Below are 133,272 nucleotides of genomic sequence, written 5' to 3' on the forward strand. Positions count from 1 at the left end.
ATAACATAAGCTCAACACTTAAGCCACTTTGCATCTGGTCTGCTCTATAAATCCCTAGTTAAAAGCAATAAATGTTTTAAGATTCTGGCCGAGGCAAACGAAAGTTGCCTTTTAATGAACTCGCTGCATTAAAAATATGTGCACAACTAAGGGCATTCATTAAAAAAGTTTTTCCTTTAAATAAAAAAACTTAAGCCGAACTAGGAAAAGCGGGGTGGGCGGCGGGAAAGTGGGATTGGGAGTGGGCGTGGCTGGCACAGCCGTTACAGGCAGCAGCAGTAAATCCCGAGAAAAGCTGCAGAAACTTTGCGACTTTGGCCATTCATCTTACAACTAATTTCTGACTGGACTCTCACGCACTCCGGCGAGTCCTTTGGACACTGGGAAGCCTTTTTCCTTTTGGCACTTAAGTGCTTAAATATTTTTCTTTGTTCTTTGGCCAGGAAAGCACTCCAGTTAGTGGCCATCTTCGTTTTACGCTTGCCCAAATATTATTTAAGCTAAATATAAACTGTGGGTGTGCACTGGTGCCCTCTAATCACATTACCATGAAGTCCAGGTGCTCGGTCGAGTTCTGGTCAACTTGGCAAACTTTCTGCTGATTAAATGTTGGCCAAGTCCACTTCAAGCCGATAACACACGCACACACTGGCCAAAGTGGGTAGGACAGATTTTCTGGATGAAACTTTAAACTCAGCCAAAGCCCTTATCTAATTGCTTTGAAAAACTTTCCGATGCAAAAGTCACTTTTGGCTTGTGGCCTCAACTTTTCGGGGGAACGGAGCACAAGTCAAGATGCTGGCCGAAAGTTGAGGGGGCAACCTTCTCAAGGTAAGATAATCCCCAAAAGTATGCTCGGGAAATTGTGTGATGGAATGCACGAAGTGATTCCCTGCATGTCATCATCCACCTAAGGAGGACACAACAGCAAGTAAGGAAAGGTTAGGGCTTAACCCGACCTCTGTCATGACTGACAAAATATAATTTCAATTAAAATGCTCAACGGGGAAGCCAAAGTAAGGAGAAGTGTCAAAGGGTACAGATCTGCACTTGAAAAATGTAAACCACTTTAAGTTTGTGTTATTTGCTTTGAATTTCTCACATTTAAATCTAACTTCCCTTTCAGATATTTCTATACTATTTTTTCAGTGTTTCAACTTGATACAGGGGCCAACAGATAAGCGGCAGTAGAAAAGCTCAGCAGGTGGCAGCCGAAATATATACAACAATAACGCAGACATATATGAATGGTTAGAAAAATGGAAGCAGCTTAATATGAGGGGTATTCCACACCCGCTGGCTTCTTGGGCACACGGCTACCCTGCGGCTTTTATTGATTAAACTCGAAGTTTGGCCGCCCGCCGTTCGCGCTCCTTTGGAACTTTCTTAATTTTGTTGTAATTTCCCGGACGCTGCTGGAATTTCTATCTGCGAATTTATGAGCAACAGCGTAAACTATTTTTATTAGATTAAAAACACACAAACCAAAGGGAAAGCTCAGAAAAATGCGCTGAAGAGCGCTCTGCTTTTGCCTTCCGCCATAATTTGCTCTAACAATTTTAATCGCATTTGCGCAAGCCGAGAAGGGAAAATATTAACAACAATGTCGAGGAGGAGTTGCAAAGCTTTTCATTACGAAATTGTTCGTGCGTAAGAATGTTGCAGGCGGCATTTTCAATTTTCCCCCTCAGCCCAGGGTTCATTTATTATGAATTTAGCAATTCGTGTGCAAAAATCTCGTCCATGCACAACGCAAACAAAGGACCAACAAAAAGTGGACACAAAGAAAATGTCAATTGAACTTTTGTTTTTTCCGGGCAGGGGTTGAATGAAAATTAATGATTTATGTTTATTATGCAAATATCGTTAACCAAAATTTATAGGGTACCTAAGAGTATATAAACAAGTGGGATCTTTTAAGTTTTTGCAATGTAATATTATTTATTATTAACGATGCAATGCAACTTTCCACTAAAGTTTTAAGTGGGCAAGTAAATTTCTTTAAGATTTGTTCTTAGTATTCTTAGAGTATTTACCAACTCAATAATTTATTTTAGCATTCCCGGGGTCTCCAAATTTCTATATTTTTTCGAGGAGGTGGAGAGCTATCAGTCACGGACTGATTTTGGGTATGGGTCTGGTCATGACCGCCACTCGTGCTGAATTTTTATTGCTTGATTTAATTATTAATGCGACTTGCAGATGTCACGAACGCACAGTCCCCGTCTCCTCGAAAGGATCCCATTCCAAGCCACAGGTTCTTGGGTATCCCCAGAAATTCCACCTCATGCCTAACCCTTTCGTGTCCCGACGCATTTTGATGCGTAGAAATAAAACAAAAATTGAGCCATGTTCCTTTGGAAAAGGGTTTATTGAAGCGGCAACGGATTGCATTTTTTATTATTTATTTCGCCCAAAGTTTCGGAGGCAGCTAGGCCAAATGGCTTATAGATAGCATGCCAGTACGAAAAATTCATAATGAAATATTTATGGTCATAAAGCAATGCGGAAGGCAAATGGAACAGACTGCTCCAACTTTTATTCCGGCTCCAACTCCATCACTCCACCACCACCATCATCATCGACAGAAAGGGTCGCCGGGATTGGATTGTTTTTGGAGTGGGGACAGACTGGCGGGAAAAATCGTTGATGGGCGATCTGTTGTGCGGCGAACGGAAGTCAACGCAGCTGGCTGGAAATGATTATGATAAGAACCCCGTTGTCCTTCATCCCATGTCCTTTGTTGCCTCGCTCTTTATAGAGGTAGTTCTGCGGACGTTTTTATGGCAAATAAATTGCTTAGGTATTGGGATTGGGTAGTGGGGAAGCTCATAAACAATCATAACCCGAAATATCAAAGCTGAACATCAAAAAATGGAAAATAGAGCCCTGAAATCTCGGGAAAACGTTTTATTCTGATTGTTGATGAAGTTAACAAAATTTAAATAACAGAATTATAGGAGTGTAGATTCCAGTATGATAAAAGTGTATATTCCAATTGCCAAAACCAAGTCCTAGAAATATTTAATCCTCACCCTTCAAGCAAAAAAAAGGGAAAGACATAAATTAACTACAGTTTACATAACGCAGTAAAATGGCTGGCTGAAATGGCCACAATAAATATGCAACTAAATCAAGCTTAAATGAGCTTAACAATTTTGAACAATAATGTCCAGACCACAAGTGCGAAGCCTGCCCCTAACGAGGACCTCAAAGAGTCCTGTGGCCGGAATGCTCCCTTGGACCCAACCCAGCCCATCAGATCCCATCCCATTCCATCCATCCATACATGTGTCAAGGGTGGAGAAATATTACGCAGCCGTAGAGCTCATTAAGAGGGGAAGGACGACTGAGGATACGGATGCCGGGATGCTGGGATGCTGGGTACGGAAAAGGTTTCGTAGAAATAAATTTGCACCTTAACGCCTTTAAATGCGCAACACACCCATACAGACATACAGCGGTACACACAACACAAAACACCCACGGTGTGTGTGTGGAAACATGGTGTTGCCAATTACCCGGAAGTATGCGAAAAGCTTATGCGATAAATTCGGCAAAAGTGCCAAAAAGGTAAGCATCGTGTAGAGACTTCACGGCGAAGGGAAAGTGAACCCCGTGCGGAATATTCCCAGACGAAGGTAAAACCAAAAAATGCCCACCATTCCACCTTTCCGTCTGGTTCGGGTCTGGTTTTCTCTGGTCTGGCTAGGAGTTTGCTTTTGTGGCTTCCAAGTCGGTCGGCGTCTTTGTTGCCCGCCTCTCGACCACGTAGAGAACACCTGCGTCCAGGCCAACAGAAGCCCCATCCTCCGTGGACCACGACAAAAACTCAAGTGGGTGGCTGTGGCCGTGGCAGTGGCAGAACTTTATGTTGCGCCACCGTATTGAAGGTTAAGTCGGGGCTTTAATAAAATATCATGCGAACTTTCCCAGCTGCCCGGGGATTGGCCAAATCGCACGGCACATAAGCATACGTGCCCATATATATATCACTATAAAGTTGTATTTACGATCTGGCGGCACTGCACTTTAAACATATTTCATTAAAATGTAGGCTCAATTTTATTTATTCTTTTTTTTTTTTTGGTTGAGGGGGATGAGGTCTTTTCAGGTAATTCCCTGGGATTCGCGTTATGGTGGAGATATAAAATTTTATATGCCCGCTTTTGCCCGCTCTTGTTGTGTGTTGTCTGTTCGGATGAAGCAAAGCGTGAAATATGATTGTGCCCCACTAAAAATGTCGATTTGGGGCATGTTGATTATGTGGATAAAACAGAAAATTAAATAAAAATATTTTAGAGAAGTATCTGCAAAATTGTAAACATTTATCAATGATTTTTAAAGCTCAATAAGCAACAGAAATTGTTTAATTTATATAAAGCACATATTAAGTATTTTATTCCTAGAGTTAACTTTCTAAAATGATAGATCAATTTGATACATAACACGTTAATTTAATATTAATATTTTTTAAAATTTGTAAACTTGTGAATTTATTTTTTTGAACAGAAAGCGCATTGGGGTGCCTGCTCAGCCCAATCAAAATTGTTCGCTTTATTACCCGAACATCATTTCACGCTAACGTAAGCGCAAATTTTGTACCTAAGCCGCGGCCAGATTCTCCTCATACAACAGACAATGTGCCACTTCCCCCGGCAAAAAAGGGACTCAAGTCCCCAAGTAGGTAAACAAGTGTAGCTTCCAAAAAATGGGCAATCAACTCCAAGATGGCCCCACCTGTCTCACTCATCCCCGGAAAACTCAGTAGCATCTTCTCGTTACTTTTTAATACTTTTTATGATTATAACAATGTGTAAGTGTCTGCTTAGCGGGGCAGGTGAACAGGAAGCGTCGGTAAATACAAAATAACTTCTGTTCCGCGACGGGAGAACAACCCTCCTTAATGAAACCAACAAGCCACCCACACCCCGAAAATCTTTATCCCTTTTGCCACTTATGTTTTGCTGTTTTCTTAAGTTTACACTAAACAACCACCCAACCAAAACAGCGATGGGAAAAAGGGACACAAAGCAGCAAAAATCAACATGAAACAAATATCATAACAACCCCTCGAAAGAAGAAGAATTATTTATTTTATTAAGTATACGCAGCGTATTAACCCGACAAAGCCAGCGACTTGCTCTTTCTGATAGTCTTTTCGTGTTACTTCGTTTGTCGTTTCGCCGACTCCGTTTAATTGTTAACATTTCATTTAAGCCATGCACACACATAAAGCCCAATGGCGAGGGGCTGTTGGGTGGAAATGAACCGGAGTTGGGGAAAATTCATTTATCAAAACGCTGCCCGCATTTCCGCGATGAAACCCCTCAGGATAAACTGACTGGCGCCAGCAGGAATGGCAGGCGAGGTTGAATCCCAAATCTAAATCGTTGTATGCAGACGCACACATGCAAAGCGGGTGGTGGGGGGTGAGCGAAATTGTGGGTGGCCAAGGCAGGCCCCAAAGGCACAGTGGTGCCAAAACTAACTGACAGGGATAAAAAAAATATAGCTCTTTACAATACCATTTTTAAAAGAGTTTTTGTGAAGTCTAAAAAATTCTAAAGAAGTTAATTCTTTCAACAAAATAATTCATATACTTTAATATAATTTATGATATTTCATTAGATAAAAATCTGCTATACTTCTGCATTTTAAATTATCTTTGTTAGATATAAAATTCCACAAATAAAGTTCAATCGTAACCACCGTTTGAAGCTCTTTCCTTTCCATGACGTTTGCGTATGTCAAAGTTATCTAAATGAAAAATTGACTTTCATACAGAACATGGAGAAAGGGAGTGGAAAGGCGTAGGGAAAGGGGGTGGGGCTCTACTTGTGATGAGGGCGGGGGGAAATCATCAACGTTCGTTGGCGCATCGCTTTCAGTTGAGTTTCCGTTCTGTAGGATTTCGCATTTACGCATTTCCTATTTTAGATGATATTTCATACTTTTTTGCTGACAGCAGCAGCGACTGAGCGGGAAAGGGGGTTAGGAAAAACTGAGGGAAAAGCGGGAAAACCTCTGCCGCCGTTGATGATGATGATGTGCGTTTATTATTGTTGCTTTATGGCTTTGCATAGATAGATGTCCGTGTGTTTGCATGTGTGTGCCACTGACATATCACTGCCCCGCCCCCCGATTCCCGCCTCTATTTGAGTATTTGCCTGTGGGATTATCAACTCATTGTACCAGGGCATGCATTCATTCATGTACTTATGGAGCTTCCTCCTTTGACCCCTCCAATTCGATTCCGTTGGCCAGCTTGGCTTCTGACATTTGCCAATTTGGCAGTTTTTCGGGGTCCAAACAGAGGCCTCAAAATGATATGCCGATGCTGTAATTGCTTCGCAAGTGGGTTAATTGCAGGCAGTAAGTTAGTGGCTGGATTGGTTCTGGTTTATGGTTATCAAATACCATAGGAGGTCAAATAAACAGATATCTTTAGCTCTAGATATCGTCATTCTATTGATATTCAAACTAAAAATATATTTTATGCTTTGAAATCGTTTAAATAATATAGTACAAAATCTTCCCGCTAAACACTTTAATTTAAATACCGCTTGAAAGTAATACATCAAAATGGTAACACCCTTAAATCCTTTTTATGGCAAACGCCTCCTACCTCTTATCAATTGATTTTCCTTGGCCATTTAAACATAACGGCTCCTACGTGTCTGCTTTGTAGCCACCATTACGCCGTGGTCCGTGCATTATGTATTGGCTAGCCTAAAATTATACTGCAAAATTGTTGCAACATCAATCATACCGCTCGGTTCGCATCTGGCCATGGCCAAGACAAACACCGGGGGAAAAGGCCAAAAGCGAAGCGACCCCCTCCGCATAGAGCGTGCCAATAAATTGCGGAGGAAAAATAAAATAAATTGAAAAACACTTTGATGCCATCAATAAACGCTGACAAAGCCAATGCCAACGGAGCAGCTGAGGCCAGGAAAAGTTCACGACATTACCGTGAACTAATGTTCCTACTGGGCACGACCCGAACCAAGAGTTCTACGACATCGGAGACACAAACAACTCAAACAGACATAAAGTATAAAAATCATTTTGGCCAACTGCAGTTTCAAATCGTACACTGAATATTATAAGTTTGATTTTTATACCTACATTTAAATAAATATTAAACCTGAAGGTCAAAGTGCACGATCTTCAAATAAGGAAACTAAATTGGTATACAAATAAATAACAAATATATAAGGCACAAATTCGTCATAATATTTTTCTACTGTGAATAATTCTTCTTTGAAAAGATGAATTATTTTTGGAGCACTTCCAATTTTCTGGCAGTACAAAATAATCCCATATTCCTTGTTCTCCTCCTTTGATTTCCTTCTTTTTCTTGGCAGCTGTTCCCTTTGTCCCTTCATTCTGTTGTTTTTCCGCCACTGTTTGCTTTCCTATATATGGCTTTAAATTAGAACACATTTCTGTGATTGCTATTATGGTGGAGGGGGTCAGGAAAAAGGCAAAAGGAAAAAAGGACACTGCAGGCTCGTCATAAAGTGCGACAGGCGCCACTTTGTTCAATAGTTTTGTGCCTGTTTTTTTGCTGTCAAGTCGGCAATATGCCAAACTGAAACAGCTGCGGCATTTCGAGCCTACGAGCTGAGTTTTCTTTCGATTTTTCCGCCGGCCACGCTTCTGTTTCCCTTGTTTGTTGTTTGCTGTTGGCAAGGATATTGGGTTGAGCCCTTTTTGCTGTTTGGCCTACAATCGGGCCTCTGTCCTGGCAGCAAATGTCACTGGGATCTGTGAGTGGGTTAAGCTTGAAGCTGACTTCGCTTTTGTCTCTTTAGATTTTCGGGGATTTGGGAAAATCCTCCCCTTTCTGCCACTACTCCTTTGTTTCTATTTTCCTATTTCCTCCCCCAACAAGTGTGTTTTATGGGGGTATCCTTTTTGGCACATGACATATTTACTTTGAAAAACTTTGCCCTAGGCAGCAGGTTTTAATAGGCTAAATCGATTGCTAAAGAAAACATAATAAATCTGAAAAAGGATATTTTGAGAAAATATAACATGTTAGGGAGAAGAAAACGTGCACATATTGTTTGGAACGTTTTAAACCAATTCTTATACCAACTAAATCTTATCAACTTATTGCACTTTACTTGCCTTTAGAAACACTTAAGCTTTCACAAGCAAATTATTGAAACTAAAATGCAGTAATCCCTTTGAGCCAGCTATTTCTGTAATGCCCTTGCATCCCCATCCCAGAAAATTGATCTTGTCATAACACAGTTTCGGTTTTAGCCAAAGTGAACTTTGCACTTTTACTGGTATTAAATATTTACGACACTGCTTCGGCCACTGACAGCGAAATTTCAAGAACAAAACGAAGGAAAAGTGAAAAATGAAGTGAGCGAGGAAAAATCCAGCTTCCAGGCGGAGTGAAATCTAAGCTAAATGGAATTCACTTAGCCGTGGCAGATGATGATGATGGCTATATGGTATGGGGATGACTCCAAGTCATAGTCTGAATCTGAATCTAAGTGGCCTTGGTAGCAGCGAATGTTGCTTTAGCGATGCGAGTGCCAGGACTCTCCTTGCTTGAGTATCTCCTGCAGGCGTCGTCTTTCCTTGGCGGTAAGGACCTGCGGAAAAATACCTGTTAACTGGGCTGAATCTCAGATTTAACGCGAAAGTTTTCCTTACTCTTTCGAGGGTCTCCAGCGTGGAGTTAATTTCCCGCTTCGAGTGCAAAGGCAACCAAAGTGTGGTTATGGCAAAGGTTCTATTTCAAGAAAAGAATAAAGTTTAAAGTCTACGAATGCTAGAAATATAAAGGCAATAAATGTTTGGATACTCTTGACTATTTTTAATTTAAATGTTTAACAGTTGCTATATTATTTTTAGTATTTTTTTTGTTAAGTAGATTTTAAGAATTAAGTTTGAAAATGATTAGTTTTAGCTCCCCCCACCTGTGAACCCTCATGGCATCGATGGCGCAACGCTGCATCTCCTCGTGTTTGGCCATTTCCCGGCGGAAAACCTCGTTGTATCGCCGGAACGCGGCTGTATAACGCCTTCGACAAATGTCGGCGCTATTTCCAGGGGGCATTGGGGGAAATTGTGAAATGTATTAAATCAACAGGAAATTGCAATTTTCACACAATTTGATTTGAGCAGAGGGCTGTGGCTGTTTTTGTTGCTGTTTGCTGTGGTTGCAAACGTGGCTGTGACTTACTATGTTAGCTCCTTTTCATCGGGCGGAGGACGTTGCCCGAATCCCACTCTCCGGGCAAGGAGAACGCGGTACCACTGCTTCTGGAGGGCATTCATTGGCCGCTTGAAGGGATTCTCGCCAGCCGCATTGTTGCCCCGCAGTTTATCCATCCTAACAAGTTTTCCGTTTTATGCCGAGCACTCAGCCAGATACCAGATTTCCCTACTTGCTCGGCGTCGGCCACTTTCCGCAGAACTAAACTCGATTCGAGGGGAGAAATCGAGGAGTAGGTGCAGCTGGGACTGCGTTTGGGATTTGTTTGGCTGTTGGCAGGGAGTTTATCGAACCAACAAGCCAACAATGGCTTGAGGGATCGAATGCGAGGACGCAAAGTGGGTGGCACAGACGTTGGCAACTGTTGCACATGGGAATAGCTAACACTGCCCAAAAAAACCATACTTGCTTAAGAAAAATAACACTTAAAATAACATAAAACTCGAGTTTCACATTCTTTGATTAAACTCATTTATATCATCTAAATTTATCTTTATTTTTATTTTTAACAAAATCAAACATTTTTTCTTTGGTGTATAGCATATATCTCCTCTGCTTTAGTGATACATTTGAAATGAAGTCTTCTAGCTGTGATTTGCCATCAAGTGAACTTTGAATGTGGGTTAAGTAAGACAATAGATTGCCAGACAGTCGCATTCGATAAGTTTGTTTATACTTTCCAACTGCATATGGAAAGGGCAAACTGTGCATTTAGTTGATTAGAGTATATACACGCCTTATCCACACTGAAAAACTAGTATAACTTCTCTAATAACTCAAACTTATTATTTATAAGATGGCTTGGCCAATCTAGCTTTTAAATTTTAACAACCGTTCCCATTACCTTAAGATATCAAAACCTCGAAATAATCATATGCCAAAACCTAATGGCAGAGCCAAGACAAATGTCTCTCAAATTTAAACCCGTCTGCTGCTGTCTATGGCCTCATTATTAACCCACATTCCTGCATACACGGGTTTGCCATTCGCCATTCGCAAATGCAAAAGCCACACCCACAATTCCTGAACCCGGGCCATTTCTCATGGCAACCCAGATACGACAATGTCTATACATCATAGAACAACCCCACCGCACCCGTGAAAATCTGCACCACCCCAAAAGAGCGGAAAGGAAAAACATCTTTCCGTAATGCGCGACTCTGAGAAAGTAGTTTCCATTTCCCGGGGAAAACTCCAGGGCAATGGGAGGAAAGAGCGAAAAAAATTGGATTATATTAATTTGAATTAATAACATATTTTCCGTTACGGGCTTTCCTTTTTCCCCTGCCCTGGAATGTTGTTGCCATGATGAGTTTTTCCCCGATGAGGAAAATTCGTGGGGGCAAGGATTTTGCTTTGGGCATTTGATCTTTAATGAGCTTTTAATATGAGTTAATTTTGCAATGGAATTTTGTTTGTTTATGGCAGGGGATTGCTGGCATTTTCAATCGGAATTCGGCTTTGAAATGCCTTTGGACAATATTTAATCAAGTGTTGCCCATCGAACGGAAATTGAGTTAACTTTGGGGTGGTGGGTCAAAGTCAGGTTTTCGCTCAGAGGGTTAAAGTGCACTTGCAGTTTTCGTTAAAAGAAAAACTGCACAACATCAATTTGGTACTCGAGGGCAGCCTTACCTCCCTCTTTCTTTTTGGGGTACAATAAAGGGTATAATAATAGGAATTTAAGTGAAGTTATCAAAATTTTTATGATACATGTTCATATCCTCAGGAAAAAAATAATACTATTTTTTAAGATTTTTTAAACAGTTGAATTTACTTATTGACTTTTTAGACCTAACTCTTTCTTTACTCTTTTGCTTAATTTCTCTTTTAAATTTATACATCATTCGGGGAAGCCTTTTAGGACATTTTTTATTTATCCTGTAAATTATTTAATTAGCTAACAACCTAATACTTTGACTGTATCTGTGCTATTTTTCCCATCGCCATTGGATGCGGTCAAGTTGCCCGTTCCTAAGCAGCCAAACGCCGCCGCAATTTATCGAGTGTATTGAGTCGGTCTACGTGCTGCACATAAACCGCACTTATCTGGTTGACTGACTAACTGACTGGCTGAAGGATGTGAGCTATCCCCATCCTGGATCTGCGGAACCCGCTCCCTTTTCCCGCTTCTCCCTTGGCGTTCGCTTCCTGCCATTGAAAGGCGATATCCAAAGGAAGAGCGAGCCAAGAAAAATTGCATGCGGTTGGAGAGGCGAGCAGCAAAATTAATGTGTCTGTCCCGGCTGAAGTGGCCTCCAGCTCCATATCCTCCGGACCTTGTCCACATCCACGTCCTGCCCTCCGAGGAGGCATCCATCCCTAAGCAAATAGCCGGGCGGAACGTGTCCGGGCCATATCAAAATGATGTATGTATGTTAGATTTGTTATAAATTTTATTTGCTGTTTGCTTGATTTTCTGCCTCAGTCTATTTTATCACCCTCCCTCGGTTGATCGGAATTCAACCACAAATGCAGTCAATTATTAAACGGCTGAGTGATTGTGGCCGCAGAACGGGTAGGGTTACTCAAAAAAATTATATTTTATTTTATTGCCCAGCAAAAAATCACACCCATTCAAGCTTACATGACGTATGAGTAATATTTTATATATATTTTTTTTTTTTTTTCTTCAGTTAAAGCCTGATTAATGTTAACAAACCTCTATGACCAAATGCGTATTTCCTAATGATAAGATAAGCCTTTTCGATTGCAAAGCATTATCAGGCTTATAGACGAAAGAACTCATTGATAAGGTTTACAACAGATATTTACGTATTATTACTAATGATCTGGGGGTTTCAAATAATAACAAAACAAGTTACCAAACAAATGAAGTTTAAGGTGAATTGAATAGGAAATATAAATCAAAGTTATGTTCTGTTAAGCATACTTGACATTCCACTAATACGATAAGCTATTTTATCAATAAACGTTAAGTGATTGATTGATTGTTCTTTTCGGGAAAGGCAATTAATAAAATATATATAACAATTCAATATGTTGTAAGAGATGCAATATTTAATATAACCCAAAAATAGTTCACCTTACTTATTTATGGGGAGAGTTATTCCGGAGAAAATGACAAATTTTCTGTGTAGGGGAAGGTCTGCTATCTTTATAGCGGTCTATTGGGAATTCCGAAGTACCCATGGCTGCCCACCTTATCTGGTTATGTGTACTTGGAATATTATTTTTTTATATAAATGGTAAGCCAAAAAGCTGGTTAGTTCAGTACCCAACTGTAGTTCGTCAAACAAAGATGTCGCCACCACCACCGCACCACGATCATCACCACGGACCGCCCCACCATGGTCCACCCCACCACGGACCTCCGCACCACGGTCCACCCCACCACGGTCCCCCGCACCATGGTCCACCGCACCACGGACCTCCGCATCACGGTCCCCCGCACCATGACCACCATCACCACCCTCCCGGACCTCCGATGCATCCCCGATAAGGATTGAATTTAAATATTTATACAACTAAAAACTTACCTATAGTAAAAATGTTAAACAAAAGTGCCAAAATTAAATTGTGTGGTTCACAGTATACCACAAAATAAAAACAAAAACAAAAAATTAAAACAATTTGTGTTCTTCCCCCACAAAAAGTGTGCAATGAAATGATACTGAACAAGATTAAATTAAAGATTACTCAGAGCAAAGTTCAATAAATGCTCTCAATGCAAAAATCAACTGAAAGACATACATATATGAGTATGATGATGTGAGAAATCAAATATGTATTCATTTAGCTGGGGACTTTTTTATACGAGTCTTATCAACGGTGCTTCCCCAAGAAATGTAATTCTTACTGCAGAGATGCCTCACTTTTCTATATAATTGTAGATGTAAAGCATAAAGAATATCAGTTCTGAAGTGCAGTTCACCAAGTCAAGATGCCGCCTCCTTCCCAGCAGATGGTTCCTCAAAATCCGACCCCTCACAGACCTTCGTACGGTCCAGCTCCCCAAGGACCAGCCTACGATTTCGATGCTTTTTATGGTCCAAACAGACGCGGACCAGTTGGCGATCTGAACCCACCGGGTGCTTCTCCAGTAAAAAGTTGGGTATTTCAGAAGAAGCAATGGTGAAATAAATATGTGTCGTTGATATTTACTTTCGACGTAATTCAATAAATTCCAAGTGAAAGATAAAATGCATTTGAGTGATTTTTTAATAATATAGTCACCTGAGTTTAAGTTTAGCAATCGGTAAAAACTCCAATAAATTTATTGGTGAATGGAATGGTAGGTATAGTTCAGAATTTATAAAGAACTCCACATTTTTGTTATGTTTTTGTTCGTTTTACTTTTTATTTTCGCACTTCACATAAATTAAAAAATATTTTAGAGTTCCTAAGTTAAGTCCAGTTCATTGTTCAGTTTTTAGCGTGGGTGCATTGGAGGCCCAGGAGCCACGTATCCCTGGTCAGGTGGATATGGATACGGGCCATGAGGAGGCGGTGGGCTGAAACCGGAACCATTTCCTGGCTGGGGAGTTGGCTCGTAGTAAATCGGATGCACTGGTGTCTGGAATGGTGGGTGTGGCCCGTGGGGCGGTGGGTTGTGGTGGTGGGGCGGTGGGTTGTGGTGGTGGTGCGGAGGTGGTGGCGGCATCTTTGCTTGTTTAACTACCGTTCTGTACTAAAGTCACCCCTTCCAGGCGCACCATTTATAAATATTATATTTCGAGTACTTCAGAATCTTATCAACCGAACCGATAAGGTGGTCACTGTTAAGCTCTTAAGTATTTCGGGGTTTCCAAAAGACTTGCTGTTGTTTTTTGCCGACAATAACAAATGTTTGTTATTGAAAAGAATAATAATCAATAAACAAATAGCTCGCTTTTTCATACTTATAGATTATAGATTTATTTGATGAGTAAGTCAGCGGAGGGCATTCCATTAATCGCAATGGTTAAGTCCTCTTTATTTTTAGTATTGTGCTAATCAAAAAACAAGTTTTTGTAAATATTTCTAGCCGTTTGATTGGCTAACCTTATCTGCCGAGACGAATTTATACCCATTAATCCCCTATAACTCAAAAATCATTGTTTTGATGGTAAATTGCACTTGTTCACTAAGTTTATGTTTGATATGGTAAATATTTTGTTTTCCTTTTAAGAAAACATTACCTTGATCTGGTTTACTCTTAGTAATACAAAATCACAAAATTATTTTTTTTTTTTTTTTCTGTTTTTGTTTTATTGTATTTTAAGACCAACACCTTAATTTTAGCTCCATAAAATCATATCCCTTGCTTGTTAATTATTTCAATATATAATTTATATTCCAAGCTTAATGATGTCCATGGTGGGGCTTGTGGTCATCATGGTGAGGTGGATGCGGTCCTGGATGGTGGTCTCCTGGGTGCGCAGGTCCTTTTGGTGGATTTGGAGGATGCTGAGGTGGTGGCGGCATTTTTCCAAAAGCAAGTACAATTCAGAACTAAAGTTTCACTTTGATTTCCACCCTTTATATAGTGGAAAAAAGGTTGAGGTGTTGGTTTTCCCATAAAACGTTTATCAGCTGCGGAGCGATAAGGTCAGTTTAGTACGTGTCATTTTATATCGGATTTTCCCAATGACAAAGCTAGGTGAAAATCAAAAATCTAGCCCCCAGTGGATTGCCTATCAAAGCATTAAACATTAAATCGAACAATCTGGTTCAGTGAATGTGAGTTTTCAAATAGTTTTGAATAAAATTTTCTCGTGTAAAAATGAAGAAAAATAATATTTGGAATACGCTGCAGGAAGTTGACAAAGTCGAAGCTTCTTTTAACAAAACATTGCGAAACATCAACAATATCCAAAATCGTTACAAAGTGGTTTCTGCTTTGAACAGAAAGGCTGCCGAAAGGCAGAATTCCTATGAACAGGAGATCCAATCTGCAATTACAGAACCCAAAATCACCAAGCCGTCGAAGAAAACGAAAACCAAGAAGTATAAGGCCAAAACTCTGACCAAGAAGAAGATTCTGACCAAGAAGACCAAGAGATGTCCTCTGCCCATCCTTCAACCTCTGCCTTCACCTGAAACTCTTTCTCAAATGGGGGAACCTTTCGTATGTGTCCAGACAAATTGCGTATACGAAATTCATAAGACAACCACTCATGTGGTGGCTCGAAAACCATATCGGGGTTTCATCAAGAGGCTTTATCGAGCAGCATGGCAAAAAAATCGACAGGATCAGAATCCAGATCTGTACAAAGAGTTGGATCCGGACCGCGCCACATTTTGCTGCTCCTGCTCCTCTTGCTGTTTTGAGTACAAATAAATTTGTTGTTCTTGTTTTTACCAAGCATACCTTTAGGCTTTCCGAAAGCTTAAAGTTTGCCAGACAAAATTTTGTACGAGCACCTAAATTGTTGATAATAAATCAAAGTTGTTTGTATGCTAAAAAAGTATTCACAATTTACAAAAGAAAATTATATTTAAAGTGTTTTACTCAATTATCCCACCAATAATGCTCACTTTACACCCAAGCTTAGTTAAATTTAATCGGATTGTTTCCTTTCCCCTCGATAATTTTCAATAACTAGCCCCAGCATCGATTACCTCTGCCTTGGCGGAGAAAAACAAGAAGGAAAAGCTAAACAAAGAAACGCTTGCTTATTTACGAGTCGCATTTTGTATGGGCAACTTAAACGCTAATGGCATAAACATCCGAGACGTGAGCGAAATGTTTAAAGGCCGCTTCAAACGAGCACAGGACATCGAGGCGGAAGTCGAGGTTTAGCCTTAGCGACTGTAATGTGGCCACCGCCCAAATCAAATCTCAAATCATGCACGTTCCCTTCGGCCAGCGGGAAAATCGGGAAATGGCGGGCGAGAGGAATTGAAAAGCGCCAGGAACAGAAACTGAAACTGAAACTGGGAAAGCAGCCCGATGAAGGCAACTGCACTCTTTGCACGGGGGGAAAATTGTTTGAAAATTCAATTCACACATTTGCCAGTTGTCGATGATTTTCTGTGATTTTGACTGGGCCTCCGTCTCCTGCTCCCAAATGCTAATGCTACCACCAACTTCTTGCTGGCTCATCCGAAGCCTCAGCATCGGCCTACTACTTTGAGGTTTTCTTTGGAATTTTGGGTAGACAATACACAGAGAAAAATAAGGAATTTAAAAAGAAATTTACAAAACAGACAAACAAAGAAATATTTTAAGCAACGCAGCTTACAAAAAAAAAGTATTTTTGATAGAGGTATTGATTGTTAAACTGATACTTGTACCAATATGGTAACACTGTATTCTGCAAATTATAATTTCCAACCACTTTTTTACGAAATTTTAACAGTGTGGTGCTTATTCCTTTTTTGGTTTTCCAGCAAATAAGTGGAAAATCGCAACGAATTGTTACAGAGTCAGCGCCAGAGGTCCATGGAGTGTTCCAGGCACGTGCGGATCGAACACTCGACTCGACTTCGTCCCGTATCCATTGCACATCCCGGCTCATCCTGGTGGTCCTTTCGCTCGTCCTCCTACTCTGCTCCTCTGGTGGCATGTGTTTGAAATCTGAGCAAGCTTGGAGAATCTTTTTTCGGCCAGGCATTCCTTCTCGCTGTTTTGTATGCAAAGAGTTGTTCAAAATTTAATTTATTTACTTTGCCCTCGAGTTGTTGTGGCTCTTGTTGTTGCTCTGGTTGTTCTGGTTGTTGTTGTTGTTGTTGTTGCTACTGGCGGTACTGCCTGTTTATTGTCTGCAAATGAAATGCGTCTATGTCTATGTCCCGTCTGTCGCCGGCTTTCTTTTTAAACGAATTACCATTTGCCAGCTTTGATGTTGGTCTCGTTCTTCGCTTCTTCAACCAACTTCTGCCCATTCTTCTGCGCCATTTTCATTTTTTTCGTTCGCCTCGCTCGAATTTTCCTCCTTTTTTGGGTTAGTTCGGCTTTGACGCAAACTTTGCAGACCATAAAGTTTTGACTTCATGCAATTTTAATGACTTAACGAGCAGCATTCCATTTGACATGGGAGGGTTTTTTTTTTGGGAACTGGAAACGGCAGCTAATTAGGCAAACGCTTTGCGATTACCAAACGAAAATTTCACTTTTCCTTTTCGTGGGTTGGGAAAACTTTGCAATTGCAGAAACATGACTCGGCAGAAAATGCAGGAAGAGTCATGTTTTCCTTTTAAGATATTTTCAAAATCAAACATTTTCACATTTCGCTTGTTTTTTCTTCCACATGTATTCCGTGTGTGTAATTTTATTAAATGTAGCTTTAATTTAGACAAATAAATTAAGAATTAATGATATAATAACTATGGTCAACATATATATTATGCAAACGAGTTGGTGGCGCAGATGAGCAAAACCGATTGTTAAGAAGGAGTTTCCTGTAAGAAATGTGCAAACGCTTCACTGAACACAAAAACAAGCAAAATGGAGCAAGATCTCGATGTGGTGTTAAACAATGAGTAGGACATAGATTGAAAGATGGACTCGGTTTGGTTTTAGTGCGGTGTTGTTTGTGTAGATGACTATATCCGATCCGGGTTCGGACTGTGTGTGAATCTGAGTCTGAGTCGTCGCTCATAACATGTCCCTGAGCACTTCCTTCTGAGCGGCGGTCAGCTTCTCCGGGAACTGGATGTCGAAGGCTACCAGGAGATCGCCCTTGCGCGTCGTGTCCTTGGGAAACGGCAGTCCGTATCCCTGGATCCGCTTCACCGTGCTCGGCTTAATGATCTCCTGCATGGTGCTAATGCGCAACTTGTCGCCGGACATGGTAGGAACTTGGAAGACAACGCCGCACAGAGCCTAGAAATTATAAAGAGGATTTATTTTATTTTTATTTGATAGAATTTCAAGAGATTTTCCTGCCCAGAACTGAATGTTGTACTCCCAAACATTTTGGTAAAGATATTGATTCACATAACATACATTTTGTCGCCAATCATGTCCTGTATTTACCTCCCTTTTGTTTTATTTATATACTTTCCTGGCTTATCAATCAAATATGGTCAGCAAATACCCCGCCAAATAACTCGATTCCGCTTTCTTTTCCCCCCAAAACCCGAAATGAGCAAACACAACACATGAGTCCCACTGTCGAGTGGGATCTATCAATCTTCTCTGGGTAATCCTGTTTAGGTGCCCCGACCCACTTAGGATTTTTTGCAGCTCCTTCGAGCTTTTATTCCCCATTTTTCCGAGTTCCTTGTTTGCTTTCGTATCGAACATAACATTTGTAAATCCTTTTTTATGTTGCCTAATTCGTGTTTAAACATGTTGTTGACACACTTCCATGTCCTTTTCTGTTTGCTTTCCCTTTCTTGGCCCAGACATTTTCATTGATACTGCTTTTGGCTGTTCGCTTTGACATACGACTTGTTTAATTGGCCCACTAAAAGATGGGCATCAATCAGGTTTTGTTTTCGGTCCCAGACATTGATGTGGATTACTCAATTAATTCCTGCCGAACTTCGAGGAAACTTTTACAGATTGAATCTTTTCCCAGAAAGAAAATGTCTTAAAGATAATTTGATAAAGTTCGAAACCTATGAAGTAAAACTCTTATAACTTAATTAATTTAAAGAAGTTCAGACAGGTCTTTAAAAATCTTTAAATAAATTATTCCTCGCCCAATACAAAAATAACTTATAATTTCAACTTCTCACTTGAACATTTCCATTTCGACATGGCTTGTTAGCATATCGAAGTGCGAAATCTTTTCCAAAGAACCCGCAGAAATGACAGATTATCTTTGGTAATCCTTTTGGGGACGAATTCCGACGTTTTCAACTGGTAACGCCTTTATTTTTCAAACTTTCTGACACAGCCCATAAACAAGCAATAACTGGAATGTCAATCCCTTCCTCAACAGTGATTTATGGGTGGCAGAAATAAAAGGTTTTTGATCTAGACCCGCTGCCGAAACAATCCCTTTGATGCCCATCAACGGATGATATAATATTTTACGCCGTTCCATAACTTGTCACAAGTGATTTGTAACCAAAGAACTTGCCGGACACGTGTTAAATAGTTGTCAATGTGCTCCGGGCCTCACCCAATAAAATACAAATAAGTTATAAATACAGCAAGAAATCGCTGCAAACATAAATAAATTGCGACAAAACCAAAGTGCACACCTTATGAATATTTAAATATGTATGTGAGTACTTTTATATCGCGGATTGGGCGGGTATCGAGTATTGAGTATTTGCCGAGTGGCGAATTTAAAGCGATGACAGCATAAACTGATGACGACAGACCCAGAAAACAGCAACTACAACGATAACAACCTGTCCCCGTGATGACGACCGACCAGCATCAATATTTTTTTAATGGAAATGTTGAAAATGTTGTCGCAGCCAAAAAAAACAAGCGAAACACACACATATATATAAATCTGTAACGCTTAAATACTTTGCTACCTTTTACGGAAGCCGAAGCATAAAAAGCGAAACAGAGGGAATCAAAAATAAAGGGAATGAAAACGTGAACGGGGCATCGATAAAATTTTGCGAGCACTTCTGTATCTGGGATCAGGCACAAGGACTAAAAGGAATTTAGAAAAAAATATTGAAACCAGTTTTCAAAACTATAAACCAAACAGCAAAAAAAACTTAATCCATATGAGCTTTTCTTTATGATCAAACAAAGTTCAAATAAATATTAAGCTTTTTCAAATTTATAAATATATAAATATAGTTTTGTTTTCTGTGTATAAAAAGTCATAGAGCTATCATGGTCCAGATGATAAATCTGAATGTCAAGCCCAGCTTAACGGAAGGTTCCAGGCAGTAAACATAAATTTCCCTATATATTTCACCGCTTTATGTTGGCTTTTCCCCATTTTCCGAACTGCTCTAGACAATTACTCTCGCTGAAAGAAGTGAAGGTTTAGGTGTGAGTTTTTTTTTGGCTGAAAACAAATCAAGGGCATTCAATCGCATGTCATAAAGCATTATTCTTCTGCCTCTTTTTGTGGCCCCAACTCTTTCCCCTCTTCCCAGTTGACAACTGTCATCAAAATGCAAACGAAGTTTTCGACTACGAAATGGTTTTGTATAGAACTTCCAATTTTTTTCTAAAAAAAAAGAAAACAGACAGGACTGAATCATTTGGGCCACCAATCGAATGACAATGCTTTCGGGCAGACAACAACGTCTGGCCATCAGTTACAACCAGGGAGTCCTGGTTACACTCGTACATCCTTGAATTGTTCATCAATTTTAGTTTGCTGCATTTGCGAGAATTCTGACGCAGGCACTTGAAAACAAAACCATTGTTAAATTCGATTTCCATTTCGAAAATATGTACACCCAGACACTAAGCCAGAAAGCCAGAGGGGAAAAAGTGCGCAAAATTGAGTATAAGAATTTAAAATTCAAACTGAAACGAGCTAAGTCTATATATCATTCGCCATATGCATTAAAATAATACAAGACCAAAAACGTGAGGCAAAAAATTAATTCGAAACTCATTGACTTCAATTTTATCGTAAACGATGATGTAATTTATGAGTCGCGTTAAATTTACTGCTGCAGCGACAACAAAAGCAAAATATGACAGAAAATTGAAAACGTTGTCGGCAATTATGTGGATGAACATATATGGAGCTCCAATTGCCTTATGGCTGCTTTATTGCGAACAGAATCTTACGACCACGTGAATTAAAAAGCTAAGATTTATTGGCCTTTATTAACCAGATTGGCAAAGCTATCAAAACGAGAACTTTTTGTACCAAATATAAAATTTAATATTCCAAGCTTATAATAAAAATCACAGGAAATATTCACTTTGGTCTTGAGTAAATTCTATTTAAACCTATCATATATATGTAATCAGCACTTTAGCTGTAAATATTTCAATTAAATTCCCATTCCCAATATCAACAGAGAGCAAATAACCGTGTCAAATATTTCTATATAGAAAGAACAACATGACACTTTTAGCTCAAAAGCGAAACCAAAATGGAATTCATAAATTCAAAACAGAGCCAACGAAAATATTTGGCCAACTATGCCATAAGTGGCTGGGGACCGAGAGAGAAGCCCAAAAATATTTACTAAATTTGTCGCACTAACAAGCAATAAAATGTTAAAAATCTCCAATGGAGCCAAGTCAACAACTATTTAATCTACTTAATGCAATTAACAATTTTAACATGACTGCAAACTCAGTGGCGTGTCATTTCAGTTTGTTTTGAGTATTTCAAAATATTTGATATTTTTTCTGTTCTTTTTCGTTGTAATTTTTTGGTTTTTGGACCTGACCATATTGGAAAATGTTGTGCGAAGTTTTGCGCTTTGGCGACTGTGTAAAAATCTAACACCTCAGTGGGAGCAGATTGCTGGCCAAAAGCGAGTCTCCTCCTCTCTGAGTCCCATTCTCTGTCTCCGTTAATTGAAACTTGACCATGTTGACCAATTTGGCGGGTGCTTTGCAGCTTGGCTGCTCACCGCGTATATGGTAAATTTGCCATAAGCATTATGCCTGCCTGATTTCATTACAATTTGATTTAGGCACTGGCTGCGCCTCTAATTGGGCGCCATACTGTGAGAACCCAAACCCGCAGATCTCTCATGTGAATATCATATCTGATGGAGATCATTCTGAAGCAAGGTCTTAAGTTAGTTTTCAGGAGGTCAATTGGAAGAGATCTTAAGCGACCTAAATTTGTTGATTACAAGTTGCTGAAAATCAAAAACTATCCAGTTAAGCAGTCAAAAGTTCTAAAATTTTATATATAAATAATTCAGATAAAAAACTCTATAATTCTTTTGAAGGAAAGAAAGACTTTTCTGAAATTATATTGCAATCAATTAGCTATCAAAAAAATTATAATTCCATTTTTAAATGTATGGCTACCTATCTTGGCTACTTATTATTATTATTTTCAAATGTAAACCTCTATCCTATATTCCTAGGGAATATCCTTTATCCAGGACTCACCTGCTTGAGCGTCAGTCTCGCCGTGTAGCGAAGATCGCTGCCTTCGCGCTTGAACATGGCGTGCGGCTTGTCCCTGATGATGAACACAATGTCGGCGGGGATTTTGCCCGGCGCCTGGTCGCCCTCCTTCTGGAAGGTGACCTTGGTGCCAGACTTCCAGCCGGGCTTGATGGTGATCTGCAGGACCTTGTCCTCCTTGCGCGAACTGCCGTCCGACTGGACGACGCGTCGGGAGATTTTCATTTTCTTAACACAGCCGTGGTAGATCTCCTCCAGCGTCACATAGAGATCGTGTTCGACGGGCGGATCCTGCTTCTGCTCCTTCTTGAACGGCGTGTGCACATTGAAGGAGTGTGATCTGAAAGAGGGCCTGCGAATTATTAGCAAGAGTTTAAGGTAGACAGTTAAGCCGGATGGACCAACCTGAAGGCACTGCCCAGACCGTGCCGCGATCCAATGCCGCCGAAGGGCGATGAGAAGAAGTCGGGTTCCGTGTCCAGGTCGAAGACGTTCTTGTCGAACAGGTTGTCGCCCATGTCGAAGAACGAGGAGAACGGGTTGCTGTTGCCAAAGAACTGGGCGAAGGTCGCCCGCGGATCCCCATGGAACTGATATGTAAACGTGTTGCTCGAGGGTCCACCATTTCGTGTGCCTAAAATAAAAGAAAATAAATGTATAATAAAATAAACAAACAAAATAAGTAAGTCAATAAAGCTATTATATATTTATATTTCATTTGCCATGAAATTTGTTTAAAATGGTATCTATATTTTAATCTAAAATTTAATTTAATTTAATTTTAATAACTTCTATAACTTACCTCCACTCTTCAGACCATCCTCTCCGTATTTGTCGTAAACTTCCCGTTTGCTCTTGTCTGAAAGGACCTCGTAGGCCTCGGCGACCTCCTTGAATTTCTCCTCGGCATTGGCGGCTTTGTTTTTGTCAGGATGATAACGCAGGGCCAGTTTCCTGTAGGCCTTTTTAATCTCATCATCGGTGGCAGTTTTTGGCAGCCCTAAGGTTTTGTAGTAATCTTTACCCATTTTAGGTGCTATATGTTTGAATGAGCGGGTTCTATATATGTAGGTAAAAAGTTAACACTCAAGATCACTGTACTCTAATATCTGAAATTAAAGTTTAAAGTGTTATAAGGTTTTTAATTATTTAAAAGGATTGGGTGTACCTACAGTAATATCAGTTATCGGTTTTCCATATATAACAAGGACCTGCTTAGTTGCTATGATACTGCTCCAAAATGTTCCTTCCCTTTATCTTTATAATGGCACATGCATCTTGTCGTTCCCTCTGGTCGTTCGCTCTATTATCAGCTAAGATCTGCAAAGATCGGAAGATATGTACATATGTATTTGGCTGTGTATAGGTGGTTCCATTCCGCCTTTCTGGTTGGGATCGCAAGACGCGTCACAGACCCTGGTCATGTTCAATGCTGAACGGCCCACGCCTTTCACTAATTTTAGCCCGGCCAGCTAGAAATATTTTGCTTCTTTACGGAACATTGGAAATTTCTATGAGCACTTCTCACCCTTTCTGTCTTTCCATCGCCTGTCCATCGATTGATGGACACTTTAAAATTAAGTATTTGCCAGACTTTAGAGCACAGCAAATGCAGGTTCAATTAACGCTCTATGTATTTATCCATTTATTTGATATTCTTAAGCATTCGACAAACAAACGTCAATAAGCAAGGAAATTCTTTTAAATATTTGTTGCCCACACACGCACATCTATATTGAGTGTATATATATTCTTTTTGTGATGAATTCATAAACAAAACTTATTCCCGAGCCAATTTGCATTGACCTTAACATCTCTGAAAGATCTGAAGATCTCTGTGTCCAATTGAGTTTAACATGAGCCGTTTGAATTAGAATTGACGATGACATTTATGAATATTTCTGCGACAGGCCGAGATCACTGGGGGTTGGAATACCCCCAGAACATTAGAACTTGATTAGTTGACATGTCTATCAAGGGGCGTTGAGACATCTGTAATCTAAAACTGTTCCTGCTTCTGCGGTTTCCCCGAACAATCAATCCACAGCCGATCACCAGATCTTTCATAGTGAAAAGTTAATCAAGCTGGGGTTTCGAGGACCACAACAATCAAGCCGCTTTATTTATTCAAACTGAGGAAACACTTAGGTAATAATTTAGATAAGTGAATTTTTAAAGGGAAGGGAAATAAATTCATAGTTAAATAAATAGTTTATTACATTTCTAAACTCTTTTTAAAATCTGAAAGTTTTTTTACTGCCAAACAAAACTAACTAATCAGTAAAAAAGAACAATATTATGAAACTTATCTCTTTCGCGACATTCTGTAATCCATAATAAACACGATCATCAACGAGACTTTTAATTGCACGAAGGTCTGTCACTGCTCAAGTTCAAGATCGCATCCCAAAAAATCATTAACATTCAAGATGTCAACACTCAGACCGGCAATCCATACTCAAAACCGTTTTCAGCCTTGGGCTTAACTGATTTCATCTTGGAACATCGTTTCGTATATATAGACGGGAATATATAAAACTTGTTGCGTTGACAATTTTGAACGAGGCGAAAAAAAAAGCAATATCTGACGCCAAATTGCTGCGAAATGTCTGCCTTGAATCGCGATTCTCGGAGAGACACTATGGGGCACAAGATTTGTTGGCTATTGACAGCAGACGATTGATGCGATCAGCGCATCAGCCCATTCCAGAGATTAGTCAGCTGCAGTTTGCATATAATCGCCAGCGGATCGTGAAATCTATTCCGGATCGGTTCATCGATTTGTGTGCCAAATGTGTGCCATATTGAGCGAACCGGGGACAAGGTCGCAAACATTCAAACGATATAGATGTGCTATTTTTTCCCGAATTTTTTCCAACACATTGGCAACATTTTCTTTCATTCAAAGAAAGTTTTTCTCTCGCCTCCTCGCGCTGGCAGCGAATAAAGATAAATAAAATATGAAATATGTTACGCAAGGCGATTATGTTATGTGTTTTATATGTTTTGTACATTCCGCCGATTTAATTGAATAATTTTTTTTCGGCAGAGCTTTTCGCACGCGTTTCAATAATTCTTTTTATGGTTCTTTATTGAATTATGGGCAATGTATGCATTGTTTCGTGCAAAAATTACGGGCTTAAGGTGGAAAATAAAATCATGCTGAAATCGAAATTATGGCCGGCCATATAAAGAGGATTTTATGGCCCCGCCCAACTGACAGTTACAACATGTTTGGCCGAGTGGGTGGGTGTTTCGAGGGGCGACTTCCGCATATATTATTCACCAGACTCTGGCGGCAGCTCATTTATTGATTACAGAATAACATTTGTTTAACAATTTATTGGACACTCGCATGCTGCATTATTAGTGAATTGCTTTTTCAATGTTTTCATTGTCATTCCGCTTGCGAAATTTGCATTTGAATTTCTTTCCATTTCTGCGCAACATTATAAATTGTCGTAGGTTATGAGAGGCCAAGCGGAGGGGCAGAATGAAAATTGTTTGTGTCGTCCCCGGATTGCACTAATTGAATTGAACTTGATTTATTAATGCCTCGACTCGGCAACTTTAATTCCCCATTTTGTGTCTCGTTTTGCAACCAACTAATACTCATATTTCCCAGAGAGAGGTGGAGAAATAAAATTAAAAGAAACGAAATTAAATAATGAACGGATATCAAACTGTTGTGTGATTTATGTTTGGCTATTCAAATTTGTTATTTATTGCTTTGGAGATCAAAGTCAAATGGCCTGGGGCCTGATATGGCTGATAAAATCGGTTACTAATGCGACAGTCAACATTTTTCTCCTTGGATAAATGAACTCGATACCCAAATCAAATATTTAAACCAGAGCTAATTGGTTAGAGCGTTTGTTCGAAAGATAAATAGAAGTGTTAGAAAATAGAAAACCGATGTACAATTTATTTGACAAAAGATAACCATATGTTTAAAGTCTGAATAGTAATGTGTCATAATATTTTATTGATTTTATTCTTATGACCAGTCACCAGCCACAACTTTTTTCCAAGAGTTTAGTATTTCAAGGTTGTCAAAACTTTTTATCCCCACGACTCTCATTCAACTCCATTCACTCTCGCTCTCAAAGAAGCAAACAAAAATCATTAAATGTTGTTATTTCTCTTTTTCAAAGTCAACAGCAAAAACCCATTCATTGTCAACCCGATGGCTGTTTTTTTTTTTGCTATTCAAAATCAACCAGAAACTGATCAAGCACCATGAAGTTTATTCACCCACACTCGACAAAATACTGCCAAAAATCGGAGATTTAAAATGGAGAAAAACGAGTACGACAAGAATCGAAAAGTTTGCCATGACCGAAGGCAAATCGTTTAGGCAAATCAACATTAGATGGCCAAAAAACGGTCGATGGATTCCGGCAAATTATCAGTGCTGGGGTGGGTGTTTCTAAGCCGCAAATCTGCTGCAAAAATAGGTCCAATGACTAAGCGGGTTTACCTTTGGACGTAGAGTAAAATCTCCCACACAATCATTAGCTAAACATTTTTCGATTTTGGAGAAATTTTTTTCTGCCTTTGGACAAATGAATCAGCACTCGGCAATTTGGACAGTGATTTGCATGAGGTTGGGCAATACTTTTTTCCGGCGTGGTTTATCTCTGCAGATGAACCTCTGTTTACATAGGAATTTCGTACTAATTTGCTAAGAGCATTAATTTCTAAGGCAGAAAATATGCACGCAAATATTTCATTTCCGTTTATTTGGGTTTCATCGCAACAAAAACAAATGCAAAAGGCAAACAACGATTTGCATAGAATAACTATTAAAGCGAACATATTCTATACGAAGATTTTTGAATTTCAATTTTTGTCTCACCGAAATTTGCATGTGACTATGAAAATGAAAAACTTGTTTCAGCTGGTTCGAATAAAAGTTGTTTGTGCGGAAATTGTTGTTGATTTTCTTAGTTTATTGATTAAAATGTTGTTGCAAAGATTATTTAAGTTAACGAATAAACGCAAATGGAAAGCTTTTAATGGAATTGTTTTTAAAAGCACTTGGATTGTGGTCAAAAGAGTAAGTATTTTAGTCTTTTTATTTTCAATTTCTGTACAATAATTTAAACTGGTTTCTAAGCTGCGTTTTGATTAAGGAAATACAAAATTCTGATTGTTTAAAATTAGCATTTGGTAATGAACTCTGTTAAATACTTTTAATTGGCTGATAAGGTGTATTTTAATTTCCGCTCATATAAAAAGTATTCATTAATTTATATAATTAAGGCTGGCTTTTTTTAGCCGCACGACGGAGCAGAATGAAATTAATCAATTGCAAAAACAGAGGCGCGAAAGTGTATTTCCTTGTGTTTTCTTTTCCCCATAATTACTTTGCTTAATTGCCCGAGCTCTTCTTCATTTTTCTCTCTCACTCTCGTACTGTTGAAATGACGAATTTTGCATGTGTTTTGCGGCTCAACGACCATCAAAACAATACTGGGGCCATGCCCCCTTTGTCTGCCGCCCACCCAGCAGCTGTTCAAAGAGCACTGCCCGTGGTTACACTCCCCAAAAGACCTGAAAGCCAGAAGACCACTCTCTCGATCGCTCTTCGGCTCTCGAATGTGTCATAATTTATAAATACTAGGCAAAACCGAAGAGCAGAGAGTCCACTAACGGTACAAACTGACAATTTCTGGTGCGATTATGATTAGCAGCAGTCATCAAAATTTTCTTTTATTTTTTCACTCTTTGGTGGTAATTTGTTGCCATTTGGCTTTTCGCCTTTTTTGTGGTATTGACCATTTGGCTAAGACTTTGCTTTGGAGGCCAGCAATCAAAGCGAAAAAAATCTCTTTTTTTTTGCTATGTGCCTTCAATCATAATCGGTTGCCTTGTGTTTACTTTTTATTTATGAATTGTGGCCAACAAAATTTGAGTGTTTGAAAAATGAGGCAATAGTAGACGCCAAAAAAATGACCATAACGAGAAGACATTACCACACAAAATAAAGAGACCTTCTTTGTAGTTTATTTATGGCAATTTTGTGAAGGTCTCTTCAGCTAATCTTTACTTATAAATTCTTAGGTGAATGGATGTCAATAAATAAACAATATGTAGGTGTCAACATATACCTCTTTTAAAAAACTTTTGTTTAAGTTTGGCCCGAATTCACAGCTAGTGAAATGGTTACCTGACTTTTCCACAACTCTTCCTTTTTTTAATGGTCCACACCATGTGCACCTTTAACCCAACCGAATTTCGAACACAAATCTTTTCACACATTCTGTGTACACAGAGTAGAAAGCCCATGAATATTCCAAAGAATCGGCATGAACATTTCGAAAAATAATCAGGCGAACTGGGCAGCAGCGAAATTTGTGAGAACCGAAAAAAAAACATATACACAAAAATAACTAAAAATGCTAAAAATAAAACTTATTTAAAGAAATGAAACCATGAAAATTCAAAAACACACAGGCCAAAGCCAAAAACGATGGCAAATACAAAAATATAAATAATAAAACGAGCGGAAAAATCACTTATGGACTCTACAGATATACTTGGCGTATACTTTATGTAAGGGTTTTCGATACTCCAAACGAAATCCTGGGGATAAACAAAGGCGACAGAGTCATAAAAAGCACGATTACAAAGCACGATTGTTTAAATTGTTTTGTTATTTCGCTTTTACCACATTTGGCAAACGAGGCAAAAACACACACACAGAGTCATTCCAGCACTCACGCACACACTCACGCACTGCAAGTCCGTGATTAATTGTCATTGCAAACCAATAAATTTGGGGGACTCCTTACAATTGACGGTGGTTGGGCGTATGCTTGATATGGATTTGCGATCCTCCGATTTGGCGATTTTGAAAGTGTATTATTAGCGCGGGCTTCTCGCTGCCAATTTGCCAATTGCCGCCAGATGCGTGCAGCAATACCGTTAATAAAGTACCGACCGATCCGCGACGAAAGCGCGATATTAGTGGATGCGACAACGCTTGGGGACTCACTGAACGATCCACCACCGACTGGCGATCCACCAGCAGCACCACTCCACACCACTTGCCCCAATCTCTCGCCACCGCTCTCTCGGTGCTCGAATCTCAAGACCCCAGAGAGTCGAAAAAAATAAATAATATATCCCCCAAACAGCGGAGAGCGATCTTGCGGGAGACCCGAATCAAAAGTGAGAGGTTTCTTAGCGATCCGAATTTTGTTTTTCTTATTTACCACACATGTACGCCAAGTACAATCAAGAAAACGCCGTGGAAAAAAGCGAAAATCAAGTACAATATCAAAAACGGGCAATGAATTGGTCCGTTCCACGCGAGATCCACGATCGCCACCGATTTGCACTATGCGTCATACTGCCGAGCTTTTTCCCATAGGTAAAAACGCGAACGCTTTACGGTGAGCGGAAAAAACGTAGGCAAAGCAGAACCGAAAACCAGTATTCTTATACCCTTTGTTTGAGTATTCTCGAATACAAATGGGAAGGGACAGATGATTAAAACTTTTATAAATAATAATTTTTGTGTATAAATTTTATTATTTATGTTTAGCTTCTGCAAATTGAGGAGTACATGTTATTTGAAACAAATGTATATACTTCTACTTAAAATTAACTGTATTTTGAATTCTTCTTACTTACTATTAAGTTTTTCTTATAAGATTTATGTGCATGACATATATTATGTATATCCAATGTCTTCAAGGTATTTAAAGGTGCCAATTAAAACTCTATTCCTAAAAACAAATGCCTCTTTAAGGAAATGCCTCTTTAAGGAAGTAAAAACTTGAAAATGTACTGTTTTTAATGTTAACTTGTGGCCACCGTCTCCTTCTTCACATCCTCCGCCTCGTGTCTCTTTTCTGTCTTTGGCTTCTGGTCCTCTTCAACTTCCTTTTCCGGATCCGCGGGCAGCTGGATATTGACAGCTGCCAGAGCTTCTCGTATCCAAGCCGGAATAGGTTCGGACTTGAAGTGCCTGGCCATGAAATCTACCACAAATTGAGGGAATTCATCTCGCTGAATGGCCTCCCGCATGCCCCGCATCAATCGCAGCTGGTAGGACACATTGTGGATGCTCAGCAGGGAGCAGGAAACACTCTCGTTGGTGGCAATGTGGTGGAGATATGAGCGGGTATACCGCTTACAGGTACTGCACCCGCAAGCCTTGTCGATGGGTTCCATGTCCAGTTTGTACTTTGGTTGCTTCAGGTTTAGTTGGCCACTGTCCACCAGAGCGCAACCAAAGCGAGCTGTTCTGGTGGGAAAAACACAGTCGAACATATCGATACCCAGGGCCACACAGACCACCAGATCGGCTGCAAAGCCGACACCCATCAGGTAACGCGGCTTATCCTTAGGCAGATAGCCCGTGCACACATCCACCATCCTCCAGAAGTCGTGCTTACTCTCGCCACCGCTCAATCCGCCGACGGCAAAGCCGCGAACTTGCCGCTCCATTAGGGCGGATACGCAACGCTGCCGCAGGGGCACATCCAAACCTCCCTGGACAATGGGAAACAGCGATTGGTCATCATCACGGGCGTGGGCCTCGATGCAGCGGTCTACCCAGCGGATAGTCCTCTCCATGGCCTCCTCCACTCGCGGACCAGTTGTGGTCGTCTTGACCACATCATCCAGCTGCATCATTATATCTGCGCCGATGGCATTCTGGATTTGAATGGAGTGCTCCGGGGTCAACATGCACTGGCTATTATCGAATGGCGAGCGGAAGTTCACCCCATGCTCATCGATCTCTGCCAGCTGCAGCAGGGAGACCATCTGAAAGCCACCGGAATCAGTCAGGATGGCCCTGGGCCAACCCATGAACTTGTGGAGTCCACCTGCTTTCTTGAGGGTCTCTATACCAGGTCGCAGACCCAAATGGTAGGTATTGCCCAGCAGGATTTGGCAGTTCAGCTCGATGAGTTGGTCCGGCAGGATTCCTTTCAAGGTTCCCTGTGTGCCCACGGGCATGAAAACGGGAGTATTGACTTCACTGTGCCTGTCGAATAGTTTTCAGAAAAGATTAGTCAGACTTTTGAATGTGTTTGTTTACCTAATAAAATCTCATACCTTAAAGTCATTAATCCCGCTCTCGCCTTGGAGACGGAGCACTCCGCCACGACCTTGTAGGTGAGCGGAGGAATCTTACTAGGACTCATTAAGCTAAATACGTATGTATATCAGAGCTAATTCTTAAAATTAGTTATGTTTACGCGGTCTAAAGCCGGCTGCACGTTTTTAATCAGAATACTGTGTGACCGCTCTGGGGAAAACGATATTATACCAAAGTACGTAGTCATTATTATCGATATTACTTTTATTAGTTTTACGTTATTTTTATTGAAGTAGGGCTTACGTGGGAATTGATTAGGAGTCATATATATTACCCTGATCTTGCTTGATTACTTTTAAAACAGTAAAAATGTCAACGCAACAGCAGCAACTTGACTTCATTGAACGCCACCTGGTGTTCAAAATATTCAAGGACTTTGGTCCTCGTGCTTCGCTGGACTCGCACAAAGTGGAGTGCTCTACTGGACTGGATGGCTTCATGTCCGCTTTGTACACCCTGAAATTGGATCTGATAATTGAAGATCGCGTTAAAACCGAGGTGATTCTGATCAAGTTCATGAAGGGCACAGAGGAATTTCGGGAAAATAGCAATTCGTACATCCAGTTTGCCAATGAAATTTTCGCCTATGCTGAGATCCTTCCTGCCTATGAAAATGTCCTAAGGATAAGTCACCTGGAGGTGGATCTGGTAACAAACTGGGTGCCAAAATGTTACTTTGCCAAGTTCGGTCAGGTTGAAGGTGGGTCAGGGAAAACGTAAAATTATATCACTTCTTGACTAATCTTTAAATACTTTAGGCCTTGGCAACAGTCGCGAATCCGTACTAGCCTTAAAACACTTGAAAGGAGATGGATACCAATTGGGTCCCAGGCTCACTCTTCGCCGGGATCAGCTTGAGGCCATGGTGGGCCTGGTGGGTCCGTTCCATGCCCTTGGTTATGCCACAAAGATACTGCAGCCGCAGGTTTATAATCGCTTGCGAGCCGGCATAGTGGACATGCCCTTTGTTTCCAGTTCGGGAAAGGCCATCTTTGATGTCCTCTATCGCGTGGCCTTCGATCGATTCTACGAGTTCTACGACCGACAGAAGGAGCAGTTGCTCAAGGATTCAGATGCTGGATTTGGTGATGCCATTGAGCGACTCCGAGAGAAGTACTTTGAGAACCCAACGCAGCTCCTGGAGTGGATTCGCACCGCTTCCAGGGCTGACGATCAGCCAGATAACCACTTTGCCACATTCCTGCACGGTGATTACAACCGGAACAATGTGCTTTTCCACTATGGAGACGATGACAAGGTAGATGGCATCAAAGCAATAGATTTTCAAGAGCTGCGATTCAGTACCACGGCCATCGACCTTAGTTTCTTTATGTACATGAACACTCCATCGGAAGGAAGAGATGAGATTTATGCGGATCTCCTAAAGAAGTACCACACACATATGATTAATACGCTGGAACTGGTGCTGCGCCGCAACCCTGATGAGCTAAGCGATGATCGGGTAAATGAACTGCTGAATGAATACAGCTTTGAGCGTTTCAATGCCCATTTCAAGCGCTTCGCTTTCTACGGGGCATTGGTTTGCATGCACTTCTTGCCCTGGTTGCTGGGCAATGAAAAGGATTGCGCCAGATTGTCCCACCTCTTCGATACGGATATGCATGGTTCGGACTTCCATAAGTTGTCCATGGAAATTGCTGGCGATGAGGCGAACTTGGAGATCTTTAAGACTGTGCGTCACGCCTACGAACACGGCTACATGGACGAGATTTAGTAATATTTACAGTGCAATTATCAGTATGTTCAAAGTTCAATTCAAATATAATTTGAAACTTTAATCGTAAACTATTTACATGTTAACTTGAAAAGTTATACTAAATGAGCGCAGTAAGGTGGTGGATGTGTTTTTGAGGTAACAAATGCCTAAATGCCTCTATATTTAAGCGGAATTATATCGTAAATGTCCAAAGGGTTTCTCAGGCGTTCTCATAGCGCTGCTTCATCATCTTCTTAATGTAGGATTTGTAGTCGTTTCCAGGCTGCATGCTACCAGCCTTGTTGCCCAGTCCCACATTGTTTGTTCTCCCATCAGCCTGAGAAGCAAACATGTTTTTAAGTATTTCTTAACAGAATTTACTAAAGGGCTTTACCTCTATGATCTGGGTGCGTCCCTGGTTCTTCCTGCCCAATCCCTGACCTTCCGACCAGCCCATTTTCTGCATTAGACGACTGCCCACGTTGCTTGAACTGATTGGCATGGCTGGAGCAGACGCAGTGGAACCCTTCTGCCGTGTCTGCAAAGTCTTTATTTCTTGTTCGAAGCGCTCCCTGCTTCGATTTGGCGGAGGAGGATCACTCTCGCCGTACTTCAGTCTGCGCTCCTTGGCACGGTCACGATAACTGTGGGAGGAACATTAATTCAATAACAAATTTAAATTTTTAATAAATTATATCCACTCACGATAGTCCCTCATCAAGGGCGGCCGGTGCAGAATTTTGCTTTAGCTTGGCCAGATTCTCCTTGTGCAGATTGGACATCTTTAAGTGCTTCTGCAAGATATCCAGCGATTGGAAGGCACGCTTGCAAAGCAGACAGGTTAGCTTCTGTAGGTCCACATAGTCCGATTCATCACCACCCGATTCCACTGGTTTCTGGGATGCAGCAGCGGCAGCGTTGTCATCTTCTGAATCGGATGCTCCTCCGTAGGCATTGACGAGCTTGTTTATCACTGGTGGTCCTGCCTGTGGCACATAGTCATTGAGCTTGCCACGCTCCTTTTTCTCAAGAATGGAAAAGCCAACATCAGCATAAGCTCCTTGAGCTCCACGCGATGTGGTCGGTGCTTCATTTCCCGAAAGGATGGGCTGCGGAGTGGCCACCGCTGTGTAGTCTTTCCTCTGGTTTAAGTGTTTGGCCCACTTCTCCATGTCCTTTACAATCTTCTTGGCAACCTTGACTTTATCAGGCTTGCCAGCTTCTTCTTTTTCCTTCTCCTTTTCCTTGGCCTTTTTGGCCTCCTCCTCCTTCTTCTCGGCCTCGGCCAGTACTTCCTGCAGTGCTGCCTGAGTGGAGGCGGGTGTGGCCAGCACATAGGTGCTCCTCCGCTGATCCCAGTAGAGATATGCCCCCGTCTCGTTGTTGTAGTAGTACTGCGAGTGGGCATCGTAGTAGAGACCCGTTATATGGTCATAGTAGTACCCGGAGGTCTCATCGTACTGATACTTGGACACATCCGGAGTGGCTGCAAATAAATTTATTATTATTATTTACTAAAGGGAAACTTAAATGTGTCCGCTTACCGTATTTCTTTCCATCGTTTCCCCTCGGCGCACTGGCTCCACGAGCAAGAAAGGCAGCCTTCGCCTCCGCCACAGAGCTCACAGTCTCCATTTGACTTGTCTTCCTCTGCTTGCGCATCATGGCCGATAGGGCCACTGCTGCTCCGGAGTTTGCCTCAGTAACGGTCGGGTCCCCGCTGTTTTTGCCTATTTCAGTCGTGTAGTAATCCGTATAGTACTGGACGTAGTGGGCATGCTCCACAGGATTTGAGGCGTAAACGGAAGCACTGTACTCGGCGAGACGTGGTACATCCGCCAGGGTGTAACCGGTCACAGCGGAAGGTGGCATCGCAGCACCCTGAATACTTGCAGATCTAGATGCATTGGAATCGGCTGTAAACATTTGACGATTCTCCGAGTCGACGCAGTAGGAAATGATAACTGCAAGAAAGGGATTCTTATTAGAGTTAAATATAATAAATGGTGGTTGAAAAGGCTTTCAATTACCAGTTTTATCATCTAGAGTTAGCGGCGGATCCAGCGCCGTCAACCCGTTGTACACGTTCATCGAATCGATGAGAGTGTCGAAATTGAGGTAACAGATGCCCCTAGATGCCTGGGTGAGAGCGTCGCGGCTGATCAGCACCTTGCTAACTGTTTTGGCCAAGTCGGGCAGGTGCTGCTGGAGGGCAGTGAGCACGCCCTCCTCGTTTGTCAACGCGTCCAAGCCGCGAAGCATGATCTCTGCATTAGGAAAGCGGGTTGCGTGTGGTTAGTGGGGTATTTAGCTGATTAACTGGGTAAAACGGCATGGAAAGATATGGCTCATGGTGGGTATACTTTTTGTAAGGATGCGGCTGATCTCGTCGACGCCCTCGCCGGCTCCGGACAGAGCATTCTCGCTCTCCGCCCGCGAGGAGCTGCACACAAAGCACTGGAAACGCCTCTTAAAGTTACTGGCACCACACTGCAAAGTAAAAAAATATAATTGAATAACTTTTGATTTATTGTATTATGTATATCCTTACCTTAACACAGGTCCAATCCGAAATGCGAGTGTGGCTATACTGCATGGATGCACGATGGTCGCCCAGTTGTAGCACGCCCTTTAAGGAGAGAGGGAATAGCAGAGAAGAAAGACGAATCAGTGACTGCAATTCCTCAAAAACTAATAAAAACTTTCACAGACTACACAGTCACCAGGTTGCTTCTGTGTTTTTTTTGGGCAACGCGCAGGTATCGCAGATGCAGGCGGTTCTCCTTTGCGAGATATTCTGGCTTTGAGTTCAGTTGCCCCTGTTAGCACTGTGAAATTTAGATCAAAAGAGCAGGACAACCGATTTAGGACACTACAGATAAAGGAACTGAACTCAAGGCTGGGATTAAAGTGCAGTTGATGCCAAGTTTTCCGGTTTTGCATCCATTTCGATTTCCCTTTTGGCTGATTCAAGAATAGTCAAGTTTCTTGTTCTTTGTTGTGATACCTGTGTCAAATCCATCCAATGTCTCGCCTCCTCAACGGTTTTAAACTCGACAAATGCAAAACAGCGTGAGGCACCTAAATTTTAGATAGAAGCAGATACGAAAATGATTTTGTCAAAAAATGTTGTTGGTTGTTTTAATATCATTGTAACATTTTTGGGGATTGATTGGTTTCAGTTTGTATTTTTCTATGAATATACATATATATTTTTGTGGAATTTTGTTGCTGATGTCGTAAGCCAAGTATAACTGAATTTTTTTGTAAATCCTCTTCCGAACATTTTGCTGGGCACACAATACTCACGCTATGCTTTTTTCATTGAAAATCGAAAGTAAAACACGAAAATGTAACCCACCTGTAGGCTGTTTCCTCATCACGCGAATGGAACTGGGTTCCATGTCGACTTTTATCAGCTCGCCCATGATCTGTGAGGATTAGGGGATTATTTCTCTAATTTTGTTTTTTATATTGTTGTTAATATTACATCTGCCTCCGTGACGTGCTTCTTTAGACCAAATAGGATAATGTTGTTTAGCGGCTCCACGTTGTTGCCACTATGATAAGGGCCCTTCTGCTTAAATTCATTGACCGTGTCGCTGTCCTCATCCGAGGAATATTGCCTTTCACGCTCACGATCCCTTTCGCGATCTTTACTGTGACCATTGTTGAACTGCCGATGATCACCACTGCGGCTAAAAATCAATTGATTAGTTATTCTTAAAATACGTAATACTTTATTTAAATTGTTAAATATAATTAGCATTTTTATAAGACTTGACCGAATGGCATTAATCGTTCATTCAAACAATATTTAAATGTACTTGAATTTAGAAAAGAAGACATGAAAAATTCATTGGCAATTTGTATGCATTCATTCGAACTTTTGTGTACAATGTAGCAATATGTAAATTTGTATACGAAACGTTTGCGTGCGGAAATCAAGCATTTTTTTTAATTCATTGGAAACTCAGATTATTCTAACTAAGGTGATCTCATTGTTAGCTCAGAAGGTAAACATCTTTTGAAAAATATTAATAATATTATTATTTTAATTTCATACCTATTGCGTTCAGATCCTCTATCAAAGTCGTCGTAATTCCGATCCTTTGACTTCCGTTCATAATTCTTATAGCGATTATCACTATTATATCTATCCTGATTGCGTTTGTCATAGTTATTCTGATCACGACGGTCATGGTTATTGTAGTTATCATGCTCTCTGCGATTGTGGCTATCAGGATCTCGACGATCGTAATTGTCGTCTCCGCGATGATTGTAATGATCGGAATTTTGACGTGAGCTATAGGATCCCTGATCATCGTAGTCCTCGTTGATCAAATCTCTGTAGAGGTCGCGATCTGGACTGCGATCGTGTCTATAGTGCGAGGATCTCTCCCTACTCCGCGAACGCGAATTGCGACGTCTATAGTCGCTGCGATCCCGACTGCGGTCTCTAAAACATTAGAAAAAAAATCAATTTAAACACTGAACATATGTTAAGACGCGTTCTTCTTACCTGGATCGGGAACGGGAACGAGTATAACGTCTGTAGCCCGAATCATTCCCATTTCCGTTGCCTCCCGAGAAGCTGCGACCATATCGAGAATCCATTCTACGCGTATCTAATGCGAATCGATGGTAATTATATTCAGTCTGTTCTGTATGCGTTTTTGGCCCTTTGCCATTTAGTTGCACCGCGTTAAACTACACATCTTACTTGTTCACCGGGTTTCTAACAGGATACGAGAGCTTGTAAAACTTGTTCCTAGCTTGAAAGCCTGTCCATTAAGACAGAAACAAATAAATCTATTTGTCTGGGCACAAAAAAAGTAGAAAAACACGAACAGGAAAAATCTCGGCCTTCTTTGCGTTTACCCAAAACACCAATGTTGCCGGATGATGACAAATCCAGTTTTGTTGCTATGGCATCACCAACCGCTTCATAAAAGTTATCGGCAATCGATTATTCGCTAGCAATGCAAGGCGCCACTAGCTATTTAAACTATTCGACATTATTATAATTTATTTTTGTACATTCAAATGAGGATATGAATACGCTTAATCATAACCAAAACAATTTATTCTAAAATACCGCTATCTCATTTTTTCTGCAGGAAAAGGAGCATGTAAGGTGCAAGGCTTAGACTAGGAAAAGAAAATGCTTGAAAGAATTCGTACATCATAATGTTGTTGTAGGGGTTTTCCAAAAAAATTTTTTTGGGAAAAAAAAAAAATAAATTTTTTTTTAAAAAAAAAAAAAAAAAAAAAAAAAAAAAAAAAAAAAAAAAAAAAAAAAAAAAAAAAAAAAAAAAAAAAAAAAAAAAAAAAAAAAAAAAAAAAAGTAAGAGCTTAAGTATTAAATTGAAATGGCTCCTTTTAATTTTACAGGAAACATGTGAAAGCGGGTCTAAGAGAAACGCATATTCTCAGGCGTTCTCATAACGTTGCTTCATCATTTTCTTGATGTAGGATTTGTAATCGTTGCCTGGTATCATATGTCCCGATTTGTTGCCCAGTCCCACATTGTTGGAGCGCCCATCAGCCTGGAGAAAAAGTTATTGAAGTTAATTTTAAGCTACTTTAAAATCTCTTTTGTTTACCTCTATGATCTGGGTGCGTCCCTGGTTCTTCCTTCCCAATCCCTGACCCTCCGACCAGCCCATCTTTTGCAGGAGGCGACTGCCCACGTTGCTAGAACTTATAGGCATGGCTGGTGCGGCCGCAGATGAGTCCTTCTGTCGCGTTTGTAAAGTCTTTATTTCCTGCTCGAATCGCTCACGGCTGCGATTGGGGGGAGGAGGATCACTCTCCCCGTACTTCAGCCGGCGCTCCTTGGCACGATCACGATAACTGCGGGAACATCAAAAACTTAAATAATTATTTACTAATTTAATTATTTAATTCTACTCACGACAGTCCCTCATCAACGGCAGCTCCTCCGCCAGTACTTTGGTTCAACTTGGCAAGGTTTTCTTTGTGCAGAGTGGACATCTTCAAATGTTTCTGAAGGATATCCAGCGATTGGAAGGCACGCTTGCAGAGCAGGCAGGTCAGCTTCTGGAAGTCTACGTAGTCCGACTCATTGGCGCCTCCACCTCCAGTTGAAGCTCCCGAGTTCTGGACATTTTGAGCACTATCCTCCTCGGAGTCTGATGCTCCGCCGTACGCATTTACAAGCTTGTTTATTGGACCCGCCTGCGGCACGTAGTCGTTCAGCTTGCCGCGTTCCTTTTTTTCGAGAATCGAGAATCCCACATCGGCGTATCCTCCCTGATTGCCCCGCGATGTGCTCGGACCTTCGTTTGCCAATATCGGTTGCGGTGTGGCCACAGTAGTGTAGTCCTTTTTCTGGTTGAGCTGCTTGGCCCACTTCTCCATGTCTTTGACGATCTTCTTGGCCACCTTAACCTTGTCGTGCTTGTTACCGCCCTCTTTTTCCTTCTCCTTATCCTTGGCCTTTTTGGCATCCTCCTCCTTCTGCTCGGCCTCCGCCAGCACTTCCTGGAGGGCTGCCTGAGTGGAGGCGGGGGTGGCCAGCACGTAGGTGCTCCTCCGTTGATCCCAGTAGAGATATGCACCCGTTTCATTGTTGTAGTAATACTGTGAGTGAGCATCGTAGTAGAGTCCCGTGGTGCGATCGTAATAATAACCAGAGGTCTCATCGTACTGGTACTGGGTTACATCGGGAGTGGCTAAACGGTAATGGAGTAAATGAATGTAGTGAAATTCAGAGTCACATCTTCAGCACTTACGGTAGGTCTTTCCATCATTTCCCCTGGGCGCAGTGACTCCCTGAGCTGCCAGCGTGGCCTTTACCTCCGCCGCCGCCTGTGCAGCTGCAGTGGCCGCCGCCGTGATCGTGGTCTCGATGCTGTTCATCTTCTTCTGCTTGCGCTGGATTGCCGACAAGGCAACCGCTGCTCCAGAGTTGGCCTCCGTCAAATTGGGATCACTGTTCTTCTTGTTGATATCTGCCGTGTAGTAGTCGGTATAGTACTGGACGTAATGAGCGTGCTCCGCGGGATTCGAAGCGTACAGGGAGGCACTATATTCAGCGAGACGAGGAACATCGGCCAGCGTGTAGTTTCCGCCTAATCCCGAAGGCGGCACAGCGGAAATGTCTCCGCTTGGATTGCTCGATTCGTTGGCTTTGATTGCTGCAGCTTTCGGATCTTTGGGCGCAGCTTGGCGATCCTCCATGTCATTGCAATATGTAACGGCAACTGCATATATACCAAATTTGTTATTAATTAGGTTGGAAAACTAAAGGCGGCAATATACCAGGTCTGTCATCTAATGTAAGCGGAGGATCCAGCGCTGTCAACGCATTATGCACATTCATGGAGTCGATGAGCGTGTCGAAGTGCAGGTAGCAGATGCCTCGCGATGCCTGGGTTAAGGTGTCCCGACTGATTAGCACCTTGCTGACCGTCTTGGTCAGATCCGGAATGTGCTGCTGGAGAGCCGTGAGCACACTCTCCTCGTTTGTTAGGGCGTCCAGGTTGCGCAACATGATTTCTGCATGGAATAGGGAAGTAGTGGAAAGATCGTGGCGGTCAGTTGTCTGTGCGTTTTTAAACCGACCGAGATGGAAAGAGAGTGGTTTGTATACTTTTGGTGAGAATGCTGCTGACTTCATCCACGCCCTCACTTCCAGAGGAAAATGTGGTTTCGCTGTCTTCCCGAGATGTTTTGCACACGAAGCAGTAAAATCTAAACTTAAAGTTGCAGACTCCACACTGAAAGCAGCGTAGTTAGTTTATAATCTTTGATAATGCTGTTATTTTATATGGGCTCACCTTGTTGCAATTCCAATCTTGGATTCGCTTGTGACTATACTGCATCGACACCCGTTGGTCGTTCAGTTTGAGTACGCCCTGGAGCACCAGACATGGAAATAGGAAAAAGAAAGGTTTTAGATTAGTAATCTGCCAAAGGAATTAATTTTTTTCACACTCTACACAGTCACCGGATTGCTTCTGTGTTTCGTAACGCGAAGTTTTAGCTGCTGGCGATATCCTCGTGGCCCTTTTTTAGAAAACAACAATAAAATAATGGTTTCTCCTTTAGTTTCCATGTTTCTAGGAAATTTTTCATTTCAGATTGGGTAATAAGCAAACTTCTCGGTTGGAAAAAGGAAACCAAAGTGAAGAAGCACATAACTTTATAATTGCTAAAAGAAGAGCCTTGGCTGCTGATGTTGGAAGGTTGAAAGGGTTTCTGGTTGATTGCGCTGATACCTGTGTAATATCCATCCATTGCTTCGCCTCCTCAACGGTGTTAAACTCGACAAACGCTATACCGCGTGATGAATCTAAATTTTCGGATAGAAGCAGATACAAAATGTTTTCGTCAAAAAATGTTGAATGTTTCGATAGGTTTGTAACATTTTTGTAGGAAATTGTGTTCTTTTGCGTTTCATATGTGGCCGGTTAAATTTGATTGGTTCATTTCGTCTCCATTGGCGCATAGCCACTCGCTCTTTTTTCTTTTTTGTTTTTGAACTTACTCTGTCTACGCTGTAAGTACAAAGTTAGTGATTTCGTAACCCACCTGTTCCATGTTTCCGGATAATACGTATGCAGGCTGGCTCCATGTTCACCTTGATCAGCTCGCTCATAATCTAAACAATATAAATGCATTATTAAGATGATTTTTAAGGCTTATTGGCTTTTGGTTACATCTGCCCTAGTCATTTCCTTGGTGAGACCGAAGATAATAATTATGTTGAGGGCTTCGGTGGTGCCTCGGTACTTATTCCTCCGCATATGACCCTCATCACTGTCATAATCTGAGGAAGCCCGCCTTTCTCGGTCTCGATTGCGGTCGCGATCACGATCTTGATCCCAGTCCCGTTCACGTTCTCGATTTTGGTTTTGCATATTGTTGTTTCCGTTGTACGAACGATGATCTCGGGGGCGTCTGCGACGGATAAGTAACAAAATTTAAAAAATCAATTTATTGAATCCTGGTTTATATATTACGCATCTGCTTTCATCTACTCACGTGTTTCGCTCGTTGCTTCTGCTTCGATCATCATGACCGAAGTTCCTATTCCAGGTTCTATTTTGTTCCCTGCTGTGACCCCTTTCCTGAAACCTTTCCCTGTCCACGGAGTTTTGTTCCCTGGAATCGTGATCTCGGCAGCGCTGTTCGTACTCATAATCATTAAGCTCCCGATCACTATCACCATCTCTATCCCGATTCCGGCGATCAAAGTTATCTTCTTTTCGGAACTGACGATTATCAAAGTTGTTTCGTGAGTTATAGTTGCGCTGATCATCCCTGTAGTCTTCGTTAATTATATTATGGTACAAATCGGGGTCACCCCCACCACCGCCACCCCGACCACCACGATGATCGTGTCTAAACATGGGGGAGCGTTCCCGACTCCTCGAACGAGAATTACGATGCCTAAAGCCACCGAAACCGCGATTGCGTTCCCTGCAAATAAATGTTTTTATACAATTATAGCTTCACGTATGGGAAACTATACATACCGCGATCGCGACCGAGATCGACTATATCTAGATCCCGGCCTGGATCTGTAGTAGTTATTTCCCCGTCCCCCTTCATTTCCACTGCCACCAGAGAAACTACGCCGATTACGCGAGTCCATGGCCCACGCTGGTTGTTTTTTCCTGCCGCCGGTCAATAGATTAAAGGGAGCTCCGTTGCAAGAGCTCTCCTTTTCTAAAGCATTAACTAATTTTTCTGTTTTATCCCGGCGCTTGATTTTAGACCGTATCTTTTTTCTCAAGAACACTTTTGGCCCCTTTTTGCCATTCACCGTGAGTGTGGTATCGATAAGCTCAGTTAATCTAAAGATGGGTCGGACTGGCTAGTCAGTCCAATGCTTCTAATTATTTATTTTTCTTGCATAAAATATCATTTTTATTTTACTAACATTTAAATATTTAAAATAAAACAAATTACTGGTACGTAAAAATAATAATAACTTATTGAGTAAAAAATGTTTACGTTGTATATGTGGGTTTTGATAGTATTCCTGATCGGGCTATGCTGATATTATTTGATAAAAGTTTTATCAATTTACCTTCTTATTTTAATATTATTTTAATATTAAAACAATAAAAATAAAAAACTGGTACGTAACACACATAATCAACTTACTGAATAAACATTATTAACATTATGTTGTATTAAAAATATATAAATAGGTTTTGTTAAGTCTCCAAATCGGCCTTAGCTTTGTTTTTTTATAAAAGTTTGATCAAATGGCCTTATTATTTATATCAAACAAAATTTGTTTAAGTCGTGAGAGGCTTACATGCAGATAAAAGCTAACCATCGCACATCTCTAAAAAAAAAAGTATTTTTGAGCGCTTAAACCTTCACTTTGCAACACTGTTATCCAGCGTGTCTTGGGGGAAAACCAATTTATTTTCTTTTGGATCCATCTAATCTTAGACTTCCCCCATAAAACGGCCGCAAGCAAAGTCTCCATATCTTTTATCGATTGTGTAAACTCGAGTAGTTCATTTGAAATCAGTGACGATGAAGAAGGTGCTATTAACAAAATCGAAGCACAACCAGCCAGTCGCTGGCGGATCGGATATTCCGTTGGGCAAGCAAGCAGCATCACTTCGAGTGATTTCAATGCCCGCCCAACTGGGCACCACAACCTACATTCAGCGCAAGTCCTTCCAGCCCGTCTACGAGGACATTTTCAAATTACTAATGCGAATTCCCGACAAAGCCCTCACCCAACGGGTGATCGACGCGATTAATGGGCGTAATAACAGCGATAAGGTCGCTATCTCCCATTCAGGTAAACAGTGCTCTTGTGGGGCCCAAAAAGTGGACGCCTCCACTCAAACTGATCCGGAGCCAGAGGCAAGGAATCCGAAATCCGAGGAAAAACCTGCCATCAAGAGTGAATCATCTGCTGTTTATATCAATGGTACATCGATCAGTCCAAGTTCCACTGCCCTCGAAACACCTGAGCAACCACTGAAAGTTGTCAAAAAGCGCGGAAGAAAACGAAATACATGTGTGCCGCAGGTGGTCAAAAGATCTGCGGCTGAAATGGCACGCCAGGAGCGGGAGGAGAAGCAGCTGACACCTGTGGTCGCCAAAAAGAAAAAACATGATGTTTCGGTAAGTCACATTATAGATTAGAAAAGAAAAACATTCGTCATTTGTTAAGTGTTTGTTGTTACAAATGTTCTTTTAAGAAAATTCCATTACGTGACTAAAGTCAGCAAGTTTTGCAAGCATTATTTACTTATACATATGTTCTCTGCAGGATTCGAGAAATTCAGGGGGAAATGGTGTATCAAAAGCAACCCCTCATCGAAGAGACTCGAGTTTTTCAGACATATCCTTATATTCGGAAGAAATTAATCGGGTTGAAGACTATATAAATAATGGTACCAGTTCAGAGCGAATAATACGCATGATGGCCCAAGAATTTAGTAAGGCTCGTATCATGTCCGAGGAAGGATTGCTGTAAGTAACTGAAAATATATACATATCATGACGAATGAGATCATCAAAGAATCATTTACAAATGCCATTTTAGACCCATCCATGATGAAATCCTGCGCGGTGATGTTTACGGCGTACATCGTCAGGCTTTTGTGTGCAACCACGCCAAGGTCGACATCAATGAACTACTCACCATCGATGGCGAGGATTGCCTGCAACTAGCTCTGACCAACGACACGGATACGGAGATTGTATCGATCATTTTGAGAATGGGTTGCCACACAGACCACCTCTATGAGAACTCAAATACAGCTTTGCACCTAGCGGTGATAAATGATATAAGTATTGAGTCCATTAAGGTGCTGATGCGTCGCATCGATCTAAACCTTCTACTGCTGACTAACGACGACGGTTACACAGTTTTGCACCTGGCCGTGCGTAATAATCAGTTTTTGGTTGCGGAGGCGATATTGGATATTATAGACGAGCGGGAATTGGGTGAACCAGTGTATGGGAGAGCAACGGAGACCCCGAGTGCCGACATTAAAGATGAGAAGGCCTTTGCCAAGTACTATGATCGTGCTTGCGAAAGACTAGAAACCAACAAACACAAGTTTAAGAACCGGAGACGTAAACTGAATGTGATAAATGCCTCCGAGGCAAAGGGAGGCAATCCGCCCCTGTTTTATGCCGTCGAAGGGGAATTGGGTATGTTAATCTAATAAGTTCAATTCATTTATTTTTTGAGAAAGAAGGCTTCAACTGAATCATTATGCATGATTGTACAATTTTGTAAAAACGTTTGTCTGTTGATTTAATTCTTGTTATCTTGCCGCATTACAGAACACCTTTGCTATTTCCTGCTGGCACATCTGGCTGACCCCGACGAGGAAAACTTAAGCGGGCATTCCCCGAAATCATTTCATTACGAATACGCTCGCATGTTGCGGATAAACCTGCGAGTGGCGCGCGTCATGGAGCAAGTGGCTGGCATTTTGAATACTTGACATTGTACATTATTAATACAATATTGGCTACTATGCCCAGCTTAGCTCAAAATTGGTTTGCTTGAGCCTAGTCAAATTGATGGGTTGCAACGAAGGAGGTAATCCCGGTTGGACATGGGTTTTCCAGGGCCATTTATTTGCCTTCTTTCTCCTCCGAGACTTCTTTTTAGCAATAACTGAAAGGTTATAGAACAAAAATATAATTTGTCCTTAAAAAAGGTAAACTAATATCATACCCAATTTTTCCAGTTCTTGTAATTCCTTTGCACTATAGTGACAATATTTGCAAAACAGGTCAAATTTGCAGTATCCCCCAAAATATCGCTTACATGGCACTTTCTGGCGCTCTTCAGCCAGGATCTTTTTGGGATCTAAAGATTTCAATACTAATAAATATACCCATTTTTAACAATGAGAAGTTTTACCTTCAAATCGCCTCATGTAATTCGTTTTTGCAATTGTGTGAGATATTCCATCGTTGTGCAGTTTTCTTACATTTAAGTCGTTTTTCATAAAACAACAACAGTAGTCACAGTAGTAACTCTTTCCACCCATTATTTAAAGTCAAACGTAATCGGACAAGAGTTAACAAAATGTAAACAGCGCAAAACAAAACTTTGAGGGATAAAGGTGACAGTCCCGATCCAAATTACGTCCGATAGTAGCCTTGAATATCGGTATATTATTGTAGTTGAATGCGAATCTTCCATAGTACATATAATCTTTAACTGGCAAATGTTTTTAACAAGAAAGACCGAAAGTATGTAAATTTGGCTACCAAACTGCTTTTAATTGTTTTTAAAATATTTTAGACTAAAAACTATCGGAAGAGGTTTATTGACCTGGAATCGAATAGTGTGTGCCATCACTATCTGAGTGTGCAGATTTTTTCGCAGTGAATGGCAATTTCGGCTGTCTGACAACCGGCACAAAGCAAAAATTTGGATAACAAGGACACTAGATAACCAGTCCGCAAATGGAGCCATCTTTGGACAACTACAAGCTGAGCTGCGAGCTCCTGGGCCACAGCATGGATGTGCGGGCGGTGGCGATAGGTGGAAGTGCTCCCGAAGGTGGTCAAGTAATCCTATCCGGTTCGCGAGACAAGAGCACAAAGCTCTGGAAACCCGCGGGGTGAGCTTACCAGCCTTAGAGATCTTAACTTTATCTAAGCCCTTCTCTTTCGACCCTCCCTAGAAACGAGTACTTGGAGAGTTTGACCCTGCAGGACCACAAGAACTTCATTTCGTACATCTATTACCTGGAATCGGAGCAGTGGATCTGCACGGCCAGCAACGATGCCACCATTTGCATTTACAAGCAGGATGGTTTTGTACCACTGCTTACCCTCAAGGGTCATGGCTCCACGGTGTGTGCCGTCGCGGAAGGATTGGAGCCGCGCAGTCTTATTAGCGGCAGTTGGGACAAGACCGCCCGAGTGTGGACCATCAGTGAGACGGGTGTCGTGTCCTTCATTACCCTAGAAGGACACGAGGCTGCCGTCTGGGCAGTGGCTACCTTAAAAGAGCAGAAGAAATACGTGACTGGCGGAGCCGACAAGAACATCTATTACTGGAATGCTAAGGGCGAGAAGCTGCGCCTGCTCAAGGGACACACGGATTGTGTTCGTGGTCTTATTGGGCTGGAGGCCAACACCCTGCTTTCCTGCGGCAACGATGCCGTTCTCCGCTTCTGGAACGAGGATGGTGAGTGCGTGCGCCAGTTGAGCGGGCACACCAACTATATCTATTCGATGGACCGGAATCAGGCGCTGGGCGACCAGGTGGTGGTATCCTGCGGCGAGGACAGCACTCTGCGCATGTGGAATGTTATCACTGGCGACGAGCTGGGTGCCCCCATTACCCATCCGGCCATTTCGGTGTGGTCCGTGGCCTGCCTTAAGAACGGCGACATTGTAACCGGTTGCAGCGATGGAGTGGTGAGGGTATTCAGCCAGGATCCCGCTCGTCAGGCCAGCGCGGGAGTTCTCAAAGCCTTTGACGTGGCAGTGGCCACAAGGAAATCGCAGATGAACGAGGAGATCGGAGGGGTGAAGAAGACAGAGTACGATATTTGATTATTTTCTTTTTTAACTTTTAAAGCATCCTTGCTTGCTTCTTAGCCTTCCAGGTCCAGAGGCTCTGTTGTCCAATGGCACTCGCGAAGGGCAAACCAAAATGGTGCGTCACCCCGATGGTTCGGTAAAGTGCTACAGCTGGGAGTTGGGCAATTGGAATCTGGTTGGCGAGGTGACCGGAGCTTCCGGCGGCACGCAGGCGAGCTCTGGCAAGAAACTGCACGAGGGCAAGGAGTACGACTTCGTGTTTAATGTGGACATCTCCGACACGGAGCCGCCCATCAAGTTGCCCTACAACCGCGGCGAAGATCCCTGGCAGGCGGCACAGGCCTTCATTCATCGCCACAACCTGCCGCAAGCCTATCTTGACCAGGTGGCCAATTTTATCGTCAAGAATTCGGATAGTGCGCCCGTGGCCATGGAGCAAGCGCCCACTGGCTATCAGGATCCCTTTACGGGCGGCTCTCGTTATGTTCCTGGTTCGAGCAACACCAACGTGCGGAGCGGTGGTAATGTGGATCCCTTCACGGGCGCCTCCAGCTACTCCACCGCAAGCAGCAATGCCCAGTCGCAGGTTGATGTGAACTTTGTGCGGTCCGGTGAAAAGCACTTTCCCGTGAAGAGCTACCGCACCTTCGACACATGCGATGCGAAGAAAGTGCTGGAGAAAATGAAGTAGCTACCAGTATAATTGTTCCTTTCGAATCCCACTAATCCTTTCTCTTTCCAGGGAGTTTAATAGCAAGATTACGACTGCCGATGGCAAAGTTGGGGACGAAGTCCTATTGGCTGTTATCAAGCTGACTGAGCAAACTCCAGAGCTGGACCTCACCTCCCTCGAAGCTCTTATCATCCTGCTAAAGTGGCCTGCGGCCATGCTCTTTCCAGTGTTAGACATTCTCCGCCTGGCCGTGAGGAACGAGGCAATCTTCAGTGTCCTGAACAACAGCCACAATTTCCTGGGGATCGTGATCCCCCAGCTGAGTGGATCGGCGGCCAACCAGCTGATGGTGGTGCGATGCCTGGCCAATAGTTTGAGCCACAAAACCGGACGGCAGCAGGTTGAATCGCATCTGCCGCAGATCATCGACATGGTCGGAGGCATCAAGGCGGGCAGTGCCAACCTGCAGATCGCCGTGGCCACCTTCTACTTGAACCTTACAATCGCTCAAACGCAGAGCGTAGCCAAATCCGAGGTCTGCCACGTGGTCACCTCCGGTGTGGTAGAGCTGCTCAAGTGGGCCAACGACCTGGAGGCCTGTTACCGTTCCATGCAGGCCATCGGTAACCTGACCACCACTCCTTGCGGCCAGGAGACCGTCGCCCAAGTGGTCTCCGTAGACTATGTGATGGACAAGCTGAGGGAGCTGACCAACACCCCGCAAAGCGAGAACTTCAGCAAGGTAAACTCGGCGGGCCAGGCATTGTTGGCCGCCTTCTAGGATCTCCGCCTTCCTCGTCATTTATGAATCATTCTAAATTATATATATATTGGAGAACGTTTTTCTAAATACACAATTATACGCGCTAATCTTTTTTAGACTTGGAATGCTGGGGGTTCTCCGAGGACGAGGAAGAAGATTCTGGTGGATGGTGTCGGTTGTTTATTCGGTCTAGGAGCTCATGCTTCCATCGCTCTTCGGGCACTCCTTTCGCCCAATCCGGCACCTGGATATTGGGCAAAGTGATGGTGGACATGGCCTTGAGGATCTGGAACCCAAGATATATAAATTTTAATTGTTTGGTCTGTATTAAAAGATAAGATAGGTATTTGATAAGCTTTTACCTGATCTGTCCGCGTTCTATCGAGATCCATCTCCAATTCCCTTGGTCTTGGTTCACTCCAAACCTGACGCTCGATCTCGACATCCGCTGGCTCAATATCCGGCATATTGGGATCGCCGTGAGTAACTGGCGCTGTCATCAAATCAACATCATCGTCGTTATCTTGAGTAGGTGTCTCCGGCTCCATGGGAATCTCCTCGGGAGCTGCTCCGTCAATATCTTCATCCAGGGCGAGTGGTTGGTAGCCATCGTAGGCATCTGAATCATCGTCGTCCTCGCTCTCCACACCATTACGGGGATGGTCAACCGCCGGGGTTGGAAACATATCCTGGCCAGGATCTGAAGGTAACTCCGGACTTCCCATTGTTTTTAGTTTTGTTTTAATCAAAACAAATAAGTTCTTTCTTCGATAACGATAGGCAAGTTGTTAAGTGCTGCAAAACTCAAAAATATGCGGCTCTACGATTTCAGTTATATCTTAAATTGAGAATTAAATAAAATTCAAGTTTCTGACTCCAATGGCATACCTATTTAAAAAATAAAACTTTATTTTATTATTGTTCAGCTTCTGATTCGAAATAGAAACAAATTTTTGTTTACATAAAGACACAAAATTTATTTTAATACAGATATGCAGGGGCAGGAGCCGTGGCAGCTGTGCTACCAGCATCGGAAGCTCCCACTTTCTGCAGCGGAATAATCGTGGACTTAATATCTCTGTTCGAGGTCTTGCGCAATTCCGTTGCCGCATGCTGCAACTGCAGGGTGCACTCGCTGCTGGCTCCATTGAGGCTGAGATGTGCGCATTCCTTTTCTAGCAACATTGCCAATGCCTCCAGCAACTCTACGAACCCCAGGGCCAAAGCAGCTCTCCGAATCCGATTTAGCTCCTTGTAGAAATGCTGCGTCTTGTCGGGCATCTTCTTGGCATGCCGCAATACCTTCTGTACGTCTGACTGAAGGCTGGCCTGTCGAATCCACACAACACTGCTCTGGGAGTAGGATCTCCGATCGGCACGGACCGGAAAACTCGCCGTCTCTCCTGGCGCCAAGTCCTCGGGGAAACCCAGCAACTCCAGATCTCCCACCCAGGGTATAACATTTGTGCCAGGCGGAAGTATGTTCAACATTAGGTTTGATTTCTTTTTGCCATCTGTGAATGCATATATGAATCCGTACCACTTCTCGCCTACTTTTACCAAAGCTGCCATGTTCTCCATTTTGAGGGCACTGTGAAGGAGCACACAAAGGTTTTCCTTTTGCTGCTCCGTCTGGGGACCGGGTTTTAGAACAATGGTAACATCATCATCACCACTCTCTTCAGTGTCCTTTGGATCCTTGGCGTAAAAGTCTTTTATGTCGGATTCCAATTTCTCCAGCTCATAGTTAGGATTGCTGGCGTCCAGATTGAGTTTTGGTGGCTTGGCCGCTGCCGGTAAACTTCCGGATCTCCGGCTTCCTCCACTCTTTTCCCGCTCCACTTTTGGCAGCACCCAGTGACGACTTAGAGTGGCCGGCGAACCGATGTCGGATAGGGCAAGAAAGCCACACACCTCAATTTTCTGGTCCAAATGTCGGACGGTGGGTTCCCTGCCGAAAACCAGTGATTTTTGCTCATACGGTGACGTGGGTGGCCAAAGTAAAACGGGCGCCTCCATGCGGAAGTAGCTGCCACATTTTAGGATCACCTCCGAGGATTTGTAGCTGGTCTCACACAACCGCTCGATTAGCTCGAAAACCGTAGTGCGTCCCAACTCGCTTTTGTGGCTGGGATTAGGGTTGGGATTGGGATTTCCTTCGACTGTTTCGGCAGTCTTAGCCGGTTTGGTCATGAAGAGTTGGCCTAAAAGGGAGATTATACTTTTAGTATACTTGGTATTCTGCACGTTTAAAACCTTACCCTTTAGGGAGACCTTGTCTAGTAGCTGCTGGTAAACCGTCAATCCCCTGGTGAAGTAGTGATCTCCATGCAGTCCCAAACAAATAAAGTTTAGGTTGATGTTGGCAAGGGTTTTCAGAAAACTAAACTCCGGTTCTGATTCCTTGCCGGTATAGGCCTCCAGGAAACCCGTGATTGAAGTGTTCCCAAAACCGAGGCCACAATCTGTAAAGACTACCACCTGCAGTATATTTTGGTTGCCCCACGGCGACATTATGGACACCACCGCTTTCAACATGCTCATTAGACAAGCCTTGTCCATCGGCTCTACTTTCTTGACAGCCTGCCGGATTTGGTCGTAGTCCCGGGTGAAGTCCACCTTCAGTTCCGCCGTAGTTGTGTACGCAAGCAGACCAAGGTGCTCCAGTTTTCCGGCAGCTGTGAGGTTGTCCAGCAGGTGCTGAATGCCTTTAATGGCCAGCGATTGGTAGGTGTGCTCGTTTCGTCCTGGAACAGGACGAAGCATTGATAGCGATGCATCCAAAGCTATTAAGGTTGGCATCTTGCTCAAAAAATCGGATTAATTTATTTTTTCTTTCCGGCAAGTTTTGTTGTTTACGCATCTTCTTCTTCGGCTCCAGCTGAAATGCTATTCACAACGAAATCTGAATATTATTCCAAGTGAATGTTTGTTGTCCATGAATTGCCGCCAAACAAGAAATTCAAATTGGGATATTTAATTCAAAAAAATTTACGAACTCTAAAATCATGCAACGTTAACTTTTTTTCTTCAGTATTCTTAATAACATGCATTATTTTATGTTTTGGTTATGAAGAAAGTTACATAATTGTTCTGGATATTTAAAAATAAAGTGTAATTAATTGATCAGTAGTTGAATGGATGCTCTTTAAGATTTTATGCCAGCATAAATGAAATTATTTTGGAAGTGTGAAGCATCTCAATCAATCGATATGGTACGCTTGCTTTTTAATTGTCTTGATTTTGCCGCAAAAGGAACTGAAGATCGTCACCCCTATCATTTGTTTGCATTTCACTTAATGCTTTTGTATTAGAATAAATTGAATTTTAATTTGTTGCCACCCCGATGCGGGGAGCTTACCATCTCGCGATTTTAATGACATTTATTAAAAACATATGCAATGCGTCGATCGCCACCAGCTGAGAAAACGGAGAGCAGAGAGACAATAGAGGATCACGGAATCTACTCTGGAATAGTCGGCCGATCCAGCATCATTCGGTGTTGAAAACTCGAGCTGTGAGGACGTAAGTGCTCCGATTTTAAAACAAAGTGATCCAAGTGTGTGAAAGTATTTATTACTTAATAAGTTTCCTAGACAAGTAAGTACATTACTAGCACATCAAATTTTAAAATCAATACAGAGATCACTGCTTTTTATATACGGCTCGTAATTTATCAACCTTTAACCCAAACCAGCGTCCTTATCACTGCGAATATATTCAGTCTATCTTGAGGCGTTTATTACTCATTGATGGTGCCGTTATTTTTGCGCTCGTAAATTTAACTCGCTTGTTTCTGACCCAATTTCCTCAATGCATCACTTCCTCTCCCTTTTGAAGGAGAATCTGGCACATGCAGTCCGATGGATATTTTTGCGTCATTTGTTTATCGCCGCAAGAACAATATCGCCGATTATATGCCCCTCTATATACATACTATACACATTCATCGAGGTCTATCCGCACAAAACGGACAAGGAACCAATTCGCTTTGTTTGCAGTTGTTTCAGTTGCAAATCGGTGGCAATTCTTTATTACTTGTTTGCACCCCCATAAATATCGTTCATAAATTTTCCCATATTTGTTTATACACTATAGTTATTTGCGATAAACATTTTGAGATGTAATTCGCAAGGAAATGTTTACCTCGAAATTAGCAATCGATGGATGATCGCCGCCATTGCAATTTATAATACTTTTTCCCGTTCGTTTCTCCTTAGGTCACGCAGTGGATTTGCATCCCAATTATAGATCGGATCGGATCGGACGGAACGCACTATTTAAACCATGGAAGGAGGAAGTCGAACATTTCAATTAGTATTCCTAGCTCTAATTGCAATCGCACAATGGCAAACGATTGCTGCGGGACCCGTCTCGTAAGTAAATGGGATTGATCAATTTATTTTAAAAATATGAGGATTTAATGCTCTTTTTAAGTTATCTTTTCCTGTATAAAAAAAAATATCAAATAGTTTTAAAAACCATCTGAAATATAATTGCTGTTTATCAATGCTTATTCAATTTATAAAGAAATTTAAAACACGGTCCATAGGACCGTGTTGCCATTAATTTTCATTTCTGTCTTCCACAATTCATATTAAAAGTTATTAGAAAAGTTTCATTATAAGAACCAAAACCATTTAGATTTTTAAGCCTAAAAAGCCCAATTAAACCACTTTGAGTGGAGTGCACTCGAAAACAATATCTTTGAGATAGTATCTTATAGAAGGGGGGCGGTAATTGGATGCTCAAACTTTCGGAATCCCCGCCTCCAAACTCTATTCCTCTATTCAGAGGAACCTCAGTTTCTAGCTCTCCCTTTTTTATGGTTCTGACACATGTCACACATTCGTTCGCACTTGGCTCCGGAGTGGTTCCCAATATAAATAATACCATTCTAGAGATCCCTCCTCTGGGAGTTTTTAGCGAAATGTGCAAGACTTCAGAATTAAAAGAAGTTGTCGGCGCCTGGGACCATCGCAATGGAGTATGGATGCAGTCCATGCACAGCCTCATCCACATCCACTAATGACTAATGCCTTCAAAGGGAAGCCAAGATGTTGTTTGTTTGTTTATTTTCGGACTTTGGACGGGACGGGCCCTGTTTTTACTGCACACTTCATGCAAATGGTGTTGCAGAGGGGATGGTAGCATGTGTTCTATGTTCCCCTCCAAATGTCTATGCCCTATCCATCAGCATCAATGCCTTTCACACACAAACAGCTTTCGGAATCGGGGAATAGGGTTCCTGACCCTGAGATCCCTCCCACTCACCACTTATCCCATATTCCATATCCACGATCCACGATCGCGATCGCGTCCCTCAATATTTATAGACGCCCTGATGGTCGGTGGTGGTCCCATCTATTCTGCATCTGCATCTGCACCCCGACTCCGATGATTAATGGCCTAGAGCGAGGCTAATTTTAAGAGCTCTCCTTTTCTCCCGACTCTTTGCAGCAACGAGGAGCTGCGGGGAACCATCCAGTCCCTGATCTACTCCTACAACCAGCTGGACAATAAGTTGGAGCGACACGAGCACAGGGAAAGGGCCTTGGGCGAACTGCTGAAGAAGGCTCTCCAAACCCTGCAAAAGGGCCAGAAGAGCCTGGAGCCCATCAATGGCAGTTTCGGGCGACTGGACGAGAGGGTCAGCCAAATAGAGACCATGCTAATTACGGTGAGTCTGGAGTAGGTTAAAAAATGTATTCAATTAGTTAAGAATTTCAAATGAAAATGGATATCCAACTTGAAGAAATTATAATCTAAACGATGAGAAATATAAATAGAAATATTACTTTTATTCTGAACTTTAGCAAGAGGAGAAGTACAACACGCAATCGGATCGATTCAACCAGGCCACGGAGCACATGTTCAAGTGGATGAGGGAGAACGACGAGTGCTTCAAGAGACCACCAGTTAGTGCCAACCTATTAGCTCCTCCAACCACGCCCCCCGCCCCAGCCATACCCAAGGAATTCCTGGAGGAGCAGAAGCGCCTCAACACCCAATTGTTGGAGGAGATTCAGAAGCTGTCGGCTAGTGTGGCCTCGCTGAAGGAAAGCAGCCAAAAGGCAGTCGTGCAAACGCAGCAGAATTTCGAGAGTCTTCCCAAGGGACCCGAGTTGCTGGCCCAGATCGAGGCCAAGTTGCAGGAACACGCTGCCAGCGTCACCACTGCCGCTCCTCCCAAGAATAATGAGTTTGAAGCTCAACTCCTGGAGCGTCTGGACTCGCTCAGTGGAAAAGTGGCTAATATCAGCGAGACTGTCCAGCGGCCTGCTGCTCCAGTTGGCCTTAACGATAAGGATAAGGCCTACATCCAGGAGCTGAACAACGAGACACTGAATGCCTTGGCTCAACTGAAGAGCGAGTCCTCAACTGCACAGAAATCGGGTAAGTAAATATTTAAACATAAATAGAGGAATTAACTTAACAAAATACAGATAATTATGTAACCTTATAATTCCCATTAATAATTTCGTGTTCCTTCAATTAAGCACTACTAAAATTTCATTTTTATTCAAATTTATTTTCCAACAAAGCCTTGACGGAGACCACGGAGCGACTGCAGCAGACGGAGGCCAACATCCAAGCGGACGTTCGCAAGCTTTCAACGGACTTGGGCGCTCTCAATGAATTCCTCGCTTCGGCAAATGAGAGCAATGCCAAGCTGAACGAAGGACTGGAAGCCCTGGGCAAGTTCAACAACATCATGATGACCAACTCGGAGGTGGTGCTGGACACACAGCGCAAGGTGGAGTTCGGCACGCTGAATGTGGTGCAGCGGGTGGGCAAGCTGCTGGAGGAGGAGACGGCTAAGCTGAGTGAGCTGCTGAAGGAGCGCTTCACACTGCTGGACGGAACGGTGGTGAGCACCCAACAGGAGGCGAACAAGAACATCAGTGGGCTGCTGGAGACGGAGCTGAACCAGGTGTGGCACCGCATCGAGATCATGGCCGGCGAGATCAGCCAGAGCAGTGAGATGCTCGGAGTGATTCAGTCCGCATCCGATGGCTACATCAACAGCACCCTGGCCACGATGATGGGACTCGGCAGCCGAGTGGAGGAGACCAAGAAGCACATGATCGACATGGACGAGAACCTCAACTTCCTATTGGGCAAGCTTTCACTGATGTCCAGCGAGTTCGCCAATATCAAGAAGGGCCTGGCCGAGTCCCTCGAGGATCTGCGCAACTCCTTCCATGTCCTCCACGAACGGATGCCCACAGGTCCGGGTCCTCATAACATCGACAAGAACAAGTACTTGACCGATGTCAATCTGCTGTCCAAACGCCACGCTGAACCTGAAAGGGAGTAGTCGGATTTAACGAGAAATAAAAAATACAATACTTCTAACCATAGCGTATAAGTCTGCCCACTTACTTATAATCATTTAGTTGCGCTTAAGCCTAAGGAAGAATCTGGTATTAAATGTAATCATGGTTATCAAAACCTATTCATTGAGTGGATATAACTTAAGCGCAGCTGTACATATTTATGCAAATTGATCTTAAAACTGAAAACCCTGCCCCGAATACACTTCATTACGAACAATACACTTTTGTGGTTTATTCTTACGAGCTAAAGGAATTCCTGGCGATAATTTACATAAAGTTAAGGTAACTAGTTAATATAAGGGTTTCGTTTTCCACTAATGGCGGCGTGTCTACGTGCCCCACCGTTGTTCGCATCGCGAGTACTTGCACAGGATGTTGGCGAACGTTTCCACGTCGAAGCGGCGGCCACTGGGATGCGTGTGGAACTCTGTGAAGCGCACATGCCAGGGCAGCAGACCATACGTGCACGTCTGCCTGGAGAATACCATGCCCAACTCTGGTTCCGGGGCTTCGAAACCGAGTCGCTGATTTAGCATGCCGGTGATCTTTTCTGTAAGCGCCTCGCGCTTCTGCTTGAGAAGATCTTGCACCATTGGCGTCTCCCTACCTTGGTAGAGCTCTCGGCAGACGTCGGCGATTAGAGCATGGCCATCGGAGGGGCTGATTTGATGTAGCTGCAAGACGGAAAAGCCAAAAACTCAATTAAAACTTGATAAGGCAACGACGATTAGTTCCGGGAATCGGTTGAGATACCCTTGCGAATAGTTGATTGATTTCGTTTTAACTTAATCTTATTACATCAGATATTATTAGGCATGGGAAACATAATGAGTTTTTGTATTGAAACTGAACTTTAAAACTAACAGTTTAAACATGGTATATGGTTAAACATAAGCTAAAAATTTGTTTGCAAGGGTATTAAACGATTCGTTATCCGGACACCCACAATCAGTTCGCTTATCAGTTCCCGCCGCTCACCTGCAGTTGAGTGGAATGTGAGCCATTGGCCCCGTTCACATAACCATTTGTCTTGAGTTTGGGCAGAGTCTCTGAATTGCTGGGACTCGGTGGCCATACAAAGGATCTGCCTTTCTCCTCGCTGGTCGAACGACAGAGTTCAGCTAGCTCCACATAGCCCTTGTCTTTTTCCCGCCTGTCGTATAAACTGACATGCTTGATGCCCACAAGTAGGGCAAAGTCGAAGATCCTCCGCAGGAGCACCGCATCCACACCAGCGTCCGCGGGCGAGATGACCAGGACCAGATGCTGTGGCGTCTTGGTCAACTGGGAGCGGCAATCGGCGAGCACGCGCCGCTCGTGGAGCTCACGTGCCGCTGGGCTGCGCCAAAGGTCATATGACCAGCTGACCCACAATGCATTCAGGCGCTCTCGCAGCCGCCAGAGCAGCTCGTAGCTGCCGATCAGGAGCAGCAGAATCCTGCCTAGCAGGAGGCACAGCACCTCAAACATGTCGGAGGGTCCAGCAAGCAGTCCCTTTCGCTTGGAGTCCGCTCCTGTTGCTTCTTCGATTCCCCTTCGCAGTGTACACAAGCGAACATAACCTGAAAAACGGGACATGGATCGGGGGATTAGGGGATTAGGCGAGCCGGCGGACTACCCACGGTTATCCAGGGTCACTTGGCTACCTGCTCAGTCACTTGGGGCGCGGGGTCATCGTGTTATCCAAGCCGATCCAAGTTTTAACCGATGCGCTCTCTCAGAATAATGAAGTACGTGTTCTAGAGAGTGACCAGATGGGGTAATCAAAATATACCAACTGAACATGTTAATATTGCATGCTTGCTTAAATTTAAAATTTTTTTTTAATTTAAGAAAAGTAGTTTTATTTATAATTATGTTTTATAGTTTCCGGTGGAAGACGTGGGTTTTATGAGTATTAAATCCCACCTGAAATTTCATAAGGCGGATAATTACCCGCCTGAAAAATAACGACGGCGGTCGACAATATCAGGGAGTTGCCTTCACGGGGAATTTACTCAGAATCACATACGATCGAAACGAGAAATAGCTGGAAATCTTAGCGTTACGACTCGAAATACTTTTAATGCGTGCATTGAAAATTAAAAATTTATTAAAATTGACCAATTTGTTTTTTTTTAGTTAAAGAAATATATAAAAATACTAAAATGGAGATAGGCATTATAGGGTTAAAGGCGTTGACGTTCTGCAGCTGTCGTGTTGTGGTCACACTGAAAGCCACGCCAAGTTTGCTATTATTTTCGCCTTTGCCGGTTTTGTGACTTGTCTTCTCGTCGGTTCTACGAAATAAAAACTGCAGTCCTCTGCCAAATCAACTGATAAAACAAAGGTGAGAAACGCCAGTTATATGCTTTCTCTGTTGCACAGTATTTATTTAAGCGGGGCTTTGTTTTTTTTTTGCTTGCCAATTCTAATTCGCCGGCTGAAACTGTCTGGTGAATTTTTTATAGGCGAGGGGTGGGTGGAGGGTGCATTTGTGGGAGTGTGTGTGTTTGCTGGCCGTGTGGGTGTTTTTACATATACAACAATACAGCCAAATAAAAGAGCCAAAGACAAGAGACAGCTGTGTGATGGCTATTTTTGTGTGATTCATTTTGTTTGTAAAATAAATTCTATATAGTGTATTTTTAACTATGATTTCATATCCGATTCCATGCCTTCTAATGCTTTTAAATTAATTGCCAGCAAGTGTATGCAAATTAACCTTTAGCAGGTGCCTGCTTGGTTTGTTAACCCCATCATGATAAAAAAATAACTACTCAGCTGTTGTGGCCATCTTTTGTTTTTGTTTCTGCTGACTCACACACAGGCAAACGCACACACCGACACAAAAAACTTATATATATACTATGTATTTACGCAAGACCGAACCCAGTTGTTTGTGTTTGTATGCGGATGACTCAAAATATTGGCCAAATTGCGCTATCAGCGAATTGCGATTGAAAAGAGAGATTACTAAAAGTTATGTTTGCTTTCGGTGGAAAAAGAGTTACTTCCTTTCCTTATAAGGTGCGAATTTTAAGTTTACCATTTTTTATTACTTGTAATTCGAGCTCTCTCACGCACACGCTTGTGGTCTAAGTAACGGTTCCTCAGCTGCAGACATTTAATCTTCTTGATTTCTAGTTTTTTTCCTCCTTTTTTCTTATTTTTGCACGCAACAAACGCATCTGCAGCAAAAACAACAACTACAAGGAGAACTAGTATCGCCAGGCGAAAGTTGAATCTCGGTTTACTTCTCTTGTAAAACTTCCTCCCCTTCAGAGATACTGATTTATGTGTTCCCCCTCTAATTGCCAACCTTTGTTTTAAGCTACTTAAAGACAAAAACAACTTCACCGGTGCAATAAACTCATTGCAACTTAACAGCTTAAACAAAAACACGCAAAATCGGGAAAAAGCTACGTTGAAAGTGGAAGTTTTTATACCCTTGCCAACTACTATAAAAGCTTAATGCTTAAACATTTCCCTCCAATAGAAAAAAACAGAGGATTGGAAAAATTCCAATATGTACATATGTATGTATATAGATAATTTTATGGGAAAGGCTTTATTTTTTTAAAACCAATAAATCTAGAGGATCGGCAAAACTTTCCTCACTGCCATACAAACAGATAACAACCGAGTCTTTTGTAGCCACTGCAGGGTATGGCAAAAATCAAAGCAATGTCTGCGCAACTCTCTCAGAGAGTTTTCCCATTTTCCGCCTCGAACTGAAGCTTTCTCTGCTGCAAAATGTGCATGATTTCGATGCTTGCATAAATCTTGAATGCCAGGCCAAAAGCGGGTAATAATGAAACACATTTTCATTGCCAGTTGATGGCTGGCCCGAAATGGTCAAACGCAGCGGCTTTAACCCGAAAAAGGCAACAAAAACTCAACAGTTAACAGCGGGGCTAACTCTCAGCAATTAACAGCGAGAGAGTCCTTCGAACTCGAACTCGAATCCGAAATTCCAATCGGAATCCGAACGAGTGGGCGTGCGCTTCGTTTAGGGTGTGTTCTCCGTGTGTAAATCGCATTTGTGTGTCATTTAGTCCTGTGCTTGGTAGTCACTTGACCCAGTTGGAGGTCCGGAGCATTTCGTGGACCAGCCTAGCCTTCATTTTAATGTGCCAATATATCTTTGGGCCAAGGATATACACATAGCTAAATGAGCAAGGAGTGGCCTCCGTTCTGAAGCCTCGAACATAATTTGTAAGACTGCTGCTGCTGCTGATGTGATGTGATGCCAGTGTTGTGACCGCCGCTTGGGCAAATCGGGGAATCCGAAATCCACAAACGGAAATTATATAATGTGCTTGATTCATATTTAAAGTGTTGAATACCGGGGAAATCCAAACAGAAAACCGCCTGCACAATGTTCTCCTGCTGTCGATCGAATCCCAAGGCGGGCAAGAAGGAGAAGGATAAAAAGGGCGAGGAGCACGAAGAGCAGGCCAACGAAAAGGGGGAGTCCCAGCCAAATGGAAAGTCGGAAGTGCAGAAGGAGTCACCAAACGAGGATCCAAAGAATCCTGACACAAAACCAGAAAAGGAGACCAGCCGAGCGGATAATCCAGCAGATGAAGGCACCCAGGAAAACATTGGTATTGACGCAACCCTAAGTATTATGTACTCGTACACCACTCTATGTACTCTCCGGCTTTTGAGCTCAACAGCTGTGTCGGCTTTCGTGTTCTCTCCGGAACGAATACCCGTATCCGGCCGGCTCTCAACCACTGCACTGTGTTGCAGCTGACCAGTACTTCTCCCTCTTTTTTTTAACTACTTAAAGAGGCTTTTATAGCCCTTTTCAGTTCACTTTTCAGTTGTCTTCACTTTGCTTTCCATTGAGTTTATTTCTGTACATTTTATAAGTGAAGAATATCAAGGAACAGCGCCGATACGCAGTTGATTAATGAGGTTTTGCTAATGACATTGCATACTATGTATGTATTAAAATCATACGCATCGATCAATGTGTTCGTAAAATATAATACTTATCTAGTTGGGCTTCCAAAATTAGAAACACAGACGAAGGTTAAGGTGTTCTCCAAATGAATAAAATAATATTGAAACATATCCATACTTATAGAACTTTTAAGATTTCTATTTGTTTACGATTACTTAACCGCAGCTTAGTCTACGATATTCAATCAAAGATAAAGAATGAGAAACTAACTACTTAATTTATCAATGACCATGACATCATAGTTGTGATTGAAAAAGCTTTGTAAACGCGATAAATAACAATAATGAAACCAGGAAGCGAGTGAGCGAAGACTAAAGCGAAGTAATCAACATAAGTATCGGCGCTTTCCTTGATGGTCGTCTGTGTAATTCGAGCTTCATGTAGAGTAGTAATCTTGAGCAACACTTCCACAGCCCAACCAACCCAGTCTGAAGCGGCTAATAAATCACCACCAAGTCAAGCACCAGCACCCGTTGCAGTTGCAGATTCAACTTTAAGGCCAGATTCCGCACCCAAAGAAACGGAGTCGTTGGCCCGCTCAACGCACTCTTCCACATCCACGGCACCGCCCGCCTCGATGACCAGCGCCGATGCCGAGGAACCGGATGAGGTGGTGGTGGCAGCAGTTACTCCGACCACACCGCCACCCCAACCACCGCCCACCAAGAGCTGCCTCTCCAGACACAACTCCACACATCAATCAATTAAGAAGAAGGTGAACATCAGCAACCGGGCGGAGATCATTGAGCCGGATCCGGTGCCGCTGCTTCTGCTGGCCAGCCACAACCAGGGCTCCCTGCTGGACGACGACGAGGTGTTCTCCGACTCACTGCCTCCGCCGAAGAGGGAGAGCATGTGTGCGCCGTACATCGAGGGGGATGTCGTTTCGGAGACAGTGTTCTTTGCCCACGGACTGCCCTCCTGGTTCGATGACGAGCGACTCAATGAGCTGTACGATGGTTAAAGTCTTTCCACAGATCCTGTACTGGTTTACCGATACATGCTTGGGTTACCCAACCTAGGTGTGGGTCCAAAACTCAAGCAAGTTTCGTTGAAACCTTTGCAGGCTGACCTCTTGCGCTCCTTTCGTATCGTTTGAATATCGCCTCCTCTGAAATCGTTCCATGTCCAGCGGCTGCATCGAGCCACCGGTCACGCCGGTGGGACGCGACGAGCTGGAACTGAAGCGCCAGCGACTCTACACAGAGCTCCTGCGGGCTGCTCACGCGGCTGTGGAGCACAGCGTGGCCGTGCGGGGTATGCGAGCTTCGATAGAGTCCGATTCTTTAGTTCTTTTCGCTCTCAGATATTTGATGCTCGCATAAAGATAATTGACTTAAACTTAAAATGTTAGCTACAAGAAAGAACGTCGTGTCCTTAAGGCTCACTTATCTTTTTAGCCAAACATCAAAAGCAAAGTCAATTAACTTTATTCAAGTGTTCAACTAGTACTTCTCTCTTTAGTTGTTCCGTTGAATCTTGTGCCGTTTTTGCATGTCGTATATTACTTTCACTCGTTGGGATTAGCTCCTTTTGCATCGTTGATTAATTAATGTTACGAGCACTTTTTTTATTCACGCATCATCATTCACAAACTCATGTTGAGATTGTTCTCGAGAAGCTTTTAGTTCAGATATTGTGAATGCACTTTTTTGGGGGTTTATCACTCTGAAACATCACGTTACTTATGTATTTATATTTCCTATGGAACTCAATGTTTTTTTAGTACTGTTGGTCAACCCAGCTTTGTTAATATTTTCCTATCTTTACGCGGTTTTTGGTTCAGATAACGAGCCGGAAGCCAAGCCCACGGCTGCTGCGGAGCACTTGGAGAGCATTTGCGAGCGACTCGACCGACTTGTCGACCGATTGGAAAGGACTTTAACAGCGCCACAGCCCATTGAACTGCCCACGCCCACTCTTCCGCCCCCCGCCAACCGAAGAAGAAGTTGAAGGAGCTCTTCCAGAGAAACCAGAAACACCACCACCACCTCCACCGCCGCCCAGCAGCAACATGAGTGTCGCCGGATTCGAGGACATTGTGGCGGGTCCGCTGAGCCAATATCTGACCCTCTCCGCTAAAATTGGCGGTGATGTGGCCCAGCATGCGGAGCTCGTCAAGAGCGCCTTTGGGTGAGTCAGCGTGGGTGAGTCATAGATGTGCAAAGTAATTAAAAACATTGTTCCCGCCAACAGCTTCCAACTGCAGTACGTGACGCTGGCCACTCAGATTGCCCAGCCGGCGCAGCCCAAACAGGCGGAGCTCCTGAAGCCGACCTCGACGCAGATCAGCGCCATCCAGGACTTCCGCGAGAAGCACCGCTCCTCGGCCTTCTTCAACCACCTGTCGGCCATCAGCGAGAGCATTCCCGCCCTGGGTTGGGTGTGCGTGGAGAAGACTCCGGGGCCGTATGTCAAGGAGATGAACGACGCCGGCCAGTTCTACACGAACCGCGTGCTGAAGGAGTGGAAGGAGAAGGACGTGACGCACGTGGAGTGGGCCCGCGCCTGGGTGCAGACCCTGACCGAGCTGCAGGCCTACATCCGGCAGTACCACACCACGGGTTTGGTATGGTCCGGCAAGGGAGCCGCTCCCGCCGGCGGTGCCCCGCCACCACCACCACCTGGTGGTCTGCCCCCACCGCCACCGATGCTCGATCTGAGTGCCCTCAAGCTGGACAGCGCCGGAGATGATCGCAGCGCCCTGTTCGCCCAGATCAACCAGGGTGCCGACATCACCAAGGGTAAACAGTAATTTAAAAATTCTACTTCAAGCTTTTCTAATCTTTGTTTTTGGTTATGATATAGGCTTGAAGAAGGTCACCGGGGACATGCAGACCCACAAGAACCCCTCTCTGCGTACAGGACCGGCTCCCTTCAAATCGCCCGCCCAATTGGGTGGCAACAAAGCTGCGCCCGCTCCACCGACTGCTGCGAACAAGCCGCCCGTTTTCGAGCGCGATGGCAAGAAGTGGATCATCGAGTACCAGAAGAACAACACTGGCCTGGTGGTAGAGAATGCCGAGATGAACAATGTGGTGTATGTGTTCCGCTGCGAGGGATCCACGCTGACCGTCAAGGGCAAGGTGAATAACATCGTGTTCGACTCGTGCAAGAAGTGCTCGTTGCTGTTCGACTCTGTCGTGGCCTCCGTGGAGTTTGTCAACTGCCAGAGCGTCCAGATGCAAGTTCTGGGCTCAGTGCCGACGGTTTCGATCGACAAGACCGATGGCTGCCAGATGTATCTGTCTAAGGACTCGCTCGGCGTGGAGATTGTCAACTCCAAGTCTTCGGAGATGAACATCCTCTTGCCCGATGCCTCCGGCGATTATGTGAGATTTTACTGCTTAATCTTTGTTTTTCTTTGATAATTGTTTTGTGTTTTATTAACAGACCGAGTTGGCTTTACCGGAGCAGTATAAGACCACGATTGCCGGCAAGACCCTCAAGACTGTTTGCGTCGACAGCCTGGGCTAATGTGGAACTCCACCAGGGGATCCAATCCATTGCTTTTCCAACTGTCATCGGCAAGAAGCATGCATTAGCCAGACAGCAATCATAATTGTATTTAATGTTAAGTGCAAAGTTTTCGTAATTCTGAGATTTTTGGATCAAACTTTTCGTAATGGAGAGACGATGTTGCCAAACTTTGCTATCCTGGCTAGTGGAAAGTATTTATATAATTTATTTCGACGGAAAAGCGATGGTCACAAAACCGAACCCAATGTATTTATATCGAGAGTATGTGTAATGAAACTGTGCACGAAATTCGAACTTTTTAAGCAGACTCTTTACTCGATCATCAGAAGGAACTCTTTTTATATTCTATTTAAATAAAATTTAAACATTTTTTATCAGATAAATGTGATTTTGATGGGAATGGGAAAAAGTTGAAAGCACATATCACTTTGTGTAAACGTTTATTAATTGTTCGATAAAATTCAAACAGCAAGCTTCATTCGATTTCAATTTCATTTTCTATTTAAATAAAATGTCAGCACTTTTTATCAGATAAAAAAATGAGAACTTGATTTATTGCTACATACATTTACAATTTCTTTAATTAAGCCAAGCTCAGAATGCGGGGTCCGGGGGTTAATTTGGTTGGGAATGGCTGGTGGCTAATACTAGGACCCTATATCTTCTTGTACTCGATACGCTCCACCTTGACCTCGTCTCCAATCAGCTGGTAGACATACGTGACCACAGTGGTGCTCTGAATATCCATGAGAACAAAAGAGGGCACCACATTTGTGTCCAGCGGATTGAAAGCCCCCGTGGCTGATCCCGGATTGATGTAGAACTTGTTCCCGTGCTCGTAGGCCTCGAATTTGTACGTGTGTCCTGTGATCAGGATGTCCACGTCCAACTGTCGCTGTATGAGGGCCAGTGCCTCCGGATCGCCGCGGGGAACCACCTGGTGACCGTGGCACAGGCCGATCCGGAACTGGCCCACCGTGACCACCTTCTGCTCCGGATATGTAAGGTTCTCATCGAAATCACCGCGCACTATGTGCACATCGTTGGCCAGGGATTTTAGGTAGTCGTAGGACTCCTTGGTGCAAATGTTTCCGGTGGCTAAGATGTGGTGGATGCGGCCCGGCACCAGCAGCTTCTTGAACTTGGCCGGCAGGCTGCTACACCGGTGCGGAATGTGCAGGTCGCCGAGTACCAGAACGAGCATGGTGTCCTTTGTATTACGGTTTGTTGTGTTTCCCAAAAAAAATTGTGAAACGCCCAGCGAATCTGCCGATAGGTTGCAGCGATAACAACTACTGTGCGTCTATCGGTGGTGGTGGCATTTTTCAGTTGGAACATTGGAAAGGTAATTCTGGCGGGGATTGAAATATAAACAATGATTTTCTGTACTGAGGCACCCTACTTAAAAATCGACCTTTGCGCATCTCTACCGATAACATTGCCGGCGAAAATGGAAGCGGACCAAGCAGCAAGCAAAGAATGTGCGTATTTAAAAACAAATAAATACCTAAAAACAACAAAACATAAGCATAAAATTTACAGCCGAGACATGCATCGATCTCCTGGTGATCGTGCTGGACACGAATCCCTCGCAGCACATAGTGCGCCAGAACCCACAGAACCTTACCCAAATCCTGGAGGCGGTGATTGCCTTCGGAAACGCGCATCTCATGCAAAAGGCCCAAAACAAACTGGCTGTGTTATCCTGCTCCCATCATGCCACGTGAGTAGAGTCCTTAGGAAATCGTTTCTTGTAAACTGATATTTTTTTCCTGCAGAAATTTCCTGTATCCGCTGCCTAGGAGGCAAGTGGAACTGCGTCAAGTGGATGGACAGTATGAAGCGTTTAGTTTAGTGGAAAAGACAGTAAAACAGCAGCTCGGCAGCATTCTTATGAATGCTCCACGTCTCAGTGCTCCTTGTGAGAGTCTCCTGGCTGGCAGTATGTCCATGGCCCTGTGTTATATATCTAGGGTAAGGAAACCTTTTATGACAACCCATTAAATCGTATTTTTAATCCAATCTTATTCTTCTATAGCTCCAAAGGAATGTAGCACCTGGCGTTAAGATGCATTCCCGCATCCTGGTCCTGACCGGCAGCAACGAGTGCGCCTCCCAGTACATGACTTTCATGAACGTCTTCTTCACCGCCCAGAAACTAGGCATTGTGATCGATACCTGCGCATTGGACAAGACACTAAGTTTGCTCCAGCAAGGCTGTGATATTACCAACGGTCAGTTCCTGAAGGTCACCCAGTTGGACGGGCTGCTACAATACCTACTGTGGGTCTTCCTGCCCGCCCCGCAAATCCGTCACAAGTTGGTCCTGCCACCACCGCCAAAGGTGGACTACCGGGCCTCATGTTTCTGCCACCGTGAGCTCATTGATATTGGTTATGTTTGTTCGGTTTGTCTTTCGGTCTTCTGCAAATATAGTCCAATTTGCACCACATGTCAGTGAGTATCAGCAATGCATTATTTGACTAAATTTATGATGATGACATTTTTCCCTTGCAGCACAATTTTCAAGAATCCAGGACCTCTGCCAATCAAGGCTAAAAAGAAAAAGAAGACCGATAAGCAAATGTAATTCTGGTAGTTCCAAATACTGCTCACCGAAAGAAGCAGTACGATAAATATAAGGTATTTTTTAATTAAAAGAAGGCATTACATTAATTGCGTTTTTCGAAGCATCATCTTCTGCGCGGGAATCAAACAATTTAACGTATAGAACTAACATTCAACAGCTTTATTTTTTTGATCACATATTTCTGGTTATTTTGCTGAAATACATTGGCCCAAAGTTAGCTGGCAGATAGGGCACCACCATCTGTCCATATTTGAGTCCTTTGGGATGCTCAAACTTGAAGACATCGCTGAAGAGCGCCGTATGCTGACTAAGATCCTTGATAGTGGCTGTAATGCCGTGCTCCATGAACACTTTCTGTAGTGCCATGTGCACCACACCATCGTTTTGGATGGGCGACAGCGAGCAGGTGGAGTAAACTAAGCTGCCACCTGGACGCAACAAGCGTAAGCAATTGGCTAAGATGCCTGCCTGAAGCTCGGGAATACGCAGACGCTCCTTGATCCTTGAAGGCTTAAAAATATTGTTGTCCTGTTCGTTGAGCACATGGCGATCCGTGGTGCAGGGCACATCCACCAGGATCTTGTCGAACTGCTCAAATTGGTCGAGGTTTCGAGCGTCACTCTGACTGAAAATGAGCCGCTTTCCAGCCCATCGTTCCTTGTAGTCAAACAGGTACTCCTGCATCACTTTGCGCAGCTTATTTAGGCGGGATTCCTGGATGTCATTACACACTAGCTGGTCCAGATGCAGGGTCTGCAGCATGAGCAAGGACTTGCCGCCAGGAGAGGCACACGCATCGAGCACTCGCTCTCCAGGCTTCACTTGCAGGAAAAGAGGGGGCAAAGTTGAGGCGCCATCCATCATGAAGTGAGAGAGGACGCCTGTCAAGCACTTTTGGGTCCCTTAAAGTCGGAGCAGTTCCCCTTTTCGTAGGTGTACAGGGAGAGATGCTCCGGGAAGTAAAACGAATCCTCCGGTTCAACAGTGAGTGGAAAATCGGCGCTGGTTTGGTAGTACTTATAGTGTTCCGACTCTGCCACCCAATCCTCCATGCCCTTGATGCTGTGGGCAGGCATATATTCGTACAATCCACCAGTTCCGAACTGGGGATCCACCAAACGATTGTCATCCAGCTTTACATCTTCCTCCAAAGCCTTTGTCAAGCTCTGTTTAAAGGGATTGCTGAATTCCTCAGGCTGCTTTTCCTCTATGTTGTCGAACTTCAGTTGTTGTGGCAGGGGATTAGCTGCACCATCTTCCCCTGAACTCGGGTAAATGGAGGCCACCTCGCGTTCCTGCTGTTTTCGCAGCAGTGCATCCAGTTTTCCCTCTATTTCATGGCGGGATTTACCCTGTTCGGGCAAAGTTTCCGTGCTGTCTTTCAGACGTTCCTGGGCCAGGTTGATCAAGGACTTCATGTTGATGGCTCCATCTGTTTCCAGCATGCTGCAAGTCTGCTCCGTGTCCCCGAAATTGTTCACCATGGCGATGTACTTGTGCCGCGTGAGAAGAGCCGCCCGCATGTTCTTCCACCGACTGCCGTAAACACTCCCGTAGAAATCATCGAAGTTTTCAAGAGCCCGGTCGCAATTGTTCTTCTTGTTCTGCAGGACGTTCCATCGCTTTTTGGCTCCGCTTTTCCATCTTCTGGGCAGCAGGAAAACGTTGCGTACTTTCAACATTTTACACAACTGTGGAGACCGGCAAACTGATTACATGAAACCATATGTTTCTGCGAGATTATCGATAGATTGGGAGGTGAATGGGGCTGACTTTTGGCGCCAAAAACAATCGAAATTTAAAAAGTGATAAGGAAAGTTTAAGTGGGAAAAATATGGGTGTGTATAGTTTCTATTTTATCCATAATTAGATTTGTTTGGTTTATATTCTGAAATGAGTACACAAGTTTAATAGCAGTTCTGAACACGCCACATATTGTTAGGCTAAAATTAAAATAAAGAAAGAAACTGCGGGCATTCACCTTGCATTTCCATAGAAACTGAAGGTGTTGCCGATTTGCCCTTTCCTCCCAATATGAAATAAACACAAGGCATCCACTAACACGTCGCTTTATTTGTAGACAACTTTTGAAATCAAGAGTGTTAAGTACATTAGGCGGGCTGAAGTGCTTGTCCGTAATTGCACACGGCTACTAACTAAAGGGTTACAGCGATCTAAAACGTACAGTGCATCCTCCGAATGGAGAATCTTAAAATCAGCGCTTCAAAATGATCTTAAAATATTTCGAATGTCAATGGGAAATCCCTGAGATAGTTTCGAAACCAGATTTTAAAATCTCCACTCCAGGGGGGCATTGCATAATTTGTAATTGGTATTTACAGTCCAGTATTGACCATTTTATTCGGTGCTAGCAGCGAGTAATTGAGGCAGGGTTATTGAAGAGAGTTTGGGCTTAGGACTTTGCGGGCAGCTCCTTCAACGGAGTCTTTTCATCCTTGGCCTCGGGATCCTTGGGGGAACCAGCCTTATTCCACGACTGTTCGGAGCCAGAGCCCAAAAACACAAACACGAGGAATTCCAGAGCGAACAGGACAAGGGTCACGCCGAAGATGATGCGCCATGCTCCAATGTTTTGCTACGAAAATAAATGAAATCATTAAAATTTGGCTGGGAAACTGGGTGAATGTAATGCTTACATTTCCCTTGGTGACAAATCCCACGAAAAGAGGCACCACAATTCCAGGTAAAGTAGCCGCCGTGTTGGTCAGCGCAACCAGAGTTCCGGCGAAATTCGGTGCAATATCGATGTGGTTGGACAGGAAGCCGGAGAACATGGCACCCATGGCCACAATGCCGACGGACATGACGGACACGGCCTCATAATGGCGACAGCCGATGTAGCAGAGAATCAGCAGACAAACTCCAGGAATCAGAGTGCAAATCGAGGTGGCCGTCTTGCGGGCAACCGTGGTGGTTATTTTACCTTTAATCGAAAGGAAGTATATGAAATAAAAATATAAATTCTATTAATAAGTTTAAATGATTGAAAATAAAGTACAGAGTAACAAAATCTATAAAGGGTTTTTAAGATCAGATTATTTTTTGTATAATACGTATAGGAGGTACATTTAACTAATATAAGTAAAGAATGTGTATCCCAACTCACCCTTGGCCTGCAGGCTGTCCAAGAGCTTTCCGAGGCAAATACTGAAGATGATCATGGGGAAGTAGGGCATGGCACTGAGTGCCGCGTTGCTGGCCACGTTGAACTTGAGCACCTGCTTCATGTAGAAGGGGATCTCGATGAGGAACATGTACCAGCCGAAGTTGTTGCACGTGTGTGCGATGAGGATGGCCCAGAAGGGCACGGACTTGAAGACCTTGGCCCAGGGGACCGGGGGATGGTGCTCCACCTTCTGTTCGGTGCCCAGCGAGCTGGTGATCATCTGCCGCTCCTCGGGGCTGATGAACCGCTGCTTGTTGGGATTGTCCTGCACCAGGATGATCCAGAGCACCATCCAGATGCAGCTGAGGGCGCCCATCACATAGAACACCGATTCCCAGCCCCAGTTGGCCGAGCAAACGCCGGCGAGGAGGATCGAGAGAGCCGTGCCCGCCGACGTGCCCACATAGATGATGGTGGACATGACCATTCGCTCGGTGGGCGGAGCCCAGGCGGCAATCATCACGTGCATCGCGGGGAAGGAGGCTCCTCCGCCGACGCCCTCGAGCACTCGCATCAGGATCAGGCCGCCGTAGTGCAGATTGGTGAATACCGGAGTGAGCAGGGTGCACACCACGTTGATGGCCACCGAGAAGAGCATCACCCACTTGGCCGAGAAGTTCTCGGCCACGTGCGCCAACGGGATCTGGGAGACGAGGTATCCCCAGAAATAGCAGCTCAGCAGGGTTCCCTGCAGCGGTTCGCTCCAGTCGAAGGGTCCGTTCTCAGGCGCAACGCCTGCTGTTGCATTGCCTCCCGGCGGAAGGCACTCCTCCACCTGGCTGCCATTCGAGCTGGCGTGCTCCGAATGGCTACTCTCTCCGTGGGCCTTGATGGCCGTGTGGTTCAGCATGGCCACCATGGCCACGCTGAGATTCACCTTCAGTCCGTAGACAATGGCCATGCCGATGGAGCCCAGCAGGGCCAACACATAGCGAGCGGGCACAAGTTCTGAAAGCAGAAAGTTTGGAAAGGTTGGAAAAAAAATAAACAAATTGTTACTCCACTTTCAAAAAGATTAAATAGGGTATACCGAAGTTACAGAAAATTACTTTAAAACTCTGTACTTTCAAATAAATAATTTTAAATAGTATTAAGCATATTTTAGAGTAAATTAAACAATATAAAGAAGAAAAAATAAGAAAAAGATTTACTTCCAAAAATATTTTATAGGATATACAGAAGTTATAGAAAATTGCTTGAAAATTGTGTACTTTCAAATAAATTATTTTAAATAGTATTTAACATACTCTAAAGTAAATATTGCCAAGTAAAAAAGAAATAAACAGAAAACCAATTTATCAAAGAAAGCAATATTGCATAAGCATTTTAAATATTTGCTCAGCAGCGTGGGGCAAGCCAATTTTTTTAATGCCGGCGATATTCCTATTGGCCAATTCAATTGCTGTTCGACGACTTTCAATTAACGTTGATACGGAATGCTAAATAAGACCATTTAAGCAAGTTAGGGAATTAGTTCTGGGCTTCCTTTTTCGCCATTTTTCGTACGCAAAGGAGTGGAGTATTTTTAGGGACATGACACCATTTGGACACAAGGAACCCAGTCACCTGGCGACCCACGAGTTCTTCACAATAGAACTGTCCCCCGATAAGTGGCAGTTGGGAAGGGTCAGTATATAGAACTATTGCACGCGCACCACCGATACCAGAACGATTATAATCCGTACCTTTTGAAATCGGAAAGGGGCAATCATGTCTGGCAATTAAGAGCGCACGTTGCGATAACGAGGGTTATAAATTCGTGGTCTTTGTTTTCAATTTCACTTTCATGGCTGTCAAAAGTGGGCCTTTCGAGATGGCAACCCGATTATTTATGTTTGCTAATTGCTTAAATGATACTGTGGGTATTATTATATCAATGCCTTAGAAAAAGTCTATCATTTTTCTTGTTCTTTCGAGCAAAGAAGATTATACTTTTCACATTGATTCAAATTTGAAGTAATTATTATTGTAATTATTATTATTTTAATTATCAATATGATAACGAGATATTTTTTTACAATTCCTAGAAGAGTATCCTGTCCTCGGTGGACTCTTTCTCTCTAAACACTTTATTACTTAATCTTTATTTGACTTGGGCTAAATGCTGGAAAGCACCAATACCTTTCAGTTGGCAAGCATTCATAAATTCCCCCAGAGTTGTTTGATTAGGTGGGGCGTGGTGGTAAAGCTCAAGTGCTTAGGGTAATCTATAAAGTGCTAAATTAAGGGCGACAGATCCAGGATAATGTATCCATTAAACACAATTATATGTCTTGTTTGCCTTCGCTAATTATTTTGAGAAAAATATCACAATTGTTTTGAGAACAATTAAATAAGCATTTTATGACTTTGCAATCTCATCTCTATTATAAAATATTCAATTTTAGAAAGACTGACAGTTGATTGATTTCTCTTATGAAATTCAATATTTCACAATAACTGATAGTAAAAATATAAAATTACAGAGAAACTATTTCATGAAAAAAAGATAGATTACAAGCAGCTATTGATATATTGATATAATGATATTTTGTATTATTATCAATACGTTAAACATTTTTGTATTCACTGTCTGTGTTTATCATAAAAAAACTCATACATTTCTGATTAGAAATTTTTGAAGCAGACCCCTCTGTGAATCGACTTGCGTTTATCAAATATGTTTACACGTGCCGCATAAAATTTTCGCAGTTTGATTCGAGTAAACAGTATTATTTACCACACTCAAAAGCTTGGCAAACCGTCGCCGCTTTTGTTGGGATAGGTAGACGACTTTCAAGAATGTCGCGTTTGTTTGGGGTATACCTATATACAAATTGGCTATATATTTATTGTTTACATCTTTGACTTCCATTCGACCTTGTCCGGACATCAATCCCTGGGCATAAAAACGACAAAAACAAATCAAATATTCCCAGTGGCGTGGGCAGTAATCTAAAAAAAGCCGCAGCAACCTAAACATAAAGGATATGGCACACACACACACACACACATACACAGAAACACAAATGAAGCAGAAATAAGGAAGATTCCTGGAACTCACGCACACGAACGACCTTTGTGCCGGTTTCGAGGTCAAAGTTTTGTCTTTAATTTTATCTTGGCCTTGCGAAATACTTTTGCCCACCCACTTGTTGCACTTGTGCATCGCCGGATGATGCATTTTCCGGATGCAATCTCGAAACAGATGGTTCAGATTTATTGACCAGTGAACTAAACGTTAACTTACTGCCCAATATGCTGCCCTTGGCAGGCACCTCGTCCGTCATCTTGGATATTCCGAATATTTAGCTGGCGACCCGGAAAATGCAAATAGTTTTTCTAACGGACTGAGATATTTATTCTCACGCTTCGGATATAGCGAAACCGAAACCGAAACCGAATCGAGATCCGCGACCGCTGCCTTCGAAAGTTGCTCACCAACTGAAGCGGCTAGCTGGAATACTCTTTGATTTTGTGCGTCGTCCCCAAAAAATTCTCGTTTCACCGCGGTGTGCGTGTGTATCTGTGTTGTGCGTCGTCTATCTACGTATGTGGTGGTGGTGGCGGGTCTCGAGTTTTGGGATCTTGTTCTCTGGCACGCTGAGTGGTTTGCCTGTCGTTAGTCGCGTATCGTTGGCTTCGGGTTTTTTTTGGGGCTCGGAAAATGTTTGTCATACTGGCCGACATTTGACGATATACTCGTATACCACAAGTTGTATGCCTCATTCAAAAAGCGCCACTCCCCTCAGTAAATTTCGTTTGGCTTTCGTTCTATTGCATCGTTACCTTTAGATACACTTGGTTTGTTACCACGCTGGGTTGTGGTCCCTGCTAAGTTGGCTTTTACAAATGCGCCCACGCATTTGACTTGGCCAGCATATCAATGGTCTTGGCCCGTGTTTAGGCCAATTTCGAAAGACTTCATGAATGAAGGGGAAATAACAATTTAAGCTTTTAATTTACGAGCAGTCTTCGCAGAATTTTGATTTGATTTGAAAATGGTTGTATTTGAAATTCGTTCAGACAAATGATAATGATAATGATAATGAGATATATAAAATAAAATATTTCAAATATGTTGGAAGTATTCCAAGATCCTACAAAACAAATAACATAGTGGAACTTTCTTATTAAATACAAATAATTGTTATATAACTCGGCCAACTCAATCCGACACGACAAAAAAACATACAAATAGAAAAAAGAAGCTATTCGCATATTAATTAGTTGTTAAACATGCAAAACGCGTGCATGAAATTAGTATAAATATGGTTGGCCAAACTAGACCCATTGGCTCATCAAGAAAGCCTAAACAAGTGTATTCGAGATATATTTATAATTGTTGCCCAGTTATTGCGGTGGTTTTTATTGCGATCACTTTGTGGTTTTATGCGTTCGATCAGAGAGTTTATTAATTTAAATGAATTCCTTATTTGGACAGTTAATTAACGCCAATCTTCGTAGTTTTTCAACGGATTGATCTCATGATAAGAGGTGCGAAATCGTGATGCTCGTGAGGGGGAATCGCTAAAACAAACAGAGTGAGAACTACTAGTAAAATAAACTTTTTAATTTCAATCGGAAACCTGTTATCTTTAAGCTTATAATTTAGGCAGTTCCGTTTCTGAACTTTCTTGAAGTAAAGCGGCCTCGAAGTAATTTCCTTGTTTCTTGGACATAAAAGGTTCTTCTTTCTGGTCATTGCTCATTTGCTGATGAGATATGCAAATGTCCCTCGAACTCTATGGCTCCCATTCATACCCGCATTTGGTTGCTTCCCCACCTTTCCCCCAACTTCAAGCTCCAATGCCCTTGCACTCGTTATCCATCCGCACACACTCCATACATATTAATGCCTGCTTTTTGCCATTTTCTGTGTTGTTTGTACATATTTAGTTTTCCTTGGACCATATGGCCACAATTTGGGTAACAGTCGGGGATGTTTAATGTATGATACCCACCAGATTATGTTTGTTTGACAAAGGAATTAGTTTATTATTTGCTTAGTTTCTTGCAAATTTGAATAACATAAATCAGTTATAAATAAAAGGTAATTAAATAACTGAAATTATAATAACTTAAAAAAAATTTTTTTATTTTTACGAGTTTAATGCACATACCAATCTCTAATAAATAAATATCAGTATCTGGACCTCAGCTTCGCAACTCTGGGTGCTTTGTTTGTTTGCCTTACTGTTTATGGAATTGTTTATGGCTAACAAGGGCCTGCTGGCCCGGTCTGTTTGCATAAAGTTGGGGCTCATCAAGCGTCCGGGGCAGAACTTTGTTTTCAATTTCCAGTGGCCACAATAGATGGCTTCATGGCTGCTTGGACTTGCATTTGTGTCATTGGGGTTCGCATGGACCATTAAAGAAGTACAACGCAGAGTGTTCGTGTTTTGTAGCCTAGAACAAAGTATATACTTGGGTACTGATGATGGTGATGGTGATGAAACACCCATCTGAATTCCGATTGATGTGAACGCGTGTGCGGAGTCCAAATTGGTTTTTATTTAGTTTTTGGCACACACTTCGCTTGGAAGTCCAAAGTGCCCGCCAACCTCCCCTTTTCCACTCGATGTGCTAGTTGTTAATTGGCTTTCATTGAATTGTCTCCCAATTTCCAGTTATCTAACTTTTTCCTCCAAAATTTTCGACTTGCTTCGGTTGACAACAAAATGAAGAAAAAGTGGAAATGATTTTTATGACTTTTTCATTGAGACGCTGTTACTGCGCAGCTGGAAATACAAATTCCCCCGACGTCCTTCGTCTTTTTTCGTCTAATTGTAACTGATGATTGTTGTAAGCTCGAAATTGACACATTTCATTGATTTGATTTGCATTCATTTCCCGTTTCCATTCAAACATCTGCAGTTAAGACCAGCAATTTGGCATTCCGGTTGAATGAACTCTGCCAAATCGAATCCTCCCGTTTTAAAACCCACAATTATCCAATTTTTTGTTGGTTTCCAAACCAAAGACGTATTTTATTTAATCGTAAATCAGTTGCTTGTAAATAAATATATTATTAAATTAAGCTCGCGCAAAGAACTTAAGGCGTAAATCAAAGGCCAAATATTCAGAGACCCAAAAGTTTAAGGGAAAATATATAATATTATAGTTAGTTGAGTGTTCATATATATATATTTTATATTGTATTGTATACACACACACATATACGCTATTAATGCATTTTAAATACTCTCCCATCCTGTTTATCTCTGTATAAGTAATATAATTTATTTCCATATTCCATAGTACATATGTATATTTGATTATTACCAAAAACAGTCAGACAATTTCATTCAAATTAACGATACGCTTGCTGCACGTTCGGCATAAAATATTTAAAATATTTATGCCCTGAGCCACTTTTTAAATTTTGACAAATAGTTTGCATATTGTATACGTACGGTTATATATTTCTAGCAATATATTTAGCTGCGGATATTCAGTAAATACGATTAAAATTCTCATCAATTGTCATATCGTTTTTCCCCGATTCGGCGCTGTTCTATATAAAAGTGTACTTCGAAAGTGGTGGCTTCATACATGTTTAAAAATATTTGGTTATAAATTAAAGCAGTATAGAGGACAATTGTCGCTTCTGAGCTCGATTAAAGTTGATAACTAGCCAATTCTGGCGATTGTTGCTATCGATATTTTAATATATATATATTTGAACGTTCTCCTCTCATTTTTATTTTGTTTTGTACTAGTCGGGAAGCCTCTAGTTCGATAAGTATTACACAAGTAGATACAGATAGTTGCGGTTTCTCTGGATTTCAGTAGTTGTACATTTAGTTGCCATAGACACCGATTTCTTACAGGGATTACGTGGCATAGATTCGGTTTAGTTCCTTTCCGGTTCCGGTTAAGCTAAGGTTGGGTTTCGTGGGACAAAATCGCCGAACCCTGTTCGGCGTCCTAAAAACATTGATTTGATTATGTTCTTGACGTACAATACATTATTAATGTTCTTCATATGCGTATAACAATAATTTAGTTCTCGTAGAGTTGGTTTAAAATTTAAAATTGAAATTCTACACAAAAATTGCACACGAGTTGACCTTGACACTATCTCATTACTATAATTGAATTGGAAACTTTGGATATTTGGTTTCGTTTGTGTTTTTGTGTTCCTTGGATTATGTTATGTTCAATGTTCGAAAAAAACGCAGAAATACTCTTCGTGGGGCCTGTGGCTATCATTAACTACTAAATAGACTACCGATGTGTTGGGGGGATTCCCGATCCTTAGTAGTACTTCTCGCCATTATAGCTGGATCCACGCTCGGCCACCGGCTCGTTCATGAACTGGCTTTGGCTGACCGATCGCTTCTTCTTGGCCACCATATATCGCTGTTTCGAGGAACCAAATCCTACCGATTTAATGCAATATATTAAAGTATGAATCGGGAACACCCTTGGAGGGAAACCTACGGCTGTTGACTCCACTGTACTTGTGCTGCCTGGGCACGTACTCGTACTTGGGCATCACCTGGTTCTGGTTGTCCACCGGCATTCCGTAGTAGTCCACCAGGGCGGGTTGCGCCTGTACGGGCACGTCCATCCAACTGCCCGCCGGCACGTAGTCCAGGTCGTCGGAGGAGATCATGGGCACTGGTCCGGAGCTCTCTGCGTCGCTTTCCTTGCGCGCCCGCTCCCCAGCCTCCACCAAGGCAACCAGGGCCAGCATGTCCGCGGGATTCAGCTGGGTGTCGCGTTTCAGTCTGCAAACGAAAGAGAAATTACGAAATTCTTAGGAAAAAATCGAATTTAAGAAAAAAAGTGAATACGGGTGCCTATGTACCTTCATTTTAAAATATTACCCATACGCAGTGTTGCCTTTTTAAACTTGTGTGACTTAAATGTAACTAGTTTACTTACCGCATGTCATTGAAGCGCCGGTATTTATTGAGGTTAATGTTCTCCGAATTGTAGCCACTACTCGCACCATTGCCACCGGAACTTCCCAGATTGTAATAGATTCCGCGCTTGTTCCGGTCATCCAAGTTGTAGTTCCGGTTGGCATAGGTCATGGGAACCGAGAGGGGAATGCTTTCCAAGTAGGCCTCGGCATTCAGGAGGTTTTGCAGATTGTCGTAGGCCTTGTTTCGCGCACTCGAACCACCCACTAAAAATAGTAAAGTTAAATATGAAGATAATGTAATATGTATATTAAATAATACTTTAAATAGAAATAAATCTCAAATTTCCTTAAATAATGTCAGCTCTTGAATTTTTAGGATTAAAAAGCACTATTGACTTGACAGTTTCTTACATAAATTTCAATTAAACATGAACTTACATCGTCTTTCGGGAGCGTAGTCTTCGATTTCCTGGAGGTCCCGATCGCCATAGCTGACCGGAACGGCGGCCTCGTAGTCGTCGGACCAGACGCCACTGGGCACATCGCTGCCGTAGTCGCTGGCCGGGGAGAGGTACGGGTTGTACTCGTAGTTGACGCCCCGCTTGCGCATCGTGGAGCTGGCCACCGCCTCCTCGAGGGCGCTGGGCTCCTCCTGCAGCTGCTGCTGGCTGTTCTGGGCGGCGGCTGCCACGGCGGCCAGGATCTCGTCGTTGGAGGGCAGGGCGTAGACGCCGGATGGCACCTGCTGCTGCGCCTGGCTGGCCATCGGGACGGGGATGGGGTTGTTCCTGGCCGACGGGGCATTGCTGAAGGAAGCGGGCACAATTTCCGGACTCGACTTCTTGTCCGCCGTCGGCACCGCATTCGCCTCCTCGGCGCGTTTCGCTAAGTGGATGGAGAAAGCAAATTGAAATTGAAATTTTCCATTGCCTGCTACCATCACCAAGCACTCCAATATTCCATTTTCCCGGGGCTGATTCAATAAATTCGCAACCCCCGCGGCCAAGTGACCGCAAAACCAATTAGCCGCCGTCCACCGAAACGAGTACCATAATTGTTTTATACACTCGAGCATATTTCTCCCGTTCTGCGCTAATTGCTTTTAGCGCTTTGACAACCGAGTTTATGTTTATGTAATCCCCAGTGGAAGGCCACCCCCTGCAGCTGGGCCTCCAGGATTGACCTTATTAATCCTAATCGCATTGCTGCCCCAGGGGTATCCAATCGAAAAGGGGCTCCTCGCGCAACAGTTGGCCCGCTAATTGACTGGGCTTCATATCTCGGATCGGATGATAATCGAGCGCAGGCAGCCGCCAATTAATTTCCAGTTAACACCTGACATGAGCCCTCCGCATGAGCGGTTATGCCGACTTCAGGTTTAATTCATAACTCTGCTAAATCGTGACAGAAACTAGTTCAACTGCCCAGCAGATGAGCAGAGTTCCGCGAAATACGTAAATGTATTTTTATTAGGGGATTTTTCGCGATCTTCGGACTCTATCTATGGCTTATCGCCAATGGAGCTTTGATAAACGATTATTGGAGAACAGAGATATGATAACCAAATAGCCATGATTTATACGACCCCAATCATTAAAGTGTTATTAGCTTGTGCCGATTGAATGGCCAGGTGGTTGTGTATCCGGCCATGGGCGAGCTTTATATCAGAAAATGGTTCTCACTAAAATGACAAGCAGTTTCTACAAATAGTAAAGTTGTATCTAACTTTAGGGTAGATACATTAACTGATATCTGCACAATAATAATCAGTAATATTTAATCAGCTTGTGAAATGTATGGAATGCAGCTTGAAGTCGTAAAACTATAAAAGCAACTTCGTTAAAAAAAAACTGTTGCCTACATTTAAGGGCCTCATATGATAGTGATACAATTTATTTCCCAAAAAATGAAGGAGATATTTTTCCATGACACAAGCATTCCTTCCGAGAAGCTACCAACCCGTTCTGCGAAATTCTAGACGAGTTGTACAAATGTGGATACTTTAAGGCGACACAATTTATGGATCACACGTAACCCAGTTTGCAATGCCCCAGAGTCCTTGGGTCCAACGGCCAACGATTCCTGAAAGCCCTCCTGTTAAATGATTCCAAGAATCCGCAGTCATTTAGAGCCAACAATGCTCGTGTTTCGCTTTTATTCCCACCCACGCCTCGTCGTTAAATATGTTTATATGTGGCAAATGTCCTGCTCTCGGATGTCCATCACTTTGGGTGGACCGAGGGGGGTGGGGGTACTTAAATAAATAAATAATAAGAAAAAAAAGAAAATGTTGGAAAGCTCTGACGTTTGCTGACGTCGGCCTCGTCTTCACAGTTGTTGTTTTTCGTTTTGCCCAAGAGTGTTCACTGAACTGTGAAAGTATCAACAAGTTGTTTGCTCTCCGCACACACACACACACACACACGCACACATGCGCAGAGATTACGGGGTGGTTGGGTGTCGCCTGGTGGGTGGTGGGTGGCGGTGGGTCCTTAGCAGCTGTTCGAAAAGTCGGGACACCACCAGACAACACGACATGAACATGAACATGAACACAATTAACGCCAGGACTGAAGGTCCTTGGGCGTTTTTTTTTTTTTTTCCTTTGCCGCCCCACCAGAAATAACTTAATAACCGCGGCATATGGACAAATTTGCGAAACGCATGAAAACGCGATTGGGAGCCTGAGGTTTCGGGATCGGGATTGGGATTGGGATCAGGATCTGGATTGGCATCGGGGAATGGAAACTGGGCGCCCCTCTCTGCTGAATATTTCATGGCCTGTCGATGAGTGACAGGAACGGCCAGCAGCCATTGCTTTTATAAATATTTAATGTGCACACTTGACTGCCGCCGCCGTCGATGCGTAAATTAAGCGCTGGGGTGGACCCTATTCCCGCTTTGCATTTTAAAGAGTGTCGCCCGGAGTGCCAACAGCTGGACGCCCGAAGGCAAAGCCTGTTTGCCTTTGTCATTAAGCTGCCATATGTAATTTAATAAACACATCGGGCGGCTCTAGTTCCTCCCTGCCATCCAGGGACTTAGTAAATCTATTTAGGGCGCACTGCAGAGGGGGCGAAATCTATTAGAGCGCTCTTGTGTCCTTCAAGTCCTTGAAGTGGGCTTTGAAAAACAAGCTGTAAAGTGGTTTCGAAAATGTTTAGCATTTTCAGAAGTATCACAAGATAGACTTCAAATCAAATTACAACTTATAAGCAATAGAACTTTAAGATTTCGGAATGCAAACTCTAATGATGTATTACAGCTGTCTAATGGTAGTAAGTTTAGAATTAAATATTAAATATGGAGTAACACTGAAATCTCTGGAGATTTTGAACAAATCGAAAAGATTTTTGATTATGTAGGTTTAAGAAATTTAAGTCTGTTATCTTTAATATATAGATCTTTTAAGTCTCTGGAGATTTCTGATTATCGAAGAAATATTGCAGCAGTTGCTGCAAGTTGTCCACCCCAATTCAACTCGTACCTTTTTTTAGGACTTGCGTTTGACATTTTGATGTGGCTTTAGGCGATTGACATTTGACCAGGCCCGCTCCTGTTTTGGCCATACTTTCTGCGGTCTCGGCCGCTAACGAACGTGTTGCATTCGAAAATCAGGAGGAGCGGGCGCGAAATGGGATTGGAAAGGCTTAACAGCTTGAGCTGGCTGCCAACTTAAGGGCTCAAGGCTGCGGTGAAAGTGGGCGGGCGGGTGCTACTTGGGGGGCTAGGAAGTGGGTGGCACTTTCTCCCAAGATGTGGTGAATGGCGATGCTAGGCGAAAGGCGAAAGGCGCCAGGCGAGCAGAAAATGCTGAAAACGCAGAGGGGGCTGTAAAACTTTCGCCTAACTCGCTTTCTAAAAATAGAAATGAAATCGCGCGCACGTACGCACACTTTAACAGCAAGGAGGGCAAACACACACACATATACATTTACCCATAATACGTGTATGTTGTGCATAAATGTGTGTGCACAAAGGAGGCTGGCCGCCATTTTGTGTGGCGAACGCCTACGCGATATTTAACTGCGCTGTAGGTTCCTATGTGCTTGTATTGGTAAGCTCTTAGCCACATATATGTACAGTGTAAGTGCACTGATAAAAATCGGAGTTAATGTTGAATAAGAAAATGTTGAACTTGTATAAACAAATTTTTAATGATGAAATGAAACATTTTGTATATTATGTTGCAAATTCTTTGTCATTTTATATACATATTTTTTTTTTTTTGTATACAATAATTTTATATTATACAATATCCGTTTACTTTAATACTTGAATTTCAACAACTTATTGGACACTTGGGACTCCACCAAATTCATTCACTTAAACCACACTTCGTTGATAAATGTTCACAGTGTAGGGACAGTAATGATTCACTAAGCCAGTGTAAGAACAACAACCGCAAGATGGAAATTTGTGAAAACGCGAAGGAAGAGGATGACGGAGGGGTGGAGTGGTGGAGGGCAGGACATGACAGCGAAGGCGACAGCTGTCGTCCTGGCGCAAAACACCTACGCAATTTCCTGGCGAAAACGGCAAACGGCAAACGACGAACGACGAGCGGGAAATGGGAAATGGAAAATGCTAAATGAGATGAGCCCCAAGATGGAGCCACTCGAGCGGATGCTGATGCTGGGATGCTGGGCTGCTTGGCTGCTTGGCTGCTGAAGAGCCCCCAAAATCAGCAGGCCACCCACGCAGCCGAGGGCGATTTTTCAAAACTCGAAATTTCCCAATGACCTTTAGCATTCAACGGTAGCGGGTAGCGAGTGTGTGGGCGGAGCTCCCTCTCCCTTTCCAACTCCGCCCCAAAAATGAACTTTGCCACTCACCTGCTGCCGGCTGTTGCTGCTGTTCCAACTGCTGCTGCTGCTGCTGGAGCTTATGGTTGGCGCTGGTGGAAAGCTCCGTGTCCTGAGCGAGAACGGAGGCGGGAACGGCCCGGATCAGCGGGCTGAGGCACAGGATCAGTGCCAGAATGACCAGCAGAGTGCTGCTGCGCAACGACATGGTATGCGGCATGCTCGCTTAACTGTCACCCAAATAGGATTCCGGATTAGGATCTGTGGTTCGGTTGCGGTGGGAGGTCGACTCCTGGTCTACTCTAACTCCTTGGGCTGTGCCTTTTCCTTTCACCAGTGGTTCGCGCACTTCGACTGTTCTGAATGAACTGACGTCCCAGCGACGCAGTGCAACAGTTTTTAACGTACTGTCCCCGATTCCGTGCCGTTGGCCGTGTTTGCAGATCCAGTCCTCTGACTACCCCACCAACTACCCACCACCCAGCACCACCCATTTCCCGTCCAGTCTGCACACAACCTACGTCACTCCCATTGATAAAGACTGCGGGCCTCAGAGGAGCCTGCTTACGTAGTTCCCTGGCGAAAGTGGCTCGGCAATCGGCAATCCCGAAATGCGCCTGCGTCGAATCTGCACGGAGCTGCCTTACAGCGCGGTTATATCTGTGCGATAATGTGGTAGCAAGTCTATGGCTATATGACACGAATTATTACGTAAAATAAATAAATATGTTACACAACTGCAGTCTCAGATTTACATTTAATTTCTATCATATCTCAAAGTATTGCAATATTTTACTAGAATAACATTCTAACCTTTCTTTACGCTTTTGATCAATTTCATGACCCAAAGTAACTGGAAAATTTTTTAAGATGCTTAATAGTTGTTTAATAAGCCTAAAACCTTACCTTAGAGTTTAAAGTAAATTATCAAACCCGGTAAAAGAATGGAAGCCTATTATACATAGTATACACTTTTTTCTTTTTTACTAAAAAAAAAAAACAAAATTATACATAGAATAAACGAAGTTAGGTTAAAAACAGAAAGCAACACCATGTAACATAAAATATCTTTTATTTGAATTTTTCGAAGTAGCCTTAAAACCTTGCTGCATAATCTTGAACAATGCTTGCCTTGCAATATACAAGTATGTATATGTTTTGCGATTGCAACCTGCTAGATCAGCAGAAAAGTCGAGAATACTTGAAACCTAATAAAGTCACTCCTCAGTGGCTTGCTTTCAGTTTGTCACGGGACTTAGAAGTATAAAGTTTAAATATAAACTCCGGAATGAGATCGCAAAGTTTTCGGTTTATATTTGTTACCATATTGATAGCGCTCTCCCATGGAGATCCAATTGACCAGGATGAGGATGTTAATCCTATGACTATGAAGGGATTTAATAACAGTCTTGGAACTTTTGTGGAGTATAGCGGAAGGGCAACTATAGCAGTCGAAGATCTGAATATATATGCCAGCTTCAATTTGGAATCGCTTCTCTCGCACTTTAAGTTTTTTAAAAAGGGCCGCAAAATTGTAAGTGACTATTGCCTACGAAATGTTACTGGATGTCCAAACTACAGCGACGAGGCTCTCTTGATTGGGTTGATTGATGATGCGGATGATCTGAAGGACGTCAAAATTAAGCGCCTACCTATTGGCATTGGAAAGTATTTAAATAACAGACCTGCGCTTATTGACAGCACAGGGAACGTTCATATAAGTTTTTTCCCACCTCTCTTTCGTTTGGGCGACGAGAAAGATTACACAATTGACTATATCAACAGCATCAGCAATCGAATCAGTCTTCTGGAATCCCAATTAAAAAGCTCCCAGGACTCCATACTTGAAGCTTTAACTTCAGCCCGCCAGAAAAGACTAAGCCCTCTGGTTCTTACCATCAATCAGTTGAAAGAAGAGATCCCTAAGATAAAGGCTAAGCTTCCGCCAAATCGACGACTGCCCTTCGATGAAACCAGCGTTTCGGATATTTACCTACTCGCCTCCGTGGTCCCTAAGCAGCTGGACAACCAGGTGGTCTTCCAAATCACAGTGCCATTAATCGAAGTGGAGGAGTTCAATGTCTATCGCCTCACGCCCATTCCCCGAGTGGTTAACGGCAAGATCCAGCTGATGGACAGCGAAACACTCTATTTGGGTATCAATGACCACCAGGACAGGTATTTTCCTATCCGAGACCTGAAGGATTGCACTGAATTGGGCAATGAGAGATTTGTCTGCAAACACAATCAAATTACCCACGGAGATGGAGATAATCGGTTTGCCTGCTCTTTGGCGGCCATCCGGGGTCAATCCTCCGAAGCTTGCACCTTCCACCAACTGGAGCAGAGTGCCCAATGGACCCAGCTGGTGGCACCGAATTCATGGATGGTGGCCCTCACCAAGGAGCTATCCTTGACGGGTGTGTGTTCCGGTAAAAGGCAAGAGCTTAAGATCAACGGCAGTGGAATCCTGAGCATTCGGGGCGACTGCATCGTCCGGAGTTCAGTGGTCACTCTCCAAGGAGAACCCAATCCTAATGATCCCTCGAAAAAGGGATTTGCCTCGCTGCAGCTCTCCCCGAAAAGCTCACGGGAAACAGAAAACACTGATCAACTACTTGATATAGAAAAGATACTGAGGTCAGAACAGGAAAAACAATTACATGATGTAGTACAGATACTGAGGACGGAACAGGAAGAACATTATCATCCAATGTTTATAATCACTGGGTGTCTTATAACAGCTGCCGTTCTTATTTTGCTGGCCTGGATATATCTTAACCAACGTAAACTGGAACTTGCAGTGGCTCAAAATCCAGTCAACACTTTCGATGCCTATCCAGACCCAAAAAATGAAACCAGAGTCAGCAATCTTCCGCTGCTGGAGAAACATGAAGTATAACATATACATATTGTGTCGATTATAATACAGATTTATTTGTTTGGTTTAATTGCAATAAATATTAGTTACTTTCATCATTTACACGTTGTAAGTCTCAAGGCTTCAGTTGGGGTTTCCTCATTTTGCACTTAGAAATTTAGAAAATCTGAGCCAAGGGCTGGGCATGCTGGCAATGTGATCTGGGGACTAAGTACCTCGACTCTCCTAACTTCCGGACTGTGCACCGAGTGCTCTATGTTACAGTTGCAGCCAGGCCTTCGTTTACAAATAAGAACTACCAAGTGTCAGCTACTACAAGGAAAACATTGCCAATTACAAACTAGTTACAGCGCTCTAAGCGGCGCATTGCACTTTGTGTCTCTGATTTTTTTTTGTCAGTTTCAGTTTCTGTCCATGTGTGATTGATTGTGTACGAAATAAAGCTTTGCGCGGGAAGGGGGTAAATAAGAAAAGCACGCGGAGGATGCGGATGATGTGACGAGTGTGTCCTATTTGGCGTTGTCCAGCACCTTCACTATGTGCTTGGAGACGAGGGCCGTTGCCTTGGCGGCATCGGGGATGAGAAAGCGATCCATGTCCGTGATGAGCAGGCCGTCGCCGTCGGGGAATCCGTACTTGAAGGTGATCAGGTCGCGGTGGCGCTTCTTGGCCGTGATCTTAACGATGCTGGCCAGCGGACGGCGCACCATTATCTGCGCCTGGCCGCGTCCCAGTTCCCGCAGCACCACCAGCTGGCCGGGCGTGATTATCAGGTGACTGTCGTACATGTAGCCGCTCATGTGCACCTCCTGGCACTTGAAGGCGTTTATAATGTCCGCCGTCTTAAAGTAGTGGTTCAGGTTTACGATCTCCTTGCCATCGCCAGCCAAGGGTGGGTCGTCCCGCTCTCCTGGTCCGTCTAAGGCATCCTCGTTCTCGTCGTCGATGCTGAAGACAGGCGCCACATTGCGGTACCGCTTTCCGTTCCGCTCCTTGGCACTCACATGGCGCTCCTGTGACGGAGCCGCCTGCACGCCATTCGAGCCGCTGGCAGTGGCTCCTCCGTTAGCACTGGGATTCACAATGATGTCCAGCAGTTTGCCCTTGACCTCTGCAGACTTTGACTTCATGGCCGCGGAGAACTTGCTGAAGAGGTCCGTGGACGAGGTCGCCGAAGTCTTCAGAGGTGTTGGTTTTGTCTGTCGAAGGAGAAAAAAGGGTTAATAAGCCATCAAAAGTTTGCTCAACTACAACATCTTAAGCTGCTTATATCTTACACTTACTTGCTGGACGTTGTGCTGCTGGCAGACCAGGCACTTGCGCACATTGTGATCCTCCAGGCAGTCAGCCATGTGATCGCCGAAGTAATCGTGGATGGAGGCATAGCCGCCGGTCAGCAGCGAAACGTAGTGGGTGTTTTTCTGCAGGAATGAGGCCACCACCATGTGTGTGTACTGGTCCTCCTCGACGCGGCCGCTGCCCATGAAGCACAAATGCTCTCCGCCGGCATTCGAGTTGGCCTCGATGGCCTGTCGCTGGGCGGTCAGCAATCCCTGGACGGCGGTGGCGAAGGCTACCGGTTCCTGGAGCATCAGGTTACAGTCCAGGTGGAATGCCGTGGACAAGTGGCCGGCGTTGTACTGCTCGGCTGGTCGGCAGTCAACGAGGAAGAAGCGGACTGCATCCGGCACTGGGAATTCGGTGGCCGAGTTCTCCACCAACTCGTAAACGGAGACGGGCAAGCACAGCGCCTGTGACACCTTGTTGGCCTCCTCCTGGCTGCGTGGCGTGTCGTTCTGTTTGCCATATAGCGCCTTCAGGTAGTCCGTTTTGAATGAAGTGGGTGTCTTGAGCGCGTAGTACTGAGCCAGGGAGCAAAAGTCGGGGACATCGTCAAACTCCAGGGCGCACGGCATGAGACCCAAGAACTTAATGATCTCCTCCTTGGACGAGCTCCTCATCTGCAGGATCTGTTCGCGGCCGTTGATCAGGATAATCAGCGCCAGAAAGAAGACCATAAAGGGATCAGCGTTCTGGAAGTACAAGTCCCACATGGCAATGATCACCGAAAGGCTGCTGCAGGAGGCGAAGAGCGACTGGAACCAAGTCAGGGAGTACAAATCGGGCGTGATCTTCTTGGTGTCCAGCAGCGTGCAGAGCTCCGGGTCGTGGTAGAGCAAGAGCAACCGGAAAACATGGAAGACGTTGCCCTTGGGCCGACAGCCCTTGGGTATATAGGTGTCCCTTATGGATTCGAACAGATTAAATGTGTCCGATCGATTCAGTTTCAAAGCGAAGAGTGGGAGCAGCAGCTCGATCCATCCGTTCTCCGGCTCGTACTGCAGATTCCGGTTCTTGCAGTAGAACGTGATGATGGATTCCAGGTCGGAAACGACCGAGACCTTGTCCTCCTCGTCGTTGCCCATCCGATCGACGTGCCGCTGGCAATCCTCGCGCAATTGGCTCTGGAAGGGCAGGTCGTAGATCTCGTTGAAGAGCGACATCTGGTCCGATTTGTGGCGCACATCCAGGCACACTTGCCACACATCCGGACGCAGTGCCTCCGGCAGGGCTTTTCCCTGGCAAATGCTATAAATGTCGTTCACATTGCAGTCGTCTAGAAGCGCCGATTCCAGCTCAATGATCCTAGGGGAATAAATAATAATGATTTGTTTGTTTCACTCATGTAGACGGGTGAAGGCGACGTCAACGTGTCTAAATAACCAGCTGCTGATAAGGCGGAGCACCCATCAACCCCCCAGGTGCTCCACCCCCCGATGACCCTGCCCCACACTGCTGACTCAATCACCGAAACAAATGGTCGTCTGTTCGAGAAAACCCAAGACTGAGCTGGCAAGCTACAAAACAGGCCTTGCAATCACAAATCAACTGGGATGCTGAATCTCCGTTTCCTGAATAACCTTAATTGTTGACGTAGCCCCCAAACCCAATGTTTATTATTTACCACATATTCTCCTCCATTGCTCTGCTGTCGAGTTAATTACTCCGTTTTCGTTCCAAATTATGCCGTTAATGCTTTCTTTTAGTCTGAAGCTGGCCAGGCAGGTGCATTTTCTTTATATTTTGGGTGCGAATAACGATTTTTTTGTGATATTCCAAATTTATTTTGATCGAATTTTGGTTACGTTTAAGAGACGGGAGGTGGTAACGTTTCTAGTGATGGAATGTGCTTACGTTAACACGGGGCAAGTTAGAGATGTGAGTTTGGATTGATTTACGAATATGATTATTGGGCTGTTATTATAGTTATTCAGATTTTATAAAAACGGCTTATGACAAAAAAAATATAATTGCATAAAATATAAAAAGTTGCAAATAAATAAAACTTAAATTCTATAGTATTCACAAAGATCGCAACGCTGTTCGCTTACAAAGGGTTGAATTATTGTCATTGGTCATGTAGAAACTACTTATACCAAACACTTTTACTTTCTCAAAATAAGTTTATGTTTGGTTTACAAGTATTATTTTCAAATCTGTAACGTCTTTCTGCCTATCGAATAGTGTTGCCAACCACCTGAACCCTTATATTGCCACCTCTAGCTGCCAGCGATTTTGCAAGCAAAGTTTTGTTTTGCTGTAATTTTATCCAAATTTAACTTAAAATCCGGCTGTAGCGGCTCAATTTTGGAAAATAGACTTTGTGCTGGATAACTAAGGGTGTTGGCATTCAAAAAGGTGAGTTGAGCAGAAGGGAAAATACAAGTAATACTTATTTAAGGTATTTTCTATACAAACACATATGCAGTGGGGGCCAAACAAAATTTGCAAATGCAAAGGCAATGACAAAAATAACAACATCAGCGCAATGCAATTGCACACCCATATATACAAATGTACAAATACAGCCTTCACCCAAATAAAATGCATCTTGCATCTATTGATTTTGCATATTTGCATACAAGGTGTTGCAAGAATTAAGAGGTCTGCACGTGTGTATGAGTGTGCAACAGCTGGACTTCCCCCTCATCCCTGAAAAATCCATTTTACATTCGATTCATTACCACTTTTCCGTTTTAACCTGGCAAAATCAACATAAGCTGCACTTTAAGCCACGTGTGTATTTTGCTATTCGCATAGCAGCACGTACACATATTTTTGAAAAACCCTTCTTAAATTGCGACTCTTCTTTTTTCAACAGATGAAAACGGGCAGCGGCAGCAACAACAACCACATCTCCTCCAGCAGCAGCAACAACAACAACGATAATAACTCCTTGGTGCAACAACAACAACGCTCATCGACTTCCGTTTCCGCTGTTTCCGTTTCTTCATCCCATATTGTCACCGAGTGGGAGGATGGAATTATCTTCGATGTGGACGATCCCGACTTTTGCAATCTTGCCACCGACAAGCTGAACTTTATAGGTGAATACAAATACACAAGAACATCAAAATGGGGTATAATTAGCCCAGCGATTATATTTATAGTCTAGACATCGGAGTAATCTATGTTATTTACGATTAGCCCCAGCGAAACCCAATAATTGAGCGGCGGAAAACGTTTTGCACCTTTGTACACCAGCTGCAGTGGGCTTATCGCCCCCGTGGTTTTCCCGATATTTCAAGTCCCGGCTTTTGTCTGATCGGGCGGAAACTGCCGTTTGCTTTATTAATGCCAATCGTTGGCTTTATCTTTGAGTGCCGTTGATAATGGCCATATACAAACAAGGGCCATCAATTATAAAATTCAGGAATAGCTCTATCCACACTCTGTCTTCCCAATGTTTTCCATTTAAAATTAGACGCTTTGCGTGTCGTTTTTAGAACATGTATCGCACGAAAATTGGGCGATCCATCAACAACAACCACTGAAAAGAGCAACCAATGGATGAGGAGTGGGTTCCTTGGCTAATTGTTTTGCCCGTTCGTTTATCTGCGATCTGATTAGCCGTATAACCGAGTCGTGCGACTTACCTATTCACACGTTTCGCTTGTCACCGAGAATTCTGCGGACAAATTCACGCGTTTGTCATGTGACTTCAAGTTGAATCGAAACGGACCGGCCTCTCCGCCTGATCATGCTTCTCCTTCAACTCACCGGCTGAGAAATGGGTGCCAAAAGAGTGTGCAAATATGTCCGATGGCTCAACAATATGAGTGGAATTTTTCCCAATTTTTGGTCAACAATAACAATACCTATTAAATAGCTAGCGTGAGCTGTTTTTGCATGCATATTGTTCAACCAGCTCGGCACGTGTTCCTCGTTAAAGGCTTCCGATTGAGCTGGGGTATTAAAGCCACCCACGAACATTGCGTGTAAGCCAACCATGAGTGTTTGAATTTATGTACCTTTTCCCCTCTTAAGCGGCCCAGTTATTGAAAGGAACGGTTTTCTGGCACAGTTAATTTGTCATCACCATAATTTCCTCGTTCAGTTATGAACGTTACCAGGAAGACGGTCAGTTTCCCTACATTTAAGAGAAAGTTAAAGCAGTATTCGCCTTTTTGGCTTATGCCATTTCCCCGCCATACTAACTTTTAAGCTTAGCTCGCACGTTTGCGGATGATTAGCATATTGCATCAGACTGTTTGCAATCAGCTTCGTCTGCCAAAGTTACACAGTTTCAGTTCGCGTTGATGTTGTAAGATTTTGAATGAATCAGGGAATTAACAGTCAATCAAGCTAGTTGAAAACGATTTATCCGCGCTATTTATAGTCCTATATTCCCATTTGGCTTTATCTTCGTGACTCACTTGTATTAGATCTGATCTTTCTCCCGAACAAACAAGCGGTGCTTATACCACTTATCATGATGGATGTCGTGGAATTTTATTATCTCAACTGATCGCTCTTGTGCTTATCTCGTGCGGGACTTGAGTCATCCGCCGTCTAGACCCGGCTGTTCCTTATACAACATTAATTATATTTTTTCGAGCGGTGGGAAGCGTTTGTAGAATTCCCTGTCGACTTCCATGCGCGAACTTTTGAGCTTGCATAAGCATTTCGCTTGCATAAAATTGCTTATTAAAGCGACAAACGTAATGGCAATATTTAAAAATAAAACCGTTTTCGATTTCGCAATGCCCCAGAACACCTCGCCGCCTACTGTCTGTGTTTTATGTTCCCATGCTCATTATAGAACAAAAGGCCACGCGCAGCCCGCTACTCGCAGTGCTGCTCAATTTGTCGACTCGAGCCGAGCGTCTCTGGCTGATAAGTCTCGTCCGCAACTACTGCGTGAAATTGCGCAGCAGCCCCGTCGTCTCAGGTTCTCCAATCTTTGTAGAACACCGATAGCCCCGCAGTGGAGTGGAAGTGTGCTGGTCACCACAGGTACGGACATATGGTGGCTCGGTGGCGATGGCGTGATGGAAAGTGCCCAAATGCAATCCGATCTGCCAGCCTTGACTTCTAAGCGGTGTCTGGCGCCGGGCTTTGTGGTCTGGCCACCAGTTTGATGCGGCTCCAGATGGGCCACAACCGATTTACTTGGGTCGTAACCGGTTCGAGGCCGACTGCCTCCCAATTCATTAGTATAATCCAAGCACAGAGAGAAAAGATCATCAGAATGTGTCACACATTGGATTTGGATTCTAGGAAACACCTTCAATGACTGTGTTCAATTAAAAGCATTATTCACTTGGGATTCATTAAAACTTTATAAGTGTTTATAGGACCAATGATTGGTATAGTCTCGAATGCTATAAAACTAAGTTTACAGTTACAACTTATATGTATATGAAATCCCAGCTGGCAACAGAGAACGAACTTATCTGTAAAGTTACATTTATTATAGTGTTTTGTAAAGCTAATGCATTGCCACTCGACTTGGAGAGGCCCGACCGATCGATAGCTGGGCGTGTCCGTGTGTCGAGGATTGATTTCAATTCGAATTCCGCCCGTTCATTCATTCATTGTGCTGGCTTCGTTCTTTTTTATTAATTTACAATTTTAGCGCACACAAGCGAGCAGTAGATAGAACCCTTGCCGAGCACTACGGCAGTCGAAATCGGTTCAAACCGGTACCGGTTGTGTATATGTTTACACTGGGCACTTGCTCAGTGCGACGCAGATCTAACCGAGAAGTACGAGCCAAGATGTGGATGCGGCTGCCGTATTTGTGATGCCATATAGTATTCAGTCAACGGTGGTGATGACGACGTTGTCAAAACTGACGACGTCAGTTAGTCGCTCGCGCCACTTTATTGACTAAATGTACCCCCTCGAACTTGTTGTAAAAATGCCCAGTATTTGCATCACACACGGTAGTCGTCATAAAGATAGGAACTTTAAGATCGGCATCGGCCATTCAGAATTTTTAACTGCGAAGTTCAGAATTTAAGTTTAAACTTCGGTGGTTCAAAGTACCACCAAGATGATAAGCATTTTTGTGAGTATACAAACAAGAATTACATAAAAATTTATTCAAAGATAGGAGCCCGAAGTCGGCGACAATCTTCTTGGGAAAAATACTAATCTCTCGTTTTGTAGAACAGCTTAGCTATACAAATTAATAAAAAACCTATTTAGGAGGAAACCTTTAAGCTGATAATAGTTTTGTTAAACACAAAACATAAATTAGCTGGAAAACCTGGAAGTCTAAACTGTACATATATTTTTTGCTAAACACGCCACTCGTTTTTTAGACACATAATATTGCTGATAAATTAAATTATCAAACAAGTTTCCAAATTGACAGTTTATTAATCAGTGGACATTCCCCAGCTCGCATTTTGAAATAAGTTGTCTGAGAAAATGAAACACCCAAACCAGATCAAACTGAACTGTTCTTTAGTTGAATTCCAAGTTCATTATTATATGGACAAATGTAGGAGCTTTGTCAATTTACGAAACCAGTTTGTTTGTTAGCCATACACATGCTAAATTTTAATTAAATATTGTCCGTGGCGAAAACCTAAAATTCGAACTATACAAATTCATTGAACAAATTAAAAGCGAAACCAGATTGAACTGAACCCAATTTGTGGGGTATCTTTGAACGTGTAACCGCAACATCTGTGGAAGTTGAAGTAGAACCCTTCCTCCTGAAAATCTCCCGTGTCACGTGTAATTAGCAAATTGATGCATTATGCAAATTGCTAATTAGGTGTTCTCCGGACTTCCACAAGTGTTAATTGTCGCGCGCCAAGCGAAACCGCAGACCCCTCTCCCTTCCTGTGGGGAGAATTATATTTCTCGGTTTTTCAATTTCTCCGGTGTGTTCTAGTTTTTCGATTGGTGACTGCGCACTTTGCCTGCGGTTGGGAATTTTTGCAAGCCCCGATTTTGCGCCTTATATGGGCGATAACGTTGCAAATAGTACCTTGAACTAGTGTTCAATGTGCCTGGGGATTGTTTATGCATTTAATCCAGTCGCGGAATGTTCCGGGCATTGTTTTTTAATTATACCCATGGATTAGCTATATAGTCCAGAAAACAAAATAGAAATACATCGGAATTCTAGGGCGTTCTATTTTGTTTCCCACTGTCTGGAATTATCATGCCTAATTTGTGACTTTCGCAGGGAAAGATATAAAATCCAGTGAATACAAACAAATTGTTTTTATTACTTTCATACAGCTTCCTAGTAATTTTGTATGACATAACGTATTTATTCGGTGATTTGTGATTTCAATGGCTGGCTGTTCTTACTAAATCAGTTTAGAGGAATATTTATTACAGGGAAAAATGAGGATTATATGTAAAGTCGGTGTAATCATATACATACATATATGAAAAAAAAAATATATAAATAAATATACATTAATATTGAAACAGAATCTGCAAATACGTTCTTTTCAGCCAAAGAACTTCTGCAAATGTCGAGGGTTTCCGTGTTTTTATTTTTCAACAATGAAGCCAATAAATCAATATTATATTTTTATTGTTTTATGTTTTGATTATTTCGATCAATATTAAGTTAATGAATCACTCTTTATAATGGACTTGGTATTTATTTTGCTTAAATAACTCGTTGTTTAGCTGTAATTTTACATATACATAACGCAGTATTTCAAGGGGAATAATTATCTTAGTGAGACTTTGTTCTCAGAACCTACCCTATTGTTCTTACGTGTTGTCCTTTTGATCTTATCAGCTAAAAGGTTTTATCACATTGCAATCAAGTTTAGTGAAGGTTATGAACGAACATTTTCTATAATCGTGAGGCGATGAGACAAAATATAAACAAGATATAAATATTTTAGAGGCGTCATTAAACCGGAACACAACACGTTCTATTTTTGTATTCATAGGAAATAGGTTTTCCCGATATAGATAATGCTGTGGATCTAGCCAAAACCGCCCCCTTCAAAAATATTAGCAATGGTTTATTTCTGTTTATACAAGAAGTTTTTACAATCTGGAACATCACTACATTCGAATATTAGTAATAAATAATGAATAATTACAAAGATTTACAATAGACATAGTCATCGTACGATTCATTGAGGAATGCAGCTCCATTTCTTTGGGTGAATTACACATTTCCAGGGCCAGGGTCACGTAAACCAGAGCTCAATGAGACCCACCTTCTTGGGGTTTTCAGTCATGGACAGGGTCGCATTGACTTTGCAACCCAGTATCAGTCATCGCCGTTGTAGAATAAAGAAAGCTATATTTACATTAGTAAATTTGCAACTACGCCGTGAGATAACAAGTCATGGACCTATTTATAGGTAATTTTTCCATTTCTCGTTTACACGATCGCTTTATTTGTCACGGTATGCAAATTAATTACGTGGGGAACTCTTACAAAACCCATACAAAATTAGTTTAGCCAAAGCGGGTCAAAGGTCAGGGTCGTTCGTCGGCATTCTAATTGCCCGTGTCAACAGTTTCGTCTGGCACTCCGGCGAGATGGGCTCGTAAATTTTTCCGATCGACGACGGAGGGAATCGAGTACCGAATACTAAGTGCACTTATCTGGCCTTTGATTATAGAACCAATAGGCACTTTCGATGGATTCACGCCCCATTTTGGCAGTTTACCACGATATTCGTATGGGTACTTTTCCCCCATTAATTAAGTAAACGGTTTCCATAGTAAAGCCGCAGGTTGGAATTCCGATTTTTGGTTTGTTTACACTTGAATCTCGGGGCGAGGGAATCCCGTGGGACGGGTTTGTCGCATTCGAGCGAACTCATTAGCATCACCATGTGATGATGGAAGCAACGCTCTGACCGAAGATGAATTTATAACGATCATCGTGTGGCGCTGACTGGCCAAAAAGATATCGTAGATTCCCCGCCACCACAGCCTAATGAATCAGAGCGCCCACAACTCCATATCATCGTGTTCGATATTCAAAATAAATGATATCGAAAACAAAACAAAGCCGCGCTTCTGCTTCTGCTGCTGCTGCTGGTTTCTGTTATCTTTTGGGTTGGGTTCCTGATTGACGTCAAGCCGTGGCCGCCTTTGTTTTTGCATTTGGCTGTGACGGATCCATCCATCCGCATGTGAGCTGTATTGTATGTTTACACACCAGTCGAAACAACCGCCCATAACAATAATTAACAGCTACTTTCAGGAGCAGCTTTGTTTGCATAGCTGCGAAGCAAGCCGCTCAGGCTGGAGCTAAAGACTCGCGGCCAGGCCAAATCCGAAAGAGGAAGCGCATGTCTTCAAGCAGCACTTGAGCACTGTGGTTATGCATAATTCCGAGGGGGTCTATCTGGGCAAACAAAAACTTTAGCTTTAGCTGTGGCATAAGTGAAATGGCAATACTCTGTTAAAGCTGGGCAAATAGTATGCTTTGTAAAAAATAAATAGTTCTGCCCAACCGACTTTTTAGTATTGCTCTGAAAAATATTGAAACACATGATTTTGAATAAATATTTAAGTTTGCATCACCTCAAAATAAGGTGATTTTTTTAACACTGGACACTGGAGTTATTTATTTCGAATGGCAAAGTAAAACAGTCAATGGTCTAAAAATAGGAAAATGTTTCATGAAACTGATTTATGTGGCTAAAGTAGCTAAACGATAAGTAATCGAATGTGTAGTTAAGTCGGACTTTAGTTTTGTGGTTAATAAATCACACTGGAAAGCTGAAATAATTTACAAACTTAATTTAGTGGAATTCTACAAACAAAAACATTGTCCATAAAAACAATGAGCTGTTTTTCCCCAGAGGAGAATTCCCTTTGGAAATCACAGATTGAAATACAATAAACAGGTTTTTTCTTATAAACATGTTTTCGATAGAAAATACATGCAATATAAACATTGCGTCAAAATGTATAAGTTAGAATATGTCCAATAATAAATATTTTAATAATAGCCCCCTATAAACGTATATTTATGATATTCAGTCTATTGAAAAGTTGATAGCACCTTTTCCGACTTATAAATCATGCGATTAGATAGAAACCAATATTTCTGGGCGTTTGATACCCCAGATCATCCGGTTGTGAAATAAGTTTAACAATTTATTCGTTTTGTTTAAACAAATGATATCTGAATATATTAAGCCGGAAAACGGTATTATACCAATTGGAATTGGCTCGCGGGGAAGAGTATAAAAATACACACAATCGGTGCCGGGGCACTTAATAAGTTTTTAAAAGGTTTGCAAAATATTGTTTAAATATTGTTATTTTCGGACTAATATCCTCACGTTGTCTGACGCAATTTCCGCTGAGGTGAGAGTGTCTCTTTTGTGTGGAGCTTCCCAGGCAATTGCCGTGTGACCTTCTCCGATGACAATGGTCCCCCGATGCCATCTTCACACTTGGAGCCCAAGTGCCGCAAAACGATCGGGGTCATTATGCAATTACCCAATATTATACAATTTAATATACAGAACTTATGGCTGTCGTCAGTTTAATATACTTTTTACGCATTACGAATTAAATGAACGTAATTCGAGAACTTTTCTGGATATCGTCAACCATACCAAGAAGAGTTTGTGAGTTTATATAGCTTTTATGATATTTCCAGAACAAATCCGATCCAGTTTCTCGCCGTGCACAGAAGTACGAAACTGCGCCTCGGCAAAAGTTGAATGCCAGTGAAAAGCGTGCCCGGATCGCGAGGGTTTCGTTCTTGCTTTCTAAATAAACATTAATTGGTTATACTATATGTTGTTCCCAAGTATAGCGTACATATTGTGCTTCAGTGTGATTGTCCGTCGTGTGTGGTTGACCGCCGCCTCTGACGCTGAATTGCATTAATTTGGCGAGGGTCGCTTGGATTTGGCTTGGGTTCGCCACTGGTTTTGGATATTTTATTGTTTGGCTTTGGTCGAAGTGCTCCCTTTTCGTTGGTCTAGCGAAATTTGAAACGCCTTTCGAGCGACGCGCGCCTTGGATCTCGGCTCATGTGCATAACTTAAGCGGGGTCTACTGCACTTTGGCAACGTTTTTCCCTATTTACATGCCTACGCTAGCAAAAATTTCCATTCCGGCGGGATGACAGCCGCGGGAGTCACCTCGTCTTCATATTATACATACCGAATGGGTTTCACCATTACACTTTTTTACAATTTGCTGCAGAGACACGCGCATTGCAAAAAAAATGCGGAGGAGATGGGGAGAATTTTCTGATAAGATTACCCGTAGATTGATAAGCGAAAATTGTATATGTGCTAACTTTTATGTATATTTATGATGGGGAAATAACCGCAGAGTCAAGTAATTTTTTTTTAGCATGATATTCTCATCTTTGCATGATTTAATATCTTTTTTAGTACCACTAAATATCTTCTCTTGACAAGCAGAAATGGGAAGTAAAACACTATGAATGATGAATTTGTCAATATTGTTGTGTCAGCTCTATTTTGGTTTTTCAAATCATTATCAAATGTTATTTGACAGATAGGATCATTGTAATTACGAGAAAAACACCCAGTGATGGAAATTTCCGTTGATCCTTTGCGGATCTTGTAGTTAGGGATGCGTTTTACCTGTCCTATTGTGAGGATATTACCTTCCGGCTACCTCCCATTGTCGTCCATTCACTCTTGCTTTTCACCTGCCGATATTTTCACGGACTCGAATCCGAACCCAAATCCGAACCCGTAAACGTGTCCGTCCCTGTCCTTGCCCGGCGCTCTACCTGTCATGAGCGTAAAATGATTTGTTATTCAAATGAAACGCGTCCGTCGATTCTTCTGACGGTTGCCAGGGGGCATCTTGTTTTGCCGTCTTCTTGGACATGCGTCAATAACCGGCGGGCGATTACACCTCTAGTCGTTGTACTAGTGCCCGTCCGGTCAATGTGTCGTATACGTACTGCCCGGCAGATGGGGCGTATGGAGGAGATATCGGTAGGGTATGGGTATGCGTTTGTGTTTTGGTTTTCGTTTGGGTGTAGGGGTGCCCGCCCGCTGCGCTTGACCGTTAAATGTGCTCATTCTCTCTCGCTTACTCGCTATCTGCAGTGATACCTGTTACTCTTGAAACAGAAAGAGTATGTTGTGTTAAATTATTGGTATGTAACAACTTAAAGGCAACTACTAAACACTTATTCAAATTACTGAAATCTTGGAAATTAAAGCAGTCAAATAAATGGCATTTAATCAGAAAGACTCGTAAAGTGTTAGTAAACAATTGTTGGACCCTTTTAAGTAGCGCCTTAAGGTAGGCTTTATATTTCGTGGAAGGATAACGAAAAGCGGGTATCTCCTAGTCGAAACACTCGTTGATTTTCGTTTTGTTTTGATTTGTTATCTCTGGCTCTCCGAAAGAGACTCTCCTGTTGCCAACTACCGCTAATTTGGTCAGCATCTGATTTTGTTTTGGCGTTTTGCTTGTGATTTACCCCCCGTTAAAATGTTTATTACGAATTTTGCACAGCATTTGACTGTATATTTTATTGGGCTTGTGTGTGTATGTGTAAATGGCAAGTTCAGTTCGTTAGCTTTGCTTTGTCATCCAAAACGAGCGATATCACTCGTTAGCTCTCTCCCGCTCTGGAACATGGTGTCTCTCTCGCCACTCCGATCGGATGAGACCCGACGGACCCGACGAGAGTACCTTATACTCATTCCACCATGGGCTATAAAAACGGCGCTGTTTCAGCGAGCTGTTCACTTGAGTTTCGCGGTTCGACGTGTATGCCCACTTGGTCTTTCGGCTCTGGAGAAAACTATTCGAATCTGGTGAAAATCAACTCAATTCCCAGCAACTCAGTTCAGTTTCGCCTACTTGTCCAACTATAAAAGTGCGCTGTAGTCGCTGTCAAACAATTGCATTCAGTTATAAATATTTTATTGCAAATTGCATTTTCATGAGCTAACAACTGTCTCTCGCATCGCGTGTGAAAAGTTACAAACAATCAAAACAATTGCCAACGGTTAATGTTAATATCCAGGCAATTATAGAAAAGTAATTTGATTGCCAGTCTTACGCAAGGCCAACTACAATTACCAATACTGCAACAAAAACAAAACCACAACAAACCAAGCAAAACAACAACACAGAAATCCCAATTTGGATTTATTAATAGCGCTAAAAAAAAAAAATAAAAAACAACCGTTGCCGTAAATAACACAACAAATGTAAGTATTTCCGTGCCTAAAATAACTTGAAAAAATTAAACGCCCCGTCTGTGTCCCTCCGATTTTGTGCGACTGTCTGTGTGCCCTTCTATAAATAAATAAAACCAAATTAAATGCAACTAGTTGTGTGCTGGGGCACAATATGCTCGGATAAATTACAGCAATTTCGTTTTGCGCCGTTGCCGTTGCTGAAAATTGCCTGCAAAGCTGGCTCTCAAACCGAATTGCAGCCAGCAAAGTCCAAAACCATCGCCCAGACTATCCCATGTTGTTGGGTTTATTTCGGGCACATCTCATGATTATATTTTTTTCGAAACGATCCAGCTAAATATAGAACGTTCAACGGCTGGCCGCATAACAACGCAGAAATCGTACATATTCATTTATTTATTATGATGCTCGGCCTGCAGACGCAGCGGCAGTCATGTGCCTCGCCAAAAAGATTTTTGGCGACTGTGCCAAAATCGTGGCGACAAAGTAGACAGTATAGTATTGTATAGTATAAACCCTATTAACAGTGTTCCCCCATAAAGACACAAGCGCGAGCAATTAACGTTGCACTGCCAATTCCGAATAATTCGCACATTAAAACTTTTTAATTGTCCGTCTCCTAAACAATTGAAACTACACAGAGATGACGCACTGATCATTGGATTGGTGGCCTCGGTGTGTGTTTATGGTGCTTTCAACCGGATTTCATCGGTTTCCCCCACACCTCCACCAATAGTTGTTAATTTTAGCCAAGAATGTCGTCCGCGGCGCTGCGGAAAATGATATACACATGTGTCTATTTGAATGATCTGCTCCAGGCCAGAAGCTGAACTTGGTACAGTCGCCAGCCAGAGCTGACATTTGAGTCACGCACCTGTACAGCAAGCTCGTTCACCTTCGCCGGCGAGCGTTTACCTGGCCAGCCAGCATTGAACTCGCCTCGTTACATTTGATGAACTTTAACTGACTTTTGTTTCCCTCTCTCGCCTCTTTGCAGTGCCATCAACAGCCAATATGTCGATCGCCAGTGTTCACGGTCCCCAAATCGCCGACATCTGCAGTCCCCTGTCGTAAGTATTCAAATCCAGACGCCATCTATCTGTATATCTGTAGATGATCCAAGCATGAATCATTTAGCTGGAAGCGGCGGGCATTCCGATTCATTTCGTTTTCGTTTCCGTTTTTCGCATTTGCTAAACATCGCTGTAAACAATGTCAGGGTTGAAAATGGGGGGAATACGAAGGGGTCGTGGGTTGGTGGTGGCTCATTCATGATTTTAGCAATCTTATCGCTTGGCAAATGGCGAATTGGCCAGGGTGCAGAGTACACACTCAATACAATACCACTGGGAGCCACACCTGCGATTTGGCCACGACTTTGGCCCATTAATGAAGGGGGCCAGCACCTTCAGCGTCCGTCTGTGTTTGTATACAACCGCAGAGCCATATATATATATATGTGCCCATTCGTATGATTATCATTTCGCATTTTGGGGCCGCACAAAAGCAACAAAAGCCCGTCGCCATAGCCATAGCCATCGCTCACATGATCGGGCGAAAGTCGCGCCGTAGAGTCGCCGTCGTCGGGTACAGTCGCCAATCATTGCCCGCGTCCCCATTCCCATTCCCATCCCCATCCCGATCCCAAAACGCCGCCGAATGCCGCTCTGCTCACCGGCACGCTGCTCATTATCATAATCACGCCAGCGAATGCCGCCGCCACCCACTTGGCAAGGTCACGGTTAGCCGCTCGCCATAATTTGTCATGATTACTAATCACGAATTCCCCGCTTTGTTCCTAATCTCTTGCAGGCATCATAATCTCGGTCTGTCTGCCTCGCTGCCAGATCTGGTCGGCAGCCCACTCGAGATCAACATGGACAACGTGCTGACCATCGAGGAGCTGCGCCAGCAAATGGGCTCCTGCTTCACCTGCGGCGTCTCCTGGACGGATGACCATGTGTCCCTCGACTGCAGCGAATGCGGTGGCTACAGCCTGGAGCGTCCCTGCCCGCTTTGCGACGGCCAGTGCGGTGTGCAATGGAAACGTGACTTCGCCATGGTGAGTTGACACTTCTGAGTGGAGCCTCCTCCCCTTTTGAGAACTTTCCATAACTCGAGCTAAAGCCGAAATTTCCTGTACTTATTGCACGTCATTATTCAAATTTCTTTATCTCGTATTAGTTGTTTGCTTTGCCAAGTCTTTCTATTAGTCCCATTTTGATGGATACTAATTTGTTGAGGGCACACAAACCGATAATAATTGAGAAAAGTAACAGCTTTGGTTGACACCTATATCTTTTATTCTTTTTTTTTTTTTTTTGTGATAATTTTATGCAAATAAGCATTGACAGCAGGAAACTAGCATTGAGGTTTTCGGTAGATTGTTTAAACAAATGTTTTAAACTTCTAGTTCTTCAAACAGTTGAAAGATATTACGCCTTAAGATTCGAGTTATGCAAATACAACTGAATTTCATTTAGACCAAAAAACTAATGATTTCCTTTTGTCTTCCTTACAGTCGCATGCCTGCAGTCAAGCTCGCTGGGTGGGAGTGTGCATCAGTTATCCGGAAGTCGTGGCTGGAGTCCAGATGCCCGCCGCTGGAGCCGCCACCTCGTGTGCCGCCGCCGCTGCGAATCAACTGCGTTTGGCCCAGGAGCTGTGCTCCCGCCTGGAACAGCTGTCGACGTCGACGGCGAGCAAAAGCGGTCGCATCTAGAGCGCGGTCCGCCGCACAGTTCCTTCGACAGCCAGACTGCAAACACGCCTCCACATCAGCCACACCCCCGCACACAGCCATTCATCCGGATAGCAGTTAGCAGATAGCAGATCGCAGATCGCAGATAGCTGAAAGCTGTAGCAGAAACAGCTCCACCTCCACTTCCACACACAAAAACCACACACAGTCTCTCACCCGTAATTTAGGGCCTAATTGCTAAGCTTTTTAGTTGTTAGTTTTTATTGTTGTGTAGCGTTGAGTCTTTATTTTGTATTTTTTTGTTTCTTATTTTCACAATTTTCCTTTGTTTAATGATTTCACTAGTTTCGTTTTCGTTTCGTTTAGTTTCGTTCGTTGTGTGACTATTCAACAAATGTTTAGCAGCTAAGTTAGTTCCTTTGTTTACTGTTTAATGGCACCATTTTGTTTGCACACATGACCTATTCTATCCAGGAAAAGACTTCTTTCTGCTTAGACTTAAGCCGAGTTTAGGCATTGCAGTGATAACGGTGATATTAGCCAGAAAGAATCGTGAACAAATAGTGAATTTATAAAGATGTAGCAAATGTCTAACGGTAGCTATAACACACAAACAAACAAACACACACACACAGACTCTCACACACACTAAACAGCCCGTGTAATCGTGTAGAGATTGTTGTTAACAATTAGTTAGTTGTTGTTGCTTTTTGCCTTGTGTCAAAGCTTGTTCGAAGCGAGGAGATCCGAGCGGGCCCAAATCGAAGTTGGCTTCGACTTCGATGGTGCAGCCGGAGTGCTCAGTGAGCGAAACAAAGAATCTTCCATATTGCATAATGCTCAACAAAGTAACTACAGGATTGAACAGTCTCTCCAAAGGGGAAAGCGAAAGCGCGAGAAAAGAAAGTTGCAAAAAATTAAGGATATAAGAAGAACACGCACAAGGAAACAATTAAAAAGCATTACTCAAAAAGTTGAAGATTTTCTGTGAAAATCCATATGACATGTAGAAGTTTATACCTAATATATACACCTATATATTATATACCATATAAATCTGCATACAATATACAATATATATATATATATAAATATATTTTTAATGTAGAGATATGTTTTGTAAAAGACAAAGGCATATTTTTAAAATTAAATACTTAAACTATGCAAAAATCAAAAAAAGAAGTGTTTTGTTTTGTTTTTGTTTTCCATGCCTGGCTCTTTTGTTGTCAAGGCGTGTTATCAGCCAGCTTGTTACCGAATCGCGCTCTGCTCAATCCGGTTGCCATTGTCCAATGACGGGAGGCACGCGGTGTAAGCCGGAATCTAATCAGCGTTTATGGTTACCAGGTGGGCGCCGCCGCTCCAAAGCCGCCATCACCTGCTCCGCTAAGTGCTGGGCAAACACGGTTTTTGGGCTTCTGGGGATTCTCGCCAATAAATATGACTGTCTTCTCAGCCGGTCGTAAAGCGGGATTTCACCTGCTCTCGGTGAATTTATCGCCCTTTGTCCACTTAAGGGGGCCACGGATTTCGGATTTCATCATTCTGTTTGGGATTTCTCGAAACGAGGAGACACCAACTCTCGATTTGTATTTTCGGCTTGTATTTCTTTATTTCTTTTAATCGCTTCCATTATGGCTCTTGCGTTGGGTCTCTTTGATGTCCCGGTTTTACTGCTTTTATCATTTCTGGGAATACATTTTATCGTTCTGCAAAGTTGTTTTGTTATCAGCGAAGCATTGCAGTGATTACAAATTTAGTGTGTTGTTTATGGATTTCAAATCACTGTTTTCTAGCTGATAATTGGGTTTTTCATTTCCTATACATGGATGCTACCGGGAATCTTAAATAGGTATATAATTGAAACCTACGGGTAGACAAAAACTACTCGAATCAGCTTTTGTTTTTTGATTATTTTTTGCTGATTTAATTACTCAATTGTAGGCGATTCTTCAATAAGTTTTTCCTTTGGTTAAACAACAACAGAGACTGCGACTCCGACTTCTGCAACTCCTCCTGCGCTGGCGGGCATACCAAACCGGAGTGTTAAGTGAAACAAGACTACTTTCAGCTAAAACAAACGTAAATTTCAAATAAAAATACTTTTAAATTTCATGAAAACCTCACATTTTTGTGCTGGATCAAATTCAGATTCAGGAGAAGCCTCTGTCAATGGCATGTGAGCCTGTAGCTCCTCTAAAAGTTCTGTCAACTCCTGCGAATCCTTAACAATGCTGCACAGCTCCTCCTGCTGGAAATCTGGATTTATTTGCTTGCACAGTAAAAATTGGCTAATGACGTTGCCCAGATTCGAAGGAGCAGTTCGAGAGGGAGCTGAAGGAATAACAAAATAAAAAATAATATTTTTTTAATATTTGTATTTAATTTTTTACCATAATAATCAGTCATGTCCAAAGGCACCAACTGGATTAAACGATGGCTCTTAATGAGCTCATGCTGGAATTGTTGGGTGAGATGAAATAGTAATGTCAGGTGCATCCTTTCACTAGGACTTCCCAAGCAGTGACGTGGCTGAGGAGTGATTAAATGAGCGGTGTGTTTGCAGGCATCCACACAATTCCTCCTCAGCTTTCTGATTTTCTCTCGGAGTTCTGGGGAATCTCGCGCCTGTCCAATAAAGATGAGCAGCTCCCGGAATTGGGCCACATGGCAATTTATTTCGGTAATGAGCTGGAAAGAAAAAAAAAAGCATAAAAATTTTATTTTAATGCAACAATTTTTTAACATTTAAAATCAAATAGAATAGAATATCGATTGCGGGAACTTACCTTTTGCGGATCTCGGGAGGGCAGTAACAATTGGGGCAGATAAATGGACAGCCGATGGGCAATTATCGTGGAGTTCCTTATGGCCAAGGCTGTGCTACTTGCCACACATGCCGCTGGCTTCTCTTCGAGCAAAGCCGTCGAGCAGATGCCACCTCCGTGGGCCATGTTTGGATGCAGACTGCAGCGTGGTTTTCAAATCTCGAATGGGTTCTATAAAAAGGCCAGGACATGCTGCTGCCACTGAACCACCGTGTGCTTGTGTATTGAGCGCGGTGGTCTGTCTTATGTAAGCAAATTGCTGCTGCCCCTGTCTCATTACCTTGTGTCAACAAGTCACGCCAGCTAAACAGCAACAAATGAGCCTCGTTGAAAAAAAGTAACCAAGAGATGGAACCAACCACATAACCCCACCGTTCCACTTTCATCAGCGGCAGCCCCAGATGAAGCTATTATGAGAGGAGAAGAGCAGAGCATACAGAATGTTGGGTTCTCGGTATTTATGGGCTCAAATTCACAGCGCAAAGCAGAGGCAAAATAAAAATTAAGTGGTTGACTGCGAGTCATCGAAGATGTCCTCACTTAATTGACCAGGAATATCTATGTACAATTCAACCGAATCATAGTCGAGGGCATCCAGTTCCTCATAGATCATCATGTCATCAATGGAAACAGTAGGCTCCTAAAAGAATTGTATAAAAAGAATTAAATAGATAGTATTAAGAACATAAACGGGCAGAAACCCCTTACAATTTTGGCGTACTTCCAGCACTCGACGGCATTGTAGTTTTGGCCCAGTCGCAGGTTAATTAGTGCCAAAAAACCCCAGACATTAGGCACATGGGTATCAGTCTTGGTGGTTCTCGCAAAATATGGAAGAGCCGATTCCAGGTGGTCCAACTTGTAGTAGGATTTACCCACCATGTAGTCGGCCACAACGGGAAGAAGATGGCCGGAGAAGGGGAAATTCAGGGCTTCAATGCTCTTTTCAAAGTTACCCATCTCGTAGGATATGTAACCCAAGCGCAGTCTGCTGACCTCAAAGCCACTTCGTTCGAAATCCTCAAGATTTGGCAAAGTAAGGCAGCATTCGTAATAGAGAGCCGCCTCCTCAAAGTTGCCTCTCTGGAACTCCACATTGCCATTGACCTGGGCATTCATGGCGGCCTAAAACGAAATATCTTAAAATAACTTTATACTTTCAAAAGGAAGCAATATGGAAACCAACCAACTGTTCAGCCACCTCGTCTTCTCCAAACTCGAAACTCTGCAAAACAAAGTCATCATCAAGTTGGTTGAGCATGAGGGAGAGCTGGGTTCTAATCATATACCGATCCGCTTCATCGATCAAATGCTCAATGGTGGCAAACACGACCTCGGCGAACTCGTAGATTCCCAGACGCACGAAGGTCTTGAAGACCTCGAAGAAGAGGTTGCCCCGAGACGTGCGCAATGTAGGGTTCACCTTGATCAAAAGATTCCAAAAACTGTACGGATCTTTGGAGGATCTGGCTCGACCTTGCCCGCCAAACTGCTCCACAATTCGCCAGTGGGCGAAGGCACATCCCGGTTCGTACTTGAACTTCTTGTAGTAGCAATAGAGCAGGATCCACCCATCTTGTTGGTGGGGGCTCTTCTCCGCGTAGCTCGTAATGCTCTTCAAAAGACACTCTGTGCAATCGGCCGAGGTTTCTGGATTGTTTCGCGTGTCCACATAGTTGATATACAACTTAATCCAACCCCTGCGAATGTCGCGCGATATCAGTTTGCTCAGATAGTGTTTTTTCTATGTGGGGCATTACTTACGCAAAATAGTCATGGGTGTCCGCCAGGTGATTTTTATGGAAGTAGAGCTTTGCCTTCTCCAGATCGCCACGTTCCATGTACATGATAAGCGTATAGAACCAAAGCCGCTCGTCCCCTGGATACTCAGAGTAGACCTTAAAAAGGGTAATTAAACTTTTGAGATAGTGAGTTTTATAAACTTAAGCAGTTATGTTGAAACAAAAAGTGATTCAATTAGATAACACACCCTAACAGCAACAATGATTAATTGTTTACTTCCGAATTTTGTTCATTCATAACTGATTTACTACCGGGATTCATAATTTACAATCTAATCAAATTAGCGTACAACTTTTGTGATTCACATTCAGGTTTAAATGAAAACCTTATTCATTTCCGTTTTTTCACACATAAACATATAAGCACTTTAACGGAAAGGTAAAATTAATTTGTGCTCAGTTGTTATTTAGGTTTGCATGAATGTTTCATTTAAGCTTAATTAATAATAAGGAATACCAATCAAATATTAAACTTATATTCAAGCAAACTTGTTGTAGTAAGACTTTAAATTTAGCTGGCTGACTCTCATGATAGAAAATAATGGTAAAAAATCAGATAAAAACTTGAACTCTTTGCTTACTAAGAAAAAAACTAAAGAATCACCCTATTTATCAACGTAACTATCGAAGGCTAGCGGCTTAGTTTTTTATAAAGAAAGTTAGTAATACTCGGACTGGTCACAAAATGTACCCAAAATAATCAATGAATCACACTGACCGCAAGTGCGATTCACGAATAAAGAAACTGACCCTCTCAAGCAGAAGATTAGCAAGTCTATCATCGTTCACTAAGTAGAGCAGTTTGATGGTGTTCAAGTAGTCGATGATTCGCTCTATCTGGATCTGCTTATTGAGCGTAAAATTTTCGAAGCCCTCGTTCTCAATCTGCTCCACAATCGAATGGATCCTTGGCTCCAAGTCATTGTAGGCAATGGCACAGAGATTCTGGTGGGTGGGAATTCGTTGTAAATTAAGTGGAGAAAGAAAGGGGTTTACTTACTGCAAAATCCACACTAGTGTTTGTCGGAGTTTTTGTGTTGAACACACTGCCCACCAACTTCATCAGGATATTCGTTAGATTTTGGACAGCACAGCAAAAGTGCTGTTTTCTATCCTCGATTCTCAGAACTTTCTTGTCGAGTATAAAAGCTATGCATTCCCGGATGAACTTGTCGAATCGGGCATATGACTCCATTTGGATTTCGGCCAGAGTCATAACTTTATTGGGAACGTAGGGATGATCGCAGAAGAGCAGTCGATTTTGGCGAACGAAGCTATCGCGGAATACCTTCAGTTCCTGGTAGATTTCCCCGATCGGAGACAGCAAACAGATCTTAATGATGGCGAACGTCGGCATCAGGCGATTTCGATCTCCACTTGTACTCATTACGCTCGACGCCTTCTTGGCTTTTATTTTACCCAGGTAGTCCAGTTGGACAGCGAATCGCATATTTTGGACTAAAGGATATTACATTTAAAATATAAAATAATGACTTCCGATTAGTTCTTAATATAAACTTACTTCCGGGAAAAACCAAAATAGATGGATCCATTACGCCCTGGAAAACCTTTTGTGGCTTGGCGGTTCCAACAATTTGGAAAGCCTCCACGGCAAAGACATACTGCTGACAGGTGATGGCAAACGAAAGGATATCGGCCATCTTTTTCGTGAGGATGAATCGGTGAAAGGAGTTGCATACGAGAGCCTCATCTTCCATCTGCTCGATTTCCTTAAAGTCCACCGTCATGCCCTCGGAGCAATATAGCTCCGCAAAGAGTTGGTGCATCTGCACCTCCATGGCGGATTTCAAGCCCGTGACGTTCCAAGGATACACGCTGCGCCGAAAGGACTCGAAGACCAGATGACAGTTCTGCGAGCTGATGATCCTTCTCTCAAAGTTATTAAATTCACACAGCGGTATGAACTTATAATCATTGCGGTCGCTGGGGACGCGGGAACGGAAGCTCAACCGCACCCACAAGGAGTCCAGGTCCAAGTTGTACTCGTCCTTCAGGTTGTAGATGCTCTCAAAGGTCACGAAGGCCATGTTGGTGAAGGTCAGCTTCTTGGCAATGGGCAACAGGGTGTAGAGGTGCCATTCCGTGTGGACGGTTGAGCGCAGAGACTGCGCCACATCCGGCATGGGATAAAGGAACAGTTGCTCGCGGATGATGCTGCGTCGGTGGCCAAATAACTTGATTACATCCAGATAACCCACGCATAATAGTTCCAGTCTCTCCGTCTCTATGGCCGCGTATACGTCATCTGTTGCGAAACTCACTCCTGTAGATATGCCAAGCTCCGAGTCGGATTCCGCCTCCACTTGGCCCTCCTCCTCGTCCTCAAATTCGAAATCGAACTTCATTTTCGGCTGAGGCGGAAATATGCGCAAGTATAACTTAATCAAGAGCGGATTGTCGGCAGCTTGGTTGATCCTGTCCACGTTGTCCTGCTGGAAGATCAGCGTGAATGTGGGTCGACTGTAAAATTCATCCTGTATAATAATCCCATCCGTGTTGTAGTGCTCATCGCATTTCACGATCAAACTGTCTCCTTGGGACAAGTGGATCTCCAGCTGATGTTTCGTTTGCGGCAAGTTGGCAATGTTAAATAGCTGGATGTAGAGAAAAACGTTCGGCGGCAGTGGGTGAGTGACCACTTCCTCCTCCTCTTGCTTAACCGCCGCTCCCTTCTTTCCCTTTTTGGGCGGCATTTTTCGTTCAAACTTTTTGTGTTTGTTTTTGAAATCTAACGGAAAAGTCGTTGGCAACAGTGCTGGGAGCCATTTGATTTAAATTTATTTTGTAGTATTTTTCAGTATTTGTATCTATCCGGCCCTGGTTTTGCGTCAGCTGTTCAGCGGAGCAAGCAGTGCAACAAACTGCTTGCGGCCGCCACACGTGAAGGAGAATAAACAACAAATTGGACGGGTTCAGTGTGTAATTATGCAACAAATCCTGTGTGAAAACTGCCGAAAACAGCGTTAATTGGATGACATTTGCGAGGATTGCGTGCCACTAAATTCATTTCATCGAAATGTATCGTTTGTTGAGTGCAAATCGAGCGGCAGCTGTGCAAAAAGCACTGCGAGTGCCGCCCATCGCCCACCCAACAACAACAACCACGGTGTGCTGCGGTTGCGGCAGCGAAATTGCGCCTTCAAATTTCGTGCACTATCAGCAGTATTATCAAATGCTATACCGCCAAAAGCCGGCAGGTGAGTAATAATAATGGAGTTTGCTAAAAGGGTTTCACATAACGCAACATGTGCTTTCCAATTACAGTGACGATTCCGGCAACAACAACAACAACATCACGCACACAAACAACCACACCCACACAGGCGGATGCACTGACCCAGGCGAAAAAAAAGCGATTGCGCAAGCCACGATACGCCAAATATGTAGAGCTCCTGGAGGGTAAGTGCTGGTGGATATAATACAATACCATATAACATCCATTTTTTCGTTTAGTTACCGAACAAGCAATCAGCGAACGGAGATCCCGAGTTAAGCGCCTCAAGTCCAAAAAGCTGGCAGATTTTATACAGAAGGCACAGCAGCAAATCCTGGAAAGACGTGCTCGGGAGGATAGGAAGGATAAGAAGACCAAAGGCTTATTGGACTTGGGACAGCGACAACCTGTTGAGTATCAGAAATTCGATATAGAGGCCTTGGATGCTTCTGTCCTTGAATCCGGCATATACGACGATCGGCCGATGCTCTTCTTCGGCAAGAATGAGTACACCAAACAGGTGATAGCGAATCCCGAAGAGGTGCAAAATATCCTTAAAAGCTTTCACAACTTTCGGGATATTATTGAGAGCATGGGAAACGATCAGCACGAAGCGGATTTTGGGTAAGAGATTTGTAAAGATTTTTGAGAATTATTAAACAAGTTTTCGAACTTTTAGTCTTAGTACAACCAAGGCCCTTCCTGAAGAAACAGAAGTGGTGGACCCATTCGAAGCCATTGAACCATATATTAACCCTCTAGACAAAAGCAAACCTTCAGTAACAGCTGTGGCCATGCCAAACGCCAATGCAGCAACAGCCAAGTCCAAGAAACGGTGAGCAGTGGTTAGCTTCATTTCTGTATTACTTACCTAAAGGAAAACCTCTTTCATTTAGTTTCAAGTCAAAGGTTCATGTCAACGAAGAGCAGGAGCGATTGGCGAAGCAGAGGGCACTGCACATGAACCTAAACACCTACTTGAATGTGTGTGTTTCGGCCAACATGCTCAACCGCGCTCTGTCAACCATCATCGCTTATCGGGGAAGAGTGAAGAAGAGTACTCTGCCATATATATCCGAGGGCCTCATCACCATTGATCTGTACAATATCCTTCTGCACGGTTATGCGGGAAAGGGATCTTTCGATCGGTCGCAGGAGCTCTTTCAACTCATCAAAGAGGATGGTCTTGCATTCAATGAACAGACCTATGCTGCCATTTTCGAGTGTTTGGGCCGCCTAGAATCAGATGAACAGAACCAGGCGTTGTTATCCAAATACATAGCTCAAGCTGAAGAGGAAGGATTCAGCTTGAATCAAATCATGGATAGGTCCAAGTTCGTGGCCGATCAGCGAGACATTGCCCTGGATGCTATTCGACGGATTCGTCCGGAATTTAAACCCGATTATACGCCACCGCAGCTGGGTTACGACAACGAGCTCCTGAATCATCTCAACCAACATGTTTTACCAATAGGTGCAGAAGAAAAAGCAACAAAAGTTGACTTGGATTACGCGATTATGAACTCCAAGCGAGGCTATACCACAGCTCAATTGGAGGAACTCGCTCGAGAGCAGCTGAAAATAGAATTAGACGGTAGCATAACGATAAAATCCATCGAGAAGTCGAAGGAGTTTGCCAATTCCGAGAAATGCGTAAGTTGTACTAAAAATATTGGAATACCTTGGAATTTATTTGAAATTTTATTTTATTATAGCGCGAACGTCTTAAGGAACTGGAGGAAACTTGGCGCAAACAAATTTCAGCGGCCATTGTGAGGGATCTCAACACACTGCGCGCCCAAGTGCGCTTCAAACCGCATGGCTTCATGAACTATTACACATACCTGAAGACCTTGGACACCTCGCACTTTGCAGACATCCTGATCAAAGAACTTTACAAGCTGGCCGAGGGCTCGGAAACATTCAGTCCAACGGTGGGCCAGCTGTACAAAGAACTTGGACAGAAGGTACAGCAACGATACCAAATCGAGCAAAAGAAGCACAATGGCACGCTGGAGAAGATTGGCGAGATATACAGCTCGTACTGCAATCTCTGGGAGAGCGGAAAGACACAGGACAACACGCGGCAGGCTTGGCAGCGTCTGGTGCACGAGCAGCGGGAGAGCGGACCCAGTATGGATCTGCCAGAGGTGCCGTGGCCTTCGAATGTGCTGATGGGCGTTGGGCGCTTCCTTTACAACATTCTGATGCGGGACATCAAGATCGACGCTCACGTAATGCGGATAAAAAGCAAAGCCAAAGCTGCTTCCCAGCCTCAAAATCTGTTGCCCGCTTTCTACACCCTCTTCAGAAATCAAGGACGTTTTGTTAAGGAGGAAGTAAAACCACATCCAGTGCTCTCGAGATTATTTCGAGCTTCGCGCCAGCAGACGCTCACCTTCGACTCGAATCTGGTGCCCATGTTGTGCCCACCGCAACCGTGGAGTACTCCACACAACGGTGGCTACCTGCTCAACAAATCGGAACTGATTCGCCTGCCCCACCAAGCCGTCCAGCAATGGGACCGCATCAGCGCTTCTAATCCTCAGCATCTTTATCCCGCCCTGGACTCTCTGAACCAGTTGGCCAGTGTTCCTTGGCGAGTGAATACGCAGCTGTTGGATGTGATTATTGAGGTGTTTCAGAACGGTGGCGATGCGAAATTGGATGTACCTCAGCCGCCCAGTTCCCTCCCTCCGCTTCCAACATTGCCCGCCAAGGATGCCGATGGAAATGCTGCCTCCAATGCAGAGCGCGCTAAGCAATTCCGGGATAAGCTTGGCCATCGGAGAAAGCAGGCCGAGATGTACAGTTTGTGGTGCGATGCTCTCTACAGGTTGTCCCTGGCACAGCATGTAAGATTTATAAAATATTTTATTATTTTAACTTTATGATAAGTAATCATTGGTCTTCTTTCAGTATCGCGATAAAGTCTTCTGGCTGCCACACAACATGGATTTCCGAGGACGTGTCTATCCCGTGCCACCGCATCTTAACCATCTGGGCTCGGATCTGGCTCGCTCAATGCTCATCTTCGATCAAGCTCAGCCCCTCGGCGTCGATGGTTTCAGTTGGCTTAAACTGCATTGCATCAACTTGACTGGCTTGAAGAAACGGGATTCGGTGAGGGAACGCCTCCTGTACGCGGAAGAAATCATGCCAGAGATCCTGGACTCTGCGGACAATCCTCTCACGGGAAATATGTGGTGGGCCAAGTCGGATGAGCCCTGGCAAACGCTGGCCTGCTGCATGGAAATCGCAAACGTGCATCGCTGTCCCGATCCCGCCACCTACCTGAGTCGCTTCCCCATCCACCAGGACGGATCCTGCAACGGATTGCAGCACTATGCGGCCTTGGGAAGAGATGAAGCAGGAGCTTGCAGTGTTAACCTGGCACCATCGGCCATTCCGCAGGATGTTTACAGTGCGGTGGCCACGTTGGTGGAGCGGAGCAGGAAAGCCGATGCCCAAAATGGACTACATGTGGCCGAAGCTCTGGCGGGATTTGTTCGGCGCAAGGTGATCAAGCAGACCGTGATGACCACGGTTTACGGGGTGACCCGCTATGGAGCCAGACTGCAGATAGCACGCCAGCTGAAAGACATCGATGAGTTCCCCAAGGATTGGGTGTGGCCCGCATCCACATACTTAACCACCAAGACGTTCGAGAGCCTGCGAGAAATGTTCACATCGACGAGAGAGATCCAAGATTGGTTTACGGAGTGCGCACGTCTAATTGCCGGCGTTTGCAGCCAGAACGTGGAGTGGGTAACGCCACTGGGTCTGCCGGTGGTGCAGCCGTACAACCGCCAGGACATGAAGCACTCCCCGCGAACCGGATTTAAGGTCTCCGCCAACATGCCGATGGACATGTACGAGCGGCCCAACATCCTCAAGCAGAAGAACGCCTTCCCGCCGAACTTCATCCACTCGCTGGACTCCTCGCACATGATGCTCACCTCGCTGCACTGCGAACGGCAGGGCATCACCTTCGTCTCCGTTCACGACTGCTTCTGGACGCATGCCAACACCGTCCCGGAGCTGAACCGAATGTGCCGGGAGCAGTTTGTGGCCCTGCACTCGCAGCCCATTCTGGAGCAGCTCTCCGAGTTTATGAAACAGACTTACAGCTTTAAAGACAAGTGAGTGATACAATATACAATATATATAATAACACAATATATAATTCAATATTCATTTCCGCAGTGACTTTACTAACGATGGTTCTGTGGAGGATCTGTCCAAGCGCCAGTTAAACCGTACTTTAAAGCAACTTCCCCAGAAGGGAGACTTTGACCTGCGCAACGTACTCGACTCTGTGTACTTCTTCAGCTAAGGAGACGTACACTTGCGACAAATGCGACATCAACAGTGCCTAATCTTAATTTAGTCATTAGTTTTATTTAATATACCAGTTTAATTTGTTGAACAATTCGGCTTTCTATACCAAAAACAAAAACTGCAAAAAACAGAAGCTACAAGGCGCCTATGGATCAACGCCAATTGTGATTTTGTAACATTTAATTACATAAAATTGATTGAAAAACTGTTTAAAATATGTGTTTGTATTATCTCTGTTATCGGGAGTTTCCAACAAAAATCGGACTGGCACATACCATGTTTATATAATGCAAGACATTTCCAATGGTGATTAACTCACGCATCCAATAAAACCGGAAAATGCCGGCTTTCAACCATTAATTGATTTTGTTTTCCTTTTTTTTAATGCCATTTCATTTTTTATGTATTTTGCTACCACAACGTTGTTCATTACGTTGCGGGTCCGAGCTACTTAAACATGTGTGGCTGTGGTGTATCTGCGCCATAAAGCGATTGTTTAATTAAATTTGGCCACAACACTGTGAATGCTACCTGCTATGTGTGCTCGGGGATTCATGTGCAAAAAGTTCGTTGTATTTATCTTGCGCTCATTTCTATTTAAAATCAAACATTTTTTGAGCAAATGAGTGCTTTTTTTATAAATATATTTTTACATTTAAATACAATCACATTTACTCATTTAAATTATTTTTCTTTATTTCTTTTCTCTTTCTTTAATCGTATTTATTTGTTTTACTTCAGTGAACTTTGGACAAATTCACTTGATTGTTTCTAATTTTTTAAACTAATGTTTGGCCGGGAGAACATAAAGAATCCATTGATTTATGAGCACTTCCCGATTTCGTCGGTTCCGACCGCTTTTTCCTGCTTTCATTTTAACTCACTCAATATTCAGTGACGTTTTAGTTAAATTATTGGTTTCACAAGAATGCTTCAATTTGTAACCGCCATGTCTATTTAATAAACAATTTATTTATCCTAATTTATTTGCAGGCAATTTAATTTTGGGATACTAAGCTATTGCTATCAGGTTCTTATCTTTTGATTTATGAAATTTTCCGTTTTCAATATTTATTGAAATGAGTCTTAAAATAAATAAATAAATTTTATCAGCTTATTAATGGTACTCCAATTGAACTTTTAAAGTATTTTGTATGTTTCAATAGTAATAATCTCATTTTGAGAACTATTTGTTTTACTCAAACATGCTTGATAGCAATTTGCTTTGATTGTTTTAAATATTTACCTAAAGAATCCTATGATTTACGACCTCTTCCCAACTCGCCCAGTTCCGACTGGCTTGCTCCGCTTTCGTTTTCACTCACTCGGATTCCGAGTGGATGTTTGGAGCTCACCCACGCTCGGATTCGCCACCCTTTTTTTTTTAACATGCGCCCACTTTTAGCAGCTTGTACTATCTCTGCCGCTGCCGATGTCGATGCCACTGCCTCTGCCACCGGCGACCGGCGGCGTTGGCGTCGACTTTCTTTGGCCGCCGCTCCGCTCTCATTTTTTTGTTCGTTTTTCGGCTCGGCTGGCCGCTGGCTTCCGACTTGCCGCTCAGTCTGAAAAGTTCATGAGACGCGTCCAGAACGCTGCGATTCCGAGTCCGATTCCGATTCAGATTTGTGATTGCGCCGATTCGATTCGAGTTGAAGTGAAGAAGTGCTCACGCAAACAGCGCGCTCCAAGGGAATTCCACTGGATCTCATCTTCATCTGCAATCGCAGCCCTTGCACCTGTTCCGCGGCTCAGGCAGATCGCCCAGGTAACGAGAGCAGCACAGCCACCTGATTAGCTTTTATCACCGCCCATGGTGGTGATCCAAGGGGGCGGGGCAACCGCAAAGTGCAGTGCAAATTAATTTCAGCAAAATGAATATCTGCCAAGAGACACCGAAGCAGCCACCCCGCAAAATACTCTAAACGGTGCTCTACAAAGTGTTAAAAACTTTAAAAAATAAATGTTCCTTTTAATGCTGTAAAAATGTGTTAGTTTGTGATTTTCGTTTGCCATTGCTTTAGGTGAGAGACCCCTAGAAATGTTCTCTTGAAAACATTTAGAAAACACGTGCCATTTAAATATGTTGTACTATTCAAAATCAGATTATAAAATAATATTATTTTTACACGGACGAATTTGGTGGTAAACATTGTTTTGAATTTTTCAGATATGAGTATGCAGTTCTGAGCAATCTAAATAAATGCATGAAATTTAAAAATTCGGTCAAACATATATTACTTTGAAAATGAAAAGTCTCTTAAATTGCCAAAGAACACAAAACGTATACTGCGTATTTGCTCTGTTTTCGGTGTTTTGGTATTGTGACTCTCGGCTTTTCTTAATTCCCCAGCGCTATTTCTTTGGGGCTTCCGTGTGTTTTGTTATGCCTTTTGTTTGGGTAATTGCAAGTGAATTGTGCGAGTTGCAATTGATAAATGGCCGTTCATAAACGAATAAAAGAGCTATCAGGGTGTCGGCCTTATCGCGCCAGAATATCGCATTAAAACTAATTCAATTACAGGCAGAGTGTGTGAGTGGTGGGGGCATGCAAATTAGAAGAAACGCTCGCACCAACAACAACAATGAGCAGCAATAAGCAGCAGCAGTAGAAGCGGTAGCAGAGCGGTTGCAGAACTCATATACATGCATAGATAAACGCACACAGACCCACTTTGTAATTGGGACAAAGTTTCGGAGGAGGACTTTAGAGGGGGTGCGGAAAGTTGGAACTTAGTTTTCTGTTCGTGATAATGTCATAATTGACGGCCTGTGGACGGGTTTGATTGAATTTCCAGGGGAAATTGAGTTGCAAATGAGTTTTGCCAGCAAGTGAAGAAATAATCACACTGCCTTTGATAAAAAAAACATTGATAGGGCGTCGACACGATTTCAATTTAAAACGTTTCAATTGAAAATTAATCGTTTGATGAGTGACAGAATCAACAAAGATATCAAAAAACTGCATTTAATATTTAGATACATAATATGGAAACACCACTCTTGCGTATACGTAATATTCAGGGATCTGTTGCAAAATGCGAAGGACCTATATTAAGTTTTCAAACCTCTTCAGGGGCTATTTATTTTAAAAGGAATTTTAAAATGGTTTCACTTTTTCCAATTTACATAAATAGTTTTCCGGCAGAGCGCCCATGCGGCGTATACGTAATGAACGAGAACATCCATTAGACTTTTGCCATCCAGTTAATACCGCATGCTAAGAGACTCGACACGATTTCAATTAAAAACAGTTAACAATCGCCATGAATAGTGAAATGATTTTTTATGGGCCAATCGTGCGTATGCGTAATGCGTGTGTGAGCCATAAGTTGCGGCCGGTAAAGTGTTCAAGTCCCGCCTCACATAATCCACGACCCCGCCCACTTCCGCCCTTCGCCGGCGACGCCTTGTAGGCCATATTTTTCCGGTGTGCGAGCATCGCATTGTATTTGGTTTGGTTTAATGGAAAAAGTGTGTCCGTACATCAAATGGGTTATTATCCATTTTGCCACACTGGAAATGGCCATTTAAATTTATAGTCGTGGCCTTCCTTGTGGCGTGCGGCACGCCGTTGCAGGATGAAATGCTTAAATCATCGTGATGGTTGGTAATGCATACGTAAACGTTATGTGCCCGTATTGTATTGAGTGCTAACTGCCTCGGTTTAGTTTAGTTTTATTATATTTGGTTAGAGTTACGACTTGGTTGTCGGTTGGCCCACAACTTACCGCACCCGAAGCTGTAAAAAGAGATAGTGAATGAGATAAATCAAATGCTTATTCTGTTTTCATCTGCTGACGCAGACACAAACATCTTGAGATTCCCCGGAAAATATTTAACCAAGAGCACTACTTTATGGCCCGAGTAGTTTTTGGGAAATTCCAAGAGCGAATCCAACTTAAATCTGAGTTATTGCGCAATATTTTTGCGAATGTCAATGCTGTCAATATCAGTTTGCTTGCACTTTTCTCCGCGACCATTTATCAAAAACCATAAGGTTGAGTCATTTATAATGCGTTCGTGGACAAGTGAATTTGCGGCGTGACTCAGCACGGATTCACGGATTTCGCTCGCAGCGCACATTATTATTTATTGCATATTTAATAGGTACGCGTAGTCCGTAGTCCGGATAATATCCCCTCAATGTCAGCGAGAACGAAGGCGAGAAGGCAGAAGGCAGGAAAGGATTTCCAGGGGCGCGAATCCGAGAGTCGACACATCCAGCTGTTGCCGCCGGGCGGCAGATAAGAAGTCACTCAACTGCAAGCCCGCCAGCTGTCAAGCTAACCGCTTACCGCTTACCGCCTGTCACTTTGCCACTCCCCCTCTCCCACAAAACCTCTTACCCCTCCCACTCTACCCCACCCACTTCAGAGTCGCGTGAATTGTGGCCATTATCGGGCGGGGGAAGTCAAAGTGCGAGTGCAGGCCGAGATTATGCTGTTTTGCCAGCTCACTTTTCGGGGTAGTGGGAAAATATGGCGACAAGTAATGGTGCTTTAATGTGGGGCATGAATATTTGGGAAACAATTACAATGGCAATGAGTAAATGAACCCATAAACATGGAAAAATATGAATACCAACTAATCAATTCAGATAATGTAAAGCCGTTATTACTTTTTGTTGTTGAATTTATAAAAAACCCACAATGATAGTTAAATAATCTCAAATAAGTTTACTTGTAATTATATTACATTAAAAAAACATTAAATATTTAAAAAAATAGCTTAATTTTACCTAAAAATACTTGAGATACTTAAAATACTTGAGATATTATATTTGTTTTATATTGCTGTTGACTTCCAAAAACTTTTTTATCGAGAATGGTCAATGAATGATTTGGTCGACTCTGCTTTCCTAAACACACTTGTCCCCCATTTGTCAACCGCTCCCCTAATGAAAGTAATTAGGCCACCCTCCAAAAAAGAAAACACAAATCAGAGAATCTGCCCGGAAAATGCTGCAGAGTTTTCCCCTCTCCCTTTAATTCGGCTTGCTCCGCTTTGGACTGCATTGATTTCCACTTTGCCGGGCGGCTGGCTTTGCTTCGCTTTCGCTTTCGTTAGTGTTATTTATGAATGCGAATTAATGTACCGTTAGCATGCACAACAACACTTTGGGCCAAAAGGCAAAGGCACAGGCACAGGCACAGGCAAAGGCAGGGGACATGGCCAATGGCCAATGCCAAGCGGCAGCACTTCACTTTGTTTGGCTAAATGCGGCGCTGTCGTCCATTTCGGGTGCCATTATTACGAGCGTTTCCGTTCGGAGATTTCCGGTGATTATTTCCATGGAAAAGCGAAAGGAAAAAGGAAGCCACCGCCGCCAACGCCGCCGAAGTGAATTGGAGTGGAGTGGACATTTGGTGGCTGGCTTGATTGAATTAAGCCCAAATGATCCTGGCCAGCAGTGCATAATGACACGCAGCTTAATTATGGCTCGAACACAGCGTGTGGCCGGGACACCTGCCCCACTTACCCTAATTGAAATTGATTGTTCAGGTACCCAGATACCAATTGTAACCATTTCAGGAATCAAAATTCCAAACGACAGCTACTGCCAAACAATCAGTGGTCTCTGTATGCAGTTGTTATTGCCGCTGATGTTTTGCTATCGATTAAAACTGCGACCCACAGTGCCAAATTGTTTTGGGGCCCTCTTGTCTTTTTATCGTTCTCTCTGAAATATTAAAGTCATGTCAAACAATGCGCCAAAGGCGGCTCAATACACGAGTTCAGTTTTGTTTTTGATAAAATATATAGGATTGTTTATGGGCAGGGGGTGGCAGAGGGGAGGTTTGATGGGGGGAATGGAGAGGTGCGACCTACACGAGCATATGACAGCGGGTCGGCATGAGATACTCGAAGGCAGAAGCTAATGCAAAAGCCACAGAAAAGCCAACTGGCGGAAATACTAGTAGAAAACAAATAAAACGGCAAAAAAAAACAAGAACAGGAAGGGAAACAAATTAAATTCTATCAATGCGAACAGAAAATACACTTCTCGCAAAGATTTTTCAATTAACTTAAAGTTTTAATTAGTCTAACATTCTATGATTTATAGGGAATTCTTTATTTTAAGATCAATCTATAAAATTATTAAAATTAAATGAAATTAAAATCTTTATAATTTCTTTACTTGTTAAAGCTAATAATCTTTATATTATCTGCAATGATGCTTCTTTATTTATTTTTCCGACACTTTGCGACTTTCTTTGATGGTCAATCAAAAAAGCGTTGACTTTACACATGCTTACAGCCCAGTTGACATGGTCAGCCACTTCGGCTGGCCAAGGTCATCCAGAGGTTAGAACACATGAATATGCATATGCGACAAAAATACCCCTTCGATTTTAATCTGTATCTTAAATCTTTAATCGCCAAGCCAAGCAGCTTTTTTAGCAGCTTTTTTAGTGTATGAAGAAAAACGATGAAAGAGGAAATAAAAAAATGCGAATTGTAACAAGTTGAACGTGCTGCTGAGCTGGGCATTAATAGGTTTTTGACTTGCCATAAAGCCGACACAGAAACTGAAACGGAAAATGAAACTGAAATAGAAACAGAAACAGAAGCAGCTAAAAGCAACAGAAGCCGCAACAGAGTTGTCTTCTCTGTCGACAGGAGAATGATAGCCAAGAAAATCCCCTTCTGAGCCAACCAACCAACAGAAGCTTAAATTGCTCGTTGGCCTTTAAAAAATGATTTTGGCAAAATCATAGGAGGAGCGTAAAAAGAAAACAACACGAAACGAAAATGTTCACGTAACTCGATTGAGTTCAAGTTGAACATTTGAACATTTTTGGCAGGTCTCGGGTCTTGATTAGGTTTGCCCATTCGAGTTGCTCTTGTAATTGGCCTGTTGCGGGTCTGTGGCTAATAGCATTTGGCCGGTAATTGGCCAGCGATGGGTTGGGAAATTAATGCGATTTTCCTGCACCGAGCGGACGTTGCCATGGCTCTTAATAATTATCATGGGATTCCCTCAGTCACTCCGCTTACCTCAAAAAAAAAAATAAAAGACCAAAAGACCAAAGAATTGACGCAATTAGGTTTTTTCACATCATTTTTCTGACCGAGCGACACAAAATATCGGAGACATTTTTCAGGGAAGTTACGAAAAAGGTGAAACTCGCTAAACGAACTCTTTTCTTTTGTCAGCCCCCTCCGCTCGCTTTTCAGTTTGTCAACGGTTTTGTGTTACATGTTTCGGAGTCTAGACGTTAACCTAATCAGTAAAAAGCTGTGAGCCAATGAATTGAATTGCCAGCTAATAAATAAATGTCAACACAACAGTTTCGGGAGGGAAATACTAATTGGAAATTAAACGAAATCATACAATTACAAAAGATTGATTAATTGAAGTGAGTTTTATTTCAAAAATACATATATGTTTGAATAGAATTTCCTTTTATATTTTCTTTTACGAAACCCTATGCAATTCTAGTAGATGTACTTTCATTTGATTAGCAACTTGATATGAGTGAGCTTGAGTATATGTGAGTCCAGGGTCGCGAATCGATCCTTAAACCTGTTACACACCCACCGACTTTTCTGTTAGCCTTGAACTCTGCAGGGTAAACGAAATTTGTTATCAGCATACTTTGCATTTTTCCTTTACGTCTTTCGACTTTTATTTTTCATTTGATTCCAGTCTATTCATGTCTATTCATTTGTTCTCCAGCGTTACATATACTTATGTATGTATAAACAAATTTATACACAAGTTGGCATTGTGCTGCTCCATGGAGAAGCCTTCGCCGAGCCATCAGTTTTCAGTGCCTTTCCGTCCTTCATTTATCTGTTCAATCAGAAAGTCAACCCCCGTCACAATGGCAGTCCTCCTCCTTGCCAAAAAATTGAACATTTTAAGCTGGTCGGTTGGGGGAGGAACCTACATACCATTCCATACCATACCTCATACCTTGCTTACCCACTCGCAGAGCCGAAAACTTTTCAAAAATTCATTTTTCTCAGCATTTCTCTGTTTACTCAATTTCAGTTGAGGTGCATGCATTTTTCTTTCCCTGCTACTGCTGCTGTTTGCACTGCTATTTTGCCTTCTTTGCATTTCCCGCTTTCCACCACCGCACTTTCCTTCTTGTTGCTCTCCACTCAATCACTCTATCTCACCGACTCTATCTCACTCCCACACGCCGTCCGTTTGCTATTTTATTTGCTGATTTAATCGCGTCTTGAAGCTTCCTTCCTGCGAGTACTTGTGGCGGGTGGGGTGGTTGTGGGGGGAAATGGTTGGGAAATGAGCGGGGAAATGGACAGGGAAATTGGGGGGCTCGTGGGCAGTGGGGCCAGTGGCATTTTGTGAGGCGTAGTTGCCGACACGCGCACACAGACTCATAATCAAATGTAATGTGCTGTGAGGCAATCTATAACCACCGGCCATGCAACAGCTTGCTCCTCGGTGGAAAAGCTCGCCGAAAGGGGTTCGGGAAAAGCGGGCAAGAAAGATGAGAAAATGATTACGAAACTCAAGTGGCGAAAAAGTGGCCGAGCGAATCTTCAAGATGCCATCGCTTCATCTGAGTTTCGAGAACATTATATGCTTGTTATCGTATCGGCATTTCCAATCCAACGATATCGTCCTGGGATTCCGGGAATTTTTATTCAATTTTGATATTGAGACATCGCACTGGGGGATATTCATGGCGATTCAAAAGACCCTCCTCAACGCGGGGGAACATTATTCTCAGAAAAATAGTCAATGTAAAAAAAGCATTTGTTTTGTAATTGGCATTATTCTTTATTGCTGTTAGGATCTTTAACAAAAGTAAATTGAATTAAAAATCCATACTCTGTATAGATATTCAATTACAAAATAATTGCATAATTAATTATCCAACGTTAACATAACAATGTGAGCTAATAATTGGATCAATTGTTTTCCCAAGAAAGTTTCCCCTTCGTGTGTTTGTTTTAATGTCTACGCTTTACGCAGCTTTTCCTTGAGGAAATTAAATTAAACAAATCAATAGGCGACACGGCAACGGGTTTGCAATCGAACAAGTGAATTAACAAGCGACTGGGGTGGGGATTTTCCCCCACCGGAGTAAGAACATCTTAATCTTGTGTGCGGAAAACCCAGTGAACCAGACTGGTCAATGGCTCACTGCCACAGACAGTAGATGTCTTTGACTTGCTCGTACTTGTGCTTGTGCTTGTGCTTGTTTGTTTATTTTCACTTTTCACGTTTTGCACTCGTTTCCCCACCCGTTTTCCCATTTGTTTGCCTATGACATAGACACATGGCTGGCGCTGTGTTTGCTCAATAAGTCAGCCACGGGGCGTCGACGGGGCGTATGCTCGATGTGCCAGTAAGAACGGCTGTGCTGTGCAGTGGATGTTCCTCACCGAGCCACGCGAATCGACAACGACAACGAGTCAGCCGAGCCCAATGTGTCAAATGGCAATAATCAGCCTCAAGGCGAAAACATTTGACAATGCTCGCACATCCTCGCTAACAGGCAAGTGAAGACATTACAACCGACACTCGGCTTGGGAATATTACAGAAAACCCATTATATACGTATGTTATATACTTCCCCTTTTTGGCACTCGCTTGGGTTTATTCCATATTGCCACATTTTCGCTTATCCGCCGTACCACGCGGCGTATGCGTAACATTCGCGCAGCTTCCACAGTCGCCGTGGGCAGTTGCCATTAAACGTCCGTCACACGTAAACTTCCCGCTGCATCGAGTTGCTCTGGTGCGCCGGTGACGAGGGTTAAAGGTTCGACGCTAAGCCCCAAGGAGATGGCCTCGGGGCCAGCGGAGCGGTAGAATAACGTCAGACCCCTTGTCGCTGTCGCCCGGATCGTCTTATCAGGCCAACTGAGCTCTCACTCGCACGCAGCGAATAAATTCGCAAAAAAAAGCGAGACGAAAAGGATGGAAAACTGCGAGGGGGCAACCGAAGCGGAAAATACTCTAGGAAATTGTGGGGTAAAAAAGGTGTTTTATCAGTAAATTAAGAAATTTTTAGAACAAGGGATCTTAAGGGGTAAAGAATGATATTAGTCAACTTATTAGCTAATAATAGATTAAGATTAATATTAGAATTTTAATACTATATAGAAAACAAACAAAATCTATGTTTAAAAGCAAAATAGAAAGGCAAATCTCCCTCCAGGTTCATCCTTTATTTGTGTGTTCTAAGCTGCCACTTACGCTCCATCACTTAGTCAGTCTCAGGTTCAGGAGACTCTACAGGACACGTAGACAAATTGACAGAATCATGCATCTATAAATAGGTGTACAAACATAGGAACAGACGGGGACAAAACGAGGATTTGGAGATTGATTGAATTTCTGCTCCAACAAATAGAACGACAAAGACGTGCCAGACATTAGAGGCACTTAAACAGGTGCCAAGAAGAGCTTCTCAAAACATTTGTTTTCCGAGCATCCCAAGCTCACTTGCGAGGCAATAGGACCCCAAGCATTAGGGAACGAATCGTCGGCAATGGGAAATATTTATATATACATGTTTGCAGAGCAGGGTAGGGGGAACTAGGATGGGAATGTGGGATCTCAGAAATAGAGGTAGGTAGAGTCGCCGATGTCGCGCGTTTGACTGCACTTAATGAAGTCGACTAAATTGACTTTATTGTTGTGCAAATAGGCGAGCTCTCCGCTCGCTAGTCGGTCGCTCTCCTTGTTAAGTGCGTATTATAATAATATATTTACATAGTCGGCGGAGTGCAGAGGCCTATGCCAACACTCATTGCCAGTGCGTGCGTCCGCCCATTGTGCTTAAATGTTATAAATAAATAAAACATGGCCCATGCTGCGCGACACCCCCCGCCATTCAATATAAATTTCATGGGCTCTCTACCCCCAGCAAACTCGGCGAGCACAAGGCGCTGTGTCATTTAAATAAATAATTTTCAATAAGGTTTAAATAAATTAAGTGCAAATTGAATTAAATGCTTGCATGCAGGGTTGGCTGCTGTCGTTGCAGCTGAGAAGCCCACGCCATGCGAACATAACTAAATTATTTGCATTTCAATGTTTCCCTTTTTTTTCTCACCCGTGCAAATTCCACTTTCGTGTTTTGTGGCTTGCAGAGAAGCTTTAAATTTAAACCTCTGCGGTTCATGAAACTTTAATTATTTATTGTTCTGTCGCTTGCAATTTGGAATGCAAATATTTTGTGTAAAAACAACAAACATTAATTATTTATTGGGTTGCAACGGCTTGATACTCGAAAATATCACATATAGGTATTATAACAAGTGTCATATTTGTAAACGTTTTAATGGGTATTTTTATATGTTGTCCATGAACTAATCGTTCATGCTTCATGCAGGAAAGCAAATATTTATCCTGCCAAAACGCGGAAGTGACAGAAAAATATGGCCTAAAATTAATAAAATAAAATATGCTAATGTTCCGGGTAAGCTCGTGTATATTCACACCTATTTCCACAAAAAATCAAATACAATTATTTTATCAACCAAACCAATACAACAAACTGTGTTGTCGTGTGAAATATATATCTGTCAAAAAAAATTTAGAGAAACCATGCATTTCACAATTAAATAAATATGACGAAACTTCATGAATAATTACAAGAGAAATCTAAAAATATTTTGCACACTTATCAGTTTGAACGCTAATCATTTTTACCAGATTTAGCTCATCGCTTATAGAACCGATTCCCCGAAATGGATTTTGTTGATTCTTTTGGAATGTTTCTGTCACTCATTTTTTTGGACAACGCATATCAGAGATTAGTTACGTATATGTACGACTTATCAGAGCAATAAATATTATGGAAAATCGTATTCTGAATGAACCTTTTAGCGATAAATATAACCAAATTCCGATCCCAAAAAGGGCGCTTTCTCGCTCATCAGACTGGAAGTTGTCAATAAAAATAACAATTGGTAATTCCGTTTATTTGTAGGAAAAGGAATATTAAAACGCGAATATGTGCAAAATGTAATGAAATTAAGCTTGTGTACGTAAACAAAGTATGGTGGAGATAATGTTGTAATATTTCCCTGAATCCCCAGTCCTGTTTACGCTTCCACATGATTAATTTTGTGTAAACCAGCTAGCCAGTTGAAATGTTTGATTAAACGGCAGAGCATAAATTTCATTTTATGAGGATTACAATGAATTCCGACATGGCCAACTGGCTGCCAGAAAAGGTTACTCTCTGCCACTCGCTCGTGGGTAGTCATTAATCTTAAACATTTTGGCTGAATTTTCACGCATTTGCACCCAGACATCGGACCCACATCAGATACATAAGCCATGCCATTCAGCCATCCAGGCATCCACTGCCTTTTGGCCGAATACCCCGTTCGAGGGAAACAGTATCGGCTTCGCTGCGTTCGCTTTTAATTAATATTAATTTGCATTCCGTGGCACTGAAACTGAAGCTGTGACGACATGTGATTCCCGGCGGGTTTGGAGGGGAGTGAGGGGCGGAAAGGGAGGATGAGAATTCATTTGGGGGCCAACAAAGTGATCAATGGACCCAATCAATACCACTGGCACGTCAGCAACGCGTGGACTAAGCTCAGAAAAATGACTCTTCGAATGGTGTTTGCTGCATGGTCTCGCACTCATCAATTTAAAATGGCTTACTCTTTTAATTTTTGGTGTTTTGAGAGCAGCATAAATCAAATTCTAAAGTCAGTATTTATCTGTAATATAATTTGCCAGGAAAATGGAATACTAATAACAGAATTAACATTCCTAAATAGGTATTATGTATGAACATTTCAATATATTAATGATATTTAGTTTTTTAGTTTTAGTTTTAGTTTAGTTTTAGTTTTATTTTCTTTACAAAGTTTTTTAATTATATTAATTAAAAGAGCAATAAAGCGTTCGGGATACATAATAGTACATAACAAAAATAGAAAAAGAAGTTATTTAATAATATATTTAAAAAAATAATAATGAGCCGGTGTTTGCATTAGAATTTGGTTATCCCCATTTTCGCTTTTCCAGGGTATCTGTTAGTCTAGAAGCCTCTAGAAGATTCTTGCTTTTCGCTGCTGGGTTTTGCACAGTTTTTGATTGCTTTCAATGGCGCTTAAGCCGGCGCTCCCCGGCGACTGTGTGTGTGTCAGTGTGTGTGTGTGTGTTTATTCGGACATTTTGGCGTGGGTGTGTGCGCCTTTTAATCGCCTCAATAGATTTGACATTCAGTTAACAGAAGCGTCGCAGCGTCACTTTATTTCACTCACCGTCTGGGGAGCCGGGAATTCGGGTTGGGGTTGAAATGGTCTGTGTGCCACTTGATGGCGCTTAGCGGTGCGTGGCTCATAATTTAACTTTTCAGCGGAAATTCCCACAAGGTGTTCCACCGCCGAAAAACCGCCCGTGGAAATTACATACACGCGGCAGCACCCAAAAAAAAAAAAAACCAAAAAACAGACAGAACAAAATAAAACCAAGCAAAGCAATTTAAAAATTTACGACATTCCACACTCATTACACCTTACGGGTGTTTCACGTTTTTCTATATCAGTTCTTTTGCTTTGTTTTTGTTTTGTTGTTTTTTGGTTCTGGCCAAACGGCGGACTGATGGTCTGATGGAGCCACGCCCCCTGCGTCCAGGTGCGCCCATGCGAAATTCGCTTACAACTTCCGCGCGACTTTTGGGTTTTTGTATGCAAATTTCCATTTCTTATTTCGACTCTTTTTTCCCCGCACAAAACTCCTTTGTTTTGTTCTTGTGCTGGGAAAATTTTCGCTGTTGTCGTCGTTTATTCTTGACTTGACTTCAGTTCAGTTCAGTTCGGTTCAGTTGACTCGGGCTTCTTGGCTTAGAGCTGTCCGAAAAGAAAAACACATAAAAACAGTATGGCGATCAGAGGAAGGGGGAGGGGAAATTTTCCAGTCTTATCGGTTGTTGCTGTTGAAAATGTGTGTAGTAGCAGCAAGTGCCGCCCCTTGGGTTTTTCCCAAGTCCGCGTATTTGCATTATTGCCAGCTCTTCTCTCTTTTTCTTGGCATCGGGGAATTACCTATAATGACGGTCACTCCCGCTGATGGATGGCTTCCTCTCAATGGAAATTTCATGATCATTAAGCACCGAAGTTCTGCTTAAATGGGAAAATTAAATTTGACATTACCCAGGGAGTTTGAAAGAAAATATCTTAACAAATACCACTGCTACTTTGAATGGAATCAAAGCTAAGTTTTCCACACAAATACTTTGGACTTCAATCATTTATTTGTCTACTCGCCCTCCTTGTTTACCGATTTTACAAAGAAAATCGAAACTGAATAATAATAAAATAAGTCCGAATTTTATATTTAACTTAAGTTATATGCATTTCTTTGTCCCCGCTACTTTTGCTTTCTTTGATTCCTATTATTTGCCTGTTCAACTTTTTTATTACACTTTTAGAAAGTTTCGAATTGGGGCGATGAAATTAAATTCATTCCACAGAAGTTGTACATTTCTTAGAAATGCTCCTTTTCATTTCTCAAATAGACTTAAACTTTTACACGAAATTAAATGTAGAAATGATTTTCTTCTGATTGTGATTTTACAGGATACTGAACCCATTTTTCTCCCTGTGCACTCATTCATTCACTTTAGTGCTTTTGCCTCTTGTTCTCATTGTCGTCGTTATTTGTTGTTGGACTTGTAAGTAGCTCAAACAGGCGAAATGGGCGAAAGTGGGCGGGGCATAACGACATCGTTCAAGTTGAAGGACATAACTGAATTTCGGTCGCTGTAGTTCTGGCTTCTGCCTTATGAAATTCGAATTGCAAATGGCCAACAACGTACAATGAACAACGAACAGCGAATGGCAAGAATTCGTAATGACTCCGCTGGCTCTGCTTTACGGAGCGTAAAAACTAATTAATTACACGTGCAAATTGTGATAAATTCCATTTGCTGGACTCCACTCCATTCACTCTAATTATTCAGTTTTATGGCGTTTGCTATTTCATAACATCGTTTACATATTCAACAATGTGTGGGAGGCCTTTCTGCTTTTCTGGTATTCCTCTTATTCAGATTGCATCGATTTCTTGTTGGTGCAGGCTCTCTGGCGATGATAATTCTCTGGTGACCACAACAAGTGTCCTTGCGCCACTTTCGCCCACCGGCAGCCTGTGCAGTGCACTGCTCATCTCGTTTTGGAGCATCTTCTATTTATATTCAGTGGCCCCCGGCGGCATTCCCACCCACTTAACCCCCTTCTTAGAATGCACTCTATAAACAAACAGCATTATGCGCTGTTTGTTATTTTTAATCACTCGACATAGACGCACTTGTCCGAGGTCTTAATTTGAATCGCACGAGAATGATTCATTGAGGGGAAGGTGGAAAACAGTGCTGAGAAATCAAATAATGTATAAAAGAATCATGCTCATAGCTTATTTCTTAAAGAATTGACTAAGACAAAAAACCTCTAAAGTATACCCGAAGACCGCTATATTTGTATAATTAATTCCTTCGATGTACTGCCATCAGCTCTCGAAGATTATTAAGACATCTGCCGACACTAATCGTCACACTCACTTTGATCTCACCCAATGGCCTGCAATTTGAATTCATTTGAACTTGAGAGCCGAACAAGAGGGTGCCAAGTCCTTATAATTAATGCCTGCATTTGAACTTGACCCAAAAAATGGTTGAATCATTTTCAGGCGAAAGCAGCTTCTTCTGTGGGGGAGTCTGCCAAGCTGGCTTCGAGGGAAATTGCCCTGTCTTAAATTGCGAAACTCTAAACCGTTTGTCTGTGTGATTTATGGGCTGAGCAGCAGTTCTAAATGGGTCAATTGGTATGTGCTGTGAGTATTACAAGAATTTATGCGCTTCAAGAACTCGGAGGATTTCTGTTATTTGTTAAGGTAAATGTGAACAATGGGGTGATTTATTATTGAGTTAAATTCTTTAAATAAACAAATAATTCATCACTTGATACTTACGAGCAGCACAGACTTCGAATGCAATTAGAGCCTTAATTTCGTTGTTATTTTCCAGGTATTACTGACAACCATTTCCTATTCAGATAATACGTTGTTATGTCTATATTTTTGTATATGGTGTCTAAAATAAACAATCATATTGAAATCAACATTTTCCCTGCCTTTCTAAAACAAATCATTGAAAGTGGATTTTTTGAAGAATCAGCAATGTTTACTTTGCTGGTTTTTCTGGTTAAATGCAATTGGTTTTGCATTTCAGACACACAATGTTTGTATACACAAATTTTGCCATGTTTATGCTAGAGTTATTTCATAAAATAACCAAAAATAGCTTTCGTAGAACAAAGTCCACTTTCACTAATAAGTTTTCTTTAGAAAATTAAACTTTAATCAGAAACTAAATGCTTAGAAAGTTTTTCGTTTGAAATTTTAAGCATAAAGCCTTTTCCTGTACAAACTACTAATGTGTTAGCTGTATCCTATATGTTTCGCTCTTGCCAAGTGCCTATTTTCTTTTATGCAAACACTTTTGACCCAGTTATGCGACTCCTTTCACTCTCTGCCAGCGGAAAATTCCATCTGGCTGAAACAAACTTAGACAGCTACGCCATCTAGCATCTAGCTGGCTTTTCCTTCGCCAGTCTGTTTTCCACTCCCTCCGTTTCCATCACTCAAATTGCAACTACTCTAAGTTTTTGAGCTGCGAGTCGCTTCTGTTTTCCTTTGATATCAAATGCATTCACGTTTAGTTTAGTAATTAAAACTGTAATTTCACATAGATACTCGTTGGGTGGCTAAAAGGGGGGAGTCATTAGCATGCAAATGTATGCGTGACGGGTGGAAAGCCCAACCAAGGTAACCTCAACTCTCCCTCCCACACACATACACACACATACGCAAACCCCTCATAAAAGGACTCGCAAACGGAGCCTGCTTCTGTTTGATAAGTGGGAAAGTGTAAAAATTTCGTTGCATACTTGTGAGCGCCGAAATGAAATTGCGGTTGTGACAGCTGGCACGAAAATTTTGCATATGTATTGTAGAAGCGAATATAAATGTGAATTTAATTGTGCCACCCACACACACACATAAGCACGCACGCAGGACAATATAACTGTGGTCATAACAATAGTTGGAGCGTTTAAGATTCCTTAAATGTTATGTAAGCACGTGCGGTAAATAAAAAAGGAACCATTTATTATTTTTGAGCATGGTTTATTTTCATAAAAATATTATAATGCTTCTCCTAGAAGAAATAACAATTTATAAACAATATTTTTTCTTCCCTCAACAATTGTCAGTACATTTAATCTTTCATAAACTTATATTTCTTGTCATTACTGTACCAGCACGCACATCCTTAAAGTGAAGTGTTAAAACCACTTGAAGGCGGAGGCGTTTGCGAATTGCGGCCGTCAGTCAATCAGAGAGATGGCGTCGCCTGTCGCCGACTTGCCAAGAAACTTGGGACAGCCCTGCGGCTTTTATAATAATTTCAAGTGTTTTTAGTTGTACGAGATATATGTATCAAGAGTGCGCCGCACTCAGTACGACTATATATATATTTAGTATGCGGGCCCATTGAAGTATCTGTATCTGTATCTGTGTAACGCCCTGTCGCCTGCCGGTCGAGTTTCGGGCTTAGTCGCCTGCGCCTTCGCCTTTGCTCGCTTCCTTCCTGGCCGACTTCCTGTCACGCTTGAGGGGGCGGAAGGGGGCGTTCCTTGCGATTGCTATATAAACATTACCCCGATCCCTCGATCCCAGCGCAGTGTTTGCCATTTCAGTGTTTTATTCGAGACGACGTGCAGGAAATTTGAGCAACTTTAGGATGAGCAAAAAAAAAAAACAGAAAAAAAAGTAACAGCAGGAAAGAAAATCCATTTACGTAATTACTTTGAGTTAACTTTC

General features: G+C 42.8%; 26 protein-coding genes across 33 annotated transcripts; 10 read left to right on the forward strand and 16 right to left on the reverse strand.

Annotated features, from left to right (window-relative positions):
- Positions 1–8,296: 8,296 nt before the first annotated feature.
- On the reverse strand, positions 8,297–9,428 carry LOC108101264. The gene is made up of 4 exons (XM_017205519.2): positions 9,212–9,428; positions 8,946–9,068; positions 8,680–8,758; positions 8,297–8,618 (listed from the first exon to the last, which is right to left on the reverse strand). Exons 1-4 carry the CDS (start codon positions 9,358–9,360, stop codon positions 8,544–8,546), a joined length of 426 nt encoding a protein of 141 aa, XP_017061008.1. The 5' UTR covers positions 9,361–9,428; the 3' UTR covers positions 8,297–8,543.
- Positions 9,429–14,888: 5,460 nt separating this feature from the next.
- Positions 14,889–15,683, forward strand: LOC108101262. The gene has a single exon (XM_017205518.2). The coding sequence runs from the start codon at positions 14,970–14,972 to the stop codon at positions 15,525–15,527; it is 558 nt and encodes a 185-aa protein (XP_017061007.1). The 5' UTR covers positions 14,889–14,969; the 3' UTR covers positions 15,528–15,683.
- A 1,734-nt stretch (positions 15,684–17,417) lies between these two features.
- Positions 17,418–29,511, reverse strand: LOC108101319 (dnaJ protein homolog 1). Of its 3 annotated transcripts, none has more exons than XM_017205625.1 (6): positions 29,393–29,511; positions 23,345–23,492; positions 22,975–23,281; positions 22,578–22,806; positions 22,155–22,524; positions 17,418–18,014 (listed from the first exon to the last, which is right to left on the reverse strand). In XM_017205625.1, the coding sequence occupies exons 3-6, from the start codon at positions 23,198–23,200 to the stop codon at positions 17,787–17,789; spliced, it is 1,053 nt and encodes a 350-aa protein (XP_017061114.1). In that variant the 5' UTR covers positions 23,201–23,281; positions 23,345–23,492; positions 29,393–29,511; the 3' UTR covers positions 17,418–17,786. The 3 variants fall into 3 exon arrangements, with proteins under 3 accessions (XP_017061114.1, XP_017061115.1, XP_017061112.1); XM_017205626.2 differs by lacking the exon at positions 29,393–29,511 and adding an exon at positions 28,970–29,332 and having other exon boundaries at positions 22,155–22,512; XM_017205623.2 differs by lacking the exon at positions 29,393–29,511 and adding an exon at positions 28,970–29,331.
- Positions 29,512–29,691: 180 nt separating this feature from the next.
- LOC108101330 (queuine tRNA-ribosyltransferase catalytic subunit) lies at positions 29,692–31,422 on the reverse strand. Its single transcript, XM_017205639.2, has 2 exons — positions 31,248–31,422; positions 29,692–31,176 (listed from the first exon to the last, which is right to left on the reverse strand). The coding sequence occupies exons 1-2, from the start codon at positions 31,334–31,336 to the stop codon at positions 29,982–29,984; spliced, it is 1,284 nt and encodes a 427-aa protein (XP_017061128.1). The 5' UTR covers positions 31,337–31,422; the 3' UTR covers positions 29,692–29,981.
- Positions 31,423–31,522: 100 nt separating this feature from the next.
- On the forward strand, positions 31,523–33,089 carry LOC108101293. Its single transcript, XM_017205595.2, has 2 exons — positions 31,523–31,990; positions 32,049–33,089. Exons 1-2 carry the CDS (start codon positions 31,600–31,602, stop codon positions 33,023–33,025), a joined length of 1,368 nt encoding a protein of 455 aa, XP_017061084.2. The 5' UTR covers positions 31,523–31,599; the 3' UTR covers positions 33,026–33,089.
- On the reverse strand, positions 33,050–37,904 carry LOC108101291 (RNA-binding protein 5-B). Of its 3 annotated transcripts, XM_017205592.2 has the most exons (13): positions 37,731–37,903; positions 37,530–37,635; positions 37,074–37,466; positions 36,498–36,705; positions 36,369–36,438; positions 36,015–36,088; positions 35,559–35,636; positions 35,371–35,497; positions 35,038–35,274; positions 34,552–34,971; positions 33,713–34,493; positions 33,402–33,651; positions 33,050–33,344 (listed from the first exon to the last, which is right to left on the reverse strand). In XM_017205592.2, exons 2-13 carry the CDS (start codon positions 37,622–37,624, stop codon positions 33,228–33,230), a joined length of 2,850 nt encoding a protein of 949 aa, XP_017061081.1. In that variant the 5' UTR covers positions 37,625–37,635; positions 37,731–37,903; the 3' UTR covers positions 33,050–33,227. The 3 variants fall into 3 exon arrangements, with proteins under 3 accessions (XP_017061081.1, XP_017061082.1, XP_017061083.2); XM_017205593.2 differs by lacking the exons at positions 36,015–36,088; positions 36,498–36,705; positions 37,074–37,466; positions 37,530–37,635; positions 37,731–37,903 and having other exon boundaries at positions 36,369–36,431; XM_017205594.2 differs by lacking the exons at positions 33,050–33,344; positions 33,402–33,651; positions 33,713–34,493; ... (1 more) ...; positions 35,038–35,274; positions 36,015–36,088 and having other exon boundaries at positions 35,384–35,497; positions 37,530–37,904.
- A 465-nt stretch (positions 37,905–38,369) lies between these two features.
- On the reverse strand, positions 38,370–42,809 carry LOC108101290 (RNA-binding protein 5-A). The gene is made up of 12 exons (XM_017205590.2): positions 42,514–42,809; positions 42,020–42,457; positions 41,695–41,935; positions 41,567–41,636; positions 41,254–41,327; positions 40,813–40,890; positions 40,626–40,752; positions 40,295–40,531; positions 39,766–40,236; positions 38,925–39,705; positions 38,614–38,863; positions 38,370–38,556 (listed from the first exon to the last, which is right to left on the reverse strand). The coding sequence occupies exons 1-12, from the start codon at positions 42,630–42,632 to the stop codon at positions 38,440–38,442; spliced, it is 3,003 nt and encodes a 1,000-aa protein (XP_017061079.1). The 5' UTR covers positions 42,633–42,809; the 3' UTR covers positions 38,370–38,439.
- A 558-nt stretch (positions 42,810–43,367) lies between these two features.
- On the forward strand, positions 43,368–45,515 carry LOC108101302. The gene is made up of 4 exons (XM_017205603.2): positions 43,368–44,134; positions 44,283–44,485; positions 44,559–45,172; positions 45,308–45,515. Exons 1-4 carry the CDS (start codon positions 43,532–43,534, stop codon positions 45,469–45,471), a joined length of 1,584 nt encoding a protein of 527 aa, XP_017061092.2. The 5' UTR covers positions 43,368–43,531; the 3' UTR covers positions 45,472–45,515.
- LOC108101304 (zinc finger matrin-type protein 5) lies at positions 45,187–46,250 on the reverse strand. Its single transcript, XM_017205606.2, has 3 exons — positions 45,897–46,250; positions 45,708–45,842; positions 45,187–45,647 (listed from the first exon to the last, which is right to left on the reverse strand). Exons 1-3 carry the CDS (start codon positions 46,024–46,026, stop codon positions 45,502–45,504), a joined length of 411 nt encoding a protein of 136 aa, XP_017061095.1. The 5' UTR covers positions 46,027–46,250; the 3' UTR covers positions 45,187–45,501.
- A 98-nt stretch (positions 46,251–46,348) lies between these two features.
- LOC108101299 (phospholipase A-2-activating protein) lies at positions 46,349–49,079 on the forward strand. The gene is made up of 4 exons (XM_017205601.2): positions 46,349–46,605; positions 46,669–47,535; positions 47,594–48,223; positions 48,279–49,079. Exons 1-4 carry the CDS (start codon positions 46,448–46,450, stop codon positions 48,988–48,990), a joined length of 2,367 nt encoding a protein of 788 aa, XP_017061090.2. The 5' UTR covers positions 46,349–46,447; the 3' UTR covers positions 48,991–49,079.
- Positions 49,011–49,757, reverse strand: LOC108101303. Its single transcript, XM_017205604.2, has 2 exons — positions 49,335–49,757; positions 49,011–49,258 (listed from the first exon to the last, which is right to left on the reverse strand). Exons 1-2 carry the CDS (start codon positions 49,695–49,697, stop codon positions 49,076–49,078), a joined length of 546 nt encoding a protein of 181 aa, XP_017061093.1. The 5' UTR covers positions 49,698–49,757; the 3' UTR covers positions 49,011–49,075.
- A 171-nt stretch (positions 49,758–49,928) lies between these two features.
- Positions 49,929–51,846, reverse strand: LOC108101301 (integrator complex subunit 14). The gene is made up of 2 exons (XM_017205602.2): positions 51,234–51,846; positions 49,929–51,176 (listed from the first exon to the last, which is right to left on the reverse strand). Exons 1-2 carry the CDS (start codon positions 51,772–51,774, stop codon positions 49,954–49,956), a joined length of 1,764 nt encoding a protein of 587 aa, XP_017061091.2. The 5' UTR covers positions 51,775–51,846; the 3' UTR covers positions 49,929–49,953.
- Positions 51,847–52,455: 609 nt separating this feature from the next.
- Positions 52,456–56,531, forward strand: LOC108101316. The gene is made up of 5 exons (XM_017205619.2): positions 52,456–52,572; positions 53,193–53,348; positions 54,433–54,652; positions 54,789–55,368; positions 55,518–56,531. The coding sequence occupies exons 2-5, from the start codon at positions 53,260–53,262 to the stop codon at positions 56,291–56,293; spliced, it is 1,665 nt and encodes a 554-aa protein (XP_017061108.1). The 5' UTR covers positions 52,456–52,572; positions 53,193–53,259; the 3' UTR covers positions 56,294–56,531.
- Positions 56,520–58,075, reverse strand: LOC108101317 (dehydrodolichyl diphosphate synthase complex subunit NUS1). Of its 2 annotated transcripts, none has more exons than XM_017205621.1 (3): positions 57,959–58,075; positions 57,291–57,874; positions 56,520–56,986 (listed from the first exon to the last, which is right to left on the reverse strand). In XM_017205621.1, exons 2-3 carry the CDS (start codon positions 57,780–57,782, stop codon positions 56,642–56,644), a joined length of 837 nt encoding a protein of 278 aa, XP_017061110.1. In that variant the 5' UTR covers positions 57,783–57,874; positions 57,959–58,075; the 3' UTR covers positions 56,520–56,641. The 2 variants fall into 2 exon arrangements, with proteins under 2 accessions (XP_017061110.1, XP_017061109.1); XM_017205620.1 differs by having other exon boundaries at positions 57,935–58,070.
- Positions 58,076–60,332: 2,257 nt separating this feature from the next.
- Positions 60,333–65,125, forward strand: LOC108101308 (adenylyl cyclase-associated protein 1). The gene is given in 8 exon segments (XM_017205610.2): positions 60,333–60,901; positions 61,680–62,217; positions 62,399–62,523; positions 63,053–63,192; positions 63,194–63,399; positions 63,463–64,010; positions 64,075–64,598; positions 64,660–65,125. Coding segments are annotated over 8 exon segments (2,394 nt in total). The 5' UTR covers positions 60,333–60,672; the 3' UTR covers positions 64,744–65,125.
- A 44-nt stretch (positions 65,126–65,169) lies between these two features.
- LOC108101310 (vacuolar protein sorting-associated protein 29) lies at positions 65,170–66,048 on the reverse strand. The gene has a single exon (XM_017205612.2). The coding sequence runs from the start codon at positions 65,948–65,950 to the stop codon at positions 65,402–65,404; it is 549 nt and encodes a 182-aa protein (XP_017061101.1). The 5' UTR covers positions 65,951–66,048; the 3' UTR covers positions 65,170–65,401.
- Positions 66,049–66,138: 90 nt separating this feature from the next.
- Positions 66,139–67,422, forward strand: LOC108101309 (general transcription factor IIH subunit 3). Its single transcript, XM_017205611.2, has 5 exons — positions 66,139–66,227; positions 66,289–66,469; positions 66,525–66,720; positions 66,785–67,203; positions 67,264–67,422. The coding sequence occupies exons 1-5, from the start codon at positions 66,197–66,199 to the stop codon at positions 67,334–67,336; spliced, it is 900 nt and encodes a 299-aa protein (XP_017061100.1). The 5' UTR covers positions 66,139–66,196; the 3' UTR covers positions 67,337–67,422.
- Positions 67,423–67,472: 50 nt separating this feature from the next.
- LOC108101334 (5-methylcytosine rRNA methyltransferase NSUN4) lies at positions 67,473–69,046 on the reverse strand. Its single transcript, XM_017205643.2, is given in 2 exon segments — positions 67,473–68,232; positions 68,235–69,046. Coding segments are annotated over 2 exon segments (1,509 nt in total). The 5' UTR covers positions 69,019–69,046; the 3' UTR covers positions 67,473–67,507.
- Positions 69,047–69,389: 343 nt separating this feature from the next.
- Positions 69,390–73,950, reverse strand: LOC108101332 (sialin). The gene is made up of 4 exons (XM_017205641.2): positions 73,753–73,950; positions 70,464–71,471; positions 69,994–70,280; positions 69,390–69,932 (listed from the first exon to the last, which is right to left on the reverse strand). Exons 1-4 carry the CDS (start codon positions 73,790–73,792, stop codon positions 69,750–69,752), a joined length of 1,518 nt encoding a protein of 505 aa, XP_017061130.1. The 5' UTR covers positions 73,793–73,950; the 3' UTR covers positions 69,390–69,749.
- Positions 73,951–76,716: 2,766 nt separating this feature from the next.
- Positions 76,717–83,551, reverse strand: LOC108101325. Its single transcript, XM_017205633.2, has 5 exons — positions 83,214–83,551; positions 78,817–79,263; positions 78,396–78,642; positions 77,949–78,238; positions 76,717–77,887 (listed from the first exon to the last, which is right to left on the reverse strand). Exons 1-5 carry the CDS (start codon positions 83,401–83,403, stop codon positions 77,763–77,765), a joined length of 1,299 nt encoding a protein of 432 aa, XP_017061122.2. The 5' UTR covers positions 83,404–83,551; the 3' UTR covers positions 76,717–77,762.
- An 896-nt stretch (positions 83,552–84,447) lies between these two features.
- On the forward strand, positions 84,448–86,166 carry LOC108101283. The gene has a single exon (XM_017205576.1). It carries the CDS (start codon positions 84,472–84,474, stop codon positions 86,083–86,085), a length of 1,614 nt encoding a protein of 537 aa, XP_017061065.1. The 5' UTR covers positions 84,448–84,471; the 3' UTR covers positions 86,086–86,166.
- On the reverse strand, positions 86,096–89,235 carry LOC108101282 (TBC1 domain family member 23). 2 transcript variants are annotated; one of them, XM_017205575.1, is made up of 3 exons: positions 89,030–89,235; positions 87,348–88,710; positions 86,096–87,263 (listed from the first exon to the last, which is right to left on the reverse strand). In XM_017205575.1, the coding sequence occupies exons 1-3, from the start codon at positions 89,044–89,046 to the stop codon at positions 86,574–86,576; spliced, it is 2,070 nt and encodes a 689-aa protein (XP_017061064.1). In that variant the 5' UTR covers positions 89,047–89,235; the 3' UTR covers positions 86,096–86,573. The 2 variants fall into 2 exon arrangements, with proteins under 2 accessions (XP_017061064.1, XP_017061063.1); XM_017205574.1 differs by having other exon boundaries at positions 87,342–88,710.
- Positions 89,236–89,620: 385 nt separating this feature from the next.
- On the forward strand, positions 89,621–104,076 carry LOC108101284 (protein pinocchio). 2 transcript variants are annotated; one of them, XM_017205578.2, is made up of 5 exons: positions 89,621–89,763; positions 90,227–90,452; positions 101,521–101,593; positions 102,336–102,585; positions 103,045–104,076. In XM_017205578.2, exons 2-5 carry the CDS (start codon positions 90,227–90,229, stop codon positions 103,243–103,245), a joined length of 750 nt encoding a protein of 249 aa, XP_017061067.1. In that variant the 5' UTR covers positions 89,621–89,763; the 3' UTR covers positions 103,246–104,076. The 2 variants fall into 2 exon arrangements, with proteins under 2 accessions (XP_017061067.1, XP_017061068.1); XM_017205579.2 differs by lacking the exons at positions 89,621–89,763; positions 90,227–90,452 and adding an exon at positions 100,049–100,532.
- Positions 104,077–105,176: 1,100 nt separating this feature from the next.
- LOC108101255 lies at positions 105,177–106,178 on the reverse strand. Its single transcript, XM_017205510.1, has 4 exons — positions 106,014–106,178; positions 105,618–105,915; positions 105,352–105,558; positions 105,177–105,295 (listed from the first exon to the last, which is right to left on the reverse strand). The coding sequence occupies exons 1-4, from the start codon at positions 106,176–106,178 to the stop codon at positions 105,177–105,179; spliced, it is 789 nt and encodes a 262-aa protein (XP_017060999.1).
- Positions 106,179–106,495: 317 nt separating this feature from the next.
- LOC108101333 lies at positions 106,496–110,581 on the reverse strand. The gene is made up of 7 exons (XM_017205642.2): positions 109,377–110,581; positions 108,855–109,312; positions 108,605–108,799; positions 107,817–107,950; positions 107,239–107,752; positions 106,761–107,177; positions 106,496–106,692 (listed from the first exon to the last, which is right to left on the reverse strand). Exons 1-7 carry the CDS (start codon positions 110,566–110,568, stop codon positions 106,555–106,557), a joined length of 3,048 nt encoding a protein of 1,015 aa, XP_017061131.1. The 5' UTR covers positions 110,569–110,581; the 3' UTR covers positions 106,496–106,554.
- A 154-nt stretch (positions 110,582–110,735) lies between these two features.
- Positions 110,736–115,645, forward strand: LOC108101318 (DNA-directed RNA polymerase, mitochondrial). The gene is made up of 8 exons (XM_017205622.2): positions 110,736–111,072; positions 111,140–111,274; positions 111,329–111,713; positions 111,769–111,924; positions 111,986–112,742; positions 112,805–113,944; positions 114,009–115,231; positions 115,296–115,645. Exons 1-8 carry the CDS (start codon positions 110,892–110,894, stop codon positions 115,423–115,425), a joined length of 4,107 nt encoding a protein of 1,368 aa, XP_017061111.1. The 5' UTR covers positions 110,736–110,891; the 3' UTR covers positions 115,426–115,645.
- Positions 115,646–133,272: the final 17,627 nt, after the last annotated feature.

This window comes from Drosophila ficusphila, unplaced genomic scaffold, assembly GCF_018152265.1.
Source record: "Drosophila ficusphila isolate 14025-0441.05 unplaced genomic scaffold, ASM1815226v1 contig_412, whole genome shotgun sequence".
Classification (NCBI taxonomy): domain Eukaryota; kingdom Metazoa; phylum Arthropoda; class Insecta; order Diptera; family Drosophilidae; genus Drosophila; species Drosophila ficusphila.

Excerpts from the sequence above, each read along its gene's own strand:
- LOC108101318 (XM_017205622.2), top strand. The coding sequence starts at position 110,892 with ATGTATCGTTTGTTGAGTGCAAATCGAGCGGCAGCTGTGCAAAAAGCA. Across the intron at positions 111,073-111,139 it reads ATACCGCCAAAAGCCGGCAG|TGACGATTCCGGCAACAACA; the intron begins GTGAGTAATAAT and ends TTCCAATTACAG. Across the intron at positions 111,714-111,768 it reads CAGCACGAAGCGGATTTTGG|TCTTAGTACAACCAAGGCCC; the intron begins GTAAGAGATTTG and ends TCGAACTTTTAG.
- LOC108101262 (XM_017205518.2), top strand. The coding sequence starts at position 14,970 with ATGAAGAAAAATAATATTTGGAATACGCTGCAGGAAGTTGACAAAGTC.
- LOC108101333 (XM_017205642.2), bottom strand. The coding sequence starts at position 110,568 with ATGCCGCCCAAAAAGGGAAAGAAGGGAGCGGCGGTTAAGCAAGAGGAG. Across the intron at positions 107,178-107,238 it reads ACGAGGTGGCTGAACAGTTG|GCCGCCATGAATGCCCAGGT; the intron begins GTTGGTTTCCAT and ends ATTTCGTTTTAG. Across the intron at positions 106,693-106,760 it reads GCTGGAAGTACGCCAAAATT|GAGCCTACTGTTTCCATTGA; the intron begins GTAAGGGGTTTC and ends CAATTCTTTTAG.
- LOC108101310 (XM_017205612.2), bottom strand. The coding sequence starts at position 65,950 with ATGCTCGTTCTGGTACTCGGCGACCTGCACATTCCGCACCGGTGTAGC.
- LOC108101282 (XM_017205574.1), bottom strand. Across the intron at positions 87,264-87,341 it reads ACAACGTCCAGCAAGTAAGT|ACAAAACCAACACCTCTGAA; the intron begins GTAAGATATAAG and ends CTCCTTCGACAG.
- LOC108101291 (XM_017205592.2), bottom strand. The coding sequence starts at position 37,624 with ATGGATTCTCGATATGGTCGCAGCTTCTCGGGAGGCAACGGAAATGGG. Across the intron at positions 37,467-37,529 it reads CGTTCCCGTTCCCGATCCAG|AGACCGCAGTCGGGATCGCA; the intron begins GTAAGAAGAACG and ends CTAATGTTTTAG. Across the intron at positions 33,652-33,712 it reads GCCCTTGATGAGGGACTATC|TTATCGTGACCGTGCCAAGG; the intron begins GTGAGTGGATAT and ends TTCCTCCCACAG.
- LOC108101301 (XM_017205602.2), bottom strand. The coding sequence starts at position 51,774 with ATGCCAACCTTAATAGCTTTGGATGCATCGCTATCAATGCTTCGTCCT. Across the intron at positions 51,177-51,233 it reads AGACAAGGTCTCCCTAAAGG|GCCAACTCTTCATGACCAAA; the intron begins GTAAGGTTTTAA and ends TCTCCCTTTTAG.
- LOC108101309 (XM_017205611.2), top strand. The coding sequence starts at position 66,197 with ATGGAAGCGGACCAAGCAGCAAGCAAAGAAT. Across the intron at positions 66,721-66,784 it reads CCCTGTGTTATATATCTAGG|CTCCAAAGGAATGTAGCACC; the intron begins GTAAGGAAACCT and ends ATTCTTCTATAG. Across the intron at positions 67,204-67,263 it reads CCAATTTGCACCACATGTCA|CACAATTTTCAAGAATCCAG; the intron begins GTGAGTATCAGC and ends TTTCCCTTGCAG.
- LOC108101283 (XM_017205576.1), top strand. The coding sequence starts at position 84,472 with ATGAGATCGCAAAGTTTTCGGTTTATATTTGTTACCATATTGATAGCG.
- LOC108101317 (XM_017205621.1), bottom strand. The coding sequence starts at position 57,782 with ATGTTTGAGGTGCTGTGCCTCCTGCTAGGCAGGATTCTGCTGCTCCTG. Across the intron at positions 56,987-57,290 it reads CACATTCCACTCAACTGCAG|CTACATCAAATCAGCCCCTC; the intron begins GTGAGCGGCGGG and ends TCCGTCTTGCAG.
- LOC108101330 (XM_017205639.2), bottom strand. The coding sequence starts at position 31,336 with ATGAGTCCTAGTAAGATTCCTCCGCTCACCTACAAGGTCGTGGCGGAG. Across the intron at positions 31,177-31,247 it reads GCGGGATTAATGACTTTAAG|GCACAGTGAAGTCAATACTC; the intron begins GTATGAGATTTT and ends ACTATTCGACAG.
- LOC108101302 (XM_017205603.2), top strand. The coding sequence starts at position 43,532 with ATGAAGAAGGTGCTATTAACAAAATCGAAGCACAACCAGCCAGTCGCT. Across the intron at positions 44,486-44,558 it reads ATGTCCGAGGAAGGATTGCT|ACCCATCCATGATGAAATCC; the intron begins GTAAGTAACTGA and ends ATGCCATTTTAG. Across the intron at positions 45,173-45,307 it reads TGCCGTCGAAGGGGAATTGG|AACACCTTTGCTATTTCCTG; the intron begins GTATGTTAATCT and ends GCCGCATTACAG.
- LOC108101264 (XM_017205519.2), bottom strand. The coding sequence starts at position 9,360 with ATGGATAAACTGCGGGGCAACAATGCGGCTGGCGAGAATCCCTTCAAG. Across the intron at positions 9,069-9,211 it reads GATGAAAAGGAGCTAACATA|CGCCGACATTTGTCGAAGGC; the intron begins GTAAGTCACAGC and ends CCCTGGAAATAG. Across the intron at positions 8,759-8,945 it reads GATGCCATGAGGGTTCACAG|AACCTTTGCCATAACCACAC; the intron begins GTGGGGGGAGCT and ends TTCTTGAAATAG.
- LOC108101332 (XM_017205641.2), bottom strand. The coding sequence starts at position 73,792 with ATGACGGACGAGGTGCCTGCCAAGGGCAGCATATTGGGCA. Across the intron at positions 70,281-70,463 it reads GGACAGCCTGCAGGCCAAGG|GTAAAATAACCACCACGGTT; the intron begins GTGAGTTGGGAT and ends TTTCGATTAAAG. Across the intron at positions 69,933-69,993 it reads GATTTGTCACCAAGGGAAAT|CAAAACATTGGAGCATGGCG; the intron begins GTAAGCATTACA and ends TTATTTTCGTAG.
- LOC108101325 (XM_017205633.2), bottom strand. The coding sequence starts at position 83,403 with ATGCCGCATACCATGTCGTTGCGCAGCAGCACTCTGCTGGTCATTCTG. Across the intron at positions 79,264-83,213 it reads GCAGCAACAGCCGGCAGCAG|CGAAACGCGCCGAGGAGGCG; the intron begins GTGAGTGGCAAA and ends CCATCCACTTAG. Across the intron at positions 78,239-78,395 it reads CGGCGCTTCAATGACATGCG|ACTGAAACGCGACACCCAGC; the intron begins GTAAGTAAACTA and ends TTTCGTTTGCAG.
- LOC108101255 (XM_017205510.1), bottom strand. The coding sequence starts at position 106,178 with ATGGCCCACGGAGGTGGCATCTGCTCGACGGCTTTGCTCGAAGAGAAG. Across the intron at positions 105,916-106,013 it reads CCTCCCGAGATCCGCAAAAG|CTCATTACCGAAATAAATTG; the intron begins GTAAGTTCCCGC and ends TTTTCTTTCCAG. Across the intron at positions 105,559-105,617 it reads GGACATGACTGATTATTATG|CTCCCTCTCGAACTGCTCCT; the intron begins GTAAAAAATTAA and ends TTATTCCTTCAG.
- LOC108101304 (XM_017205606.2), bottom strand. The coding sequence starts at position 46,026 with ATGGGTGGAAAGAGTTACTACTGTGACTACTGTTGTTGTTTTATGAAA. Across the intron at positions 45,843-45,896 it reads TTACATGAGGCGATTTGAAG|ATCCCAAAAAGATCCTGGCT; the intron begins GTAAAACTTCTC and ends TGAAATCTTTAG. Across the intron at positions 45,648-45,707 it reads ACAAGAACTGGAAAAATTGG|TTATTGCTAAAAAGAAGTCT; the intron begins GTATGATATTAG and ends ATAACCTTTCAG.
- LOC108101299 (XM_017205601.2), top strand. The coding sequence starts at position 46,448 with ATGGAGCCATCTTTGGACAACTACAAGCTGAGCTGCGAGCTCCTGGGC. Across the intron at positions 47,536-47,593 it reads GGAGGGGTGAAGAAGACAGA|CCTTCCAGGTCCAGAGGCTC; the intron begins GTACGATATTTG and ends CTTGCTTCTTAG. Across the intron at positions 48,224-48,278 it reads AAAGTGCTGGAGAAAATGAA|GGAGTTTAATAGCAAGATTA; the intron begins GTAGCTACCAGT and ends TTCTCTTTCCAG.
- LOC108101284 (XM_017205578.2), top strand. The coding sequence starts at position 90,227 with ATGAAAACGGGCAGCGGCAGCAACAACAACCACATCTCCTCCAGCAGC. Across the intron at positions 90,453-101,520 it reads CGACAAGCTGAACTTTATAG|TGCCATCAACAGCCAATATG; the intron begins GTGAATACAAAT and ends GCCTCTTTGCAG. Across the intron at positions 101,594-102,335 it reads GACATCTGCAGTCCCCTGTC|GCATCATAATCTCGGTCTGT; the intron begins GTAAGTATTCAA and ends AATCTCTTGCAG.
- LOC108101319 (XM_017205625.1), bottom strand. The coding sequence starts at position 23,200 with ATGGGTAAAGATTACTACAAAACCTTAGGGCTGCCAAAAACTGCCACC. Across the intron at positions 22,807-22,974 it reads GGATGGTCTGAAGAGTGGAG|GCACACGAAATGGTGGACCC; the intron begins GTAAGTTATAGA and ends CTTTTATTTTAG. Across the intron at positions 18,015-22,154 it reads CGAGACTGACGCTCAAGCAG|GCTCTGTGCGGCGTTGTCTT; the intron begins GTGAGTCCTGGA and ends TATAATTTCTAG.
- LOC108101316 (XM_017205619.2), top strand. The coding sequence starts at position 53,260 with ATGGAAGGAGGAAGTCGAACATTTCAATTAGTATTCCTAGCTCTAATT. Across the intron at positions 54,653-54,788 it reads TAGAGACCATGCTAATTACG|CAAGAGGAGAAGTACAACAC; the intron begins GTGAGTCTGGAG and ends TCTGAACTTTAG. Across the intron at positions 55,369-55,517 it reads CTCAACTGCACAGAAATCGG|CCTTGACGGAGACCACGGAG; the intron begins GTAAGTAAATAT and ends TTTCCAACAAAG.
- LOC108101303 (XM_017205604.2), bottom strand. The coding sequence starts at position 49,697 with ATGGGAAGTCCGGAGTTACCTTCAGATCCTGGCCAGGATATGTTTCCA. Across the intron at positions 49,259-49,334 it reads ATAGAACGCGGACAGATCAG|ATCCTCAAGGCCATGTCCAC; the intron begins GTAAAAGCTTAT and ends CTTGGGTTCCAG.
- LOC108101293 (XM_017205595.2), top strand. The coding sequence starts at position 31,600 with ATGTCAACGCAACAGCAGCAACTTGACTTCATTGAACGCCACCTGGTG. Across the intron at positions 31,991-32,048 it reads CAAGTTCGGTCAGGTTGAAG|GCCTTGGCAACAGTCGCGAA; the intron begins GTGGGTCAGGGA and ends TAAATACTTTAG.
- LOC108101290 (XM_017205590.2), bottom strand. The coding sequence starts at position 42,632 with ATGGACTCGCGTAATCGGCGTAGTTTCTCTGGTGGCAGTGGAAATGAA. Across the intron at positions 42,458-42,513 it reads CGATCTCGGTCGCGATCGCG|GGAACGCAATCGCGGTTTCG; the intron begins GTATGTATAGTT and ends ATTTATTTGCAG. Across the intron at positions 40,891-41,253 it reads AATGGATGGATATTACACAG|GGCGTACTCAAACTGAACGA; the intron begins GTATCAGCGCAA and ends CTGGTGCTCCAG.